The 121,925-nt window shown below is 35.3% G+C and overlaps 1 protein-coding gene across 2 annotated transcripts; it reads left to right on the top strand.

Annotated features, from left to right (window-relative positions):
• The first annotated feature begins 2,239 nt into the window (after positions 1–2,239).
• LOC145666469 (alpha-galactosidase MYORG-like) lies at positions 2,240–105,491 on the top strand. Of its 2 annotated transcripts, XM_081733710.1 has the most exons (5): positions 2,240–2,441; positions 80,360–80,506; positions 91,552–92,951; positions 101,049–101,205; positions 105,249–105,491. In XM_081733710.1, exons 1-5 carry the CDS (start codon positions 2,411–2,413, stop codon positions 105,440–105,442), a joined length of 1,929 nt encoding a protein of 642 aa, XP_081589836.1. In that variant the 5' UTR covers positions 2,240–2,410; the 3' UTR covers positions 105,443–105,491. The 2 variants fall into 2 exon arrangements, with proteins under 2 accessions (XP_081589836.1, XP_081589837.1); XM_081733711.1 differs by lacking the exons at positions 2,240–2,441; positions 80,360–80,506 and adding an exon at positions 88,805–88,888.
• The last annotated feature ends 16,434 nt before the right edge of the window (positions 105,492–121,925 follow it).

The raw sequence follows: 121,925 nt of genomic DNA, 5'->3' as shown, positions 1-121,925 counted from the left end.
AATTAAGGCAATTACTTGTTATGTGACTTCTTATTCTATTCTTTCATGAACCAGTCCGTTCGTCTCTCTCCCTGCTGCCGATCGGTTGAACAGCGTAAAATCCCTTTGACGTGAAGGAACGAAAATCAGGAAGTGTTTGCGTGTTTCCTTCGTCCCCCTTTTAACCATTTCTTGTTTTTTCCTAGTGCGTTCTGAATGTGGTGTCATAGAGTAGTGTAGTGTAGTGTATATTAAAATATTAAAAAGAATTAATGTTATGAAGATTGAAGTAAGGAGGACAACTTCGGATTCTGGAAGGTCCCGATGACTAGCATGTGGATCCATACCAGAAGAAGATTATCCTTTATTTTTCACTAAATATAATAAGAAGATACATGACTGGAGCACTTATTCCATGATAATTAAAACATATTTCTAAAATACTTATGAACATCTACAGAATTAACATTAATATGGATCACATAATATAATAAATTGTAGGAATAGGTGTAATGATAATTAAAAAACATATTAATTGTTTCTCTTGAGTGAGAGATTAGATTTTGTATACTGTTCTTTTCCTTATGTTTTATGTAACAACGATTTTGAAAATAAAACGTTATTCGTATTTCATGCTCTTTTTATAAATTTAGCTATTTGGCATAAATAAATAATACAAAAATGATTATTTTGTCAAATGAAATATTTTTTCTTAGGAAAAAATCCAGATGCTAATAACATAATGTGTAGAATGTAAGACTTTTCTTTTAAAATAAAGAAAATTAAAATCGAATGATTAGGAGCGAAGTTATAAGGGGTTAAGCGAACGACGACTCATCATTTCCTCCCTCCTCAACCTCCAGTCGCGGGTCTGACATGTCTACCATCACTTTTCTCCTTCCCTACCTTATAAGGAACAAAATGATACCATCTACAATACTCTACAATACCTAGAAGGATGGTAAACATTTGGTTCCAAGTAATAACCGGTGGCCACAAGACTGTTCAACTGGTCACCGTTCTTCAGATATTGATAAAAAAAAGTTCGGATTTTGGGATATTTAAGAAGTCTTATGTCGGGAACCGTAAGTCATAGAGAGATGATATTTTGCGAATTTTTCAATTTTGAGCATGTGTCTTCGTAAAACAACATATCGTAGAACGTTTTAAGAGAACTCTTAAACAAAACATGTAGAATAAATTTAGTACTGAAGGAAATTATAAATGGATAGATATATTACAAGAATTGTTTAATGAGTATAATAATAAAATGGTATAAAGCCTGTAGAAGATAATAAGAAAATTTAATTCTTTCTAAGATTGTTCTGGCAAGGCTCTTGGACCATTCTCAACTGGTTATTATTTTAATTTAAGGTCACAAAATAGATTCCATGTTCATTCTCATTTCTTCATTGAAGTCAAAAGGGTAGATCTACGACTTTCAATGTTAAATCAACATAATTAGGAAGTCTACCGTAGTTTCACAATGACAATGAAACGGATATATACATTATAAACCTTAGCCATTATGCCAACCGTATAACTAACTAACTAACTAAACCAACTCTATGGCCTATGGAACCCAGAGGTTCAATGCCGCGTTCATAAAAGCTCTCCACTGACTTCTATCCTTAGCTAACTGCATCCAATTTCTACTTTGTATTCCAATCTCTGCGAGATCTATCTTAATATTGTCCTCTCATCTGCGCCTACGTCTTCCTAATGGTCGTTTTCCGATTGGTCTTCCAGTCAAGACTTTGAAAGCGTTTCTACTTTCTTCCATTCTAGCTACATGACCCGCCCACCTAAGCCTCCTAGACTTGACGACCCTAACAATGTTGGGTAAACCATATAAATTATGTAGTTCCTCGTTATGAAGTTTCCACCATTCCCCATTCCCGTTCCTCTTGGGTCCGAATATTCGTCTCAGGATCTTGTTCTCAAATATTTTCAGTCTATGTTCTTCCCTCAGAGTAAGTGACCATGTTTTGCAGCCGTACAAAACAACAGGCATGATTATCGTTTTCTATATTTTAAGCTTCAAATTCCTCGACAGAATTCGCGACGACAAGAGATTTTGAACCGATGTCAACCGTATAACTCGATCTTTAACAGATTATTCAACAGAACAATATTTTATATTACGTCAAACGCTTTATCTACGCCACTATTGAGACCATCGGAAATTTGGAAATTATAAACAACTGGATGTCATTCCAAACACTTCAAAACGTTAGTTGCAACATTGATTCGAAGTTATGTACGTATTTTCCTGGTCACAGCCACTTCATAGGCTAAGAGATAAGTAATCTTTCACATCAATGCAACAAAGCAATCAGTGAAAATGCTTGCGTTATATTTGTTGTACTCTATGTGATAACACTTGAATTGGAGACAGAGTTCTACATAGTTGAAGGTCAGTAAAGGGAAAATGACAGAAATCCGAAAATTCATTTATTTAGGTAAGTGACATTTATATTCGTTTTCAGATATAAAAGGTGTAGAATGATTAAACTCTCCTTTACCGTTTACAATATAGATAAAGAAGCTACCATATTTTCAGAGCATGAAATCGGGTCATTTTTAAAAATAAAATTACAACTAAATGATACGAAGTTAAGAAGACATGACAAATATTAGCAGTTTACGAGACCAAATCTTGTGCTAGAACAGCTAAAATAAGCAGGCACGCACCAGAATTTTGTTCCGGCACATAAATACTGTCGGAACTAAGTTACTGTGCGACATTTGCCTCTTCGCAATATTTGGACATCTTGTGTAGTTTATTATTATTTGTGTTACATTTTTGGTTTGTCTACCTGGAAATCTCTGTTGTCAGTAATACAGTTAAATCAGCAGCGGTTTTGCTTGGGGGAAAGGTAGGAAAAGAAAGATCTTCCGATAAAAGTGTAATTTCACGTTTTTCATTGTTACATTATATATATAAAATTCAGGTGGACCTTATCTTGATACACCTTGTAAATTTTAAACAAATTGATAAGAAATCTTCACATTTTGTACCATGTAAATATCAGCAGTGTTAAATTGTTTAGTAGCTATACCTTGTGACACCACAAGGTTAATAGTGCTGCCAACCCAACATAAAGTTTTTTGTTGCTTATTAAAGTATGTAGGTTATTAAATATTTCAAATTTGCGTATATATAAAATGAAAACTTAATACTACATTTATTATTCAGCGTATCATAAGCATCGTAAAACAAATAAATTTTTAGAGGTTTATATAACAGTAATAACGCAAGCGAGACGGACAGGATAATACACATTCAACGTACCTTAATGTAGAATACTAAGGTCATCATATGACGTAAATCGAACAATTAGAAACAAAGTTATAAACAATTGAAAATATGACTCATTTTCAAAGGATTTTACTTTCGAAAAGTGTTTAGGTAAGTGTCACATCCGATTACGTGACGTAGTTTTCAATAGACATAAAGATTATAATAATACCATTTATACAAATTCCATTCGAGAGTTAGGTATAAAAATTGTAAAATTTGGTATATTGCTTAAAATACCGTATTTGTGGAAACTTTTTAAAACAATTTTTGATTTACTTTGCTTCTATAAGGTTACAACAAGACACTATTTGTAAGTGTAATTACAAGTTGTCGGAATTAAATATTTTTAAGTAGTGTTACAAACTTGAACCATTTTCAACATATCTCCAGAATGTTTAAGATATCAAATTAGTGTATACTGCATTGTGATGTTCACACCTATTGAGAACCATCTATGAAGGGGTTACTTATCTAAGCAATTTTTCAAAATAAAGGCTTTTGAGAAAAGTCAATTTTTAACTTTTTTGCTATTCATTCGAAATTTATTATATCATTTTTATAATACTAGCTACTAAAGTACTTTCAACGTGCATTGCCCTGTCCGTCTCACATGCGTTAGTACTGAAGTACAAACCACCAAAATTTGATGTTTTTGATGCTGTAACGTCCTCAGTTTGTAAACCCTGAATAATAAATGTAAAATTGTAAGTTTTTTTTAACATGTAGATTTGAAATCTGTAATAACCTGACATAGTGCCTTTTGAAAAATGAAAGCAACTTTTTGTTGGATTGGAGACACTGTTAACATTGTCCTACTATCACAAGTATGACAAACAATGTCCTTCTGCCCATATTTGTAAGGTACACAATTTCAGTGTTTTTTGCCCATTAGTTTTAAAGTTACAAGTGCGTATCAAGATAAATGATCTACTCTGTATATGAGCGGCTCAAGAAAGGACAATGATAAGCGCCACTTCCGGTAAAATTGAGTTATTAGCTGGAGTATGTTGGGATCGGACCACAATGTAGGTGATCTAATTTCGAAAATATAACTGCAGAGGCAAAGGAAGCTTGTTAGGTATGTGATTACATTGCAATGCTTGGGAATGTTGAACTTCCTTTCACAGTTTACTCGAAAGTTAGAAAATGATACTTAGCTCGAGGCGCACACATATATTGCGCTCCTTTGAGGCCCAACTGACACCACTGAATGCAATTGCTCCAAAGTATGAGTAGTATGAAGGCAGAATATCGGAAAAACTTTGTAACAAGTTGAATTATCTACCAGTCATTAGTACCCATTTAAAGGTATAATTTTCAAAAATCTCCTGATTCCCCTAGAGTGCTTACCCCGCTAACCCGCCTTGAACCCTCCTTTAGTAGCGTTTAAGATATCAACTCATATCTTCGTTACTACACATCCTAACTGGTTCATTCTTTCTTTCTTGCCCCTTTTTTATTCCTAAAATTTCGTTTTACAAATACGGCCCAGCAAGATTTTTACCTTGGAGTAATTGTTGAGGAGATATTTTCAAAAATTCGTTGAAAACATCTGCACGCACTATGTTTCCCGGGCCGACAACGCCAGTAGGGCGTGAGCTAATCCGAACTAATTGGAACCCTGTTCGGATTACGTGATTGTTCGGATTAGCCGGAATAACAGTAAAATTGAGGGTTGAAGCGGGTGAACGGGTCTATTGTGTTGTAATGCATAGCGTATAGTATTTCAAAACACATTTTCTGACTACAGTATACTGCACTAGAAAAATGTTTAAAATGTTGAAAAAAAACTTGTGCCTTTGTTTTTCCACGTACAGTATTTACAGTAGCTACAAATCTTTCCACTAGGAGTATTTTATCTTTGTATAGTTCACTCTGCATCTTTATTTTGTTTTCTACAAAACCATGCACCCATTCTCATCTTTTTAGTTATTCATTTTCTAAAACTGTGTATTTTCGCCACAATAAATAAATAAGTAAAACGTTCCTTCCGGACCTGTTCGGATTAACCGGATGTTCTGGTTAAACGTGTTGGGATTACCGTAACTCCACTGTAATAGAAATGCTCGTAATGCAGTACTATTCTTGAGCATATAATATTCTTTCAAAAGTAGACAGATGTAAGTAGGTTTATTCCCCTGGAATATTTCATTGTACTACCAGTTTTGACAGTTCATATTCCATTCCACTTCCAGTTTTGGTTCGGGGGAAATTTCCCCTAACCCTTGTAACTTTTCCATGATCCGCCATCTATGGTCCCATGTATTCCGAACTGAAAACAACCAACAATTGTGAAATTTATGTTATTTATGAATCAACTGCATATGTTAATGTAATTAACAGTTCTCATAGCATCACAAACTTCCCAACCATTACTGTACATATAAGTAATTTTTGTTTACGCTTATTATTTTGAGTTGTCGATCAATATAGATATTTACCATAATAACAATCTCTTAGTCTTTGTAAATGAAACAAGTCTACATATTAACAATGCAATTACTTTTTCCAACTATTTTAACTCAATAAAATCCTACATAATTAAACGTGTAAGTTCACTTGAAAAAGGCACGAAGTCCTCATTCATGAAAGTTTTCGGAAGAGACTTTCGAAGATGTTGATTTCACACAAGTAACACTTGTGTTTGATGGAAGTTTTCTCATACATATAGTTAAACTTGACGGATAGATCAACGTGAGGTGAGATAGTAAAGAAATATTGTGAATATGTAACATTTAACTATGGACAAAATGTACTTCTGGTATTTGATGATTTGATAAATATCCGGACCACTCGACACCAAAATAATAAAGAGTAATAGTGGAGAGCAGCAAAGAAAACCTCTTGTGATATTCGGTGTGACGCCAACACCTACAGTAATTCATGATGATTAACCTCGCTGTTGATGTACCCATTAAACACTCACCAATACTAGACGCTATTTGTAGCACGTAATCTTAGAAATAACACAAAATATTATTATTATTATTATTATTATTATTAATAATAATAATAATAATAATAATAATAATAATAATAATAATAATAATAATAATAATAATAATAATAACTCTGTGGGTTATGGAACCCGGAGGTTCAATGCCGCGTTCACAAAAGCTCTCCACTGACTTCTATTATTAGCCAACTGGATCTAGTTTCTATTTTGTATTCCTACTTCTGCAAGATCCACCTTAATATTGTCCTTCCATCAGCGCCTAGGTCTTCCTAATGGTCGTTTTCCGATTGGTCTTCCAGTCAAGACTTTGAAAGCGTTTCTACTTTCTTCCATCCTAGCTACATGACCTGCGCATCTGAGCCTCCTAGACTTGGCGACCTTAACAATGTTTGGTAAACCGTATAAATTATGTAGTTCCTCGTTATGAAGTTTAAACTATTCCCCATTCCCGTTCCTCTTGGGTCCGAATATTCGTCTAAGGATCTTGTTCTCAAATACTTTCAGTCTATGTTTTTCCCTCAGAGTAATCGACCATGTTTCGCAACCATACAGAACAACAGGCATGATTATCGTTTTATATATTTTAAGCTTCAAATTCCCTCGACAGAATTCACGACGGCAAGAAGTTCTGAACCGAATAGTAACACGAATTCCCTGCTTTTACTCGACATTTAATTTCTTCGTGAATAAGGTTTTTGTCTGTTAATATTGATCCTACGTATTTGAAATTATCCACTTTATGAAAAGTATTCTTTAATATTTTAACGCATCCATAATTTGCCGTATTACGGTCCCGACGCACTTCCATGTATTTAGTTTTCTCTGCATTTACTTCTAAACCCATGTCCCTGCAAGCGTTTAATAAGACCTCTGCATTTCTTCTTTTGTTCTCCTATCATCCCCTAATAAATTTATATAATCAGCATACGCCATAATCTGGTGAACACCGTTCAACTCTAGGCCCTGGTTGCTATCTTTGATTTCCTATAGTGTATTCCAGGACAAAGTTGAATACTACTATATATATATATATATATATATATATATATATATATATATATATATATATATATATATATATATATATATATATTCTTCTAAAAAATTCATATATATATATATATATATGTATGTATGTATGTATGTATGTATGTATGTACAGGGGTAAAAGTGGATGTGAAAAGGTGGGGGGACAGCATGTAGCGGCATGACGCACGCCGTACCCCTGCCTGCCGTACGCCTGATATATATATGGTGATAGATATATACAGGGTGTTCATTTATTATGTAGCTAAAATCCACGGGTGAAATGCTCACACCTAAACAATCAAAAAGTTCACATGAACATAGGGCAAAAAACACGTTGTTTCAAAGTTACGGAATGCCGAAATCGAGAAAATTGTAACTATAGTCTGCCTAGCTCGAAAACTGAGAGATATCAACGGCGGTTAAAGACATATTAGAGGAACTAGTACCCTGTCTATCTAAATAACCATGTTTCTGAGTTGAGACGTATCGGCGGAACGGATTTTATAGAGGGAGCTGTGGTATAGTTTCCGCTCTTACTCCCCTCTCTCTACACATTAGATGAAGATCTTCCAACTCTTTTTCTCACAGCCATCTATCTCGGGCAATTATTTTCCACGTTACGTTGCAGTGTTTATCGATTTCGTCACGCCACCTTATACGAAGACTTTTTGCTTTAGCCAACGTTTGTTAATTTCTTTTCCCGGTATACTTAAATACAGTGGAGTCTCGTTAATTCGAACTTGGATAAATCGAAATATTGGATAATTCGAACAGAAGTCCATTCCCCTTGAAAACTGTATTGAAAACAATAGTAAAAAATCGTGAATAAATCGAACTTTTGAACCTATGTTTTGGATAATTGGAAGTAAATACAGTTGAAAATTTTTAATGTTGGACAGATGTACAGTTTTAATGTGTTTCCAGTTATTCAGATGCAGCCATAGGGAAGAGTAACACAAAAGATAAATAGAAAATCTATGTAATGATAAAGATGAAGGTGAATTGGGGAAGAAGTAGAGATAGAGAACGTGTGCCAATCTCATCTTGTTTCAGAATTGATTGAAAATTTAAGATGAATTATTGATAAAGTCAACCAAATGTTATTGATATCGTATTCCATGCAGTACATGCAGTCCATGCAGTTCAAGATTTATTGATCGTACAAAAACAATCAAATTTAAGCAAATGAGGTTTACGACTTCTTAAAAGGAGAACAGAATATTCAAATTGTTACTGGTGTTTAATTGTTTGGGCTATTCAATGTATGTCGTAGTGTTGTACGTAAATACATTTTTCATTGTACATGTAGTTTGAATAATGTGGAGTCAATGTCGTTTGTTAGTTTGCAGTATTCGATCACGCAAATAATAAGCTGCTTTAAAGATAAAGTCTACATCATATGAATATGTTTTTGATGCACAGTACTTTGGTTTGTTTGTTGTTATATAAGTGAAAATGAATGTTGTTGGATAATTCGAATTTTGGATAATTCGAACTTTTTTCGTGTCCCCTTGGACTTCGAATTAAAAAGAGTCCACTGTATACCGCAAGACGGAGTTACTAAGCAGTGGATGTAAGGAATTTTAAAGAAAATCGCATGCAGCTTACTTACAAACTTAATCATTTAGAACACTGTATTTTAAACATATAATAGCTAGATATATAAGGTAACATTCGTGCAAGTGCATTAGTAAACATTCAGTATGATCATGATCATTGAAATATAAACTTTGGTGCAAAGTAACTCGATAAGTGAGGATACTTTGCGCCACATACAAAAAAGTGTGTTCAAATTACGAACATAATGTTTCTGTTCAATATTTTCCCCCCCCCCAGTATTTATACATTTTACTTCCTACACAAAGCTGCATGCAGTCTACCAATATTGATATTAAAATGATGGTACCGGTATCAGTACTTAGAATGAATTATCGATATTTGTAAAGAAAATTATGTATTTTCTGGTACTGGCACAGGCTGATAGTTTAGCATATGTCCCATAAAAATGCCAACTCAGGAACAAAAACAAGATCCGCTTGTCGTGGTTGCTCTTTATGCCCGAGAATATCATCCCAACCGTAATCAGTGGAAGATTTACGGGGTTTGGGGCTTTCAGGCTGAGGCCTACCCAAATTGCAAGATTATTTTTAAAAAATCTAATGCTAGTTATGCGTATAAGCTTCATGTTCGCCAAAAAGTCTAGTGATTTCTTAAAAAAAAAAAAAAAAACTATCTGAGAGAAGCCCTTTGCAAAGTATTTTTCTGGATCCGTCAATGTTCGTGATTTATTTTCGAACAAGAAATTAATTCCAACATCTACCTAAATAGGAAATTTACCTAAAATTAGAAGGCAGGAGGTACAGTAATAATAATTTCCTATCTTATAGGTTACTTTCGACAGGTGCAAAGTAACCTTGAAACCGCATTCTCCCAGTTTTATTTTTTTCTATGTCTTTAAAACGTCTCACACTTCAATTTTAACTATTGCTTCAAAGTCCCATTATACATAGTAGTATTCTACGAAACTGACTTAAATTTGACGGAAATTCTTGTAGGAGATACCTTTCAAATTTTGACGGCCTTTACAGTGACTGCTTTCCATACTTCAACAACAAAAAACCCTCCGGGTAATTAGAATTGATGTTAACCGCCAACATTATAGCCAAAATACAGTTAAATGTTCTAGCTTACGGTGGCAGTTCAAACTTTCTCTTTACAGTTTATGGGTTTACCGAGAGAGGACTGTGCAACTCTTTTCATATTTTGTGCAACGTTACGAGTGAAGTGCAAATTAATCGCGTCTTCCGGTACGTTTCTGATTCCATATTTACAACTTCAACGATTAATTTGTTTGCGAAGTTGTTTTGTTGAACATCACTTTCGTCTTTTGTATATTCATTTTCAACCCATTTTCCTCGCTCTTCAAAGCACTTATCATACATTGCACATATACGTTGTAGTTTGCAAAGAGAGCGATAGTAAAGTGTGTTAGATGTTTCCCTTTAAATTTATCCTTTCGTTGCTCCAATTCAGAAATCGAAACACTTAATCCTAGATTACTACTGCGCGTAAAATTTACGAGCATCTGCTATGTTTTTCCTCACCCTCTCCCCATAGCCGCATACACTTTCGCTGCCAGCAGTACTTTCACTGATTAGTTGGTTCTGTGACGACATAATGGAAAGTTGAGTATGTTACCGTTTTATTTGTTTTGTTGTTTGCCATGTGTATATTTTATATATCTGTGTATGAATGTTTATCCTAGATTAATACCGTAAGCAAAATTTACATACATCTCTTGTTTGCTGCCATGATTAATTAACTCTTTGTACTAAAATTAATTTTAGGATCCATAACCACATAAATATTATACTTACGTAATTAAAGATATTGCAAAAGTAATTCTTAATTCACAAGTAAAATAACACGTGTACGTAAACTTTACATATCGGCAGCAATAGTGGGATAGGAAAACATGATAGTAATCTAGGATTAAGTTCGTCAAAAAATCTGGGAGAAATAGTATCACCCTGGCGTATCTCTCTCTTAATCCTTAGTCTTTCTACAGCCAAACAGTTGGATATTTCCTATAGCTTCTTTATAAATATTACATATAACTTTTATATAAGTTTCTTCGACACCATTTGATTCAACAGTGTAAATAACAGGAGGGTCTTCACGCAATCGAATTTTTTTTTCATAGTCAATGAACACAATATAATAGTAATTCTTGCTTATTTAACCATTCTATCAATTTTCTGACCACTTGAACATGATATACTGTGCTGTCACACATCTAAATGCAGCCTGTTTCTTGGTTAGGCGAGAGTACAATTTATCTAATAGGAGCATCAGTGCTGTCATATATAATATATTAATCTAGGGAAGAAGAAAATCTAGATAGATTTATAGAATAAGTCTATAAATCCATAGGTAAAATTTGTGTCACTTTTTATGCATCATATGAGCATGACACTTCTCCACTTCTAGAAAACTCAATCAGTTGGTAATTATTTTGTATAAAGATGTATTTTGAATTTTCCTGTTCAATGTCAGTTTACTTTCCTACGTCTAATAGCTTTGTCTCCTGGTATCTTTCCTCGTTTCATGCTTCTTAATGTGAAATTCAACGTTCTCTTGCAGCACTGGAGTATCTTTCGTTCCTCATTCTCGTTTTCTTTCACTTCCGATTCATCGTTTGAATGTAATTTAGTGCTGAATAGCTAAATCATCTTCAATATTTCTTCACGATTTTTAGTGATTGTGTCGTCTTCTCTTTTAAGCTCATCGAATTACTTCAGTCCACTGCTTAGGCTCTGCTTTGCTCTCGTAAGGTCCATGTTATATTCAATTGTTTTTTGCATGAGGTTGCTGCTAAACTTCTTATATCTTATGTAACGAATTTCTATATATTTTTTGCAAAGTTCCACATTACTATTTTAGGTGTCGCATTGTCATTATTATTCTTGTTTCGTTCGTCACATATCGTGATTTTGGAGATTTTCTTCCCATATTTCTTTCTAGTAATACTTTCTACCTTTGTAGTTGTATCCATCAGAATGTTTATGGTCTTCTCGTGTGTACATGCCCTTTCCGAGTGCAACAAGACACTTTTTCAGTTTCAGCGAACTACGTTACGCTGCTGTTGAAGAGTCTTCCTTTCTACATAAGTTCCTGTCGTCCCAGAAGCGTTCTGATATTTAGAGGTGAAGTTTACACCAAACAATTCGATTGTTACTTCCTATGGTTAAGTTCTTCAGAATATTTCAGTTCTCAACTATGTATCTTCTATTTGACATACTATAATCAATTTTACTTGTCCTTCCACTTGCGTGTCACCATATCCAATTTTTATGGGACTTTTCTTAGAGGGAATTCATAATGTAAATATTCTCAGTTTCGGTGAATTCTACTAACAAGGAAAGTACTTGGGCTCGAACGCGTGAATATGCACAAAAAGGAAACTATGTGTAATGTTAGCACCCCGGAAGCAAACAGTGATGTCTGTTTTTCTGCAAAATGCTGTAAACGTCTGCAAGAATAGGACAAAGTGGAGCAGGTGAAATAACTACATGACGTCTATAGAGTCTGACCCCGGACCATTTTTGCGGAAACGGATTGGGTGGATGGAAAAATTGGCGAATATGTATCCCGTTATTTTTAGGAGCACACAGTTTGAATGAAAAAGATGTGTTCCAGGGTGCCCAGGAGGATCTCAGACAAGATCCAACCAAAATTTTCAAATAATAAGGGGGATCAAGTGGTATAACGTTGGAAAGGTATTGTGAAAAGAAAGAATATAAAACATCCCGAGGCTCTACGCACACCCTGTACAAAATGGTAGACGGGCAAACTGTCAACACAGTTGTCATGAAAGTGTCTGTGACCACCATTTTGCATACGGTGCGCATACAGACTAGGAACTTCCTAATGTAGTAGTGGACGCAAATGTGAGCGGAAAGATGACGAAAGAACATCTTACCAAGTTCTTTTTTTTTTCTTTCTCGGTATTAAGTCCACCCTTATCTGACAACGATATATCACTTGTACTGTGTGACACTTGTTCGGAACACAAGAATGAACATATCGTCCGGGATGCCTGTGTAGGAAAATATGTCGATATGAAGCTAATGTCACCAAAAACTACAAAATGTGCTCAACCTTTGGACGTATATTTCTTTCGGCAATAAAAATTGAACGCTAAACGAATTACTGACTACGTCCAGTTCCATTCTAGAGTACTGCAGTCGAATTTACATGATCGTTTTTTTCTCCTGAAATTACATTCAGTCATCTACAGTCAGTTCTCGATGGACTATGGACCAATACTTCGTTACCCATAGCAGAAAGCTTGTTATGACAATGGTGAACCTGTGCAAGCTTTCAAAAGTGTAATCAATTTGGCTTTCTATATGGACATTACAGAGTGTCCGGTGTTGACATGTGACAAATGTTCTTTTGTTACCAGTGTGTTCTATAATCTTCCGTACTACTTTGATCATTTATTGACAATCCTCACGTGCACTTACAGTTACGCCACGTTTTCTACGTGCGCCTCCTACTGTGACCTCTCGTGGAGGTTCCTAACATCTTACAGACAAACGAACATCGCCATTTGCTTGAAGGTAAGGGGTAGGGGACTTTCGTTTCATCTTGTTTCTTTTCACAATACCTTTCCAACGATCTACTACTTGTAGTGCTCTCAAACGGGTCAGGTCAACTCGGTTCGGGTCAGTCGGGTCAGCTCGGGTCGGGTTATCGGGTCGGGTCGGTCAGGTTGTCGGGTAGGGTCAGTTCACTTTGGTCAACTGAGTTTAGGTTGAGCTTAAACTCGGCTGGAGTCGAAAGCTGCTGTTTTTCACTAGCTACCTAATTAAAAATAGCAATTTTCAATTGATTTTATAGAAACCATAAATCTATTTTGAACACTTGCAGCTAGTGTTTTTATGGTAAATGCTTATTTTTGTACTTGTGTGTACTCTAATTTTTAAATGTGGAAGATTGATTTTACCAATCGACTGTAATATTAATATCTACGCCAATATGGAGTCTAGATTTAGAACATCGTTTCCCAACTGGTGTGAAGCGAGGAAATGAAAACAAAATTCTTAATTATATAGCAACCAAATTGCAAGACAGGAAATATGTGTATTTGAATTTCACATTATTATGAACCTCTGCAATGGAAAAAAATACAGTAATTGTAATATATTATTGTACCACATAGATTGTATTTCGAAAACAGAATTTTATTAATGTTGAAAAAATGTATTTATTATCATTGTTATGACCATTGTTGCTTCTTTATTGTTACAGCTTATTTCGTAACTTGAAATTTTAAAATCTCATTCTATCCTTTCGACAAAGAAACGCTCATACAAATAACCGCCATCTGTTTTAAAAGTACAAGAGATTTGTTTGTCGTTCGTTATTTAGTGATCTTCCTTAGTGAAATGTTGGATACAGTCTTCGAAAAAGAAAGTGTATTTTTAAAAGACTGAGTCCTATATTTCATTGGAATTGCTTTCTATTTTTGAATTTGAATGGAAAATAAGCATAATGCCTTACGATGGAGGAAAATCAGTGATCGAGCTTTATTTTCTGTGACACAGTGTTGCCACAGTCCTAGCTCTGGAGCGGGCTGAAAAACAGTACCAAATTGGAACAAAAAGGGCTGAATTCATTATTTTATACCAGTGTAATACATGGCTCTATAACACGAAACTAAAAGAGGTACAGTTCTAGAAAATTCCCCCTCCTCTTCCAAGAGTACAAATCAAGAAACTACTCTTTTTTAAAAATTACTTTTCAAAGACATCCAAAAAGTAGGGCCCCGAAAAACCGTGGAAATAAATGAAACTTTTCTCAGATTTAGGAAATATAACACAGGCCGCAAATTAAAAGGGAAAAGGCAGTGGCGGATCTACCTAAGTAGTAGGTAAAAACGGGGGCCAGGCAGAACCCAGGCTATGATAAGTAGTTATATCATGAGTTTACTATAAACTTTCAAAAATATATATGTAATAGCTTAAATTATTTTTGTCACCTAAAAAAATGGGGGGCTAGGCCCCCGGCACCAGGCTAGATCTGCCACTGGGAAAACGGTTATCATCTTCGGTATGTATTGTCAGAAAATCAAACGCTCCTTCATTTCAAAGTGACATAAACCGAAACGGCATTCTGGCCATATATGAAAAAAATATATAAAACGAGCAACAAATCAATCATCTCCGAGTTCGTGTGTAAACAGTACGTTAATAAAAAATAACAAAGTATAATTATCCACCTTATTCTCGCTTATTTCAAGACCGAAGGAGGATAATAGACTGTAAAGAGAATATAAAGTAAGTAAACTGACATTTGGAGAAAATGTAAAACCGACCCCGAGTCCTGAAACCTTCCCTGAAAGACATCACAACACATTATTAATAATTTTAAGTCACAATGGTATGACTAAGAGGCCGTTTAGGCCCTTTTTAGACGTTATGATAAATCATCAAGGGTGGAGATTTTTTTATCACACGCAAGAGAGATATTTTCTATTCACACACGGCGATATCGCTCGGAGATATTCCTCACAGAGGTCAATAGAGTCTGACATCTTTCGGAGGTTATGTGAACTATTTCAGAAAAATACAGAGCCACGATGTTTGCTTGTGGTGTGTGTGTGTACGTTTCTACCTGCCACTTGTGAAAGGACAATTCCTGTTTCTTGGTAATTTGTGTTCCCGCCGTAGTAAAATAAAGAGCTTGAAATGGAAAAGAACTATTATGCGGCTTTTGCAATTATCATGTCCGTAGCAATGATATAATTGTGTTTATGTTTAAAAAAGAAAAGAAATATAGAACGGTGTTGCCTATTTAGACACTTAAGAATCGTTAATAGTAAGCTGAAAGACGAGTGTCATTTTATTGCTGGGGTTTTTAATTCATTTTTTGTATTTGTGTCCACAGAATATATCTAAATTAAAAGATAAAATATACATTCTTGTCCCAAGTTTTTAAACATACAACACCCTCCCCCCATACGCAACTTCTCGTTAAATCTTTTAGGATTCATGGTATCTTTGCGTAAGTGTTGTCTTTGACCGCTTATTTAGGTTCTATAACAGGTATTTAGGCCGGCTTTTTTATTGGTCAAAAAAATGATGCATTTTGGAATCAGATGGTCATCTTGGTGGCGCCAAGTGGGGACAGAGGGAAGTGACTTATCCTTGAGGAAATTTCAAAACTTTTTCAAGCCTTTAGTTTCTAACATACCAGATTGAAACTTTGCACACGGATTGTGTGCACCTTTGAGTAGGCCTATTTCTCAATTCTTTAGATCCATGTGTACTCGGGCCCGAGGCTGAGGGTCGCAACTATTCCGAGGGGGCGATTTTTTCAGAAAAAATTCTGATTTTTACCAATTTTTCCGCTTTAGGTGTACGATACGCACATGTGAGTCATACCGTTGGAAAAGGCTTGTTATATTGAAGAAAATAGTGTTTGAACCATGACTCTAGGCCAAATAGTAACGACGCAGTAAATTTTTATAATATGATTGAGTTGATTTTGAGTTTAATGTCCTGTTCAGCAGTGATGCTATGTGAGACGTGGACCTACTGATTAACGTGGAATCCAAACCACATGAGCTCCCACTGGAAATCGAACCCGGGTCTCCCACGCCAAAGGCGCGTACGCTAACCGGTTAGTTATGCGTGCGTGTGTGGCCTAAATTCAGACTTTCAAAAAAAATTTCATCCCTTTGTTTTCAAGATACAAGATTGAAATTTAGCACACGCATTGTGTACGTAATACGTATTTTCAAGAAATTTTCAGATCCCTACGTGAACCCAGGGCCGGGCCAGAGTCAGTGTCGGATGTAGAAGGTAAAAAATCGGGGAGCCAGCCAGACCCCAGACTATGATAGGTATATCATGACTTTACTATAAACTTTCAAAAATATATAAATAATAAATTATTTTTTGACTCAAAAAACTGGGGTCCTAGGCAGGGCATGATTTAGGGAGGTGCAAAAGTGCACGTGCACCCCCGCGTTTTTGTAAATATATCGGCCGCGGTGGCTCAGTGGTAGAGCGTTCACCTCTGGTGCATGGGTTCCTGGTTCAAACCCTGCTCCCGCCAAGTGAACTTTGTGGTGGACAAACACCGTGTACGTGGGTTTCCTTCCACTTTCTTCATTCCACCATTTCATTCATTTCTCATTCTCGCCGTCTCCTTTAGCCTAACCGTTATAACCGTGGGGCTGAAAACTAAAAAAATTCATTTCATTTCGTTGTAAATGTACACTACCTAAAGTAAGAAGCTAGCAGAGAGCTTTGCAAAATAAATAGTTTAAGTCAATTTTCTGAAGGTTGAAGGAAAAGAATTCATCGAAATCAGACACTTAGCATTTCCAAAGGAATTTCTCATTCACATCACAGATAAAGCATTTAAAAAAACTCAAATTTAATTCAAATGTACTGGTAGTTATTGGTGCACCCCCTCAGAGAATCCTAGATCTAGGTCCCCCGGGCTAGAGCCGCCACTGGCCAAAGTGGTGAAGTGTTTCGGGGGGATCCTTTTAAAAAACCGGTTTTTCCCGAATTTTCCGGTCCAGGTGTATGATACGGACATGTGAGTGGTATCGTTGGAAAGGGTTTGTTATACTGAAGAAAATGGCGTTTAAACCATGACTCTAGGCCAAATAGTAACGATGCAGTAAATTATATATATAATGTAAATTTTGCAGGATTTAAATTTAGCACACGTATTGTGTACATAACTACGTATTTTCATAAAAAAATCATATCCCTACGTGAACCCAGGCTCGAACTAGAGGGATGCAAAAATTTCGAAAAATCGAAAAATCTCCCAGTTTTCCTCGATTTTCCAGTTTCTGGTGTATAATACGGACAAAGGAGTAGTACAGTTGGAAAGGATGTTCTATTCTGAACAAAATGAGATATAAAACATGATCCTATGATAAATGATCCCATGATCTTAACATATTTCAAATTCTATCGAATATCAAATTCATGGTGTATATTTCAAGGTGAAGTTTCCCCATCTATTCAATAAACTTGTATTTCAGCTCATAGAGTCAAATATTTTTGCTAACTTCATATACCCTGCATTTTTTTGCAGCTTATTTTATTATAAACCATTACTTAATTCTACATATTATAGAATTGTTCATAATATTTGTCAAATTACCTCCGACATTTTCAACTATAAATGTATTTTTTTTTTCATTTCTTTATATAACAAAATGTAATGCCATAGTGACATTTTGCTCTCTTTCGTTACGAGCTAAAGGTGACTATTTTATTTCTAAACGAAAAATAAAATTAGTTATATTTAGTTCCAGAATTAAAGATGATGGAAACCAATGAGCTGACCACACACAAAACAACTTAAATCCATCATAATAGCTTCTTGACCATAGCTAATTAAGGACTACAATTGAAGAGCATTCAATTTATTTTTGAGCTGTAAACATATTCGTAGTTTTTATTAATACTAAAATCTAGAACAGTTTTACGCTTGTAAAATTCTACTTCATTTTGTTCGCTTGACAATAAATATATAAATACTTGCAGAATATCGAATCACATCTTAAACTGTAACTATCTTTTCCTGTTTACTGGAGTCCTGTCTGATCAATGAAAAAATAAAAAAAAAAAAAAAAAAGTGGGACCCAATGAGCTACGGAATAAGATACACAAGTCACCTACTATATATATATATATACAGGGCCGGATTTAGGGGGTGCAAGGGTAAACGTGCACCCCCTTCCGTTGTAAATATACACTACCTAAAGTGAGAAGCTAGCAGAGAGTTTTGCAAAATCAATAGTTTAAGTCAATTTTCTGAAGATTGAAGGAAAAGAATTCGAGACCAGACACTTAGCATTTCCAAAGGAATTCCTCATTCACATCACAGATGCCTAAAGGCATTTAAAAAACTCAAATTTAATTCAAATGTACTGTTAGTTATTAGTGTACCCCCCTCAGAGATTCCTGGATCGGGCCCTATATATATCCGGGCCAGAGGTGGACAAAAAATCTAAAAACACTTCACACAGGACACGTAAGTTTGGCCCTCCACTGTACAACATGTGTTCCGGTTGCCGATCGTTCTTTTGTTTTCAATGTGTCATGTGGACCTTCCTCTTCCGTTAGCAGTAACAAGTTCACCTGTGAGTGTCGTGGTGTGAAAGTGGTGCGGTAAAATGGGCGACCTGACAGACTTCCAAAGAGGCATGATCGTTGGTGCCCGTCTGGTTGGAGCTACTGTCAGATAGGGACCGGAGAGCATTAAAAAGGATTGTAGCAGCTAAAAAAGAATACCACTGCAATGAAAATTACGTCTGAACTCAATTCCGGCCTATAGAACCTGGTTTCATCGAAAACAGAGCCCGACGGGAACTTCATAAAATGAAAATTCATGGCAGGGCCGCTATCGCCAATCCCCTAGTCACAGCAGTAAATGCGAAGAGGCGTATCCAGTGGTGCAAGGACCACAAGGCGTGAACTTATCAGCAGTGGAAACACGTAATGTGGTCCGATGAATCGACCTTCACCTTGTTTCCAACAACCAGTCGTGTTTACGTATGGAGAACACCGTCGCAGGCCTAGGATACAGACTGTCTGCTCCCAACTGTAAAGCATGGGGGTGATTCTGTTACAGTATGGACAGTGATATCGTGGTTTTCTGCAGGTCCCATCATAGCCCTGCATGGAATGATGAATACTAAGGAGTATGAGGCCATTTTGGGGAACCAGGTTCTACCCATTGCCCAAATATTGTTCCCTGGTGGTACAAAATTCCACACACCACGATTCAGGAGCTCTATACGTCCATTCCACGTCGGATCCAATCTGTTTTGGACGGAAAAAGAGGCCGCACACCATACTAGGTATGATTTTCACACTTTTGTAAACGTTTTAGATTTTTGTCCAATCCTCCCTATATATATATATATATATATATATATATATATATATCGGGTGAAGCATTTAAAATTGTTTTTGGGAATATCTTGAAAACTGCAAATCGGATTTTAAAAAAGTTGCAACAAAAGTTGTTCACCTCGAAGGGGAACATCCAAAGATACCACACGCGACCCCCTGCCCCCACCACCCGGGGGAGGGAGGGGCAACTTTGAAATCTTAAATAGGAACTCCCATTTTTATCGCATATTCTGATTCTCCGTGAAAAAATACGTAACTTCTGTATTGAACATTTTTTCGTTACGTGATAGATGGCGCTGTAATCGACAAAACAAACATAGTACAAACGAATGACCTAGTTATTGTTTCAATTTTCTAAAGTCGGGGCTATCTTGCCAGATTATTAATATTCAAAGTCTAGTTTGGATTTTAGTCATATTTTCCGTTTACCATTTTTCCATTGCTTACTTGTATTTATTTTATTCATGTTTATTTTCCTTTGCAATTAGTATAAATTAGTTAACGTATAAGTGTAATTAGTTATCATTATTGTATTTTTTCCTTTCATTAATTATTTCATAATACAATTATATTATTACTGGTGAGCTTATGTCCGCGACCCATACCTTATATATATATATATATATATATATACAGGCGCGGATCCAAGGAGGGGGCTATAGCCCCCCCCTTCTTGACGCTCAGGTATACACTGGATTAAAGGGCTTCAATCCTGCTTTACACAGGATAAAGCGGCAAACTATGGTTTAACCCCTCCCTTGATCATATCCTGGATCCGACAGTATATATATATATATATATATATATATATATATTTGTATACCTTTCGAGTCGTCGTCTGGAGACATAAATTGCACTATGTAGCAACGTCGCAAATAAAGAACCATAGATTTAGATGTATCAATCTATCAAATAGTTATATCGATTCTTTTCCAGATGGCAACTAAAGTCGATATTGATTGATACTGGCATCACTTATTAGTGAAGCAATCGATTTAACGCTTTGTTGTATTCGTAGAGTAATGCTAATGGCTTCAAGTTACTCTGCGACGTTGCCACATAGTAAAATTTTGATTCCCCATAGAGCCTGAAGGAGGCCCCGGAGGGCATTTCATCATACAACATTTTCGCTTTATTGTGACCTGCAGAAGAGTGCTCTGTGGTCCGTAGGCACCATTTTTAGAACACCCATAGTTTATATTATAATAATCTTGTTCTTGGAAGAAGATAAACCTTTCTAGCCTAATGGTTACTATTGGTTAAAGAGCTCGCCTTTGGTTAAAATATTTAATCTGACATTGTAAATTAAAATACAATTTATATAGAAGTGAAATAAGTATGAAGCATATATATATATGTATATATATATATATATATATATATATATATATATATATATATATATATATATATATATATATATATATATATATATTCAAAATTCGAAATTCTAGTTATGAAGTATCTATATACGATTTCTGAATTCGGAATTGAATTGAGTTGAGTTGATTTTGGGTTTTACGTCCCGTTCAGCAATAACAGGAGGTAAGCACTAAAACGCTTGATTGACAAACCAGAGTAAGAACTGAAAAATAAAACAATATTGAATAGGTCTACAACAAGGGTGGCTAACCTTTCTTAAGTTTGAGCGCTACTTTTCATTTCTGAAATCACTAGCGATCTACTGATTAAAATATAGACTAATAATGAGGACGTAATGGACAGTAAAAAAAAAAAAAAAAAAAAAAAATACGATTCATAAAATTAAGATTATTTAAATATTTAAAAAACTAATTAATTCATTTTGATTTTCTCAGAAACGTTCATTTGTTATCAGAAACTAGCAATCAGTCCATCAAGATTGGTATGCTTGATTGATACAAACAGTAAGACAGACCAACGTGGGCTACCTCTCACAATTACTTATAGACTAGTAGACCATGGTTGATGTGTCCATCTCTGGTCCCCAGTAAATTTATGTGGAAGTATTATTGCAAATACTGTATTTAATTTTAGGTTTATAATGACTTGTTTCGAAGATATGGACAAAGGTTTCAATCAAGGACGTGCCGCTTCTGATGTATGCGGTCTAGGTTTCAATTCTCGGTGCTAGTCGGTTTTATCTCATTTTAAACTATGGATCTATCTTTGCTTTAGCCGAGGTTAAATTTCATAAATCAAAGCAAACCAAATCGAACGGCTAATTTGTTGTAGTTTTCGTAGTTTGGAAAACTATTCGCATTTCATGAACAGAAAATGGGGAAAAGATATTTCTTTCCTTTTTGTCAACAGAACAGATCACAGGACGACAGGTATAAGCAAATTCTTAGCAAAACCTGTTTTTTCTGCTTTCCTTCCAAGAAGCTGGCAGCGAAGAAGGGTTGGAAGCGGTGACCTATTCATTCCTTTGTTTCTCTACGGGGGGCTATACCTGGCTTGCATGCGATAAGTTGAACATGTCGAACTTATCGCATCGTATCATATGCAGGAGAGATATCATGAGATAAACTAATTTAGATGTGATGATTTCTGAAATTTATCTCTACCCTTGATGATTTATCATAACGTCTAAACGGCCTCTTAGACGTTATGATAAATCATCAAGGGTAGAGATAAATTTCAGAAATCATCGTGTCTAAATTAGTTTATCTCATGATATCTCTCCTGCATATGATACGATGCGATAAGTTCGACATGTTCAACTTATCGCATGCAAGCCAGGTATAGCCCCCCGTAGAGAAACAAAGGAATGAATAGGTCACCGCTTCCAACCCTCCTTGGCTGCCAGCTTCTTGGAAGGAAAGCGGGAAATATCTGGTTAAAAACAGGTTTTGTTAAGAATTTGTTTATACCTGTCGTCCAGTGGTCTGTTCTGTTGACAAAAATGAAAGAAATATCTTTTCCCCGGTTTCTGTTTATGAAATGCGAGGAGACTTCCAAACTACGAAAGCTACAACAAATTCAATTTGGTTTGCTTTGATATCTGAAGTTTAACCTTGGCTAAAGCAAAAGTAGATCCATAGTTTAAAATGAGATAAAACCGGGAATTGAAACCTGGACCACATACATCAGAAGCGACACGTCCTTGATTGAAACCCTTTTCATATCTTCGAAACAAGTCATTATAATCAACCAGAGATGGCCAACACATCAACCATGGTCTCTAGCCTACCGGCAATCGTGAGAGGTAGCCCGCGGTGGTCCGTGTCACACTATCTGTGTCAATCAGTCTCGATGGACTGATTTCTAGTTTCTGATAACAAATGAACGTTTCTGAGAAAATAAAAATGAATTAATTAGGTTTTTAAAAAAATATTTAATTAATCTTAATTTTATTGTTCGTATTTACTTCTTCTTTACTGTCCATCACGTCCTCATTATTAATCTATATTTTGATTAGTAGATCACTAGAGAATTCGGAAATGAGAAGTAGCCCTCTAACCTAAGAAAGCCTAGTCATCCCTGTTGTAAACCTATTCAATATTGTTTTATTTTCAGTTCTTACTCTGGTTTGTCAATCAAGCGCTTTAGTGCTTATCTCATGTTATTATAATCAATTTCGAATTCCAAAATTGTATATAGATACTTCATAATTAAAATTTCGAATTTTGAATTTATGTATAGTTATTTCATACTTACTTTACTTCTATATAAATTGTATTTTATTTTAAATATCGTATTAAAATATTTGAACCAAAAGTCACCGCGTTAACCATTATGTTAGTCGGGTTAATCTTCTCTCTAGAACTTCTAAGATTATATGTAATAACATTATATAATATACTGTTCCATAATTCATGCAATTTCATGTCATATATATATATATATATATATATATATATATATATATATATATATATATATATATATATATATATATATATATACAATGATTAAATGAGCGCATACAGTAAATTAGAAATTTTATAATGTAAAATTCAATTAAATAACAATGTACTTGTAATTATAAACCATCATTATATCCACCTGCCATTTCGTCCTCTGTCAAGATGTCCACTGGCCACTTCCTCCATTAGTTTGGGCTGAAATATTTCCTGCTCTTTTGACCACTCTCAATAATATGTTCTTCTGTTATTTTCTGTGTAAATGATAAGAAGTGACCTAGAAGAGGCCCTGATACCGTATGGTATGGTCAAATTAAGAAGCACTGAGGAACGATTTGAAAGAGGGTTGCCCAAGATGGAATGTTCTGGAGAAATGTTGAAAGATCTTTATCAAACATTGGATTGACAACGGTTGTAAATAATAATTATCATGATTTTATATAATATTTTTGATTCCCCAGATAATACAGATAACTCAAATTAAACAGAGTTGTTAGATTGATTTTCCATCTAGTATAAAATAACTTATAAATAAAAATTTATTGCCATTGCTTATAGCCTACCCAATTTGCAAATATATTACAGTGCAGTGTCTTCTAAACGACCCCCCCCCCTAAGTTGTAGAATTCCTCTAAAGATTTTTGAAAATACCTGCAACAAAAGTTAAAAAGTCATGAATATCCCCTAGAGTGTTAGATTTTCCTCAAAATTAACAGAATTAGACAAAACACTGCTGGTGGTTATTTTACAACTTTATCCCACAACGCTTGAAGAGCTTTACATAGTTCATAGTTCATAGAAATGAATAGTCATAGTTCATTTCTATGCTCAAAGTTAATGTTCTAATTTGCAGTTATTCATTGAGAAACTAATACTGCAAAATTCTAAACTTCGGAAATGAAAAATCAAGTAAAATGTTTTGTTTTAAATAGATTATATCTATATCTATCTACATTATAACTCACAGCATTATTAATCTAATTAATGCGCTTATCGTAGCTCCAGTATTCGGTTGCAGGAGCGTAAATAAGGGGTTCGCGGACCCCGCATTGTGGGGGGCCCACACCATCAGGGAGCTCAAAATTGTGAAGTGGGACGTAGAGAAGGGGTCCCACTCCACGCTGTCTACGGGAGAGCCCAAGCTTTTAGACGCCACTGTTCGGTTGTGCCACTTGTTTGTATGGCTGGAGAAATCAAATTTATGTCAAGATAAATTTGACTTCCAGTTCTGGTTTTGGAGAGTCGCTTTAGTAATCAATCACATTGAAATTAAGATCAATGTACTAAATATTATGAGGTCAATTCGGAAAAGGACTGCCGTTTGATATCAATGGCACACACTCGCAGATACAAAATGTTTATTATACACATGGGAAAAATATCACATTACATTACTTTTCAACATATTCACCATTCAAATTGAGGCACTTGTCATAACGTTTTATAAGGTTTGAATTCCTTCTTTAAAAAAAAAAATAGTGAGAACGTTCTTTCACAGCGTGAAGCTTAGGGTTATTGCCATATATATAGTATGATTTGTGTCTTATTCCGTAGCTCATTGGGTCCGTGCAAATTCCCATTCCCGCGACCAGTGTTTAGTGATGTGAGGTGGAAAATTTTCCATTTCAGAAAATTTTCCATTTCAGAAAATTTTCCGCTATATTTTTCCGGAAAATTTTCCGTTCTAAAAAACTATCAGTAATCAAGTAACAATTCCTCAGCAATCATAAAATTGGTTGAATTCATGTACAGAAATGTTAAAAAGTGAAAGGGTCGTTTAAAGAATCTAAAAATTTTCATGGTTCAGACAATTTTCAGTACTATTTAGGAACAAGTTAAAGAATTTTTCATGAATCGAAATATTTTCTGTCTTGTATGGAAAAATTGAAAAACTTTTTGTGAGTTGGAAAATTTTCATCATTTTGAAGAAAAAAGTAAAACGACTTTTTGTGAATCGGAAAGTTTTATTGCTCTGTAGAAGCAAAAGAAAGGAATTTTTATGAATCGGAAAATTTTCATCACGACGTAGAAACAAATGAAAACTTTTCATAATCCGGACAATTTTGGATATTATGTATAGTGATGTTAGGTGGAAAATTTTCCACTATATTTAACTGCTCATTCAGCTACAAAATTGAATTTCTGTAGAGGAAAGTTAGTCAGCAACAAATTATAATTTTCCAATTAGCTTTCGGGAACCGGAAAATTTTCTAATATTTCAAGTTGGGAAGTAAAATTTTACACAGTGTTTCTCTCTCTTTCATCTGCGAGCTCAAAATATTTCGATTCAAGAAAAATTGTTTCACTTGTTCCTACATGGTACTGAAAATTGTCTGAGCCATGAAAATTTTCAGATTCTTTAAACGATCTTTCGCTTTCTAACATTTCTATACATAATTTGAATCAATTTTATGAATACTGAGGAACTGTTACTTGATCACTATTTGTTAAGAACGGAAAATTTTCCGGAAAAATATAGAAGAAAATTTTCCACCTCACATCACGACTAAACAACGATGTAGGAATAAGTGGAGTATGTTTTTGAGTCGGGAAAATTTTCCGTTTCAAAATTTTCCGGAAAATTTTCGTCTGTACAGGATAGACAATTTTTCGATTCATGAAAACTTGTTTCACTTGTTCCTACATAGTACTGAAAATTGTCTGAGCCATGAAAATTTTCAGATTCTTTAAACGATCTTTCAATTTTTAACATTTCTATATATGAATTCAATCAATTTTATGAATACTGAGGAATTGTTACTTGATCACTGATATTTGTTAAGAACGGAAAATTTTCCGGAAAAATACAGAAGAAAATTTTCCACCTCACATCACGACTAAACAACGATGTAGGAATAAGTGGAGTATGTTTTTATGAATCGGAAAATTTTCCGGTAAATTTTCCGTTTCAAAATTTTCCGGAAAATTTTCATCACTGCCAGTGTTCGAGTTTTCGTTTTACTACTTTTTTATTTTTTCATCGATCAGATAGGACTCCAGTAAAGAGGAAAATATTGTTACAGTTAAAGGTGTGATTCGATATTCTGCTAGTATTTATTTATATATTTATTGTCAAGCGAACAAAATGAAGTAGAATTTTACAAGCGTAAAACTGTTCTAGATTTTACTATTAATAAGTTTACAACTCAAAAATAAATTGAATGCTCTTCAATTATAGTCCATAATTAGCTATGGTCAAGAAGATGGATTTAAGTTGTTTTGTGTGTGGTCCGCACATTGGCATCCATCATCTTTAATTCTGGAACTAAATATAACTAATTTTATTTTTCGTTTAGAAATAAAATATTCACCTTTAGCTCTGAACGAAACAGAGAGCATAGTGCAAAAGGTCACTATGGCATTACATTTCGTTATGTAAAGAAATGAAAAAAAAAGTACATTTATACTTGAAAATGTCGAAGATAATTAGACAAATATTATGAACAATTCTATAATGGAATTAAGCAATAATTTATAATAAAATAAAACTGCAATGAAATGCAGGTGATATGAAGTTAACAAAAATGTTTGCCCCTATATGCTGAAATACAAGTTTCTTGATCAGATAGGGAAACTTCGCCTTGAAATATACACCATGAATTTGATTCTCGATAGAATCTGAAATATGTTAAGATCATGGGATTATTTATCGTAGGATCATAGTTTATACTTCATTTTCTTCAGCACAGTGGCGGATCGAAGGAGGCAGTGTGCGAATTACCGGGAGGGGGGATGAGGGGGATTTTCCCCCTCAATCACATTTTGTTTTCCCCCCCAAAGAAGTCAGCTGAAGTATCCCCACCGGGGATGCTCGCTTTCTCCCTCAAACTATGCTTAGTATAACTCCAAATTTCACTGATTTTTGTTATTTCTGGTAAATTTAATCTTCTAGCTGTATTTCGAAATGATCGATGTAAACTGTTCAGTTTTGGTCATTTCTACTTACCACCTAATTACCCACTATTTTCAATGTTGTTTAGTTGAACTAATATTATTATGACTACGGTTGTTAGTTGCAACTGTACCTTCGTACTCTTCAGTTCGTCATCGTTTGTGAATTTGAATGTACTAATTGCGTATAACAAAGCCACATATAGATTTATAAATGTTCTTAGCGGTTAGCCAAGAAGAAGTAAACAAATAGCTTCTTCTACCATACTTGGCGAAGTTCGGATATGTCATATTCATCCTCTATATTTGTATCGATTATCATCTTATTTTAATTTTTGTTATAACATGTTATTTCATTTTCCAGTGTACTCTTTGTTAGCACATGGTCTTCATTCCCTAGTAGGTTGTGTGTATGCAACTCAAAAGTTGCATTTAATTTGTGATAATTAGCATAATAATCACTGCTTTTACAGTTTACGGAAATGAACTTTTGAAACTGTACTCAAAATCTGAGATATAAGTATTCTCTCGTAAGTATATGTTAACGTACACGCTGGGGGATATGCTCGTTTTACTTTATTTGAGTAACGTAGCCCATAGTGAATCAACTCATCTTCAACCTAACAGTAAAGTAATTTTTAAGTGTTGACTTTCTGTGCCCATCACGGAATCGATATTTGGAGAAAAAAAAAGTCGTGATGAGCACAGCTTTAGCTGGAAGTAGAAGCACAAGCTCGAAATTTGAATTAAGAGATTTTAAATATTTGGCCTTCGATTTGACCTTGATGTGAGAAATCGGGACCAGCAACAATCCATTTATTTGATAGGCTAATATCTAGATTTTCTTATAAAAAAAAAAAAGTCCGGTTTAACTGATAATTTTAGTGGTTTTCACAAGACTGAAGTAGATTTCTTTTCGCAACCTGTATGTATTAATGCAAAGTGGAAGCTTTCAATATGAGTGGAAAAATTAACATATGCTTGTGATCATGGCTATCCCTCGAGCCGAATTATTAACTAAATAAACCTTAGAGAGCTAGGGGACAAGAGTGAGTACAACATTAAAACACGTTCAGAAAGGTTTAGTGGGGTGTGTGTATGTCAGACAATATATATGTGCATAGTTATTGTCGGTAGATTTATTAAATTAATAAATCTCTTATTTATTACAGATGTCACTCACTCACACACACACACACACACACACACACACACACATATATATATATATATATATATATATATATATATATATATATATATATATATATATATATATATATATATATATATATATGGGGGGTAGGGCATTTATTGTCTCATTTTGAAATTTGAACCTTCAGACTATGTCCTTTGGCCTAATTTTATCTCCCCCGAATATAGATTATTTAATTCGCACACTGGAAGGAGGGGCTATAGGGGCTCTAGCCCAGCCTTGACGCTCAGGTATACACTGGATAAAATGGGGTTCAATTCTGATTTACACTGGATAAAGCTACAAACTACGATTTAGTCCCTTTCTTTATCATATCCTGGATCCGCCACTGATAGAGCATCATTTTCAACAGTACCACTCATTTGTCCGTTTTATACACCAGAAACTGTAAAAAATCGAGGAAAACCGGGAGATTTTTCGATTTTTTCAAAATTATTCCGTCCTTCTGGCCCGGGCTTGGGTTCAGGTAGGGATATGTTTTTCTTTTTTTTTTTTTTTAAACGTAGTTACGTAGACAATACGTGTGCAATATTTCAATCCTGTACCTTGAAAATTAAGGTCGGGAAAAAAATTTGCAAGATATATATAATATACTGTTCCATAATTCATGCAATTTTCTACAGCACTGGGAGAATATGAAGTTTTCACACTATTAATGTAAAATTTGGCACTCTTATTGAGAAATATCTTAATTTTTTTTTTTGAATTTCTAAAGGAAATAAGAGAAAATTTCTGTTTAGCCTCCCTTTTGGGGGTGTAAACACAAAAGTTCATTTTCCTTATGGGAGATTCAATGTTAAATTTTGGAAGCAGTTTTCTCCAATAATTATTCGTAAAGATTTTGGGGCAAATGAATTGTATTTGTTACAAAATGCAAAAACACTCATTAACAAAGCTAATAAAGCTGTCTCAAACATTATTTTGGGAAGGCCCCCCTTTTGGGGGCAAGGGGCGTAAAAAGGTGGTAGGTGATGTGTTACCAAAATCCCAAAATTTATTTTCGGTGTGCCAGTAAGCGTCAGGTTAATCACGAATGACACATAATTAATGCTCCAATGCTCCTTGCACGTGCCAGGGACTTATATGGGGCTATAGCCCCCTCTCAAAAATATAAAAAAAACTCCATAAATATCCTTAGTAGGGACATACGACAAGAAGGTATTTTTTGTTAATTGATGTGAAATTTGGCGTCACTGTAGCAAAAGAGTATGCGGTTTTCAAATCTGGAATGATATTTTGGTAACGCACCATCTTAGGGGGGCAGAGGGGGCGAAGCATATTTTGGTGGATCTTTATAAAAATTTCAGATTTTATTTTGGAAATTTCAGGAAGCGTTAGATTAATCACAAATGATACAAAATTAATATTCCGATGCTTTTTGCATGTACCAGTGACTGATATTGGGCTACAGCCACCCTTTCAAAATTCATGTAATTTACGATAAATATTCTTCGCAGGTCTTAGGGGGGCACAGGGGGTGAATCAACAGATGATGGATCTTTATAACAATTCAAAAGTTTGTTCCGGAAATGCCAGTAAGCGTCAGATTATTCACAAATGTCACAGAATTAATATTTCAATGCTCCTTACATGTGCCAGTGACTTATATGGGGCTATAGCCCCCTTTTAAAAATAAAAAAATCACCATAAATATCCTTAGTAGGGACATACGAGAAGAAGGTATTTCTTTGTTAATTAATCAAAAATTTGGCGGCATTGTAGCAAAAAAAGTATGCGTTTATGAAATCTGGAATGTTATTTTGATAACGCACCATCTTAGGGGGGCAGAGGAGGCGAAGCATAATTTGGTGGATCTTTATAAAAATTTCAAATTTTATTTTGGAAATTTCAGGAAGCGTTAGATTAATCACAAATGATACAAAATTAATATTCCGATGCTTTTTGCATGTACCAGTGACTGATAGTGGGCTACAGCCACCCTTTCAAAATTCATGTAATTTACGATAAATATTCTTCGCAGGGACGTACGGGAAGAAGGTAAATATGCTTTACAATTAATGTGGAATTTGTCATTATTGTAGAAGAATGTTTTGATTTTTTTTTTTTTTTAATCTTGAATCTAGTGTAAATGAATATCGTCTGTCAGTGTACCAGATTGAGGATATAACTTTGTTGTTTTGTCATCACCGGAATATAATCAAAGATTTTTGCGTTTTTATAAAACAAATTGGACTCTTTTTATAGCATAAAATCACACATACAAGTTACCTGTATATTTTCTGCCCACTTCAGCAAACCAACTCGAACACAAAATGACAATGGAAAATGCCGCGGGTATCACGAACGAAAAAATCTTAATGAGAAGTAATATTTTAAAAGTTAAAAGTGTAATAGGTGACTAAGTTTCAATAATGTTTTCTTTATTCATAAAAAAACAAACCTTTTTTTCCCTACTTCTTCCACAATAACTGTATGATCCCGCTTTCCACGCAGTAGCTTACTCGTATACTGCACTTGTAAGCACGTCAGGAAATCGTATACTACGGACACATGGTTCTTATAACCGTGTTTCTCTTTTCAATTTTTGGCTTTATCATTTCAAGTAATTCTTCAAATAATTTATCCGGCATTCTAAAATAGTTCGTGTACATTATACTGTCTTCAGTCCTGATTACCTGTACGAGGTTAGCATGAATCCCATGTCCGTATCGTCTTCTAATCCAATCTTTTACCCAGACTTTTCGATTTCTTTTCTTTTTTAAACATAAATACAATGATACCATTGCCACAGACGTGATAAAACTAAAAGTTGCAGCATCCCTGTCTTCCATTCCAAGGTCTTTATCTCACTACGGCGGGAACAAATTAGCGAGAAACAGGAATTGTCCTTTTCTAACTGACACGGTGCTCACACATACACACACACACACACACTCACAAACAGCGTGGTCATCTTTTGTTTGTCTAGGAGACACTCAAAGTTTCTGAAGTAGTTCGCATAATCTCCAAAAGATGTCAGACCCTATAGACCATGTGCTAGAGATATCTACGGAAAATATCGCTGTGTGTAAATAGAAAATATCTCACCTGCATATGATAAAAAAATCTCTACCCTTGATGATTTATCATAACGTCTAAAAAGGGCCTTACGTGAGAGTAGGAAAAGTCTTACTGACACTTTTGAAAATGTGACAAATATATGTTAAATGGTTCTGAATTGAGTAGAATTGTACCAACTTTTTCACAAAAAGGGCTGAAACTGCCAGCATGGTATAAAAAGGGCTGAATTTGGTACAATTGTACCAAGTGTGGCAACACTACTGTGACAAGGTCAGTAATCAGAGAAAAAAACACGACGGTCTATTTACAAATAATAATAATAATAATAATAATAATAATAATAATAATAATAATAATAATAATAATAATAATAATAATAATAATAATAATAATAATATGTATGAGTGTGCCGCGAGAATTCAAGTTACACCCGTAGTGTGCCGCAAGTTGAAAAGGGTTGGGAAACGCTGATTTAGAACAAAACTAGAAATTGTTTAAGCAAAGCCAAAAGAAAGATTGGATATGGACGACCAAGCCCAAGCAGGGCCGTGGTGGTTCAGTGGTAGAGAATTCATCTCTGGTGCATGGTTTCCATGGTTCGATACCAGCTTGTGCTAAGTGGGCTTTGTGGTGGAGAAACGCCATGTAGTGGGTTTTCTCGGGGTTCTCCTGTTTCCTCCCACTTTCTTCATTCCACCATTTCATTCATTTCTCATGGTCACCATATCCCTTAGCCTCGGTGCAGAATCGAGGGACCTTAAACTGAATATTTCATTTTATTTCACCAAGCCCAAGGACATCGATACAAGAACAAGATAAAGATTCTGCATCTCTATCAACTATTACACCACTTTGATAATGAAATACAATATGAAAGTATTGCGCTACAAATTCTCACACCACACAAATTAACTACCAGAACTAGAACACAATCCGGTCGGTTAGGACCATTTTATATGTTAGCGGACTTTATTATTTTAAACACGAAGTTCAAAATATAGAATTCTATTTAGAAACACTCAACTAAATACACAATTCGCTTTGCAGAAGCAACTAAAAAAAAATAATTAGTTATACGGGCAAAAGCAACACGTTGACACTAAAAATAATCAATACAGTGTTGCCAGATATAAAAAACAAAAGAAAAATAATGTGCGGCCAAACAATGGTCACTAACAATTGGAAGATATCCTAATTGGTTCTACTACGGGGGAAAACTAAGTAAAACAAAATATAGGAAAAGGAATTTAAGCCAGAAGCGCAGAACGGAAATAAAATGAAAGCAAAACACGAAAGATCGTTTGAAGTACATTTTGAAGTTGTTTGTCTATGATCTATCCCGGTAGCATATTTTGATTTCTTACCCCACCTAGCCACAGCCTCATTCTTATTGACTGATCAGATCACGTGACAATAAACCTTCACTTCTTATTTCAGTGTATCCGTCTTAGGGCAACACGTGATTGAATAATTTGAATTCTAATGCGTATTATGTGTTGTTATCAAAGTTGATATGATTTATACATGTAATGTTTTTATAAAGTTAGCATTTTAATTGAAACAAGGAAAAGGGCAGCTTGATATTAGTATTTATCAAATTGATATGTTTTATATATGTATGCGTAGCTTTTATAAAGTTATTGAAACAAGGGAAAAGGCACCACGATATTAACGTTTAAAGATTAAATATCTCTATTTACAAAGGGAGAGTAATGTGTGAGACTTATTTATAAAGGCGGCCAAATATTTAAATGATATGTTAACAAAGATACAGCACTGTCAAGATTGTGCCATAAGCATGCTGTACGTGTCCACAAGGTCAACATAAGTTTTCTCACGAATCATTGCACAAATCATGAAGCGAATCGCATTTAATGGTATATACAAGTAGTAGCTATTATTCCATTAGACAATGAATTTGCGACGTCGCTAGGCATATAGGAAATAATACCAGTAATCGAATAGTTGACCCAGTGAGTGGGCTGTTTACACATTCATAATACTTTTAGGGAATAGGGAATAAACACATTATGATTAATTCTGCCAACAACATAATTCCTCCCTTCCGCGTACGAAATACGATTGATGAAGGTACCAATAATGTATTTTATTGGTGACATTTAAAGCCGGATTTGAACTTGGAAAATAGAAAAAATCTGCAGGTGCCGAATCAGGTGAGTAGAGTGATTGAGATACAATAGTAATATTGTTCTTGGCGAAAATTTCCTTGGTGAGAAGCGCCAAACAGCTAGAAGCATTGCCATGATGCAGCACCCATGTTTCGTTTTTTCAAGCTTCTGATCTCTTCTTCCTCACAGCCTTCTTCAAAGGCCTCACCATTTATTAATAAATACTCTTTATTGATAGTTTGCCTAGAAGCTAGCCTACATACGTTCCACCTTTCATCTCTCAATATAACGTAGAGCGTTTTTTTTTTTTTTTTTTTTTAGATCGAACTATTTTGTAAACAGAGTAATAATCAACAACAAAAATATTTTAGTAGAAGTTTATGGTGATGACAAAATTGTTCTGAAAATGTCGTAGTTAACTCATACAAAAGAAGCTGTCATTTCAATAAAGCCGGTGTTTCTGCATCTAGGTTTGCATAACAAAGAGGACTGTTCTCAACTTTTAGAGATAACTTTTATCAGAGCACACCGGTTGCAACCCAAACTCGGACTTCTTAATGGTCACCTACCAGATGAAAATGCTTCGCTACTTTAACTGGTAAAGCACCTATCGGTAGCAGGCTACCAGGAGTTCCAGATTCGACTCCTAGTTGAGAAACAGAGAATTATTCTTTGCATTTCCCAATAGTAATAAGCACCAAATACTCCACGGTTAGTATTCGGTTCTTGAATCTGGCCTAAAAGGAGTTGAGCGAGTGGAACGAAACTTACAAAATTCATACATAGCTCTTTAGGCTACAATGAAATCGCGAAAAAATAAAATATTCCATTTGCAAACACAAAGGGGGACGGGGGCATGACCCTCAAAAATTGTCCAAGTGGGACAAAACTTACAAATTTTAATTCGAGTAACGTTTTGAGGACACGTAATTTTTAATTTTTTCTATTGCTATTTGGAAGGAGCAGAGGAGGCTCTTTAAAACTGGGAAAACGGTTATCATCTTCGGTATGTATTGTCAGAAAATCAAACGCGCCTTTATTTCAAAGTGAAATAAACCAAAACGGCATTCTGGCCATATATGAAAATATATAGGGTGGGTGCGCCATATATGGAATACGTTCCTAATATGAAATACCAGATTATTTTGTCTGCTATGTTCTGCCACTGAGTGGACTATACGTAAACTTGTACACCGTGGCGCCCTCAATGTGCGCATGAGTGGTTTGGTGCTGAACGATAACAAGCCATTTTCTTTTGTTGCAGAATATTTTTCTGAAGAACTTGAGTTTTTTGAACGTTTCTTTCCAGACTGCTGAATGTAGGCAAGGAGTTATGTATTATTGTTGAGTTTGTGATATTTAGATTACATATATAGTGTACCATAAAGGCATAAAGATTCAATACATAGAGAATCACGTATGCGTGTGTTGGAAGAGAACTATCCAAAATGGCGATTTTCCCAATATGGAATATTAGCAGGATCCTAATATGGAATATTCCTAATTGTAATAACTACTACTACTACTACTACAACTACTCATAAACAAATAAATAAATTTATCATCTTACGGAAAGGAACAAAGAAGTGTTCGGGCCTTCAACTCCGAGATCACATCGGTCTTTAAGTTAAGTCTACGAATGGGAAAGGACTCGACCCTGGCCTAAGGAAAGTATTATCCCGGCATACGCCTAATGATACTGAGGAAAAGCAGGGAAAACCTCACCAAAGGCCGGCGCCAGGATAGGCGGTCTGAGCAGTGATTGTGCCCATCCTCGAATTATCCAAATATTGCATTATAGACAAATGAGCATTTTTTGTTCTAGTATTCCATTTTAAGAACAGGTGGCATTCCATATTAGGAGCGGGGTGTGCCTAATATGGGAAATTGAGTTTCTTTCAATTTTGTAATATTGTAAAAAATCATTAATGAGGAACAAACTTTCATACTTGTATTTTGTTTTGCAAAGGTACCACAAGTAGTATGATGTATAATATTTTTATTCTGGAATACGCATTTCTGAGAAATAAAGAAGAAACAAAAAGTATTCCATATTCGGTGCCTTTACCCTATATAAAACGAGCAACAAATCAATCACCTCCGGGTTCGTGTGTAAACAGTACGTTAATAAAAAATAACAAAGTATAATTATCCACCTTATTCTCGCTTATTTCAAGACCGAAGGAGGATAATAGACTGTAAGGAGAATATATGGTAAGTAAACTGACATTTGTAGAAAATGTAAAACCGACCCAGAGTACTGGAACCTTCCCTAAAATACCTTCCCTTCATTTTAAATGGTTCTGAATTGAGTAGAATTGTACCAACTTTTTCACAAAAAGGGCTGAAAATGCCAGCATGGTACCAACGGGCCGACGAATGACAAAAAGGGATGAATTTGGTACAATTGTACCAAGTGTGGCAACACTACTGTGACAAGGTCAGTAATCACAGAAAAAAACACGACGGTCTATTTATAAACTACTTAAAATATTCTGTATTATATCTTCAGTTCTCGTAAAGGGCCTGAAGTTTGCAAGCAATTACTCAAAGCACCATTTATTGCCGTAACGTTCAAGTTTTAATAATTTAGTTTTCGGACTTCTCCTAGCGTGAAATTACTTCATTTTAGTTTTCTAGTAATGGTATAGATATTTTTTAAGTTATAGAGGTACATTTAGAGTGCGCACATTATGATCGCAAATTAGAGAATTTTTTGTGAAAAATTGATTTATTTTAATAATTTACAAACAGGTAAAGACATTCGGCCATTTAACCGAACCGAAGGTAAATTATATAAATTTTTCAATATTTTCCCCTTTATTAGCATGCAAATACGCAAGTTTTTCGTACTATTAGAATTTGATATTCGAAATTCACTTTTTACGATGCACACTACTGTAATGGAAGGCTACTTAAAAAAAAAAAAAAAAGAGAGAGAGAGAGAGAGAGAGAGAGACATATAGGCATATTGTGGGTAATGCTTTGTGTATGCATTTCATGTACTGTCACAATTACTCAATCAATCTTGAAAACCCACCATCTTCTCAAGGACACTTGCAAGAAAGATTTCATGGAAAAGAATAATATTATAAATATGCTCACTACAATACAATCTTCAGATAAGGCTATAAAGCTTTCAAAGGCAGTCACACATTGAAGTTTACAAGTGTAACAAGAAGTGATCTGATAATGTGGCAAAGGTTCTGCAATCTGTATTTCCATCTTCACACACAAAACTATTTGTTAACCCTAGGGTATCCATGATTTTTTTTTTTTTTTTTTTAAACTTCGGATACCCAACAGTGGTACGGTACAAATTTTTGCAATTACAAATATCATTATTTGTGCCATCGATAATATTGGTATGTTAGCTTATGTTGGGTTGTGCTTTGTTGGGTTATGTTGGTTTTGTTAGTGTAGGTTAGTTTAGGTATGTTAGGTTAGCGAAACGGAAATTTGTTTATACACTGTAGAACTGTATTAATTACGTAATGTTTTAGTGGCAGGAAAGGTTGCAATATTGTAATATGAATGCAAGATTGCAACGATATATTGCAGTAGGCTCTAATATTACCTGTTCTTTTTATTTTATTCTTTACAAAAATAAAATACAACAATAAATTATTCGAAACAAAGGGTTACAAATGTACCTCAACTGTAGTTTTAGCCAGATAGTAAGCAGATCATCTTACAACATAATTGTTGTTGAGGAAATAAGTTTCCTTACAGTCCTTCCCACAATGTAAAGAACGCTAGTGAACTTCGGGTGTCTGTGACATAAAATATACATTAAAACACATGCATGGCGTACATTTATACCCTCCTTAGGAATCCAAATGTTAAAAGGAAGGGAATTTTTCAAACTTCGTTGCAAACCAATGCATAAAGATCTCTAAAAGAGTTGGCACTATTTTCAAATTATAACGTTGATGAATTAATACTTGACTAAAGCACACTCACAAATCTTCATAAATTAGCTTTAAGCAATCATTAAGAAAACGAAAATTTAAATATTAAAATTTTTATTTTCTATTTTACGAAGTTCAGAATTAGACATTTTTTTACGTTTATGCAAAATAAACATTTTACTAGATTTTTGTGATGATCTTAAACGACAATAATTCCTAAACGTGTCTAGTTTTGGATTTGTAATTGCTACGATAATCTTACTATTTATTTTTGGCTCTGACGATACATCGGTGAAAATAATAACACCCTGTACCAGACACGTAGCCAGGATTTCGTAAAGGGGAGCTCCGTGATATGAAATACTGTGCACGATCAGTCTGAACTATTTTACTGGCAATATATATTGGTTTGTTAGACCAATAAAATGAGGATATGTTAGTAAGTACTTTAATAACAAACTATGAAGAAATCTCAGTTAAAGGATAAAAAAATATTGAAAAAGATTTTACAATATTTACGCTCCTTCCTTTGTTCATTCAAATAATACAATTTTCCTTTCATTATGACCTCAACTATTATAAAAAGTACGTATTAATCATTAAAAAAGTAAACATTCAGAAAAAATTGAAATATTTGAGCTTTACGTCCCACGGTTATGCCGGCTAGGCTAAAGGAGACGGTGATGATGAGAAATGAATGAAAAAGTGGAACGAAGAAAGTTGGAGGAAACAAGAGAACCCCGAGAAAACCCACGCACACGGTGTTTGTCCACCACAAAGTTCGTTTGGCGCGAGCTGGGATCGAAACAAGGACCCCAAACACAACAGGTAAACGTTCTACCACTGAGCCAGCAATGTCTCGGTAATATCTTGTAAAACATTTAGCTATATCTGCATTTCTTTACCTGCTGAATCAAATGTTAACAAAACTTTCTTCCATATAACATTTTTTGTTTTCATTATCCGTCAATTATTATCTGTTCGAAATGACAGGTTAAAGGACCAGTAGAAAACTTTCTGAAATAACATGTTTGATACTGCAGAGAAGCGGTGACGAAAAAATGATTTTAAAAAATGTCCACACTGTTACAGAACGCCACTATGCCTTCGAAAGCTTGAAATTTCCCTGACTAGTAGAAGAAATTCTGAGAATTCCGTAACTATTCTAGGAATTTCAAATTCCCTGGCTTTTCCAAGATGCCCCGCTCATTAATCACCATGTATTGCAAGTAATACGTATGTCCTCATAAGAAAGTATAACCAAAACCTTGCTTGCTGTACCTTTTTTATTTTTAACGCTGATTCTTCTTTTTGTCGTTACTTTTTGCTTCATCCTTCCTTAATTTTTTTCATTTCTGGTTTCGAAGGGGGGGCAAGAACCCCCTTGCCTACGTGCCTGACCTGTACATAAAATACGTATTAATTTTCAATTAGTAACAATTGAATATCCACAAAATCAGAAACATCAAGAATTAGAACTTTATTAAAATTATTTAACTTGCAAGAAAGAAAGAAGAAATTTCTGTGTAATGGAATGGACTAAAATTGCAAATTGGCGTTCCCCTACACATTCCATATAAATCATATTAAATAATAACAAAGCAATAGAATCTATTTCAATCTCAAATTTTATTAACAGAACAAAGTTTATAACTTACTGAACCATAATCTTAGTTTTAAAGAGAATCTCATGTGAAACATCATCACATCAATTATATGTTCCTAGCCAGTGATAAACATCTACACTTCGTCAATAAATAAGAAGTTGGTCTCTCGTTTTACAAATGTATCATATTTTAGTTCATTTTTCCCTTTCTTCGTCATCCTTGAAGAAATAAGTTTATTTTCGAAGGCAAATAATTCCAGAAATGTCTAGTTCAATATTCACTGATGCACACACATTTATGAACAATATAACTCATTAATAATGTTTATAGGTCGTTATGATGGGATTTCCTTGCTCCTCTCTTGGTGGAATTGGAATTTCAAATGACATTCGTAATCTTCTGAAAGTAGATTTAATACGTATAATTTAAGACAAGATTATAAATTAATTTTCAATGAGCATGTTTTGTTGACATATTACTACAGCTGATACTCTGATTGGTGTTTACAGTAGAGAAGTAGTTCACTAAGCCATCTTTGTCCTTCATCAATAATAAAATCAAAATCCGAAGATTCTTATACGAGTCGTCAAATGATTGTATAATATATATGAAAATACTTTGTTATAATTTAACATATATTCAATTGAAACAGCCACAATTTCAATAAGTACATTGTAAATTGGTATTGATTTCACAGTACTTTATTTGTTACATATTCCACTTCTGATCTTGCTAAATGATGTATAAAGAATGAGAAAATTTAGAAGTAATCATTTATAGTTAATCCAGAATAAAGTAATCATTTATAATTGATGTCTTCAATATTTTTTTTTTTAATGCTGTAAGATATTCCGTAATTAATATTGGCAATTGTTCATCAGAGATAGACACAGAAAATTTAGAAGCAGAACGCCGGAGGATGTTATCAGTTGAAGATGCGTTGATTACCGATATCACTATCTGTGGACTTCTTCAATGAGGGGCGTTGGGAATTGTTGTTTGGGGATGGCCTCCTCCGCCCCTTTGCCATCCCCTGTCCTCTCCAACTATAGACACAGGTAATTTAGAAGTTGAACGCCGAATGATGTTATCAGTTGAAGATGGCTTGATTAACGTTACCATTATCTTTGTACGTGTTCAATGAGGGGCGTTGGGAATTGTTGTTTGGGGATGTCCTCCTCCGCCCCTTTACCATCCCCTGTCCTCTCCAACTATAGACACAGGTAATTTAGAAGTTGAACGCCGAATGATGTTATCAGTTGAAGATGGCTTGATTAACGTTACCATTATCTTTGTACGTGTTCAATGAGGGGCGTTGGGAATTGTTGTTTGGGGATGGCCTCCTCCGCCCCTTTGCCATCCCCTGTCCCCTCCAACTATAGACACAGGTAATTTAGAAGTTGAACGCCGAATGATGTTATCAGTTGAAGATGGCTTGATTAACGTTACCATTATCTTTGTACGTGTTCAATGAGGGGCGTTGGGAATTGTTGTTTGGGGATGGCCTCCTCCGCCCCTTTGCCATCCCCTGTGCCCTCCAACTATAGACACAGGTAATTTAGAAGTTGAACGCCGAATGATGTTATCAGTTGAAGATGGCTTGATTAACGTTACCATTATCTTTGTACGTGTTCAATGAGGGGCGTTGGGAATTGTTGTTTGGGGATGGCCTCCTCCGCCCCTTTGCCATCCCCTGTCCCCTCCAACTATAGACACAGGTAATTTAGAAGTTGAACGCCGAATGATGTTATCAGTTGAAGATGGCTTGATTAACGTTACCATTATCTTTGTACGTGTTCAATGAGGGGCGTTGGGAATTGTTGTTTGGGGATGGCCTCCTCCGCCCCTTTGCCATCCCCTGTCCCCTCCAACTATAGACACAGGTAATTTAGAAGTTGAACGCCGAATGATGTTATCAGTTGAAGATGGCTTGATTAACGTTACCATTATCTTTGTACGTGTTCAATGAGGGGCGTTGGGAATTGTTGTTTGGGGATGGCCTCCTCCGCCCCTTTGCCATCCCCTGTCCCCTCCAACTATAGACACAGGTAATTTAGAAGTTGAACGCCGAATGATGTTATCAGTTGAAGATGGCTTGATTAACGTTACCATTATCTTTGTACGTGTTCAATGAGGGGCGTTGGGAATTGTTGTTTGGGGATGGCCTCCTCCGCCCCTTTGCCATCCCCTGTCCCCTCCAACTATAGACACAGGTAATTTAGAAGTTGAACGCCGAATGATGTTATCAGTTGAAGATTGCTTGATTAACGTTACCATTATCTTTGTACGTCTTCAATGAGGGGGTTGGAAATTGTTGTTTGGGGATGGCCTCCTCCGCCCCTTTACCATCCTCTGTCCTCTCCAACTATAGACACAGGTAATTTAGAAGTTGAACGCCGAATGATGTTATCAGTTGAAGATTGCTTGATTAACGTTACCATTATCTTTGTACGTGTTCAATGAGGGGCGTTGGGAATTGTTGTTTGGGGATGGCCTCCTCCGCCCCTTTGCCATCCCCTGTCCTCTCCAACTATAGACACAGGTAATTTAGAAGTTGAACGCCGAATGATGTTATCAGTTGAAGATTGCTTGATTAACGTTACCATTATCTTTGTACGTCTTCAATGGGGGGGTTGGAAATTGTTGTTTGGGGATGGCCTCCTCCGCCCCTTTACCATCCTCTGTCCTCTCCAACTATAGACACAGATAATTAAGAAGTTGAACGCCGAATGATGTTATCAGTTGAAGATTGCTTGATTAACGTTACCATTATCTTTGTACGTCTTCAATGAGGGGGTTGGAAATTGTTGTTTGGGGATGGCCTCCTCCGCCCCTTTACCATCCTCTGTCCTCTCCAACTATAGACACAGGTAATTTAGAAGTTGAACGCCGAATGATGTTATCAGTTGAAGATTGCTTGATTAACGTTACCATTATCTTTGTACGTCTTCAATGAGGGGGTTGGAAATTGTTGTTTGGGGATGGCCTCCTCCGCCCCTTTACCATCCTCTGTCCTCTCCAACTATAGACACAGGTAATTTAGAAGTTGAACGCCGAATGATGTTATCAGTTGAAGATGGCTTGATTAACGTTACCATTATCTTTGTACGTGTTCAATGAGGGGCGTTGGGAATTGTTGTTTGGGGATGGCCTCCTCCGCCCCTTTACCATCCTCTGTCCTCTCCAACTATAGACACAGATAATTTAGAAGTTGAACGCCGAATGATGTTATCAGTTGAAGATTGCTTGATTAACGTTACCATTATCTTTGTACGTCTTCAATGAGGGGGTTGGAAATTGTTGTTTGGGGATGGCCTCCTCCGCCCCTTTACCATCCTCTGTCCTCTCCAACTATAGACACAGGTAATTTAGAAGTTGAACGCCGAATGATGTTATCAGTTGAAGATTGCTTGATTAACGTTACCATTATCTTTGTACGTCTTCAATGAGGGGGTTGGAAATTGTTGTTTGGGGATGGCCTCCTCCGCCCCTTTACCATCCTCTGTCCTCTCCAACTATAGACACAGGTAATTTAGAAGTTGAACGCCGAATGATGTTATCAGTTGAAGATGGCTTGATTAACGTTACCATTATCTTTGTACGTGTTCAATGAGGGGCGTTGGGAATTGTTGTTTGGGGATGGCCTCCTCCGCCCCTTTGCCATCCCCTGTCCCCTCCAACTATAGACACAGGTAATTTAGAAGTTGAACGCCGAATGATGTTATCAGTTGAAGATTGCTTGATTAACGTTACCATTATCTTTGTACGTCTTCAATGAGGGGGTTGGAAATTGTTGTTTGGGGATGGCCTCCTCCGCCCCTTTACCATCCCCTGTCCTCTCCAACTATAGACACAGGTAATTTAGAAGTTGAACGCCGAATGATGTTATCAGTTGAAGATTGCTTGATTAACGTTACCATTATCTTTGTACGTCTTCAATGAGGGGGTTGGAAATTGTTGTTTGGGGATGGCCTCCTCCGCCCCTTTGCCATCCCCTGTCCCCTCCAACTATAGACACAGGTAATTTAGAAGTTGAACGCCGAATGATGTTATCAGTTGAAGATGGCTTGATTAACGTTACCATTATCTTTGTACGTGTTCAATGAGGGGCGTTGGGAATTGTTGTTTGGGGATGGCCTCCTCCGCCCCTTTCCCATCCCCTGTCCCCTCCAACTATAGACACAGGTAATTTAGAAGTTGAACGCCGAATGATGTTATCAGTTGAAGATTGCTTGATTAACGTTACCATTATCTTTGTACGTCTTCAATGAGGGGGTTGGAAATTGTTGTTTGGGGATGGCCTCCTCCGCCCCTTTACCATCCCCTGTCCCCTCCAACTATAGACACAGGTAATTTAGAAGTTGAACGCCGAATGATGTTATCAGTTGAAGATGGCTTGATTAACGTTACCATTATCTTTGTACGTGTTCAATGAGGGGCGTTGGGAATTGTTGTTTGGGGATGGCCTCCTCCGCCCCTTTGCCATCCCCTGTCCCCTCCAACTATAGACACAGGTAATTTAGAAGTTGAACGCCGAATGATGTTATCAGTTGAAGATGGCTTGATTAACGTTACCATTATCTTTGTACGTGTTCAATGAGGGGCGTTGGGAATTGTTGTTTGGGGATGGCCTCCTCCGCCCCTTTGCCATCCCCTGTCCCCTCCAACTATAGACACAGGTAATTTAGAAGTTGAACGCCGAATGATGTTATCAGTTGAAGATGGCTTGATTAACGTTACCATTATCTTTGTACGTGTTCAATGAGGGGCGTTGGGAATTGTTGTTTGGGGATGGCCTCCTCCGCCCCTTTGCCATCCCCTGTCCTCTCCAACTATAGACACAGAAAATTTAGAAGTAGAACGCCGAATGATGTTACAGTTGAAGATGGCTTGATTGACGTTACCATTATCTTTGTACGTGTTCAATGAGGGGCGTTGGGAATTGTTGTTTGGGGATGGCCTCCTCCGCCCCTTTGCCATCCCCTGTCCTCTCCAACTATAGACAGAAAATTTAGAAGTTGAACGCCGAATGATGTTACAGTTGAAGATGGCTTGATTGACGTTACCATTATCTTTGTACGTGTTCAAGGAGGGGCGTTGGGAATTGTTGTTTGGGGATGGCCTCCTCCGCCCCTTTGCCATCCCCTGTCCTCTCCAACTATAGACAGAAAATTTAGAAGTTGAACGCCGAATGATGTTACAGTTGAAGATGGCTTGATTGACGTTACCATTATCTTTGTACGTGTTCAATGAGGGGCGTTGGGAATTGTTGTTTGGGGATGGCCTCCTCCGCCCCTTTGCCATCCCCTGTCCTCTCCAACTATAGACAGAAAATTTAGAAGTTGAACGCCGAATGATGTTACAGTTGAAGATGGCTTGATTGACGTTACCATTATCTTTGTACGTGTTCAATGAGGGGCGTTGGGAATTGTTGTTTGGGGATGGCCTCCTCCGCCCCTTTGCCATCCCCTGTCCTCTCCAACTATAGACAGAAAATTTAGAAGTAGAACGCCGAATGATGTTACAGTTGAAGATGGCTTGATTGACGTTACCATTATCTTTGTACGTGTTCAATGAGGGGCGTTGGGAATTGTTGTTTGGGGATGGCCTCCTCCGCCCCTTTGCCATCCCCTGTCCTCTCCAACTATAGACACAGAAAATTTAGAAGTAGAATCCCAAATGATGTTATCAGTTGAAGATGCGTTGCTCGACATTACCACTATCTTTATACGTCTTCAATGAGGGGCGTTGGGAATTGTTGTTTGGGGATGGCCTCCTCCGCCCCTTAGCCATCCCCTGTCCTCTCCATTGAAAGCAACAGGAAATTTATAAGTCAGGTGCCGAAAAATGTTATTATTTAAAGTACGTTCTCTGTGAGTGCTGTAAAAAATGAGATTTAAGTAATTAATATAGAATGTTACTAATTGCTACTTACAACTATAATAACATTTTTTAGATACTACAATCTGGATATAAGCATAAAAGACACAAGCAATATTAAATATGAAAGAGTTACTGTGATCCTTTGAAATGTTTTACATTATAGTTTGTTTCTTTTGTATACGACCAGTTGAGTATCTGGTCTTTCTTAGGTATTATTATTATTATTATTATTATTATTATTATTATTATTATTATTATTATTATTATTATTAAAGAGTCTAATTTCAAATAGGACGTGGATAAGTTTTGGAATGTTCCTTACGATTAAAAGTTGCCAATTTCGATGTATACTTTAATAAATAATAGTGGTAATCTCTCATCCAGTTAATCGAAGAGAGAATCTCATTGTACTCTTTATTATTTTTTACTATTCTGATGACGAGACAACAATACATTCATTTCAGCACCGAGACAATATGTGACGTAAAGTTACAGTTTAACATAGGAGCTTGATGATTTGGATTCTGTGGCTGTTGTGGTTGTTTGGTAGCTGTGGTTATTTGTTAATTTGGAATTTAGTGAACTCTTCAGCTCCAAGGCTGTATGAGGCATGGACCTACAACTTAACGTAGAATCCTAACTATGTAAGCTCCCATCAAATCCTGACAATTGGAACGCAACAGAAGGATGTGTACATACTTCGGGAGGCGATTTGTGGCATGAAAAGAAGACAAAAAGTCCCCTTATATGTTTTCGAATTCCGCGTCGTGTACGAGTGACAGGGTTCCCAACTTGGAACCGAAAATCGCATTCGGGGATTTGGAACAGAACGGAAAGATTTGCACAATCTGCAGGAAGTGATTCGTGTGATCAAAACTAGTTAAACATGACTATGAACATCAACAAAATGGTACATTAGGAGCTTCTCAGACAGAGCTGTCTCACCGATCAGGATTAGCCTGGTAGTTGACGGTACTGCATAATAGCACAGACGATACGTATCGCAGACGCAGTTATCCCGCATAAAATGGTACCGGACAAATACGAAGAAGTAGAAATCCAATGACTGAACAGAAAAGAAAGACAACGAACACACAGTGATGGGCGATGACAAACGAGACCCACGGTGCACGATTTGTGTGCTGTAGAGTAATGGTGATCAACAATGTATAAGTCGCTTAAAATATGAGCCAGCATACGTACGTACAGCACAGTACACATTGTACCTACCTCGGGTGGAGTAAGAGATGTCTTCCAGGGCTGTGAATGCACGCATTCAAATGTCGCATCAATGACTTACCCTGTTGAATATTCCAGGCTTAGTCCGCACATTATTAAAGCTACACATTGCATACGTTGCGCCAGAGTATGTACATCAGGCATAGGCTTATCATAAATGACACTCTTAAGATATCCTCATAAATAAAAATCAAGTGGATTTACATCTGGCCACTGGGCGGGCCACACAACAGTTCCATACCAACCGATGTACCTGCGTTGGAAAGTATTGTTCCTTCACAGTAGACATACGCACGAACGAAAGCAAAGAAGTTGGATAGAGTTCCATCGTGTATTAGCCACATGTTGTTTCGAAATGTCAGTGGTACTTCATCGAGCAAAAGGGGCAGTGTAACTTGCAGGAACTGCAGATACACGTCGCCTATTAGTCTTTGTGGCAGAATACACACTCCCATTGACTGGTCACCTAGAATCCCAGCCCAGACATTTATTCGAAACTGCTGTTGATGGTGGGACTGGGTCATTCCATGTGGATTTTGCTGCCCCTAGATGTAAGTGCTGTGGAAATTGATTAAGTCATATCGCCAAAAGACAACGTCATCATTGAAGAGGATTAATGATGGAAATCCCTATATGGTTGTAAATTATTGAGCAACCAACGACAGAACTCCTCCCGTAGGGTAAAATCGGCAGCCTGGATACCATGCCTACGTTGAAAAAAGATATTCGCGTGTAGAATTCGCAAGACAATACTTTGACCAATTGTACGTACATTTGCTACCTGCCTCGAGGCTGGAGCTCACACCGGGGATTTTCACATCTTGTAGCACACGAGCGTTCATCTCAATTGTCCGAGCTATAGATGTCTATCCTATGTCCACCTACATATATACTAGGGTCCCTGTCTTAAGTAGTCGACGATACTCTCCAGCGAATATTTGTTGAATAGGTTGCTGGCGTTGCGTATATGTTGCCTGGTCTGTGATTGTTGAGCTAATATTGAACCACCCTTAAAATTATCCTACATACCTTGGACCAGTCTTAGTATTTGGAACTAACATTATATTTTATTGTAACGACCAAAAGAACCGTGGAAAGAGTGAAAAGTCTTTGAACTAGTAAACTTTTATTTATACTTAACTGAATTTAGTGTGTAGTTTGTTTTTCATGTAGCATGTTTGAGATATATTATTTTGGATGTGTTTGTTAGGCTTTGAACTGGTGTAAGCAGGTTTTTGGTTGAAAGGTATATATACCTTTACACCAGTAGCGTAGCCAGGATTTTTGTTTGGGGGGCTTAGTGTTGGAGCACATTATATATATATATATATATATATATATATATATATATATATATATATATATATATATATATATATATATATATATATATATATATATATATATATATTCGTTTGCTGAGTCAGAATGTTTACTTATAATACCGTATTTCTTCGAATATAAGGCGCAATCGAATCTAAGGCACCTGAAATTTCGCCTCATTTAAACTCATTTAAAAAAGCTTCGAATATAAGGCGCAGAAATAATGTACAAATATATTCCTGTTTCGAAGCATTTTCTTATGAGTAAAACGAAATGTTCATTGTTTCTTAGAGATTACCATCTTTGTGCAGTCTGTCATTGTTGTAATACAACCAATTTTAAGCACATTAGTTGTAACTACGGCATCAGTATTAAAGAGTGCAGTAGATTCTATGTTGTAGCTTGCATGCAATGAATAAATAGGCCTATGTATATTGCAGTATATACGTCGAATCTAAGATGCAACTGAGTTTTGGACGTCTAAAGATTGACAAAAAGGTGGGCCTTATATTCGAATAAATACGGTAATAATAAAAATAATAATAAATCTATCTCTCTTCTTTAGATATTTCTTCGTTGTTTCTCTCGGACTTTTTCTTCGCCAAAATTAACTCCACTACTGTTTTTTTTTTTTTTTTGGTTCTAGCCACATTTCTACAGCGATTTTGAGTCTTTCTCTGAATTAATATCTTGTTTAGATTTTTCTCCGTTGCCTTTTTTGGTTTCTTTGCATATTTTTCTCACTGAAATTAATACAGTTGTCTTTTTTCCACTTTGCAATTGCAAACTAAATTCTTATTTCGACACCCTAGAAACGTCTAACAAACAAATCTTCTGAACTACTCTAACTGATCAAACATCAGACACAGTCACACGCTACAAGTCTTTACTATTGTTTTGCACCCTCTCCTGTTAACAACTTTCTGAATGAAACCAAGACAATAAAGAAAAAAATCTGTATATTTAGCCTTTCTTCTTTTCTTTTTCTTTCTTGTAAGTTACGGAAACTAAATTAGCTGCTGAGCATTTACCGAAATCCATTGATCGCCGCTTTCTTTGATGGCAATTGGGCTAGAATTGAATGGTATGAAACCGAGGTTTCTTGTTGTAGTTAATCTTATTGGGAACGGCGGTGAATGATTCAAAATAAACGATGATAGTTCACTTCTTTTGTTATTTTTATCGAGGTCAATGATTTCTTAGGTTCAAACATGTCTACTCCCTCTGGTAAAGTAATTGTTTTTCCTTTTATGAACCTGGAATTTCCTTTTATGATCAGAAACGAACTAGTTAATTCTTTTCAGTGTTGCCTGCCTCAGTTTGCAAAGGCTTTGGGTCAAAGAAGACACGTGAAAAATGTGGTCATTGCTATGTCAAACAGTAGAACAATAACTTCAAGGTCACCATATGAATATAAACGGTCCACTCTTTTTCTTTTCTTCCCTTCGAACAGAGGGATTTCTAGAAAACCCGATTTCCATACGCCACAAAATGCAAATATTATTAAAAAATAAAGACGACGTTAGCGAGCTTAGCTTTCTAGGAACTGTTTAGTGACATATTTTGTTTTGAAATAGAGTACATAAGAGGTAATTTCTGTTTCTTCCGAGAAAAATTACGAATATCAAAGTAGCAAAGTACATTGTCAGAACCCTTTGTGGGGGGGGGGGGACGGCCCCCCTGAGCTCACCTCTTACTACGCCACTGCTTTACACTGTGTAGATTACTTCATGATGGAAATAATGTATTTAGCCTCATCGTTTTCCAGAGTAATAAACTCAGACTTTTAATACACTGGAAATTACAGTAAATGTATTAGTTAGTAAAAGGAAGTTTTCTTGACGTATCACTGAATAGATATTTTTGCGATCTTTAATCCTTTTTCTTCCTTACTACCTATTTCACTAGGAATTCAGGAAGTAACCTGAAGATTATATACTACTGGAAAGCGTTGCATTGCAGTAATGCAGTTTCAATAATTTGGTTAAAATCTTACAAGTGCTCTTAAAATTCTTTGATGCAATCCTAAGCAACCAAAAATCTCTCTAACATTATCTATTTTAACATCACACCAAAATGAAATATCTTTGAACATGCTGTCGGTTGTCTTCTTGTTTACAAAACAGATTGTACGATATTTTTACAATAACTTTATAAGAGATAGATATGAGATCCAAAATTCAGTATACATCGGGGTAAGTATAATCTTGTTATAGGCCTATGCTTTAATTTAATTTTTGTGCACTAAATCAAGTCTTCACTGCTCGGAAGTCTCAATGTAAGTAATATATTTTTTAAAAGTGTAGGTTCTAGTTAATTTTCAATTATACGTGTTGTACGAAAGAATCTTATAGCACGAGGCGCATCCAGAAAGTAAGTTTCCCACGCGTCTCATAGCTAGGAAACCGTATGTTGCGCGAAGCGACTACGTTGAGTTGAATTTGAGTTTAAGGTCCCATTCAGCAGCGAGGCTATATGAGACGTGGACCTACTGATTAACGTGGAATCCGAACCACATGAGCTCCCTCCGGGAGTCGAACCCGGGCCTTCCATGCCAAAGGCTCGTATGCTAACCGCTTAGCCACGGAGGAGCTCGAAGCAACTACGTGTACGTGAGAGAGTAAGGTTCTAGCATGGCACATGCACTAGCGGAACTTCCCTAGTGCTCTCAGTAGCGTCGGTTGGTGGCAGTGGTTGAAAATGGACGTTTTTATTCCAGCTCCCGCCGCGTGTGAAGTGCGAGCAGTGATAAAGTTTTTGAATGCACAGGGCATAGCATCGATTGAAATCCATCGTCAGCTGCATCGTTGCAAAAATGTCAATGCTGACCGTGTGCGCCTTGCTTTGTGCTCTAGGGTCAGTAGCTTCAACACAAAACTTGTTGATCAACAGGCACTCCTCGACAGTGGTGTGCAATAAGGAGCGGAAAATCTGCAGGAACTGCTTGCTCATGCCGTTAGACTCATGAACCTGGCACAGCTGACGATGGATTTCGATTGGTGCTATGCCCTGTGCATTCAAAAGCTTTATCACTGCTCGCACTTCATACGCGGCCGGAGCTGGAATAGGAACGTCCATCTTCAACCACTGCCGCGACGTTACTGAGTTCACTAGGGAAGTTCCGCTAGTGCATATGCCATGCTAGAACCTTACTCTCTTACGTACACTGTAACAAGATGGATTGCCTTGAAATTTTAAATCAACCCTCGTATTTCCCCAGCGTCAATTCTCAGAAATATAATGCAATCAGCTAACAGTCGGAGGAGAACAATGCTTAAGAATTTGTCACCCAAAAGGTGCCTCACTTCTCCAGAGAGTTTTATTTCCTCCGTCAGCCCATATTTGGAAGAAAAATTTTGCTACTCTCGTCCGAAACGCCCACGCACAAGTCCTCATAACGATGACAGACTCCTACGTGACAATGTGAAATTTATGAAAAATCGTCAGTTCCATAATTTATTGGAATAATCAGTGTTTTTAATGTGATTCCTATTAATCTATGAACCATTTATTATATATTATTAGCAATATTATGAAGCAAAAACTTAATGTTTTCTACGAACTATATTTTAGTTTAGTTAGTGTATTCTTGCGCTGTGAACTGGCAACGATGTGATGCGAAGAGAAGAGGGGAGAGCGTCAACACCTACTAAAACATAAACGCATAAAATACCAGCTCTCTAATATGAAAATTGTATTAGCAAACATATAAAGTGAAACATTCAGTATATTTTATAAATTTTGTGATTTTAAGTTCCCTTATAAGTTTCACGGAACATTTACAATGGTACAACTACCAAAATTAGTGATTTGTAACTTTGTTGTATAAAGGATACATTTTCATCTCATATTTATAGTCGACTTTTTGAATGAACAAACGCAGAGAAGAATGTCATTATGAGCCGTATCATGAAGACATCAAATAAACTTATCTTCATACAGTGATGAAGTGAAGTGCCGGTAGTAAACTGCGTAACCACTAACCGATTCATCATCTTCGTTCGATCGAAAATTTCGCGTATTAATTCGCTTACGTATCGGTACGCATATCGCAGTGATTGGGCCATCTTTTTCGTCTAAGTGAAATATTGTGTCTTGTGTTGTCATACGCTTGTAAATGTTCTATATTCATTGAAGATAAAAATTAGCCTAAATACAAGTGTTTCGCTAATATTTTCTTTTTTAATATGAAGTGGAAATAATATTAATAATTTCAAAGTGTGTGATCCATATTGTCTCTTTCTCAGCAAATGGAGAATATTACCTTCTTATAGTGTACATGGTTTAGATTAGAACCAAACCGGTATAGAACCAAACAGGTAAGGTACTTCTAAGCAGTGGAGGTCAAACATTACTTTCGTCTCCCACTATCCGTCTGGTGTTAATCACGCATGGCTGTCCTACCTTCCACTCTTTTACAGGTATTGACCAGTGTATCTTGGAGCTGACGCAACAGCGACGGTGGGTATACGGCTTATGCCTCTGATACGTTTAACGCCCGAATCCTAGGACCGTGGGAGTGAGACTATTTATTTACTTGCCAGTTTTTTATTGGATCTATTAGTCTTTTACAAATGAATGATGTCCTTAAGAAGACTCCAAAAGAGATCCAAGGTTCGAATCCTATTGTTATTAGTAGTCGGTCTTCCCTCACGGGAACAAACTCCATCATAAATGCCTTGCCCAAACAGGGACATACGGTCTTCGAACCCAGAACCATCATAACACGCAGTCGTTTCGCGTAACATACGGTTTCCTAGCTTTGAGACGCGCCTAGTACATGAAAACAGGGTTGTCATTTGCACAGGGAAGGAAACTCAATTACCCTTCTCCCTGAGTTTGAGAAACACGGTTGTTTTTTAATATATACTAATAAAAAAAACGTGAAACACTTAAGTCAGTGTATCCTCACATACACACCCATAGCAAACTCTGAAATGATGCTACTAACAGAAAGGTTGGTATAACATAGCCTTCTTCTTCTTCTTCTTCTTCCAACTGTGGAAATAACCAATTAGTGGACATGTTAACACAAGTGCGCTCACCAATTAGTGAGCACAAAGTAAACATGAGTGAATTTGCTTTTTATGTGTTTGATCCCTTCCATTATTGACATTGCTGTCTGTTGTTGACATGCTCAAAAATATTTGAGTTTTTCTTTCAAATGTGACCAATTTCATTTAAAAACGACTATCCCCAGCGACGTAATACCACTTTAAAATATGATAGTATCTTTACCAACGCGCTGTATATAGAAATTGTTTAGCACAAGCAAATATACAGAAGACATCCTAGTGGTTGCAGAAAGTAATGAATAGTTGCAAGATGCGACGCGTAGTCTGAGTGAGAAATTAGGGAAGTAATGGAAATCGAAAAAAAAAAAAAAAAACAGAATAATCTTCTAGTGAAAGACGATTTTTTAAGGTGTACTTCCCGCTTTTTAAAAATAAAGCAGAGCAATGCGAAATGAATGGTAATAATGAAATGAGAACTGAAAAGATAAAATGTAACGCTCATGTCTTAACGAGATTCGACATTAGGTTAGACACGTCTTCCGATCGCCAGAAGAATAGTTAAGACCTACGACCACCATAGCAGACTTAAGTGAATGACAAGAAGGAAGAAATAAAAGTTTTCTTTGACAGAGAGGAAATTAGTGAAATAATAATAGTAATATTTAAAACATACAGAGTGTCTCAAAAGTCCCTTGACAGAGTAACTTTGTTATTATCAGAATTACAACAAAATGTAAGAGGAAAAACTGTCTCCAAATGTAATGTTTTCAATCTAAAGTGAAGGAATTTTTTAAATCGGGCAAGTCGTTTGGACTAAACACTCTTTATGCGCCCGATGTTAAATGAAAATGCAACGTTGCCATTTACTCGGATAAATTTTGTAAGAATATGGTGGATGAGAACGTGTTTAAAATGGCGGCTGGCCATCGACATGTTAGTGTAAAAGACAGTAACTTCATTCACTGATGTAAGTTCAGGCAAATTGCAACTTTTCTATTTCATTTAACATTGGGCGTTATAGAGTGTACAGCCCAAACGGTTTGTCTAATTTTAAAAATTCCTTTACCTTAGATTGAAAACATCGCATTTGGAGACGGTTTTTCCTGTTACATTTTGTTGTAGTTCTGATACCAGTGTTATCCTGTCAGGGAACTTTTGAGACACCCTGTATGTAGTTACCAGTTTCTACAAATCGTAAACTTAACAAATTAAGCGACTCTTCGGACAATTTGACAATGAAGCAAGAAAACAACGAAGTCTTTGATATTTCTCAAAATATATCACCCGACCAATCAGATATCTACGATTCTTGATAACTCAACGAAAACAATTAACAAGAAAAGTTAAACATCCTTTATATATTAATAAAATACGTTATTTATAGACAAAAAACTTTCCACTTATAGTAATGAATATAGAACAATGAGTAAACACAATCAAATTTGGTTTTCACAAAATTACAAGCAGAGCTTACCTTCAAGATGTCTTCAACGTTACACGTTATCGAATCATGTGTCAAGGTAACAGTTTAATTGTTAGTAGATTCGAAACAATACTCTATACAATGAGCTTAATTTTAGAGTAATCTATACGTTGTTTAATATAAATTTCAGTAATTAATAATTTTCAATTCAAACCGTATCAAATACAGTTTAAAGTTCTAATCAACGATTACGTTCTAATCAGTAGTTCTTCTATCAAAAAGTCATACTACCTGATACATTCATATTTCAAGTGATTCTTTCAGATTCATGTGATGAATTTTGCAAATATGCGTGTGCAGATATTTATAAAAATTATGGAAATGCCCAAAGAGATCGCTACTTACTGATTAATGCGCTATTGGACACCATTAGCCTGCACAACAGCTCTGGTTCATTATGGAATAGAAACATATAACTCATGAATAGAGATGCAAAAGAGCCGGCTTTTTCGAATCGATGTTTTTTTCACATAAAAAGCCGGCTTTTTTGGAAAAAAAATGAGAATTTGGGAAATTTTGGCTTTTTTCATTTTCATGATTTTTCTACCTAAATAGTTTTCTTATAGTATATTCTATACTTAGATAAGAATTCCATGACCTAAATGTCATATTTCGCTCTAAAATTCACCATCAAGATGGATGGAGCACATGTTTTACGAATTAAAGCTAACATGAAGAATGTAGTATTTGAGGGCAATTTTAGAGGCTATTTAACTTTATTTTAACTTTTGAGTTATCGATATTTTTTCTTCTCGATATCATTTCAGTTTGTCGTCTGTTTCATTTCTAAGAGCTTAGTACTCTAGCTTCTAACGCAGAAGTTAAACTTACGTTTTTCTATATATCCGTCAAAGCGTACGTTTTTCAATATATCCGTCTAACCGCACTTCCACATTTCTGTTATACTGTAGCTGTGCAACGATTTAGCAATAATTTTCCGGATACAACCTTGAATACTAATTTATACAAATAATCAGTAGCGGATTTAGAAACGTACTTTGGGACGGGTTTCTCTGATTGTTTCATTTTCTAAAATCTCCTAATTTTATTTGGGAGGAGCTTGAAGTTTATGAGTACAGGCATAACTAATACTGTATTTCATTTCGTTTATATATTTAGCGATAATCTTCCGGATACAACCTTGAAGATCATTTTATACTGAGAATCAGTGGCGGATTTAGAAAAGTATTTTGGGAGGGTTTTTTTCTTACTAATGTTTAGTTTTTCTAAACATTCGTAATTTTTGTTTGACGGCAGCTTAAAGTTTATGAGTAAAGGCATAACTAATAGATATTTCGTTTGTTTTAGACATTCCGTAATTTTGGGGAACAGGCTTCAGTCCGAAAGACCGCCCCCCCTAACCCTCGCAAAACCGTCACTGCTGGTAATTAGTAATAATAACGATTTAAAAACAATAAGAAATGAAGTCAGCCAACGCACAGTACACGCACTATTTCTACTTCATAGATGGAATGAAGAAAAGTTTTGTCAGAATGGTCGAATGCTGAGTTGAATTCCGGACTTCTCGATAGAAGCGCAAAAGCTCCAGTCAATCATGTTTGTTGTGCAGTTGTATTTATCTTAACTTAAATATATTCCGTAGTCCTTTTTTTTGTGTGTGTTGGTGGGGTGGGGAGAGTTCCATAATGATATGAAGGGTGTGAGCCAAGAACATGGTAACTAACAAATTTTCAATTGCTGAGTTACGCAGCATCAGATAGGCAGCAACGTATACCGCTTCGTTTAATTCCTCATGTATAGACTTATGTGAAAAATCAGCTTTCCGACTTTCAAAATGGATTGTGCAGCAGAAAATTTCTAATTTCTTAAAACAGTAAAATTATGGGTTACCATGTTCTTATCTCACACCCTTCATGTTCAATCCCTCTTGTTAAAAATACAGAAAACTTGGGGACTGAATAAACCGTGATGGTGCTTATATAAAACTGTAGAATTTCAAGAATATACAAAACCAAAAGCTCTAGGTGTGCAGCCTTTAAGTGTATCATATAAATCTAAGTATTTTTCTTATGTTTTATTTTAATTTTATTTTGTTCCAAAAAGAGGGTATGGAATATTTTGAAGTAAAAATACTACATAGAATTTTGCTACTTATTTGAGTATTTTTTTAAAAGAAGTATTTACTTTTAGGGTTGGCTGGTTTACACCAGCTGTTTTTCTTCTTTTTTTTAAAAAAATAAACAACTGGTAAAGTTTCGCTGGCCCCTAAAATTTTCACGGTAGGCTTGCAAATACACTATAATATGGTGATGAACTATAAATGGTTGGATCGGGCTTCCCCTAACATCAGCCGAGCCCCCCTACATTTTTGGGCTGGCTACCGGTCTGAGTCCAACTGATAATGAGTCAATCCATTCTAACTGAAGTGATCAAGCATGTGTCGCTCGACCATCTCCAAAAAAAAAAATTTTTTTTCATAAATGTTTATTCTATATCAGGGTACTTCAAAACCACGATCATTGGAATTTTAAAACATCTCGTAGCTACGCAGCCGCTGCCGCCAGTTTGCATTTTCTCGATTTGAGGCATTTGCGGATTATTCAATATCTGCACATGAGTTAGTCCTACCGAAATGAAAATTGCTGGGTGTCTCCAACTTGTGCAGAGCTAAAACTTTGTCCTCTTAATATTTTTGCCTAAAACCCAGTCAATGTTTACAACGAGTGAGTGTTCACTGACTGGGGAATGTAGATCAAACGAAAGGACAACAGTCTCCTACATCAGTTGACAGTTAAAACAAGAATAAACACGATTGAAAATCATTGATATAGCAAGCAGCAAGGGCAATAAGTACTTACAGACTTTTTGTCAAGTGTCCATTTGATTTTTCTCGCCTTCTGCTGATAGCAGTATTCATCACCAGTGCTGCTATGGGTGTGATAAGACAGTGAGTCACAACTAGAGGAAAGAAACGAGCTTGAAAACCTTAACTGGACTAAGCATTCATCCTACTTTATTTTACTTCACAACAACGAATTTCCAGTTGAATTTTTTGAACAAAACACTACCTAGAATATGACATCATTCCTTAATACTTTGACCCCCTTCTGCTCAAAAACACAAAACGCGCTTTGTTGTGTGTTATGGTATACTAAAGGAGTAACTATTCCCAAAATTTGAACTGCACCCCTTCTGCTGTGGGGAGCTGAAAAACAGCAGACAATGGTGGTTCATTATTAATTTCCATATGGTTTCTAGAAGTATCGAAAGTCTGAAGCTCATCGAACCACTAAAATTCCATAGAAAATAAAATTGGAATAGGTGCACATCAAAAATATTGTAAAGATGACATTTCGCAATTAGGGATGGTACCGAGACCGAGACGGACTTTTATATACCGAGACGAGACCGAGACCGAGACGGACTTTTACATACCGAGACAAGACCGACACCGAGACAGACCTCTATAAATCGAGACGAGACCGAGACGAGACCATGGTCAGTCTCGAAAGTCTCGGTCTCGTCTCGAATATTGATAGTTATTTTGCCTTTACTTAAAATTTGTTTCGTTGCTGTATGAGATAATATGGGAACTGTTGACTGATGTACCTGCACAGTGGCGTATTTAGGGGGTAGGTATTGGGCTCAAGCCCCTCCCGAAATAAATTTGAAATCATTTTTCGCATTGCAAGTACAACACAAATGTTTGTTACCCGTTCCTCAAGCCCCTCCTCAATCCACTGCTGTTGTATATATAATCTCTCTCTCTCTCTCTCTCTATCTATCTATCTATCTATCTATCTATCTATCTATCTATCTATCTATCTATCTATATATATATATATATAGATAGATAGATAGATAGATACATAGGGTGCCCCATTTTAATCTGTCTATGGAAATATCTCGAAAACGGTTGAACATAAATAAACTGAACAAAAACTAAAATAAGAAATACTATGGGGCAGATCGAATGGCGATGTCACGGTGCCCCCCAGGGCCGCTCTTCAAGAAGGCCCGGGGCCCAACTTTTAAATCTTAAATGGAAACATGGGTCGAGTGACACCTCGTTCGATAGGTCTTTAAAAACTAAAAAGCGATGTGGCAAAAGATTTTTCATATCGGTCACCGTATTCAAAATAGTCCCCAAGATATGTTACCTGCATCAGATGAAGGTCCAGTAGCACTAGTATGAAAACGGTTGAACACAAATGAACCAAACAAAAATTCAAATATTAAATCCACGGGGCAAATCGAATGATGTTGTCGCGGTGCCCCCCAGGCTCGGCTTTCATGGGGCCCAGGGCCCAACTTTAAGATTTTAAATGGAAACATGGGGCAAGTGATACCTCATTCGATAGACTTTCAAACACTAAACAGAGTTGTGACAATGAACAGAACAAAAAGTGAAACAGGATATATATACAGGCGCGGATCCAGGATATGATCAAGGGAGGGACTAAACCATACTTTGTCTATTTATCCAGTGTAAAGCAGGATTGAAGCTCATTTTATTCAGTGTATACCTGAACATTAAGGGGGGGATATAGCCCCTATAGCCCTTCCCTTGGATCCGCGTCTATATATAAACAAGCAGTGTTACCAACGCAAAATAAAGTTATATTTTCTCAAATTGCACTATGTAAGGTATTGACTATTTCTAATTTAGATATTAAATAAAACCACAATACCACATTTATTATTCAGTGTAATAAAGGACAATACAGTATCACCAACATCAACATTTTGGAGATCTCTAATAACTCAAATGGCATAGACGGTGCAATGCGCATCATTTGTATCTTAGCGTCAAATACTATGATCATGGTATAGTGTATTTCGAATGAATAAAGGAACAAAGTTACAAGAAATGAAAAATTTAACTTTTTCTAAAGACTTTACTTCGAAAACGTGCTGACATATCACGTCTCATCATGTAGATGCTTCCAAAAGACTTAAGTGATATCATTTACAAGAATTGTTGTTTCAAACCGTTTCAGAGATACCAAACACATGGATAGTGATTGTTTTATTGCTTAAAATAACGCATTTGTGTTAAGTTTTTATAATGATTGTTGTTTTAGTTTGCTTCTATAACATAATAATAATAATTTTTGGTTGTTTTCATTAAAACAAGTTTCAGTTCCATTATTTTAAGCAGCGTTGCCAACTTAAATAAATTGCTAAATATTATTCTAAATATAGTGCAAACAACGTAACTAAGCTGCAAAATATTTTAATAACTCGTAATTTGCTTTATGGTGCAAGAATGGTTTCAAAAGACGACGTTTTTCATAGTGTTTGGGCTATTTATAATGTTAATGTCAAAGTTTTCGTTCCAGCGATACATGTAAATGCAAATTGTAACTGAAATTAAATGTAACTGATAACTTTTCAGTAACACTAGTTGTTCCCCTAAGCCTTAGGCCTGATATACACAAAACCATGCTTAATTAAAAGTTCTAAATACACCCAAGTTACATTTCACTTGTTTTAGTTTGACCACCGACCACCTCAAACTCGATCCATACCATTAGCTATATGCGATTATTCAAGGATTTACAGTTACTATCCATTTCATAAAGATAGACCCCTGACTTCGCGGTGCTGCCGTGACGTCCAGTCAAAACTTGAGTTGAGTTGATTTTGAGTTTAACGTCCCGTTCAGCAGCGAGGCTATATGAGACGTGGACCTACTGATTAACGTGGAATCCGAACCACATGAGCTCCCGCCGGGAATCGAACCCGGGCCTCCCACGCCAAAGGCGCGTACGCTAACCGCTTAGCCACGGAGGAGCTCCAGTCAAAACTTATATTGCATTGTCGTACCTCGTTGGAATTGTTGGAGTGTTGTCTTTTCAATACTTAAGACATGCAAATTTTCTTTGTACTGTGTAGTGAGGAAAAAAAATAGAAATTAATGAAAAAGTGCGTATTTTTTCGTAATTTTTTGGTAGATCAATGTTTATAGGACTATATCTCGGAAAGGAGATAAAATGAAATAATTTCCTGTGCACGATATGTAGATGCATATATTACCTGTAAGTTCTGAAAATTTCATTACTCAACACATAGTAATTTTCTTGTTATTCAGTAAAAAGTGAGACATCATTATCTCTGAATTGCTGCGGTGTATTAAAAATCTGAAAAACTTTTAGAAAGATCTTAAAGTAGCTTTTTCAACCGAACTGTTTTGACTTGTTTTAAAAGATAAACAATCACAAATATGACATTATGATTTTCTCAGCTTTGCGCCCTTCGCTATCGTAGTTTATACGGAGTGCTACGTTGCCACATTTTCCTGGGGCTATACACTCTCAGCCGGACGGGTATTTAAACTTGTCACGCACACTGTCCGGCACTTTTTAGAGATATTTTTAAAATGTAATGTCTTCACAGATTTTAAACCAATTTCTTAGAAATTAACAGGATATACAGTAAATGTACCAAATGTTCAGAATTAGAAAAGCGAACTCTTATCTTTTTTTGGATTTGGGTGTGATGGTCCTCGAAAATTTGTTGCTTTTTGTCAGTTTTTCACTTATTGCAGGCAGTGTAAAATACGCTTGCACAGAAACAAATACACGCACAAAGTTTATTATATGATACAACCTTAGTTGATATGTAATATTGAGTTTACACTTCACAGAAAATCTGTTTTCAGATCTAAGAGTCCCAGTACTTCTCTTTAGTGTTGTACATTTCGAAGCACTTTCCCACGCAAAGTCCAACTTTACATATCAGACAATAAACCAGACATGCAAATAAGCAACAAGAGTTTACTCGCCCAAGAAAAAAGTTACTAGCCCACATCACATAATAAAAATAATTTACTTAACTTCCGTATGATATTAAATACTCGCCCGCACCGATGAACCAAACGCCCCGGGCGAGTGGTTATTTGCATCTCTGCAATAAACGCTAATATTTATTAAAAACTTCCTTTCACCGTGCGGATGCTACGCACTTTGTATCTCCTTTGTCCTACTCTGTTAGAATTTGCAGATATTGGGGGGAAACTCTCTAATGGCCCCTTGCTACCAGAATTCTACCAGGTGAAGGTCCCTGTACTTCAACGCCTGCTGAGTGTAGCAGTTTATCTTCTACATTCGCATAAAAAGTTCGAAGCGCGATATGTTTTCTGAGAATGTGAGCAGAAAACTGTGACGTTACATAGCATCCAATTGGAAATTGCTGTCGAATAGAATTGAAAAAAAGATAGTTTTACGGCAGTATTATAAGACATATCAGTATTGTGAAACAGATTTCAGAATTTGATTTATTATTACGAAGTTCATTTACTGCACTTTCCTCGAGTTATACTTAAAAAAAAAATTGAGTTTATCAATTGTAAACTCGTCTTATCTACAGTGGAAAACATCAGATATGAATAGGATTTCATAGTTCCTTCAGTTCATCTTCTGATATCGTGTCTTCCCACCTCTGTCATTCTAATTTCATTCTAACTTCGTCTAATACTTCATCAACTGTCATTCACATTCAAAAACCTCATCCACCATTTTAAGGGAAACGCGAATTTTCATAGGGCCTAATTCTCATTCTGTCTAACGATCTCATCAAGAAGGAAATACTGCTATGTTGAAGATCGTTAGTGTTTCAAACCAACACTGAAATTTCAAGCTAGAGGTTAATCTGCTGCTATGTTCAGCTCAGAAAAATGAAAAGGTAATAACATGGCTATGTTATTTCTCACCTAAATACAATATGATTTCCAAATTTTAACATTGCATTTATTTATTATTTATTTACAACCTAAACACTATCACCTGCCAATTATACTTTTCTGAATGTATGGCAGATTGGATCATATATGGAGAACCGAAGATGCAAAGATCATAAAATTTATGACTTCGAATTTAATGTGTAATTAATATATTAATACAGAGTAAAAATGATTGTGTTAATTTAACTCAAATTTAACACAGGGCAGTGGTTCCAGCGTGACTACCACTATGCGGCGTTAATTCAACACAGACCCCGCGGTGTTAGCGTTTAACACTGGCGGTGTGTTACGTTTTTACACACAACCGGGGTTGAGCGGTGTTAAATTCGGATCTGTGTTAGTATTTTCGGTGTTGATTCGATACCATGTCAGAGTCGGTAGTGTGGGGAAAAGTGTTGAGTGTTACTTGTGACGGTGTTGCACCAACACGAAGAAAGTAAAACAGTGCGTAGTGCGTTAATTATTTTGTGTTAATATTACACCATGTCAAGTATTAATATAACACATTCCCTGAGTTATTTCAACGTTATTTTCTTGTTATTCCAACACACAATCTGTGTCATAATTCAAGGTGAAAGCCGTATAAGCAACATCGTTTTGGTTTTAAATGAACACTCTCTGTTTGAAAATTTAAGGTCAGACCACCACGTTAATACTGTTTTAGGTGTTAGTTCGACTCCAGTTCTGTGTTACCACGGCACCTATTTCGATATTGAAATAACTCTGTGTGCGGTGTTGACGGAACCATTATTCTGTGTTGGAAAAGATTGTGGTGTGCATGCTTACGATTACCGAAGATTCTACTTTTAAAATAAGAATAGTAAACTACAGAACACTTCATTTAGAAAATCTTCATAAATATTTTTGTCGTCCTCCCCAACACTTATTGTGAAGTATTTCTTGATTGTTCGAAACACAATCTTCACCAACAACTTGTTCAAGACTGATAGGAAACTCTTACCTATATCCTTATAGTATGGTTGCTTCTTAATCGTGTTTCTACTGGTTTTCCGCCATTTTTGAAACAGTCCATGGTGTTGATGGTGAGCTCTAGTGCAGTGTAGAAGTGACACAGTAATACGGTGTTGTTTCTCGCTGTTGACCCATTTCTTCAGAAACATTATGTAAAACAATTGAGAACACATCGTGCAGTTTCCACATTAAAATGTTGCGTAAACCTGGATTTGTTTAAGTATTGCTCTCTACTCTCTTTGACTGTAGCTTCAGCCATAAGCCTTTATAATTAGATGGTCAACATATTCGGAAATCACGCAGAAAACAACACCGAAGATTCTACATTTGTTTTAATTTAACACACAGGCTGTGTGTCATTTCAACTACCGGCATTTGACACACAAGTCCAAATGGAGAGTGAGTTGTTCTAACCACCTGTTTGTGTTATATTTTAACACAATCATGTCAACACATAGGCATGTCGTTGAAATAACACAAATTTTTACAGTGTAGTAACTTGAAATAAACTTGTATGTATGAAATAGTTAATATCTATCATTGCAGTTTTTTGTCAGCAAGTGCTTCACTATGTGTCTAACATATTTATGTGTAAGTATGCATACAGAAACATTGGCAGGACCGCGATGGCTCAGTAGTAGAGCGTTCACCCCTGGTACATGGTTTCCTTGATTCGATCCTAGCTCGCGCCAAGTAAGCTTTGTGGTGGACAAATACGGTGTGCGTGGGATTTCTTGGGTTCTCCCGTTTCCTCCCACTCTCTTCATTTCATTCATTTCTCATTATTAACGTCTCCTTTAGTCTAGCCGTTATATCCGTGGAACGTAAAACTTAAAGATTTCATTTTTCATTTCATTTCAGAAACACTGTCAGATCTACTATACATGGGGTATTTTTTTCCTTGATAAGATCATTGAGCAGAATAAAAAGTAGGCCAAAAAGAAATTCATACTTTGCATAAAATAGTGAACGTAACTTTTTCTTGTATATGACATTTGATGAATTGTTAGGCGAAATGAAAACTACAGTTCTTCCCAAATGATAAGTTATATGGCCTTCAGCAGGCTGTCTGCTTTCTCCAATCGCAGTTCGTGGTGTTGTTAATGTGTGGCAAATGATAGTACTACCGCGAGCAAAAGTGCATTCACATTTCCAATTTTCCACATTTTTCAACGTTAGATAACCAACAATGCATTGAAGATTGCTTGGTTGAGAACTAAGTAAGGCGTTCTATATGGCTCTACTTTGTTCAGAACATATCAGTGTGTCAAACTGCAAAAAGTACAAAGAAACCCATGCATCTCTGCCTCTCTAACGAATAAACAATCGGTTAGAAGACACCGTTTACTATCTACAGAGCAATTGATATTATAATAAAGTTTAAAGTAATCTTATTTAACCTTAGATATGCAAAATAAAAATAAATGTCGTTCAAACTATCAATTTGTTTCACATGATATAGTATTTTGTAAAACCTTTGGATGTTTGACATTATTTGTTTCAACGTTACCTTCACTTTTGTTAGTTTTCAGTTTTAATATCTTTACTGAAACCTTACGCAAAAATGAGCTAAGTCATTTCTCGTAGTTACAATAACAGCCAATCAGGAGCCAGCATTTCTCAGCCAATCAGAAACCAGCATTTCCCTCAGCCAATCACAAGCCCCATTCGAAGATCTGCCCGTAAATAATTACTATATATACATGCTCACGTCTTCGATCTCTTCTTTATAATCCCTGAAAATGAATGCGATGTCTGAATTCGAAACGTTGGATGTTAATACCTCCACCTGGCTGATAAAGCGAGAAGACTTACTAAAAGCATCAGCCTAATGTTTCAATGCTTTGTTCGAGAGATGTGACACAATCACAATTTTCCTTCGAAGAAATTCAGAAATTAAAGTTTCAATTTTTATTGCATTACTTGTTAATTAAAATAGTTATTATAAACACACTTTATATTCCGCATAAAATGTCATGTTGTAAGAGTTTAATTAATAGCATATACCAAATATGTTTTCTTGGTACCTTGTTAAATTTTAGGGAAATAGTTTTTCGTTTTGCATATTTAAGATTACGCACAGAACGAATTTGAAGTATATTTCGTTTGATTTGTCTGTGTATCCGGCAAAATTGTGAACTAATTTCCTTGTTAACAAGAGACGTTATGAGCATGGTCGGGATGATAGATATACTTGTTTTACTTGAGATTTCTTTCACATGTACTTTTTCAAGAAAATCTGAAATATATCTTGAACCAAGACAAATCTACTGGAATCAATCATGTAAATACTTTAAGTTGTTGGGCGTTGAATACATAAAACTATTTAATATGGGGTGAAACAGTAAAGCATGTAAATGGTTTCAAACCTAATTTTCTGATATGAAAATAGATTTAAAAAATATTAAACAATACTCTATATAATAACATCAAACAATATCAAGAAATATTCGTTTAATATGTCGGAGACAGAGACAGAAAACATCATGGCAGTGCAGAAAACATAATCAATACAAAACTGCAGTGTCAAAGAAGCGCAGATAAGAATGAATATATATATATATATATATATATATATATATATATATATATATATATATATATATATATGTGTGTGTGTGTGTGTGTGTGCATGTTTGTGTATGTGTATGTATATATATATGTATAAACTAATGCACTGATTATGCGTCACCAGCTGAAATGTTCACCGCATGGCTGGACAGACTTTAATGTACTCTTCCAATACCATCGATACCATGTTAAGTATTTTATTCCAGTACACAGAGGTAACAGAATTGCAGCAAACAGGACAGATAATCAGCAAACCTCATTCTTTATAATTTTTAAAAATAGTTATACGATTAGAAATTATTGTAGTTAACAAATAGAAAGAAGTACTCTACTCATTGCCGCTACAGTCCATGAAGAGCTATGGCAACCCAAATGTAACACACTCAACGTGGAAATTCATGGTCAGTGCATCGCCTCTCACGTGTCTCATTTCTGACTTCCTGGATCTGAGTTCCCTGATTCTTAAAATTCAAATAATTAATTCCCCAATTGTCTCATGATATGAAAAAATGAAAATGAAATGAAAGTTTTACGATCTACGATCATACACTGGAGAACAAGGGAGGTGATGGTAATGAACAAAATGATGGAATGAAAATGTGAGAACAAAACAAAAACATGAGAAAGCCCACGCAATGGAGATTGTCCACTATAAGGCCCACTTGGCGCGAGCTGTGATCTAACCCGAAATTCCACGCGCAAAGGGAAGTGCTCTGAATTACAGCGGCCCCTGACGGTGTTGAGTCAACACTAGAAAATGTTAATGGTCCAATTGGGAGTACAAACAGTAATCACGCAATAGAAAGTCGCGTTCGAGAACAATTTGGCTAAGCAGGTCAATAAATAAAAGAAGAAATGATAATTTGAGCAACCTGTTTCTCTTTTTATATTCTTACTGGCACCCACAGACGGTACATTTTGATGTTTATGCTGACGAGAAAGAGCACAAAAGAAGAGAATTCAGTACATAACCAATTTGTTAAACTTTTATGTAGGGTTAATGAGAATTTCTGGGAAGTAAGTTTTGTTTTAAACATGATTGTACAATACTTATGATAAGAAGAGTGTGTTATCGTGGATCACAAATAGAATATTGTGAATATATATGGTTTTGGAATATATTATTTTGGGAATAGAGCATCTTAATTATTAAATGTTGTATCAAAGTATAGTAATGAAATGTTGTCATATAGTGTAAACACGTGTTTGTGTTTATGTGTTTACGTCAATAATTTGTAAATGCGTTGAATGTTATGTTTTGTTACGGCTAGACGCTAAGTCGTCAGTTTGTATGTTATTGTGATTTGTAATGTTTTGGTTGAAGAATTGAAATGTCATCAAGATGTAATGCTGTAACAGTGACACACTTTGACTGTGGCATAACCGTCAAGTTTGCAGAAATTTGTTGGTCTGAGAATTTGATCACGATGTAATTCGGGTGAAACCAATGTTTTACCAATAGCTGAGATATACAAAATGTCAACGTGAATTCCAGAATGTCTGGAAACTGAGTATAAAAACCTATGGTCCGAAAGGATTTGGATCAGAAGTGGATCATCAGAAGTTGAGTATCAACAGAGAGAACCACTTGTACTCTTATCACAGTAGTCATTCAACTGTGAGCCTAGTCCATTCCAGGAGTAGATCTAGGAAGATCTAACATTATCCAGTACAACCATTAACTTGGATTATGGTTGAACAATAGTCAGCGAACATAGACTATTGGCAGCACGAGCTATTCATCATCTAGAACTTCAACATCAGTCCAGGCGTCATCTACTAGAAGGTATGTGTATCTCAGCTATGTTCGAGTTATTCGTGACTGACTTCTTAGATGCTTAAGATATGTGATCTGACGCGTTATACACAGTCTACATTAACAACATTAACACATGATATTTCATAGAATACAAATATTTAAATGAAAGTTAATTTTATGTGGTTTTCTTCTGTTCCCACTTCGTACCTACTCATTACAGATGGTTAGTAGCGATCTTCAACCGTCACACATTGATTTATCCCCATGCAATTTAGGCACGACGGTTGGAGGTTGTTAATATATATTGCGTACCATAAGAGTCAATTTTTATTTTAATATCATTATACTAAGACGAGGTAGGTTTAAGCACGTCAGCCCCTTTTCTACGCCACTGCTGTACAGTGTGTATTTATGCGTATACTTTGAATAGTATCGTTAAAATAAAATATATCTACGTTGGAAATAGCTATGGTTCAAGTCCCGAATAGTTTTAAGAGTAGGTCTCACTATTGGTATGGTAGAAATAGTTTTTGGGTCGAATCCCGCAACGGAACAATTTTAGTTTAAGTATTAACCCACCAGTGTTATGGTGAAGGATTATTTGGTTCAAGTCCCGGTTTAAAATAATTATAGATTAAGTAATTTAGGATGGTAAAATTTTGTAGTGTTAACGTTCACCAATTAAATACGAGATTTGGTTCGGATCTCGAAAGGCTTAGGCATTGACTCTAGTAGATTAAGTAATTAGGTTAACCCGCACCACCCTCCCACACTTCGTAGTCAAAGATATAAGTTGTATTAAGTATATATATTGATAAATGAACGAAAATACCGTGTTGACGAGGGCACAGAAAGCAAATAAGGGAATTAGTATTGAAGTACATAACTTATTTGGTGTAAGGACACCTGAACGACGAAATAATTCTAGTAGTCAGGACAAAGCCGCGAGTCCCAAAATTATTTTAAGTAAGGAACCAGTGTTCAACTTTCCTAGTAGTCCGGTAACTAAATCCGTGTCGGAAGATTTTCCATCCATTATAAATTTAGATCAGAATTTAGTAAATAGTAACAGTAAGAACGATGAAATGGCTTCTAATATTACTTTTTCTGCGGACATAAATAAGCTACCAAAGTTTGATTTGAAGAACGATAGTGACATCGTTTCTTTCTTTGATGAGTTCGACGATGCTTGTCAGATGGCAGGTATCGCCGAAAACAAAAGAAAGGAGTTGATACCTAACATTTTTAAAGAAGTAGGGAGACAATGGATAAAATTGTTCCTAAAACGGAAAAATACAGCGGAAATACAATACAAGGATTTACAGGCAGAAATCGTTGAGGAATTTACTAAATCGAATGTGTCGCTCGATATTGAAGATAGGATTAAGGAACGTTTGCAACAAGAAGACGAGGCTGTCATAAACTATGTATATGACATGCTCGTTCTTTGCGAGCGGTTAGACTCAAATATGACGGACATAAAGAAAATTGGAATAATAGTTGGTGGATTACATCCATATTATATGGAGAAAGTAGGGACGATAGCCTACTCTAGTTTAGATAAGTTCGTTGACGATCTACAAAAGATCGAAAAGAACAAATGTAAAATCGCGAAGCGCGTGAAACGAGAAACTGGAAAAGTTACGATTAAAGACTTAGTCAAAAAGATCAGGGAACAAGTCGAAGATGAAGGAAGTGAGTCCGAGTTGGATCACGTGGTTGTAAGAAAAAGTAAGGAAGAACACAAAATTAAACAAGAGCCGCAAAGTCTAACGCAGATCGCGGAATTAGAGAAAAAGATCGATAAATTGCAACTCGCGTTGTCAGCAAAAACGCAAGAAGAAGAGAAACACGATAATCAAGGTAGAAAACAAGGGAAAAATCAGAATTATAGAAACAATCGACAATATAGAGGTAATAATCGGAATAATTATCGCGGAAATAGAAACAAGTATTGGTCAAATAATAATAATAGAGGTCAAAATAGTAATAGAGGAAATAACAGTTTTCACAATAAACGTGGTAATCGAGGTGGATACTGGAGAAATAATCGTGGACGTGGTCAACAGGGAAACTGGCAAGGCAGTTGTCAGAATTCTTGTTGTCAATAATCCCATTATTCTGATAATCATAATCAGCAAAGATTTGTGCAAGTTGTACCAGCACAAGTGAATGGTACAACATACTACCAAACCGCAGGTCCTAGTCATTTAAACTGAATACATCTGTAAATGGGTGAGGTGCATTTACAGGGAACAGAAACGTAAGAACACGAGAAGTTATTGCCTCAGTAAATTTGGAAAATAATATGGTATATTTACCATTAGAAATAGAAAATAGACAAATTAAAGCTTTACTTGACAGTGGGTCACAAATTTTTATTATTAATGAGAAGTTAGTGCCACCAAGTGCGAGAATTATTCCACGACAAACGAAGATTAAGGGTTTTACGCAAAATACACTCGTAATCAATAAATTAGCTGTAATTAAATTTAAAATATCAAATCAAACATTTCATCAAGAGTTTAGAATAATAAAGGATTTTCCATACCAAATGTTAATCGGGAACGATTTCTTGCGAACACAGAATTGTCAAATAGACTACGGAAATAGTAAAATCTTAGTTCAAAGGTTCGGGAGAGCGACTAGAAATTGTAAAAATGATCAGGAAACAAGTACAGTTTCCGATAATATCGCGATTAGTATAAAGACAAGTTTGAAACCAAAATGGGTCCTAGGACATAGAGTTAAGTTGTTACCAAGAACTAGAACGACTGTTGAAGTCAACCTAGTCAACTCTTGGGCAAACAAAGAGTACCTATTAGAGCCTGATAAGTTATTAGAAACACAGTACAATGTATTTATACCTAGAGCGATATTGTCAAAAGAAAATCGGAGTCTAGAGATAATTAATCCATCGAACAAGACAATAATGTTAACAAGGAATTTGAAAGTTGGAGATGCAGAAGAATGTGTTAGTGAAATGGAATTGAGACAGGAAGGATTAACGGATGATGAAATTGAAGAGGTGTTAGATGCAAGGAAAAATTATGACAAAACAAGGTTAAAATTTGGCGAGAAAACTCAACCAGAAATCAAAAAGAAATTGGAAAAGCTTTGTTATGATTATGCAGATGTTTTTGCGTGGACAGAGAATGAGTTAGGTAGAGTTAAAGGCGTAGAACATAAAATAGAATTGAAAACGGAAGTTCCTTTTAGAAGGCAACAGTATCCGATACCAATTGCGATGAGAGACAAAGTTAAAGAGCAAATAAACATCCTGCTCGAACAGAACATTATCGAGGAGAGTAATAGCTCTTACAATTCACCCATGTTATTCTTCAAAAAGCTTAATGGAGCGATCAGAGCCTGTCTCGACTGTCGGATGTTAAAGAAACACGTAAAATTCCATTCCGTGGCGTTGCCGCCCATACATCAGATCCTAACATGTATGGGGGGTCATAAATTCTTTAGCGTACTTGACATCAAAAGTGCTTATCACACTGTATCGATTTCTAAGGAATCAAGAAAGTACACAGCGTTTAACATTCCTGGCGTCGGTGCTTACCAATATTCAAAATTACCCATGGGATACATCCAATCGCCAGCCATATACACGAAAATCATGGCTATGACATTAGCTAACGTTCATCCGGAAGCGGTGTCATATTACATGGACGACGTATTCCTTTATGTAAACAATCAAGAAAAGATGGTGTCGGTATTACATTCAGTTTTTCAAAGACTAAGAAAGTATGGCTTAAAATTGTCGGTTGAAAAGTGTCACTTTATGGAGGAAAAAGTTATGGCATTAGGACACATTGTAAGCGAGGCCGGATATGAAATAAGCCCAAAAGTGATTCAGGCAATAAAAGCTTGTAAGCCACCCACAAGCGCAAAAGAACTCAAGTCATTCCTTGGGTTGACGAACTATGTGCGAAAATTTTGTAAGGACTACGCAGAAATGTCAGCAAGTTTTCAACAGTTGCTGAGGAAAAATCACAAATTCGTATGGACCGAGGAACATCAAAATAGCTTTGAAAAATTAAAAGATGCATTGATGAATGCACCTTTATTAGCACCATTCCGAGAAAATTTAGAGACGAGAGTGTATACCGATGCGTCGACGAAGTCAATAGGAGCTGTGCTCATGCAAAAGCAAGGAAATGGAGAATGGACCCCAATTGCATATTATAGTAGGGTGTTAAGACCGAATGAAGCTAGAAGACACATAGTAGAGTTAGAAATTTTGGACGTTGTGAGTGCCTTTAAAGCATTCAACTACTATCTGTATAACAAAGAGTTCGAGTTGTACACTGATTGTAGATGTATTAAATATTTACAAACGACGCCAAAATTATCGCCTAAGTTGTTGAGATACAGTTTAGAAATGGCACAATACCAGTATACGCCGGTGCATTGTCCAGGTGAGAAGAACCCGAGCGATGTATTGTCAAGAAACACCGATATTCAACCCACGAATGAAGACATTGATTTGGATGCGTTACCAGTAAAGACCGAAGATCTCGAAGTAAACATCACTTTCGATGAAGACGTAGACGTAGCTGAATTGCAGAGAAAGGATTCTTTCTTCGGGCCAATAATGAATGCTATTGAACATCCTGAGGTAGCAGACGAGAAAGCGGAAAGACAAGCACGCTGGTATGTAGTGAAAGATGGGAAACTTTTCAGAACACAAAAGATGGCAAATGGAAAGAAATTTCTATTGTGCATTCCTTTTTCATTAAGGGAACAAGTATTTAAAAACCTGCATTGTTCGATTTATGGAGGAGGACACTACTCCTATACTAAATGCGATAATCGGGCATTAAAATCTATTTATTTCCCGAATATGAAAAAGTTTTTCCAGGAGAAAGTCAGCCAGTGTGTCAGTTGTCAGATTCAGAAGCGTAAAGCTGGTAGGACACCATTGCATCCACAGACGTACCCGAGTTATATGCCATTCCAGCATGTAACTATGGACGAGATTGGGCCATTTAAAAGATCTAAAAACCATCGGAATAAATATGTGATTGTATTCGTAGATAGTGCTACACGTTATGTAATTGCTAAAGCAGTTCCCGCTATAACTTCCGAGATTATAGCAGAAGTGATTTTTGAAGAGCTAATCACAAAGCATGGCATTCCTGAGATTCTAGCCATGGACCGGCATAGTACACATCGAAGCCGAGTGATGGAAGAGATGGCAGAGCGTTTTGGTATGAAGTTAAACTTCGCCAATACGGATGCTCACTATAACATAGGAACATCTGAGAGAGCTATAGGATCTATACAGCAGGTCATGAAGCACTATATAGACCGTGAATTCACAAATTGGGACGAAATCTTACCTTGCATAGTATTTACCATGAATACGCAAATTCATGACGGAACGAAACACTTGCCATATTATTTGCTAACAGGGCGTTAACCCAGAACGTTCTTGGAACAAGATCTGGACATTCCTTGTGAGTATGTGGAAAATGAGAAGCGAATAAGAACTGTCAAAGAAGCAAGGAAGGTAGCGTACCAAAATTTGCAAAAACGGTTTAAGTCTCAAAAGAAGCAGATCGAAAAGAAGTTTTCTCAACCTAACTTTGACATTGGTCAAAAAGTTTGGATACGTGAGATGCCGAGAGCAGGCATTCCAGCTTATTTTGTGAAAAGATTCAACACTCGTGGAGTTATAGTGAAGAAAATGAATAGCAATTCATATAAAGTAAAATATGAGACGAAGAAAGGGCAAGAAAAGATTGATACAATTGATATTAGGCGTTTAAAACCATTTATTAGCGCGAATGATGAAGATTCTGATAGGCAAGATGATGATTCGGATTTAGACAGTGATGTCTAAAAAGAAAAAAAAACAACGCGTGAGAAAACCAAAAGGTTTTATGACTCAAAGACTATATCACAAAAAGTTAAAAGTTTTTTTGGCGACGAAAAAACACGAATAAGATTAAGTATATAAGTTTGTTTTTCTTTGTTAGGGATCTGTAAACAAAATGTTTTTATCAGTGGAACAGCGAGGTGGACCGCTGTTTATCAACAAAAGTCCGTGTCCCGAAATCAAAGGAAATTTTGGTTTCCATCTGAAAAATCCCTGAACTGGTAAATATGTATTGTTTACAGAATTTAGAGTAATTAGGAAAATAGAAAATTTTTTTAATTAGAGAAATGTAGTAAATTTGTTTGAATTGTTGAATAATCCAAGGTACACACAACGTAAATTAAATAAATAAAAACATAAGTATTAACTAAATAAAAGATGTAGAAAATAATTAAAATAAATAAATTAAATTCAGGTAGTAATTCTAAGTTTCAATTATTTGCAGTTAACATCATGTTCAAGATTTTCATTTTTCAAATACTATTGATTAGTATTGGCATAGCAGAGGAGGAACAACAACAGATAACATTAACGGAAATTGGATTAGCTTTGACGCAGAATGCATATGCTGTACATGCTACGAATATGGTGTTTACTACTGTAAAGATGCATTTGAACTTTCAAGAATCTGTGCCAGTACATGATAAGTGTACTGATGCATACGAAATTCTTAACGACTATGCTGTAAAAAAAAAAGAATTCAGACAAAACATAGTAAATTTACTACCGTGTCATTTTGTCTATGAAAATGGAAAAACTAGGTGTAATAATAATCATAGAAATAAAAGATTTATATTTTCGTGGTTACTGGGATTATCGTCTATTGGTCTATCGACATATAACCTAATACATAATCAACAGTTGTCTCATTCCATTGATAAATTAAATAAACACGAAAATTTATTAACAAGTGAAATTAAAAATCTAAAAGAATCGTTTAATAATGAAATTTCTGTAGTCCATGGAATTGTAGTAAAAGTGCAACATGTATTGCAAGATTTTAAAAATAAAATTCAAGAGCTATATTGTTATTTACATCAATTCCAACGCAAGATAATGGCAAATTTGTTTGCTCATCTTGTACAGGAGAGAGTAAATAAAACAGTAAATAGTATATTAAATAATCAATTAACATATCATATATTATCTAATGCTGATGTTAATAGGTTAATAAGTATTCATGATGTGTTGAAAAATACTATTTATAGGTCAGACATTGGGATGTTTTACCAAATGTCTAGCGTATATTTAGTAAAATATCAGTACGAAGAAAGTAATATTGATTTAATATTAAAAACTCCGATAATATATGATACTAGTATTTCAATCATGTGTGACATAATATCTATGGGCTACTTAATAAATAATACCAGAATATTTTACGAATTACCGGAAGCAGTTTACTTGGCGGAAGGTAAATATCATTCATTAGACAAAAATAAATGCGAATTTAAGTTTTCTGTATTTCTGTGAAAGCATAACTATGGATAATGAGGCAAAGTGTCTGAATAATATTATTTTAAATAATTCTTTGGAAGGATGCCAGCAGAATTCTGAGAAATTTTTGGGGAATGTGATATTCAGATATACACACGCAGGTGTGATGTATTCTTCTGTTGAAAAGGAAGCGTACATGACAAAAGTGGGTGTACATCAAGAAGTTATTTCCACAAAACTTGATCAAACTAAATCTAAATCAAGTTTCATAAAGTACGATAAATTTGACAACATAATAATAGGAGAGCTGGTAATTCCAACTAAGCGCATAATTCAAGTTCAAAATAAACATATTAAATTGATTGGAAATTGGACGGAGAGACAAGTAAATTTTTCATTGCATACGCAGGAGTTAAATAGTTTAACCGAAAAATTATTAAAATTAAAAGTCGATACATCAATCCCAGAACTACATCTAAAAACAGATTATATATATATATGTAATATTTGGAACAATAATAGCATTAATTTCGACAACGTTATTGTTATTAGTGTTGTATTGTAAGCTTTATAAATCAATTCGGCAGTATAAAGATCAAAATCAAGAATAATAATAATAATAATAATAATCATCATCATCATCAATAAGTATTAATACAGTAAGCATAGTATGTAAGTCGATGTTGTATGTGCCTTGGGTTGTGAAAAAAAGAGTTTTTACATTTTTGAATATGAAGAAGAATGGTATTTATTTGAAAAAAAAGATTCTAAGTTGCAATATAAACCTGAAAAGGAATATTCGATTAGCATATGAAACAATTGGTAACATGTAGAAATACTTACCTACAGCATGAGGTAGTTGCGAGTCGAAAAGCCTAGGTTATGTGATCCTAGACAAAACTAGGAGTGGTCTATTCGATTTGGTAAAACGAATAAGTTTTTGAATAAGAATGGTTACGCAGTACTAATACGGCAAAACTCTTTGTTTTGGTAGGAAAAGAAAAGCAATATACAATAAGCATAGTAAATAGATCATCATAGATAAAAATAGATACGAGCATGTAAATAGATAATAGCTAGGTTATACAACAGCATAATATTAGTGAAATCAGTAGCTCAAACCTATGGAAAAAGCAAAAAGTAAAAAAAATAGAAAAAATTGTCTATTAGTAAAAACTAGACAAATAGTAAATATTATAGATGCTAGTAAGATAAACTAGTTAAGTAAGCTTACGAATGAAAAAGTATAAAAACGTCGTTAAAAGAAGTAAATAGTTTGAATAGAAAAGTAGAAAATAATAGATAATAGACGAGAAATAGTTAAAATAGAATACAGTCATAATGCGTCATGTCTATAATTGTCATTAAGTTGTATGTAAACAAGTTATTTTTAGTCAAAATTCATTTTCTAAATTCAAGTTTTTAAAAAATGAGAGTAAAAATTATTGATTTATTATTGTGATAGAATAATCAATTGGCATATCGATTATTATTATAATAATAAGTTAAAGTATTCAGGTCATTAGTTACTTCAATATTCATGTGTATAGAAGCAACAGCTTGTAGCATTTCAGTTCACTGAAAGTTACTACTCGCGTAGGATGGAATCGCTTCTCTCGAGAGAGAGGAATCCGTTGTTAGGGGCGGAGCTTCTAAGCAAGATGGCTGACCCATAGCAACAAGCCACGCCTACTCATGAGGAGTTACTCTTATTCACGATGATTTTTGATGCAATATGAATGATTTCTAAGTAAATAGAACGTTGTAATGTTAAAGAATGATGGAATAAACATCAATAAAGATAGTAGTACCTACATATAACAGTAAAACAAGTAGTAAAGTGTATTTACGTACATAAATATGTATGAAAATGTAGGAGTTTACGACTTTAAAAAAATGAGAAATACGGCGTTAAACGAATTAAAATGTAACAAGGATAGCATTTTAATATCCGAATAGGTTACATAACTATTAGAACACTAGTCATTATTTAGAATATGCATCAATTATGCATTTTATAGGGAATAATGAACAGATTTAGAACATTGATACTAGGCCTATGGTAAAAGTATGTAATATTTTTACGAAAGAGAACCATAGACAAAGATTTAGTAATATTAGTTTTTAAGATAAATAAAAACGGGATTTCACAACTAGTTATTTATATTTACAGGCAATATGGAGAAGAAGTTTATGGTAGTTACTATTGCATTAACAACATTAACAGTGTTAGTACTAGCGACGTTTATAGTTATAGTATATATAGTTATGAAATTACGTAAATTTAGTAGAGAGAACAGATAGGAAATGTAGAAAATAAAAATAAGGTATATGACGATGTTAATCACACAGAGCACTACGAATCAATTCCAATATATGCACTAGTTAATAAAAATCACACTAGAAAACACACTAGTAACACAGAAAATAATTCAGATCACTATGTAAAGCACAGGGAATTAGCACAAAATAACTGATATAGTTGGTACACAAGAGACGTTCCACAACACCAAAACTCAGAGTGATGCACTAGAAATCACGGAATTATCTAATTTCGAGACGGAAAAAACGGATAAACATTTATCCACGAACTCGAGAAGTGAAAAACTTTATGTAAGACCGTGTGATATCTTAATTTTGTGAACAATTTTCAAATTTTAACGAAAAAAGTGCGGACACGATGTCATGGTCAACTGTAAGTATTGAAGCGACGCGACAAATAGGAAGATCCGTGGAACTTTCTCAATGTCATTGCCAAAAACTTTGCTGAGCAATCAATCTACGGAAAGGAAGTTACGCAGAGTTGCCCTACTCTACGAATAGGAAAGATACTAATAGTGAAGTGATTGATATTTTTCGAATTTTAATTGTGTTGTAAAAATCATGCAACAAGAAGAGACGTTGTTTCTGAATATATTAGTGTATCATGAGAAGATAAAGAGTGTATAATAAAGTGTTTTATGTTCATTAAAACATCAGTGGTGTAGACACTGATACTAGTGAAATAAGTGTAGGCGTAACAAACACTGTTCTGGACTTTGCTACTAAAAGCAACGGAAAGTTTTCGAGAACGAGAGAACAGAAAGTATATGTATATGTGTTTCAGAGCACAGGAAGTGCTAGACAGTTACATGTAGTTATATGTATAATCCAACAGATGGCAGGAGCCGATACTTTTTGTAAAGACTCTTGACAAGATTTTTTTTAAAAGAATGAATGTAAATAAATAAACGATGTTTGACAGATTTTCCAAATATGATAAATAGTTAAATTAATATGCATATATATATATACAGGGTGTTGGACAAATATAGTCAATTATTTTTGTTTGTATTTTATACCAAGGATTTTGTCAATTTCTATAAAGAAATTTATTCGAGAACGCAGTTTCCTCATTTTGAAGGGGGGGCACGTGGATATATATGTTTTTGGAATATATTATTTTGGGAATAGAGCATCTTAATTATTAAATGTTGTATCAAAGTATAGTAATGAAATGTTGTCATATAGTGTAAACACGTGTTTGTGTTTATGTGTTTACGTCAATAATTTGTAAATGCGTTGAATGTTATGTTTTGTTACGGCTAGACGCTAAGTCGTCAGTTTGTATGTTATTGTGATTTGTAATGTTTTGGTTGAAGAATTGAAATGTCATCAAGATGTAATGCTGTAACAGTGACACACTTTGACTGTGGCATAACCGTCAAGTTTGCAGAAATTTGTTGGTCTGAGAATTTGATCACGATGTAATTCGGGTGAAACCAATGTTTTACCAATAGCTGAGATATACAAAATGTCAACGTGAATTCCAGAATGTCTGGAAACTGAGTATAAAAACCTATGGTCCGAAAGGATTTGGATCAGAAGTGGATCATCAGAAGTTGAGTATCAACAGAGAGAACCACTTGTACTCTTATCACAGTAGTCATTCAACTGTGAGCCTAGTCCATTCCAGGAGTAGATCTAGGAAGATCTAACATTATCCAGTACAACCATTAACTTGGATTATGGTTGAACAATAGTCAGCGAACATAGACTATTGGCAGCACGAGCTATTCATCATCTAGAACTTCAACATCAGTCCAGGCGTCATCTACTAGAAGGTATGTGTATCTCAGCTATGTTCGAGTTATTCGTGACTGACTTCTTAGATGCTTAAGATATGTGATCTGACGCGTTATACACAGTCTACATTAACAACATTAACACATGATATTTCATAGAATACAAATATTTAAATGAAAGTTAATTTTATGTGGTTTTCTTCTGTTCCCACTTCGTACCTACTCATTACAGATGGTTAGTAGCGATCTTCAACCGTCACACATTGATTTATCCCCATGCAATTTAGGCACGACGGTTGGAGGTTGTTAATATATATTGCGTACCATAAGAGTCAATTTTTATTTTAATATCATTATACTAAGACGAGGTAGGTTTAAGCACGTCAGCCCCTTCTCTACGCCACTGCTGTACAGTGTGTATTTATGCGTATACTTTGAATAGTATCGTTAAAATAAAATATATCTATTTTAATAACATTTTTTACATTTTCGTCTATTGCACAGGTAGCTGTTGTTCTAAGTTGTCTTATTAAGTGTTGTTTTATGTAAATTCACTTTTTCTTTCCTTACTACAAAGTTATAAAGTACACTTTATACATAGTTCTTCTATTATCGCAATGCATTACTTTGTATTGTGATTTTTTGTTTGTTTCTTTCGATTTTTCATTTCAATTCAACAATCCCTTTAACAATATTATGACATAACAAACCAGGAAATGGACTGTGTATACTGAATTTTAGTGCTCGTATCCAAGCCCATATCCACGTGGGACTAGGGGGGTCGGCCCCCTATATTTTTACTGGCCCTCTGAAATTTTCACGGTAGGCTTGCAAATGAACCATAATATGGTTGGATCGGGCCCCCTAACTTCTACCGCCCCCCTACGTTTTGGGCTGGCTACGGGCCTGCTCGTATGTTCTGGTCACAGAGTAAAGTAATGGAAAAAAATACTCATATTTCCCTCCCGGCAATTCTTTCAACCAATAACAGCATATAAACACACAGCAGTGACGCCACAAAGCAAACGCACGAACACTTCAGATAGGTAATTTTTGAATTGGAAACAACAACAAAAATATTTTTGTTGTCTGCATGGTTTCCTGGAATTCTTTCGTTTCATTCCAAATTCTCATTCTATCATTTCTTCCATAGTCATTCATTTGTGTTTCCCATTCATCTCCATTAGGGAAAGAGGAGCACCATGGAATGTTAAACTAAGGATTTCATTCATTGTATAGGTAGCTTATATTTTTTAAGTCCGGCGCAAGTCGCATCCTTGGTTAAAACTCTGAATTTTGACGATAAAGAAATTTCGGAGAAATATATGGACGAATAACATTTTAAATGTCGTTTTTCATTTATATTTTAATTTCAAGGATGTTCATTATAACAGGCAACGTGAAATATTGTGCTGCAAAGTCTGGGTCACAAATTGCCTCCTTCACTAAATAACCAAAATACGGCTTACATAAGTTTTTTTTGACTCTTGAAGATACCCTAATTTACAATATTTATGAAAGTTTTTAAATGTAATAGAAGCATTAAATACCGCAAACAAATGAAAAACATATTCAAATCCTTGAAACATTTTAAGGAAATTATCATCCTTGAGTATTGATTTCAAATTTTGATGAATTGAGTTATAATACATATATGTTTTTCTTTTACCAGGTTTCATGATATGTGTCCAACTATACACAGCGAGATCGGAGTTGATAAGGACATTACAGTTACGTGATGATAATAATGAACTATCAATGAATCTGCAATTATCTGCAACTCAAGACTTAGTCGAGACAAAGTTTCTCTCTAAAGATGGTAAGTAGAATTGCGTAATGATTTACAAACGTAAACTTTGAAGTGTTTGAAGCAATCAACCAACTAAAAGTACAATCGTTAATACTAATAGCCTAATATAATCAAAACTAAATTAAAAAAATGAAATGAAATTTTTGAATTTTACGTCCCACGGTTATGCCGGTTAGGCTAAAGGAGACGGTGATAATGAGTAATGAATGAAATGGTGGAATGAAGAAAGTGGGAGGAAACGGGGGAACCCCGAGAAAACCCACGCACACGGTGTTTGTCCACCACAAAGTTCACTTGGCGGGGGCTGGGATCGAACCCGGGATCCCAAGCACCAAAGGTGAACGCTCTACCACTTTTTTTAAAGATAATTTATTGTAACTCAAGAATCAATTACATTGAAGTGGTTATGCTTTTGTAACAAAAAAAGGAAGTTACGAGAACAATGAGTTGGCTATAAAATTTGCAAATAGTTTATTACGTACATCCTTTGCTAATTTGGAGTATTCTTTTTGTAAATACTGTACATAGAAGGCTCCCCCTGCTTCTAATTTGGAATTAAAAATATATTTGACGGTCGTTCCTATATACCAATTGACACTATGTTGTTTACTAACAGGATAAAAACGATAATCAGGTCTTAAAACTATGCTAATATTTATATTGCGTTCCGAACTACGAGTAAGAATGGCTAAAAAGTGACGTAACTGAGACCAGATCTTTGTGGATTCCAGACATGTCGTGATTCTATGAATCAACGTATCTATATTGTTACATCTATTGCAAAGAGCATCAGGACTAAAACCATATTTGTTTCTCTTTTCTTTAGTATCAATAACATTATGAATAATCATAAACCAGATAGATTTGCTGGCAACACTCAAGGTCGAGTCATTAATATTGGCCCAAATATTGGACCAATTACACAAGCACTCATCTAACACAATTTTAGGTGGGACATATAATCTAGTCATTTTAAAAACATAAATTTGTGACCCAGACAAATTACTACTTAAAGTTTTAAAATCAAAAAGCTGAGACAGATATATATAATCACACAAAACAGTTTCCAAGTACTTACAGCTTTGAGAGAGGTCAGCCAGACACAGGGGTAGACTCCTGTCTGTTCGTTCTAATACGTAAGTGAGCAGTTGTTGTGTTACACTATTAGCTTCGTCTGTGTACAAGGTCATTGAGCGAGTAACATACAAACTTGCAGCTTTTTCTTGCACATTGACCAGACCGATGTCACCTTGTGAATGTAAACAACACATTACATCATATTTAACACGAAAGACCTGATGTTTCCATAGAAACCAACCACATAAACTTTGAATTTGTTTTCCTATAAGTTGAGGCATAGGTAATACATTTGCCAAATACCAGATTTTGCTTAAGAGATAAACATTTATAAATTTAGCCCTGGAATATAAACATAGATTTCTGGATTGATTTACATAACCTGAATGACGCAGTGTGTTTACAATATTCGTATAGTTATGATCAATGGTGTGCATTATGTTTGAATAAAAGGTAATTCCTAAAATTTTGATACTGTCGGCCTGAGGGACGGTATCTATATCATTAAAATCAATACTATTGTTTATGTTTAACATATGTGATTTACAAACATTTAATCTAGCCCCAGATGCTACCTCATATTCACGAACACATTCCATCATGAGAGAATAATCTAGTTTAGAAGAGACAAAAACTGTTACATCATCTGCATAACTAGCCACCTTTATAGCAGGGGTAATAATATTTAGACCAGTTAGGCGGTCATTCATAGCATATAACAGGGGAGCAAGGCTAATAGCAAAACTCAACATTGAAAGGGGATCACCTTGTCTTATTGAACGTTTGATGGGAATGTTGTTGGATAGGTGACCGTTAACATTTAACTTCGTAGGAGCGTCTTTATAAAAATATTTCATCCATGTAACAAATTGTTCATTAAAACCGAATTTTCTGAAAACAGACCATAAGTACGAGTGTTCAATATTATCAAAGGCATTTTTAAAGTCTAAATTTATCAGGGCCGCTTTAAGAGCGCAATCATTACAAATAGTAATACTATCTCTAATAGTTAATAAAAGGTGATAGATGGTTTTCTTTTTAACAGCCACATATTACAAATTTTGTAATAACTTATCCATGTATTCCAGTAGTCGGTTTTTAATACATCTACTAAAAATTTTGATATCTGTATTAAGAAGGGATATAGGTCTATAATGGCTAACATGAGATGGTTGAGCAGTTTTAGGGATAAAGACCGTGACGGCTGTATTAGGGCGCTTGATAGTCTCTGAAGCAAAGAACCATTCATTTACAATCAATGTTAGTGTATCGCCCATTATATCCCAAAATTTAACATATAAACGGCCAGAGATAGAGTCGGGGCCAGGAGATTTTCCTTTTTTTTTTTGCAGCATTTACAGCTCTTTGTACTTCATTTTTAGTAAACGGAGCACACAAAATTTGATTGTCTTCATCATTTAGCACTGCAGGCACACTATCAAGTAATTTATTTTCGCAGCCGGTAGCAGCAGCGACCCCAAATAACTGGTAGTAATAATCATACAGGGTGTTACGAATATTGTCCTGAGTAGTTTGAATAGAGCCTTGAGCATCTGTGAGTGACGTGATAAGTTTCCTCCGTCCACGTTTGGCTTCTGTTAACACATGTGTAAGAGAGCATTGTTCTTCTTCCGGAAACCCTGGAACTTTACTACGTAACCTAATCCCTTCCATTTTCTGTTTATGGAATTGTAATAATTTGGCTTTGTATTTACGGACAGAGATAAGGGCCGAGCGATTTGTCATCGCTTCAGTTTGTGCCTCTAATAGACATCTATAATAGAAATTATAAAGTTTTCGCTTATCAGCATAAATTTCAGAGGAATACCACCTACAAAAGCTTCGGATTTTGTCCTTACAGTATTGATTCCACCACTCAATATATGTTTTAAACCACTTCTTTTGTTTAAGCCAATAAGCCCACTTTTTATAAAAGAGCTGACAAAATGACTCATCATTGAGCAGACTTTCATTCATGTGATAATATCCCCGTCCCCGAGCAATCTTCTGGTCATTAATTTTAATTTCCATTATTAAACAGAGATGATCAGTGAAACACGTGGGATATCGGTATACAGAAACAACCTGTGATTTGAAGTTATCATTTACATAAATCCTGTCTATCCTTGAGCTCGAAGTTTTTGTAATAAATGTGTCCCCCCTTAAATCTGGGTGTTTGAAGTCCCACACATCTACCAAAGACAAATTCTTTACCAATTCATTTAAGGTAGGGCAATAATTGGAAGTTGGTTCTGTTGTGTGAGTTATACTTGAATTATGATCTCCGCCAAAGATAACATGATTTGGACCACTAAAAAACGGCGCTACCTCATTTGCATAAAAATTATTCCGTTCTTTCCTATTATGGCTTCCACTGGGCGCATAAACATTGATTAGAGTTATATCATTAACCTGACCTTTGATAATTCGACCATTAGGATGTAATTCGACCATTAGGATTTGTAAGCGGGATGCCTTCTTTAACCAAAATTGCTGTACCAAGGCTATTATATGTACAATTATTATATACATTATATGATGGATGTACGTTTACAATCTTTGGACCAACTTCTTGGAGAAAAGCTACATCTATTTCAGATTTAAGTAGAAAGTCATTGAGAGCTTCAAGTTTGACTGGCGATTGTATTCCGTTGATATTTATAGTTGCTAGTTTTAAGATAGTACACATAAATATTGTTATAGGAAGTTGTCTAATTTTAGCAACACACTTCATAATCCCACACCACTATTTGGCTGCAAGCACTGTGTTTCTGAATGTTTAGGTAGGAGTAGAAACTGTTTGTGACTCACCTGAAGAAGGAACTGCGGTATCAGGTAGATATTCCGTACTCACTAATTTAGCTACAGACGACCTGATGATCCTAGGTGATACTTCTAAGGGTCCCTGATCCGTCTTCTTAGGTTGCTTTACTTGAGCTATAGCCGTTCCTGCTTTCTTCCGTTTCTTGTCTTGGGAGGCTTCCTGGGAATTCCGGGCATCAGAACCTTTTTTCCCACTAGGACAACTCACAGGGGAGAAAGGATGATCTTTTTCCTTGGACTGAACTGGAAAAATGGGACTTACAGAGGAAACTTCCGATACACTATAGATGCACTCTAGCTTCTGATCACCATCAACAACGCTAGTGGAGGAGGAATCACTGTCTATCAAAAGCTTCTTTGTATCTTGTTCAATGACAACTTGATGTTCCCGTGGAAAATCTGACTCAGCCAGTGAAGAAGTACCATGTAAAGCTGGAGGGGCTGCAGATGAGGTCCTGTCCTGACTATCACTAATATCCTTGGGAGAGACGTTTTCCTTAATTTCTCCGGAACATGGTCGGCTAGGAACACTTTCTTTTGGCACTATCGGAGTAGTGTTTAGAGAACGGCCCTGTATCACAGGGGTAGTAAGCTCAGTCATTAACTTTGGAAAGTCAACATCTGACGTTAAAGTAGGCAAATTAGCAGGTTTAACCACATTAATTTCTGGGGTTGGCGAACCCCGAGAGCGTTCCTTATCACTTTCAGTATGTTCTATGGTTGTTGTTGAAACAGAGGCCCGTTTTTGACGCTGAAAACATTGATCTTGTAAATGATCTCTAGATTGGCAGTAATAACAAGTACGGTCCTGACCGAAATAAGTTACTAGGAACTTCTGGTTCCGAATATCCAGGAAGGACGGTATAGGTTTAAACAAATACATAGTCACGATCTTTCGTCCAGATCTAACTTTATAAATATGAGTATCGTCATAAATTTCGTCTTTTATACTTTTACACTCCCCATAGATAGACAAGGCACGCGTGACATCATTATCACTATATTCCGTCGGAATGGCATGTATTCGCACATAGGTTAAAGGTCGATCAGCTAATTCTAAAGTTACTGGGTATGTTCCACTATCATCTTGAAATTTAACACTATCACCATGATCTCTTAACAATTTGTCACACGATCAGCTAATTCTAAAGTTACTGGGTATGTTCCACTATCATCTTGAAATTTAACACTATCACCATGATCTCTTAACAATTTGTCACACAACAAGTCAGACAATAACTTAATATACACACATTTACGATAAATATCCAACTCAATACTTAGTATTTGTTCTTCCTTTAACTTAAACGTATTTTGAATAAACTCATGGATTTTTATTGTGGACGGACGGTTAGGAATCGCATGAAATCCTAATTTTAATGTATTGACACGTTTGATAGACATTTTATAATTCTAAATAAACTCACTAGTTACCACTAAACTGAAATATATTAGAATCAAGTCAGCGTAAATTCCAAGCAAACACAAAGTACACTGGGCGCATTCAATGCCTCTCGCACGATACGACACTGGACGGACGACCAGCGAAAGACGTGTTACCTCTTGGGCAGCTAACACGCGAGTCCAAACTGAGCCACCGCGGCCCCTAAAACTAAATCAAATTTTGAGTGCCACAAGGTTCTATTTCTAACGACTACCTTGTGGCTAAGTAGAGGAATTAGCTAATGTATAGATCGTTAAGTGGAGCTTTCAAGGTGAATGTATTATGCGGTAAAGAAATTCCATTGCTGTTAAGGCAACCTGACCGGGAGGTAAGATAATGCCCTAAAACTGGTGAACATCAAATTTCGTGTTAAACTAAGTAAGATATTTACAGATACATGTACTGCGATATGCCAACATAAGGTGAGAAAGCAATGTCATATAGTTCGCGATTGACTCAACGAATCATAAGCGGTCACATATTCACTAGATTCAGTAAGGCATGAAACGATAAGAACTGAGGAAGTAGCTACCAGAGTTCTGACGAGATTACATGAAAGCACAGATCATTGCCTAATATATATAACTTCCTCTTTTCGGAGGCCAGACAGTTATTCAAAGCGTGAACTTATGTATGTGTGACTGTTTTCACAAGAGATATAGGCACGTAGAAGATCATTGATTTGATTTGGCATTCTTGTTACGGAACTTGGTCAACACTTGTACATTTCAACTGTTATGAGCTGTCTCGATTCTAAGATGCTTACCCCATTTGGAGCCAGCGTCCTATTTTTAGGACACTTGAATTTCTATTTTTTATATCATAGAGGAATAAGGTTGTCAAGTTCTGCTAATTTCAGGGAGCAATTGGAGAGCTGTTCTAATGTACTGTAATTTTTTGATACGTTTTCTCCTTTCCGTCTGTAAAAGACGGGCGCTTAAACTTATGTGTGTAAGTTACCTTATTTGGGTATGGTTTGGGACCAAACACAAACAATGCATTTGGTTTATATGTATTAGACAGCAATAGGTATACGGCAATCACAATATAGAAAAGTTAGTTTTGTCTTGTTATAATTTTCAGTGCTATAGATGATGAAACATTTGTGTCATATAAAAAGACGCTGGTCTAAAGCAATATAATACCAAGTAATAAAAACGAAAGTATAGATAGACCGACGCTATTGATTTTTCCGTGTCCTCATGCTTATCATTCATTGTTAAACACTTAAAAACATCAATTTTTGCTTTTCTCGATTGAACATAATTTATATCTGAGCTTTAGTATAGCTACATTAGAGAAATAAGTGGTAGAAAAAGAAAATTGTTTATAATAATGTTCCAGTTTGAAGAAAAATGGACGCATACACAAAGCTTCCTCAAATCGGTTTACAAACTGACAGACACTTGAGCGAACTGAAGCAGAAATTAAACAAATTACCTACAGAGATATTATATGGTATTTTCAACAGTGACACAGTGCAATATAGCTAGAGTGAAGAAAACATTTCTTTATTGTGTAGAGATAAAGAACTATCATTATTTTCAGTTGTGTGATTATAAAACTTGTTATAAAAATTTGATCTGTATTATGGAAGAATATGGAGATAAAGGGGAGTGCTAGCAACAATATACATAATGATAGAGAAAATGTTTTTTTTTTTTTAAAGATCCAGAGTGGTTCTCAATATACTAGATTCCGAAGATGGCCCAAGAAGTCATGTGCTATATATATATTTTAAGAATTTCTTCACAAATAGAAATCTGCTAATACATCTTCGTGAATTGAGACTCAGAGTAACCAGTACTCTGCAAAGGAATCGTGTGTCTCTGTATCTATTGACAGATTCAAAAGAGTTGAGAAAACAGGCACGGAGTTCATATGAATACTGATTCGACTAGGATGGGGACTAGGATTCGACTATTTCTCATTACCAAATGGAATGACAGTAGACGTGTTGTAATTGGTTCAAGTTTTGACAGCATAAATACTGTTTCGCGGACGAAGAGTGGAGCCGACATCAGGAACATATTAGAATTGAGAAGCCTTACATTATAACACTCTACAATAACCATATGGGAGGTGTCAACCCCCTCGATTTTCTAGTTCAAAAAGTTAAAATTAATATAAGAGGCAAGAAGAGGTATTGGGTGATATTTACACGAATTATTAACATGATGATCGTAAACTCATGATTATATTTACGAAACCAACTCAGTCTAAAATTGGTTTTCTGACATTTAGGCGCAAAATTTCTGTCAAATATATCAAACTTGGTGGTCATCTCTTCAAATGTATTCAATGTTGTACTCCTCGCTGGAAGGGGTTACTTCATGATGAAAGGGAATACGTAAAGATGCTATGGGTGCACTTCAAAACCATTATCGTACTGCGAAAAGTGTAATGTCAGATTGTGTTTCAAAGCATTTCGTGAAATACCATGAAGGCAAAGAAATATAAACCTTGACTCAAAGTCAAACACGAGAAACAAACTAGCACAGGTACTGATCGGAATTACAAATAGCAATTATCAATACTTCAAACGTAACTGTTGGGTGTTCTAAATGCGGTATTTGTACGTTCTGTTTAGTTATATATCGTAGTTTGTATAATTTTCGTAAATATATATGTCAGGAAGATTTCGTGCTTCGATAGATCGGCCGTGGTCACTCAATGCAGTCTAGTCTTCTACTAATGCCTTGAGGCACTTAGCAATACAAAGTTGAACTGATTCACTTAAAAAAAAACGAAAACAATTAGTTAGGAATATATCCTCTCTAGTATATCAGAAAGGACCAGCGTCTTATTTATAGGACAGGGCGTAAGTTTCATCTGGTGCGCAGGAAAAATCAAAATGTTATATTTTCGTAATACTCAATATTAACTTAATTAAGTTCTCAAAGTGAAAGAAATCAGAAAAATAACAATTTGGTCCCAAACGGATTACACTACTTGGCAACATTATACTTTAACCATACGAACATGTTGGTGCAAGGAGAAAAACAAATCTCACAGAGCATAGGTATCTTAACAGCAATAATAAAAAGGTAAGGATGTCTCCAGTTCAGAACACGCTCACTTCTGGTGCTACGGGGTGGTAGGAAATCTCAGCCCCCTACAAGAAATTTCATTCCCTCTTAAACTTTCAGTTGTTCTAATGGTATCTACTGTATGTATGAATGTAAGGCGAACTCAAGTTAGTACCCCCCTCAAAAAATGATCTCAAGTCGCCTGTATTAGTATTCTTTCCACGATCTTTTGCTTTAGTTCTTTTCCTTTTCATTTAGCAGCACTTTCGTTCATTTGAACTGTATTCGTTTTAGCCTGTAATTCTTTTACTCTTGAAGTCCTGAGCAACGTTGTTAATCGTGACGGGGACACATAGCCTTGTTGCTGACGTCCCCATTAATCCCCCTTTTTCATTATTCATTATTCATTCTTTCCACGGAGCTGTATCGTGATTTGATCCCAGCTCGCACCAAGTGGGTTTTGTGACGGACAAGCACCATGTGCTTGGGTTTTCTCGGGGTTCTGTATTTCCTGTCATTCCCTTCATTCCATCATTTCATTTGTTATCATCATCACCGTCTTCCATTGCTTTGGTGAATAATCGTCAGACGTAAAACTAAAAATTTTCATTCATTCGTTCATTCCTATTCGGAACAGGCCATAGCAAGTCCAAAAGCTGAATGGAGGAGAAGCTTTACATTTAATAACTAAATAAGGATTCACACAGGACAGTAGATGGACAATAGTTACCGTTACCGATGCCCAACCGCCCGTCAGGTGTTTTCCCACCATGTCCACACGTACTAGATACGGATTAGATTCGAAGGTCTAGCATAAGGATGCTATATTTCAAAACTGAAAATCCGGGACACCACGGTTTTATCTTTAAAATATGTGAAATAAAGAGGCATAGTTACATTCACTTCCTTGCACTAATGTGGTAAATATAGAGACCAGAACAAAGAATTAACCAAAACACTTCATATATAAGTAAATAAAAATCACATTAATGAGATGCTCCTACTGCCGCGTCATTTCCATCGCTCTGTGTGTGTATGTATCAATACTTGCTTGAATCATGCAGTAATTGAAGTAATTTCTTGAATTCAGGTATTTTCTTTCGAAAATGTATGGGTGACAAATCGGTAAAATAGATATTTACTGTCGCACGTGCTCCAACAGTGTCAATGTCCAGTTTCTTCCTTTCATTTGTCCATAATCCGTAATTTGAAACCATACGCTCCACAGTGACGTTGATTCTGGGCAGAGCAAGGACGAATTCTGCCATAGACGAAAATGCTGAAACATCGATTCCCTTCTCACAAAATATCATTAAAATTTGTACCCATTTATTTGTCAGTTTATGTTCAACCTTTTTGTGCTTTGAGCTGCTATATCCATAAAGTAAGAGAATTTTTTTTTTTAAATATTGAAAAAAACTAAACGAAAACCAGGATATTTAGGAGCCCCGAAATTTACTTAAAATGTCAACAGATAGATGTCAATTCCGGTATGATCCCGAAAATTCCGAATAGTATACGAACTCAAGCCTAGCAGGCCAGGAAATGGTGTATACCGGTAGAGCACTTAAACTTGCCATGAGGACATGGCGACGAACATTATCCCGCTGTAAGATGGAGTTCTACAAATTGTCCAGACCAGGTACGATTGCAACGCACTACTTATGCTCCCCTGAATGAAATCAGAAACGGAACGGAATGTGTAATCGTTTCCTTTACAATAGTGCCAGGTATAAGTCTCCTGTATGATGAATGCGAGATCACACTAGATTTTGTGGTTCACCTTTATGTGTATGATGTTGGTTGATGTTGATTTTTAATTTAGCGTCCCTTTCAGCAGCGAGGCTATATGAGACGTGGACCTACTGATGAACGTGGAATCCGAACCACATGAGCTCCCGCCGGGAATCGAAACCAGGTCTCCCACGCCAAAGGCGCGTACCTTTATGTCTATGAATATGAATATGGCCATCACTGTGTATGAGGGAGAAATGATTCTCTCCACTGAATACTTCACCATCTCTCCACTGCAGTTTCTTCCAGCACCACCTTAGACGTTCTCAAAATGGTCATTATCGCCATCTAGGCTGAGATAATGACCATGTACATTTTGGAAGGTTTCTCATAATATTCATTCTTTCAATTTGACTACTCATAGTAGTTTTTTAAAACGTAAACTCATTCTCTCAGGTATCTCCATAAGGAATAATTTAGTAGCGTCAAGGTGGACAACTGTGAAGGCCGATGCCCACCGAAATGACTGATATTTTAAAAACGACTCGGTTCGACCTTGCAGATGTGAGTGGTTTAACTTATTCCATTCTGCTCGGACTACTCAATAGATATCTAGTTCCTCAATGCCCAATTGATTCGAAAAGGTATTATGTATTTCACGCAGATGGTTATGGATATTTCTTTGTGGCCTTATGTAAGCAATAAGGAGGTATAACAGACTTACCGTAACTTCAGTCTGATTTCGATTATTTCTTGTGCACTAAGATATCTCAAACTCAAACTTCGTTAAGATAATTTAAATTCTTTCAAGTTATTAAAAAATAAGCAAAGTAAAGTAGGTTGAACATCCTATCGTTTTCTTTGGTGTGATATAAAGCTTGTATATTTACCATTGTGGTGGTTGTATATTCACCACGTATAAACAATAAATTATTTTCTTCTTACAGGCAAGGAAATTTTGCTTGATGGTTATTCTTATCTTCCAAACAACGTTGAATATCCCCAAATTTGTGATGACGGAAATATTTGCTTTCGTTGGGGTGATCATGTGAAGCTGTCTGTCCAGAAGCAAACTTCAATGTGTTTAGACTTTAATTTTGAGTCTGACAATAACGAAATCCAGCATTGTAATAGTTTATTGCATGCACAGTGGTTCGGTGGGCCTTCAGTTCTTAATCAGTTGTGGCCTATTCAAAAAATACAATTACCGGAATCCCCGTATGTGTCACAAGCAACATTTAAGGGTGTTCTTGAATCTTACTGGTTGAGTTCTAGAGGAGCTGCGTTTTATGTTCCTGAAGACATTCCTCTTTTCATTAGTCAAAACCGAAGTTATTTGTGTTTTATCAGCCAAATTGGGAGTCCATACGTGGACCGTGGAGAAAACACTAAGTTACAACTAAAGTACACGGCTTGTACAGGTGATAACGCAAAAGATGTCCACTTACAAGTGGTCCAAAGTATTTTGGGCCATCCAACTGAAGTTCCAGATTATCGGATGATACGTCACCCCGTTTGGTCTACTTGGGCTAGATACAAGAAAAATATCAGTGAAGATATTGTTCGTACTTTTGCAGATGAAATCTTGTCTAATGGATTCAACAATAGCCAATTGGAAATTGATGATAGTTGGGAAGTCTGTTACGGAGATGCAGTGTTTGACAGAAATAAATTTCCTAACCCAAAGAATCTTTCTAGAGATCTTCAGGAGCTAGGATTCCGCGTTACACTGTGGGTACATCCTTTCATTAATGAAGGTTGTTTTTCATACTCAGCTGCAGTAGGTAGCGGTTTCGTTGCTCGGTATCTTAATGGTACCCCAGCAAGGGTTGAATGGTGGGATGGTCATGGAGCTGTTATAGATTTCACTAATCCAGAAGCAGTGTTATGGTGGAAATCCAGATTAGATTCATTAATAAAAGACAGAGGATTCGACTCCTTTAAGTTCGATGCTGGAGAAACAGAGTATATACCAATGGCTCCTTATTTACAGGCAAACCTAGAGCTTCGACCTAATATCTTTACTACAAAGTATGTTGAAGCTGCTGCTTCTTATGGCAATTATACAGAAGTTCGTGTAGCCAGAAGAAATCAGAAATTACCCATATTTGTACGAATGTTTGACAAAGACTCACACTGGGACTACAATAATGGATTGAAATCTTTGGTTACATCGCTTTTGCACATGAATATGGTTGGATATCCTTTCGTGTTACCTGATATGGTTGGAGGAAACGGATACAACGATGAAAAACCAAGCAAAGAACTTTTCATTCGATGGCTTCAAGCTAACACCTTTATGCCTTCCATTCAGTTTTCCTACGTTCCTTGGGACTATGATAACGAGGTAAGTGCAACAAACTTGTCTTTAGTTAGAGTTGAATACAAAATGATAGTTTAGGCTGTTTTGTTTCTTGAGCAATCCTATATTTAGTGGGTTGTAATGTTTAGTAAAAATTTAAGAAACTAAAATAATCTTTATACGTTGACAATATTTGTCAAGTAGAGTAGGCTTCTTCCTTATACGTATTTTAGCGTGTAAATTTTAGCGAAATTTATATGGGGATTAGAAAAATAGTAATCTAAACATATAACGGGGTTTAAATTGAATTTCTTATCTTTAGTAATAGGTGCGCACTGATTCTGATAGGGCCATCCTAGCGCTATGACACGCTCTCCCTAATTTTTCTTCACATTTCTCTCTCCCAGAAGTTTGTTTGAAAGCTCAGTTCACTTAGTGCTTCCGACCTCAACTATTCATACATGTTTTAATCGATTAACTGGTTTAAATAATCCAGTTAGTTTTCTTGAGACCTAAATCTCAATGATTCACTTCACGTCATGAATTCCGCTGGTAGGTACACCATATTACAGTATTAACCATGCCAAAAGTTAGAATTATGTAATATTTTAGTATGTGTATAAATCAATCGATTTTCCAAATATTGAAATATCAATGTACAACAAAAAATATATTGACCAATATGTCGGAATGTTGATACTTTGTAATACAAAATGTTTATTTCCAGTATCCATTTCTGGATATACAGTAGTAGCAGCTATAGTACCAACTTCTGAAACAATAAATGACGTCGTTTCCTTTCTCTTAGTTTTATTACTTTTTCTGCGATGTGTTTGAAAGAAGATGTAATAATATCCTTAAAACTTCTTGTATGTTAGTATGACATTTGTAAATAGTTAGGTTGATTTATTTATTTATTTGAGATTATTTATTGTTCTATCAAATAGCATACAGAATATGTAATAGTTTGGATACTGTAAAAATATCCCGGAATCTTTAATTAGTAAACAGTCCAGGATATATAAAGAAGCAGCGATTTGAGTAATAGGTTCTTACTTTCGTATAGTTTTTCTGTTAATACTTTGAAAGTAAACAATGGCTTCTATAGTGTATTCAAATTGAAAGTCCGCTGGGTAAAGTAGTTCATTTTTTGTTTTCTAGAGTCTCTATTTCCACTTAGTGTGGTCTTACTAAAAAAAACAGGTTGTATGCCTCTTCTACCTTTTCAATCTCTCTATATTTTTTGTTGAAATTTTTAGAGAATTTTTCTGTCGTTTGTTTGACTTTTGTAGCTCCAGTTAGAGGGACGAGGCGAGTTTTTATTTGTATGGTACCTTTTAATATACAGGATGGTCCATTTACAATGGTAGTAGTAAATATCTCAGAAAGCCGAAAAGATGGAGAAGCGAAATTTTGTACCAAAAAATTATATAGAGGGGGACAACGTCCTAGTATTTTGTAACATCACCGGATGGACAGTGTTGCCTACCCAATATAAAGTTGTGTTTTTTCAAATGACGCTACGATAGATTATACGTATTTCTAATCAACATCTCAAATGAAAACTTAAAATATCATATTTATTATTCAGTGTTGCAAAGTAAATATTTTATAATATTACAGATATCCATGCAAGCCTCTATCACACATGCAGCACAGCGGAGATAGACAGGATAAGGCAATCGAAAGTATCTTAGCGTTGGATACCCCGGTCATAGTACGATTTGTTTCGAATGAATAGGAACGAAGTTACAAGGGCTTGAAAATTTGATTTTTTTAAAGGATTTTTTTTAAATGCTTAGATAAGTATAACATCTAGTAACTTGTATCGTTTGCAATTGGCAAACAGATCGTTTTGCCGTTTACATCACTTCGATATATGAAACCGTTCTGCACATATGATAAACATTGGTAAAGTTCGCAACACTGCTAAAAATGGCGTATTTGTGGAAAATATTTAAAATGATTGTTGTTTTCCTTCTCTCTTACAGCATTACAGTGATACATAATTACAAGTTCTTGCAATTACACGATTTAAGCAGTACAGAAAAACACAACTTTATATTGGGTTGGCAATACTGTTCATCTGGTGATGTTACAAAATACCTAGGACGTTGTCCCCCTCCTTATAGTTTCTTGGTACAAAATTTCGCTTCTCTGCCTTTTACGTTTTCTGAGATATTTACAACCATCATTGTAAATGAACCACCTGTATATCATACTTCTTCACTACCGTTTTATTTTATGTATTTACTTTATTTTATATTCCATATACTTTGGACAATTCACAATATATAGTGTTTTGTTTACATATTTTGCTTACAATTTGTTTCTGTTCCGTATTTAAGTTTTATTTGATTATTAGTTCTTTTCACTATATTTTACTGCACAATTCACATGTACACATAAGACGAAACATTAAAGTGAAGAAATTCTAGTTCTTGGTATTCCAGAACTAAACTAAGGTAATTTCAGTTGGATTTCAGAATTGGTAAGTTTGTTTAAAATTCTTTTGATATTTGTCTCTTCTTCTGGTCGGGCATCTTTATTTCATGATTAATTTTCTCTTCTTTCGGAGTTCCTCGATCAATTGTTTACTAATAACTTCTAAATCATTTAATTTTCACAATTTCTTAGAATTTCTTGCATATTTTAATTTCTTAATTGGTTTTCCACTATAATAATTTCTTCTTTTTGACCTAGTTCCTCACAATTCCATAATACATGTTTCAGTATTTGTTGTTGTCCAACATCACATAGGTCATCTACAGTGATGTTTAATCTTTTTAGATTGGCTCTAGAGCAAAAAAGATACCCGAAAAGCATTCAATGATCTTTTATTGAGATTTGAACTGTTTTGTTTTTATTTCAAGATTAAGTAATATTCTTTTAATTTATATCGTTTGTGTGTTTTCTCTCAATCTTATTGACATTTACACTTACTATCACTTCTAGTTCTTCTTTTGTTTTGGGTATTTTTTTTATTAATTCAATAATTTTAGTATACTTCTTCTTCTTTAACCAATAGTTTATTGTGTGTCTTAAGATCTAGTACTTGATTGACTCTGCCATTGTTAATATTTGAAGGGTCTCTATCGGAAATGTTGAGATAATTCTATGAGCACTAATCAGCACATATATACAGGTATTTGCACTTGTTATTTCTATTTCATTTTAATATTAGCAAAAATGCGATATGCCCATATTCCTACTCCGTAGGTTATTGTTGATATTATTATTGTTTGGTTGTAAAACCTCAGTATGTTGTATGATATTCTAAAATATCGTTTTGATATTATTAAAAGTTTATGCTATTTTCCTTCTACGTCCTGTAATCTCATCTATTTTGCTTCTTTTTTGAAATTTAACTTTTCAGCAATTCATGTTCGTACTTAAGCCTATTTAAATTGCTTTGTTTTTTATTCTTTTGTTATTTATTTTCAGGATCGGATTTCTTTGGAATCTTTGCCTCATTTTCATAAATCTTGTCTTATTCGAGGATAGCTTGAGTTCATTATTTCTGCACTACTGGTTTACTATCTTTGGCATCTTGTTTCCTTTCCTTTCCAAATTCCTTCTAGAAAATACAGCTGTAACTATTGCTATGTCGTGTGTATAGCCCACCGAGTTTATCTAAAATTCCAAAGCAGGACTGGATTATTACGAGTATGTCCCATGTTATTGGTCCATAAATTTATCCTTGTGTATTTTTGTTATCTGCTTTTCTATGTGCAATCCTAGTGTTTTGTAATTTAACTTTCTGTTCTAGTAGTCCAGTGTTAATTTCTATAATTGTCTGTCTACTCCAAAATCCTTTATCTTTCCAATACCGCAGGTCTCCAAATATAGTTATATGCTGCACTTATATCCAGAAATATCATCATTTGATGTCTTTGTTTTCTCTTATTCTATATGTTTACGTTAGGTTTATATGTATTGCATCTCAAATGGTCTATCCTTTCATAAACCCCTATTATATCTTCCAATTGTCTATGTTTCTGTATGTGTTTAATCTAGTCACTATTATTTGTTCGAATATTTTTTCCTATTATGTTCAGCAAGCAGATGAGTTGGTATGATTTTGTATGTTTTTATCTTTGCTTCTTCCCTTTTTATCACAAAGTTGGAAGTTTTCCAAAGTATGTAAACTCTTTGTTGAACAAGTCATTCATTATATATTCTGGTAAAGTGAGGCGTTCATTTGGGTAATTGAATTTCCGATTTTATTCAGTCCAGTCCCAGTGATTTATTTTTTTAGTCATTTTATTTATTACTCGATTTCTACCTCCTTGGTTACCTCCTTTATTTTATAATCTTTTCTATTAATTAATTTTTTGCTCTTTTATTGTGCAATGTAACTTCTTTTCCTACATCTGATAGTCAACGGCGCAAATCTGTTTTCAACATTGGAGGGATAAGTAAGACAGTTTGCTTTTTTTTTTTTTTTTTTTTTTTTTGTTAAGCGATGCTCAAAATATTTGTGAAGTTGAAAAACAATCCTGTGGAGAGTCAGGGAGCAGAGTTGTCTTCAACATTGGGAGGCGGACAGATTTGAGGCTTATCTGGGAGGACATCAATTTCATCTCACTTTTCTTTGGGCGATTACATTTTCCCCCAAAAAACACATTTCGAATCGGATTATTGAGGGATAGTCCATCCAGTTCAGAGATTGAAGGGGACATGTCCCCCTCATTCCCTCGGGATTTGCACCAGTGCTGATAGTAAAAATATCTCTATAAGTAATTCAAGTTTATCTTTCCATTCTTCTTTAAAGGTGCCATCAGTTTTCGAAAGGTTGATAAGATTATTTATTGGTTTTAAAATCTAGTTATTTACTTCAAAGAGTTGATGCGGTTGTTGGTTTAGAAATGTTTTTGTTTACTTCGAAGAGTTGGTAAGGTTGCTGGTTTTGAAATCTTGTTTACTATTTTGTGGGGCTCATCCTATGGGTCGATGTTTGGGTGTACTTTAACGTAATTGTCCCATGATTCCTTTATACTTTATCTTTTTGTGGTATTTTTGTTTCATTCGTCTGTAGTTTTCTAATCCAATGTCCCTTATGATTGGGTTCGTAGCGTGTTGGTACAATTTTCGTAGTTTTCTAGTCTTTTGATTAACTGTCCTTAAATTGCTGTTCCAAAATGTTGGTTTATTTATTGGTTCTGACTCCTTGTTTACTTCCGTTACTTTCTTAAACTAAATAATGTTATGCTACAGTTATTAATGAAACTTTTTCTTGCAAAGTACGAATAATATTATAAAACATTTTCAGAAAATTTCGCCCAAAGGAAACATCTCCAAAAGTAAAGCTCTCTTGTAGATTTTTACATACGAAAATGATTTGTGTCATATGTTAGGGTTATTAATCAAATACTTCTATATATATAAAATTATAAAATCGCAGAAGTCGTATTTGACAAAACTGCCAACAATTCACTTCAAGAGTAAACTACCCCTTGTGGAAATTCTTATAGAAGTTATTTATGCAACATTAAAAGAATATTAATGAAATTTTTACTTATGAAATATGAATAAAATCGCCTGAGTTATTTTTTGAGAAAATGATCTGAAAGAAACTTACCCCAAAAGTAAACTACCTCCTGTGAATTTATTCATAGAGTGATCTACGCAATATTATAGAATTTTTAATGAAATATTCATTTATTAAATTAATCTGAAGAAAATTGATTGATTTTATTTGATAAAATCGCAATTCATCACTATAACCTCAAATGCACTGTTGATCTTTTTCGCTACTAAGTATCCAGAATGTTTGTATTTGAATACATAAAATAAAATTACTCGCAATTGTGTGTTCCCTATTTTGCACTTTCACACGAACATGTTAAACATTACACTGCCTCCTCAGTGAGTGGGCACTTCAGGCTATTTTCTGAACATGTATGAAATAAGTGACGTTGTACATCTTATCTAGGTCAATCTATTTCGTTACAAAGTGTAGTTTCCTATCAGATGTAGAATAGGACTTTTTAGTTGTCCAACCCAATACTTGTACAATTAAAAGCAGGAAGAACGAATGTCAAAGACAAATTTATTGAAATAAGGGGGAAGAGTTAAGCTATTTGTACAAAACCATAAGTGAATTCAGATTCATAATGACTGCTGTTTATGATGGGAACGGAAAGATCCTTAATAAACCCGAAAACATTTTATATTAATGAAGCAGCATTTTAATTATCTGTCAAACGTTTAGATGAAAAATGAAAAAAAAAAAAAAAAAAAAAAAGCAGCGAAGTAGCCACCGTAGAACTTCTGATTTATGTGCTGTCACTCCTAGAAATTAAATCAGCCTATGATTAGTTTGAAACAATAAGGCTGAAGTACATACCAGTATTAGACAAATTCTAACTTTCAATTAGATTTTAAGACTGGAGAGGACGTGGATTAGTAAAATATGTAGAAAAATAAAAGTATAAAGAAAGCTGTTCGATTCTTTCGATGTTTGCGACGTTATAAAGGTCAAGCGACGTTTTTTCTTCGATATTATTCGCGTTAGATTACATAAAATTAGGATTTATTTAAAGACTGCATGGAAATAAATAGTAGATTAACATGATATATGAAGGGAAGTATACGCAAAGAAATGCGCAAATTTCATCAGGTAATTCATCGCTATCAATATACAGAGTGTTCGAGAGCGTGTACATTAGATGACAGGGTGTTCGTCATGTAGGAGATATGACGGAAATGGACACATGCAAAAGGTTCCCATGCATAAGATGTTAGGCTTATTGATTCATCTCTGCTTCCAAGCTCTGCGATATGTGTTACGTCTTGTGGTTCACCCAGTATATCTCCAAAATGGTGCCTTCTTGCGTGTATATTATAGTTTGCTTTGTTGCCTGTCAGTTCAATCACCAGCTGAAGTTTGTTTTTATGTACCATACTCGTTGCTACTCCTAGTTCGGTATTAATGACCAATAAATTACAATGAAATAACTAGAAAGCTTAACTTTCTGTCCATCGTATTTTACGCTTATGAAAGTTATTCGCAGACAAGTAATTAAGAAGAATAATTGTTTTCGGAAAATAAAATATTTACACAGTACAGAATTTCACAATATTTGCAGGTCAACCATCGTACAGACAATGAAGTAGAGACATCTAAGTTGTGTGAAATAGACTCGTCACTGTGAAATAGTTGCGTCAGAAATACTCGTTGAGCTCATACGGTGCTAGTTGGGGATTAGTTGAAAGAGGATTCTGGGTAGAGATACAGGAAAGTGAAAGAGGATAAGTTCGTTAGAAGTGGATAACAACAATGCAGGCTTGAGTGACACACAATATTAACCAATGGAGAGCTTTAATTAATGTGTTCGTGAACCTCAGGTTTTTTTAAGCCACAGAATGAGTATGTTTACTCCCGTTTTATTGTAATACATAGAAATACTGTACAAGTTAATTAATAATGTGAAATTGTTTTGTATTCACAATTGTATTATAATTCTAAATCTTGAATAAGTGAACTTCCTTTTTCATTTTCCAAATGAAATGCATGAAACCCTATCTGGATTCTCATGTCCTACCTGGATGCAAAATTTATATTTAATTCATTTGCTTCTAACATGCAATTTTGCTTTGGATATCTACAAACATGATCAAATGTTTTTTCTCGATTAATAAGAAAACATAACACGTAAATTAAAACATAATTTTGTATAGTAGTTTTTGATTTCAGTGAAACAAATTAAGACCCAAACAAATCATGTAACATATTACAAAATACGCTTAACTGTGTTGGTTTTATTAATTCATTTAATGTTCCATTCCCATCTATTTCAGTCATTTTTTCACAGAAGTAATTTGGATACGCCTATTATCAAAGTTAACCTTGTGTGCTTTCTGTATTTCACTCTGTTGGGTCGTAGGAAGTTTGGTAAAAGACTTTGTTTAGATGAGTTCGAAACTTCTGTACTGTATGAATTTTCTTCTACTATTTATTTTAATTATATTGACAACTTATCATATGCATTAACAACTTATCACATGTTGAGATGAGTGTCCTGGAGTAATATTAAAGAATCACGAAATCAAGAACACCACGAAACATCTCAATAAAATGTCTTCTTAATTTGATGTACAATTTTATTGCATCTAACTAATATTATTCTATTTCATTAGACTGTTGAAATCGCCCATAAGTTTGTGGATTTACACTACGAGTACTCAGATAGCATAATCAAAGCCGCCAACAGAACTACAGAAGATGGAACTCCCGTTAATCCTCCAATATGGTGGCTTGATCCTACGGATGAAGAAGCTTTGCAAGTGGATTCAGGTAAAATCAATACTAGAAATACAGTATTACAGATAAAAATTTAACATGCCTTTAGTATCTTCAATATAAATTATACATTTAGGAATCAAAATTAATTTTCATATTTCCTTGTCAGAACTAAGTTTTATTTTGTCAAATTTTCAAGGCAAGAATTCTGCAAAATTACGAAGTAAATAACAAAAAATGCGCTAGTAAATAATTTTATACCTCTCTAATATGAATTGTTGTATTTTTCGAACTCAATAATTGATCCAGAAAGTAAAAGGGAGACAACAAACAGCCTTTTCTAATTCGCAAAACGTACTTATATCGCTAATTTTCTAGAGAAATCAGCGAACCCATTGTTATTCCATTCAATATACGTGTTGAATGAAGCATATTTTTCATTAAAAAGCATTTATCTGAAAATTTACTAAATGCAATTTCCTATAGTCAAAATAGTTAATTTTTCACTCAAAGAGATTTATGTAGTTGTTAGTCGCTAAGAAAAGGACTTATCGCAAAGTAATATTTCTAACAAAAATCTTGTGTTGTTTCCTGAAGGTCATTGCTAATAGCGACAATTACTAGCTTTTAACAAGGAAAACTTACTTGATTATGCAGTACGCTAACTTGAATAGAGTGAAGATAACTCATGACGAAAAAAAAAAAAAAAAAAAAACTTAGTTATTCACCGAGGTTGATTGCTTATGGTGAAGAGAACTCATTTTTCAAGAACAATACTTTTTCTGTCTTTTTGCTTATGCAAGTTGCTTGTAGTGAGAATAGCTAGGTACTCATATACTTGGAATACTTGGTTATTTACTGAGGCCATTTCTCGTTTAAAACAAACTCGCTTTCCATAAAATAAAAATTTACCTGTTATTCAATTCAGGTCAGCTTTTCAGGTCAATGACATTTGCAACAAAAGGCACATCCTCAGTTATTTGCGAAGTCCAATTCCTTACATTCAAAATAACTAATTCATGATAACGAACAGTTACGCGGAATATTCTTATAGTAAGATCCTGATCATTCATTATTCAGACACACACACACACACACACACACACACACACACACACACACACACACACGCGTGAAAAATATTTAACCTGGTTATTCAGTGAGCAAACTTGTTTATAGTGCAAAAACTCATTAAAAAGAAGTGTCTTTACTAATTATTCATCAATTGTTTAGATTGAAAACACAATCTTTTTCAGTAAAACGACGTAACTGATTACTTACCAAGGTTACATTATTATATCAAAATTAACTCACTTTTTCACAAAGCAGTTATTTGGTTATTCAGTGAGGCCAAACGTAGATGTTAGTACTATTAAAATTATTCGAAAATACGAATATTTATTCTTAATTTCCAAAAAATATTCATTATCTGAATAATTGTTCGAAGAATTGTTTGAATAAGGAATATTGTTCGAGTATTCGAATAACGACTATTCGAAATCCAATATTCGAACAATGAATTATTCGGATTTTAAGAGTATAATAGATACCTTATTCGTCATACAGATACATACATATATTTAATTAGTTGTTCATCATGGCCAATTGCTATAATTAAAAATAGTTTTTTGAAGAAAGGGAAGAATCACTTGGTTTAACTGAACTCAATTCCTTAAAGTTCTGGAGCGTGGAATCTCTAGTTTACCCTAACTTCCACTCAATGGGCTTTGTGGTGAACAAACACCGTGTATGGGTTTTCTGGTGTTCTCCCATTCCCTCCTACTTTCATCATTCCACCACTATCATCTATTCTCATCACTACCGCCCTGTTTAGCGTTGGTTCTTAATCGTGGGTCGTTAAACTAGAAAAATGTGCTTAAACTGAAAGTAAGTAAGTTATAATTAGAAAGTATTACCTGATGAATCAGGTGTAAAAGGAGATTACTTCTGGATTATGGATATAGTGTGAGTTATAGATTATATAGTTTAAGTAATATTACATTTAGATTTAATGAAAATTGATTTTGAGAAGTAATGGACACTTAACTAGAATTGAAGAAAAACTCAGTAAAATCACATCGTTAACTTTAACTCTCTGGACCATATATTAGTTTTTTTCACTTAATTCGAAATTTTGCTGCTAGATGAGCATGGATCTTTATGTATTCATCTAGTAACTGCGCATTCTCTATCTATTCCCAAACTTAGTCGGTCCTGTTTTTATGTGCTGCTGAGAAGCACCGTTGGAATCCAGAAAACCTCACAAGCATGTTAGTGAAACTTTTTCTAAAAGACACATAACCATGTATTTGAAACAATACTTTTTGGCATTAGTGTTTGTGTATGCACATCATGTTACAGAAGACAGGACTTTGCCTTGATGAAATGCATATATTGCTTGAAGAGCCGGTGTCTGAATATGAAGAACTTTTTTTTAGAAAATAACAGTGATTATAATGAAGATGAAAATATAGTCATTCAAGTTCCAAGGAGGAAGGGTCCGACAATTACAGTTAAAAATATGACTCCTGGCAGCTGCTAGTTTGAGAAAATGGGTTAAATGTTCGAAAAATGATCCTACGCTTTCTCGTACCAAATTTTATAATATTGTTCATTTGAGAGCGACGAATGGAAGTACCCAATACATTGCTCATTATTAGAAATATACGTGGGTGATTAATCAGAGATCATACATCCAGACGAAAAACAATAAAACTTCTTCGTGAACTTACAGCAGTTTCTCGCACAATGAGTAAAGAAGTAATGACAGTAATTGCATAGACGTCCCACAGACGGCCAAACAAAGGTCGGAAAGGTCTTTTATACATGGAATATGGACAGAAAAACAAAAACCTGTCGTCCAAACTGACACTAATTTGTGTGTTAGGAGCACGAGGACGTTGTTCACCCCATCTGCTTGTAAGAATGTGTTTTGTGTTACTTACAGAAGGTAAGAGTGTAGTATACAAAATATAAAATACTAGTTTTAGGGAAGGAATGGAACTTTCATACATTAGAGTTGTGTTACATTTTCGAGTAAGAACACTCCTTGATATATAACCCAAATATATAATTCTACGTAATGTGTTACTGAATAATACAAAATAAGCAGATATCCGTCACGTTTGAGTATGTTTTAATAATTATTAGGTATGTATATACATGTTATTTCTTGTAAAGCAAATAGTGAAACTTATTTATATTACATGTAGATAAATAATATACATGTTGAGCAAAAAATTCTTAAAATGTGCACAAATAAGTTCTTTAAAACAAAACAGAAAATCAAGTAATAATAGTTTTAAAATTGATGAAGGATCCTTGAGGTCCTCACCAGCACTTAAACATTTGTTGAAACCATCAGCACCTTTAGGAATTAAAATTCTATTTCATTTCAAAGTAAACAGAAAAATAATTCCGCATATAGATCTAAATCAAAAGATGATGTGGGTACTCAACTTCGTTAAAAGAAGAACAAATCATATATATTTACATATGCATATAAATATGAATGGCTCGGGCGAGCATACGGTAACGGCCTTTTAGTTATTAGCTGAAATGGGTTGATATTGAACCAAAGAACACTATGTAAATTGTTTTGAATTGCATGCGAATATTAAATCTTTCTCTAGTTTACTCCAAAATTAGAAAACGTTACTTAATATTATGTTTTCCGAGCCAATCATATAAATGTTTTTCGAGCCTCTCTTCCACCATTCATCGCAAATCTAAATAAAATTAACCTACTATATTCGAAAAAGTGCATTACAGTGAAAGCTCTATTCACTTAGTGCGAAGTAACTTGGCATACTGGTTCACATCTTTGAGGAAGCAGTTTAAAGTAGTAAATGAAATATTTAAGTTTTACGTCCCACGATTATGCCGGCTAGGCTAAAGAAGTGGTGATGAGAAATGAATGAAAATGATGGAATGAAGAAAGTGGGACTGAACCACCGCGGCCTCCCAGTTTAAAGCACTATACACTAGCGTTTGGTTGGTTGTTTTACTGAAGTTGGTGCAAGCAATAAATTTCGGTTCGGATATATATGTATATATATGTACAACATCAGTAATGAATCGTTTTTTGCTTATTTCAGAATATTTGCTTGGTGAGGATATATTAGTAGCGCCCATTTTGGAGGAAGGAGCAACTAGCAGAGACATTTATTTGCCGATTGGAGAATGGAGGGATGAGTTGAGTCCCGATCATCCTATCTTTAGTGGACCAGTGCGAATATCAGGTTATCCAGTGGCACTGGATGAACTGGCCTATTTTACTAGAGTAAACTAAAATATTCAGCAAACATGTATCTTTATGATGAAAATAAAATCTTTCTATATATTATTATAAACAATATGTTTAATTAGTTTTCTAATTCTTTTTATAAAATGCTTATTACCTTTTCAAGTTACAAACACGTTATTGTTAAAGTAGTTCGTATTGTTGAATAAGTCGTGTTTATGTTTTAAAGGATAAGTTACAATGCAATGAATAATCATTTGAGCTGTAATCTTAATTCTAATAGCGTTTGTGCAACGACAATATTGTTTTCAAGCAAATATGTTCCATAATTTTCATTATAGATTACGCAGAATAACTCTAGAAAAAGTCGTTTCTATATGAATAAAATATTTACCATGCCTTTAGAATAATTGCCACTGCTTTGATTGTTGTTAGATTTTGATAAATATTTATACCATTTTTTAATTTACACTAATTTGCGTGATTTCATGTTTAAAATTTTTCACCTTTATTGTCGTTCACGATAAATATTGCTATGCTATTGCAACCCTTACATTTTCTTGCATATTTTTAGCAGCCGTCTGTCAAAGTAACCGGTGTTAATTTAAATAAAATTTATTGTTTATCATGACAACATCTTGTATTCGGTGAAAACAATTTTAAACAAGATACACACGCCACGGTATCTTTTCCCTAATTTAAATATTTTTAAACACATTTTTCCTTCTACTTTTGACATGATACATGTGTGCACACGCAGTTAAAGAAAGTAGTCTTATAAAGAAAGAGACGCCATGTTCAGACGCAATTTTTTCACTCAGATTAAAGGATTTTGGTTTTAAAGATCATAACAACTTATGCGATTATTCACAATAGAAAGGATGGAATAAATAACCTATTCACAATAACACTTAATAAAATAAATTACTCTGTAAGTAAAAGGGACACCTCTCCATTCTACAACGATGACATTAGTCTTTAGAACGACATCATCATTGTGAAACCAATAAATAAAATAAAAATGGCGGAACAAATTAAATATTCTATACATTACTTCTCAATTATTTGCATTCCCACCCCTTTCCTTCTATAACCATATCATAAAAATAACAATACAAGGTCATATAATCTATTGTTCTCTATTTTCCATAAGATAATGTATGAGAACAAACCGGGCAAATTCTACTGATTTGGCTCAAAAACATTTCTTTGATCGAATTTCTATATGCGAATCTTAATTGAAACGTAACAAAATCGAACCATTTCTTAAGTGGTTTATCACGAGCGATGAAAAGTGTGAAGACAACAATGTGTGAAGAAGATCGTGGTCGAAGCGAGAAGCTTCACAGTCGGTTGAGGACAAGGAAATTTATGCTGTGTGCTTGGTGGAATTGGAAGGGCATCGTGCATCATGTGCTGCTGTCACCAGTAGAACGATAGAATCTTACTTGCACTGTCGACAATAGGCACGAGTGCCCTAACAATTCAAAAGAAACGGCCGGACCTCATCAACAGAAATGTTGGCTACTCGCTGGAAACTCTCAACTGCATACTTCTTTATCGACCGGCCAGAAATTGAAAGAACTTGGCTGGGATGTAGATGAACTTAATAAATAACAACTGTAATAAATACATTATAATAATACTAGTGGCACGCACACACGGAGAATCTACAGGGTTCGAGTTCCTCTTCAAAACTTCTTAAATCGACATAGTTTGGACATTTTCATAATACAACTATAATTGTTTTGTAGGGAAATGACTGATGTAGCCTAAAGATCTGATGTTACACTTCATCTCCACTCTTTTGTTTCTTAAAAAAGCTAAGAAAAGTCTAAAAATCTTTAAAAAATCTAATAAAAATATTGTTTTTAAGAATATAGATGGCTGAATTTAATTACATCGGATCAATCTTACATAGATATAATATCTTATAGTATTGGACCGCCAAATTTTGGACTCATCCAACAAAAGTTTCTGAGTGCTCGCCTGCTAACTGCGTCAAATATTCTATCACGATTCGTTCGTTTGATCATTTCTATTAAGACTCATAATAATCTTGTAGAAAAAGAAGTCACGTTCGCACACTTTTGATAGATTGCATCAGATTTTCGGGTGTTTGAATATCCTATATGTCTCCATTAGGAGTCCCAAGATTCTAGTAGCTCTGGTGTTTTCCGTGGTTTGGTTGATTTCATGAAGTGTCCTGTCTTCGTCATTTCTATAGTGACTAGTGTATGTCTTTGGTGTACAGGCCCCGGGTTCAATTCCAGGTGGGAGAGCATCGAAAACATTACAATAATCTCCTGTTTAAACTGTAAATCTCGTCTAATAGCCTAACATCTAGCAAAGAACGGAAATACAAAGTAAACAGTCGTGAAGTTTCTTGAGGCAACAATGCAAAAGTACTTGGACAAAGCGTTCGTAATTAAAGGTGCCTTGGCAAGTATCATAATAATTTCATACATTGCATGTTTCGTGTATACTGTTACCAATTCACAAAACAGCATACCTGGCAATTTAAATATACAAGATAGCAGACGTTTGCAATCTAATGGAGATTCCATTTAGTCTATTGTCGTGAAATTGGTGGTGAATCTGTAGAAAGAGAATGGCATACAACAAAATTAATGAAAATCATAGTAAATAATCTGATGTTGACTTCAGAAACTCATAGTTATTTTTACCATATTAAAGAATATAAAAGCATTTAAAGGAGTGGCCTAGCTCAAAATAGTCTCAGTTCTTCAGAGAAGCCTATTACAGTGGAAATTACGCTGTCGGGCTATTGTTAGGAACCAAGGGAAACACATCGAGCACTTACGGACCTGGCGCCATGGATTCTTCTAAATTTTTAGGTAAGTCGAAATTGGCCAAATGTAGACTGAACAAACTCTGTATTGTGTTGGGAAACAGATTTTGCAAAATATGTTTTTCCCAACACAGTATAAATGTTTGTCAACACTTACTTGTTAAAATTATTATTAAACATTTAGCATTTCAAAACTGATACGTGAAGAAGGAATGTAGTCTGGAAAGCCCGGCAGTGATAATTAAATATCCACTTTTTCAAACTTCATTTTTTAAAAAAATTTACAGTGTAGATCCAACATGTAGATCTATATGGACAAGTTATTTACAGTTATAATACGATATTTGAGAATTCTATGGGGGTGAAGGCAGAGCCGTAGCTAGGGGGGCGAGCGAGGCGGTTGCCCCGGGCACTGATAGCAAGGGGACGCCCAACAAGCAAGAGAAAAGAAAAGGTACCAGAAAAGAGTAAACGACGCGACGCCCCCTAAAAGAATTGGCGCCCCATTAAATCAATATTGTTGTCGGTTTGCAAATTAATACACTTGTTAAAATATTTTGTTGCTCGCTCCGCTCGCAACCCAAAGGTTTCAATAAGAGTCACAAGTTTTTACTTATTACTTAAAGAAAGTTATTATTTACAATCTGTTAATGACGATGTGATACACAAGGTGCTATTAATGACTTGTATTGTGCACACGAGCGTTTTCAAAATCGGAAAAGGTCAAAGTCTGAAATATGTGTTTAGCGTTGTGATGGTGATGAGTTTGCTTAGTTAATTACGCTTTTCCATCCAATCGGATTAATCACGATAGTGAGAATGAAAATATGAAAATGAGTGAGTATGACTACCAGTGATTTTTAAAAATTCCATTGACATGAAATGCTTCCAATTTGAAGGAATTTACTGGAATAATTTCTCCATCAACTACTTGTATCTCCAGGATATGTTTTCTGTGTATACGTATCAGTTGTGCTCTGTTTTATCTATCTACATACAGACAAAACATAAACCTTATGAATTTCCGTTATATTTCACAAAATATTTTTTGCCGTAAAAGAATTAATTGAGTTGAGTAGATTTTAGTTTAGCGTCCCTTTCAGCGGCAAGGCTACATGAGGCGTGGACCTATTGATTAACGTAGAATCCGAACCGCATGAGCTCCCGCCAGGAATTGAACCCGGGCTTCCACGCCAAAGGCGCGTACGCTAACCTCTTAACCACGAGGGACCTCGTTAAAATAATTAATTAAGTAACTCTGGCCTATAGAACCCAGAGGTTCAATGCTGCGTTCATAAAACTTCTCCAATGACTTCTGTTCTTATCCAACTGAATCCAGTTTCTACTTTGTATTCCTATTTCTGCGAGATTCATCTTAATATTATCCTCCCCCTGTGTCTAGGTCTTCCGTATGGTCGTTTCCCAATTGGATTTCCAGTTGAAACTTAGAAAGCGTTCCTACTTTCCTCCATCCTGGTCACATGACCTGCTGACCTGAGCCTCCTATACTTGATGACCCTAACAATGTTTGGTAAAGTTTGTAAATTATGTAGTTCCTCGTTATGAAATTTCCGCCATATTCATCCATAGTCCGAATATTCATCTCAGGATTTTATTCTCAGATACTTTCAGTTCGCGTTCTTCTCTTCCTATACAGAATTCGCGACGAAAAAAAGATTTTGAACTGAATAATAACACGAATTCCCTGCTTTTATTCGACATTTAATTTCTTCGTGGATATGATTTTCGTCCGTTAATACTGATCCTAGATGCTTGGAAGTATCCACTTTATCGAAAATATTATTTGATTCTTTGAAGCATCCATAACACTGGTCGACATGGGTTTTGATGTCTGGAAACTAATTGCTATTTTGAACAACTATTTTGATACTGATCCCAAAACTACGTTTCTTTTGTTCCCACCACCCACAGTTTTTCTATTTTTAGCCGGTAGATGGCAGGGCGCATATTACAATAATGGATAATTCAGACATTCAAAGTTTTGTTGAAATTCTTAAAAGTAATCGAAAGAAATAGGTAATTTTTTGCTGTTATAGCTAGTCTTATTAACTGATGTAATAAAGTGCAATTTTTTTCATGTATCATATTCTTAATGTAAGAAATCACGGTAAGTGTCACGTAAACAATTTATGTATACACAGCTTTAGGATACGCTGTTTTGATCAAGTTTCTCTGAGGTTTGCTGCTTTGAAACAGTGAAACAAAGTCACCTAGAAAGTGTGTGAACTCTCCAGACATTTTTTGTTACATTTGCGGATGTTATATAGTGAAGAGACAAAGACAACGTGTAACAAAATTTGTGAAGGATTCATACAATGCATATTTGGAATGAAATTAGGTGACCACGACAAAAAGTGGGCACCACATACAGTTTGCAAGACCTGTATGGAGGCTTTGCGATTGTGGACATGTGGCAAGAAGAAAGCCCTGTCGTTTGGAATCCCAATGGTATGGCGTGAACCAAAAAATCATGTTGAAGACTGCTATTTCTGTGCTGTTAACGTTAGTAGTTTTAGTGCTAAGAACAAAAGTAAGGTGAACTATCCAAACAACATACAATCAGCTATCAGACCTGTAGCTCATGGGCCAGATATACCTGTACCATGTATACCTTTGTATCCTAGTACGAGTACTAGCACTCCAAAGCCATTTACACAACATGAACTTAATGATCTTGTGAGAGATTTAAATCTACCAAAAGAGAGTGTCCAACTTCTTGGTTCCCGGTTGAAGAAAAATTGTCTCTTGTCTCCTGAAACACATTTTTCATGGTACAGGCACCGAGAGAAAGAACTTCTACCATACTTCACTGAAGAAGAAAATTTAATGTATTGCAACAACATAAGAAAAGTGATAGAATTCTATGATATTGCATACAAAGCAACAGAATGGAGATTCTTTATTGATGCATCGAAGGCCAGCTTGAAAGGTGTTTTGTTGAGCAACGGTAATGTATTACCATCGATTCCCATAGCATATTCTGTGTTCTCGAAGGAAACGTATGAAACGTTGAGACTTATGCTCGTAAAAGTGAAATATGAAGAACATGGTTGGTCAGTATGTATCGATTTTAAAGTGATAGCATTGTTGTTAGGTCTCCAATCCGGGAACACAAAATTTCCCTGTTTTTTGTGTGAATGGGACAGTCGGGGCAGGGGAATCATTGGAAAGTGAAAATGTGGCCACGTAGAAAGTCACTCTCTCCAGGAAAGAAGAATGTGACACAACAGCACTTGGTGCCATCGTCTAAAATACTACTCCCTCCATTGCACATTAAGTTAGGTACCATGAAACAGTTCGTTAAATCATTAAACACGGATGGGGAATGTTTTATATACATTGCAGGTAAATTTCCAGCAATCAGTGATGGGAAACTGAAAGAAGGCATTTTTGTTGGCCCTCAAATAAGAAAGTTGATGCTTGACCGTGAATTTGAGCAAATAATGACAGAAACTGAAAGGGAGGCGTGGGTTAGTTTCAAACTGGTAGTTGCCCATTTTCTGGGAAATTAAAATCATAAGAACTGTGAACATTACGTGAAAAACCTTTTGGAAAATTTATGTAAATTTGGAAGCAAAATGAGCCTAAAGTTACATTTCCTCAACTCCCATCTTAATTTCTTTCCGCGTAATCTCGGAGACTACAGTCAGGAGCATGGGGAGAGATTTCATAAAGACATAGCAGAGATGGAAAGGAAATACCAGGGGAGATGGAACGTTAACATGATGGCAGATTATTGGTGGATGTTGAAAAGGGATGTTCCCGTGTCGAGCGTCAGCGATGTCAGGAAATCGAAGCGAATGAAGTTTGATGCTAAGTGACGTAATGTATTTGTGATTTTGTATGTAGGTGTAAATGAAAATTTACATCTACATTAACATTAACATTAATTTTACAATCTTGTGGCATGTCGCATACATTTAAGAACTGTACAAAAATTGTGAGAAATGCCTGAACTTAATATGTAATACGTTTCGTTAAGTCCCTTATAGACTTAGTAATAAAACAATACACCTGCTGATGCTAATATATTTTAACGATTTGTGAAAAAATGTGACGTGATAGAGAGAAACTGATTTTATTTTTGAAATCAGCATTAAAAATCCATTCGAAGTTACCTATTCATTTCAAAACATCGCTCAACTTTTGAAAAAATGTCGACCAGTGTAATTTGCAGTATTACGATCCCAGTAAACTTCAATATATTTAGTTTTTTCTGCATTTACTTCTAAATCAGCAAGCATGTAAGAATGCCTCTGCATTGTTTTCTATTGTTCTCCTATCAGATTTACATCATCAGCATATGCCATAACCTGGTGAATACCATTCAAGTCTAGGCCCTGGTGGATATCTTTGATTTTCCTTATAGTGTATTCCAGGACAAAGTTGAATAATAATGGCGCTACCCATCTCCTTGTTTCAGATCATTCTCGACGAGGAAGCTCGTGGACAAACATTTTCCTGCTCGGACTTTACTTTGGGATTCGTTTAAACACATCTTAATTAATCTAACTAGCTTTTTTTCGTATTACAAATTCTGCAAGAATGTTGTATAATATTTATCTCCTTTCTAAAATCAATAAATAATTGATGTACCGGGTCCCATTTCTTTTCGAGTATTTGTCGAATGGTAAATATCTGGTCCATAGTTGATTGATTTTATCTACTTTCCTTATGCAGACTTTCTTTCCCTACAACCGGTTTGAAAACGTCCTGTCGTCCTACCTTCGCACTGAAATTCTTTAATAGAATTTTCACATGGTATCGCGGGACTTGAATACCCGTGATACTTCTTCTTAAAAAGTGTATATTACATCGTCATCCTTATCTTCCGTTGGGGCATAAACTTTTAAAACAATAGTATCACAGCATCGACTCGTAAGAGTAGGGTCTAATAAAAGAAGGTCTATCATTATCAAGTTCAAACCGTTTAATTGCTGATATTAAAATAATCTAAATTAAAATTCTATTTGTGTGGTCACATACAGAACAAAATTACAAAAATTTACAATTATTAGTGGAAATTAATGTTGTCGCCCATTTTGAACATTTTAAAAGCATATAGTTTCTAATGTATTGAGATTTCATTTGTTATCGGTAGTATGAAACGTTACAAATAGTTGTATTGTAAATTTCCGTAACTGTTTTTCAAGTGGATTTGTGTACAACCAAAGGTAGTTTTGTCAAGTTTAACAAAAAGTCCAAAATACACCTCCTGAAAACAGCTCTTATTTGTGAAAGAATACATAATGATCGACTTTTGGCTGTTGCAATGGTCTGAACAAGCAGCTTAATAAAAATTCAGTGTAGTATAACTAGTGATGTGAGGTGGAAAATTTTCCGCTATATTTTTCCGGAAAATTTTCCGTTCTAAAAAAAATATCAGTAATCAAGTAATAATTCTTCAGCAATCATAAAATTGGTTGAATTCATGTACAGAAATGTAAAAAAGTGAAAGATCGTTTAAAGAATCTGAAATTTTCATGGCTCATACAATTTTCAATACTATGTTGGAACAAGTTAAACAATTTTTCCTGAATCGAAATATTTTCTGTCTTATATGGAAAAATTAAAGAAGAGAAAAACACTATGTAAATTTTTACTTCCCAACTTGAAATATTAGAAAATTTTCTGGTTCCCGTAATCTAATTGGAAAATTATAATTTGTTGCTGTCTAATTTTCCTCTACAGGAATTGTATATCTCAATGTGCAGTTAAATATAGTGGAAAATTTTCCACCTAACATCACTATACATAATATCCAAAACTGTTAGGATTATGAAAAATGTTTTCACTTGTTTCTCCATCGTGATGAAAATTTTCCAATTCATGAAAACTCCTTACATTTGTTTCTACAGAGCAATAAAACTTTCCGATTCACAAAAAGTTGTTTTAATTTTTGGTTCCAAATGATGAAAATTTTCTGACTCTTCAATTTTTCTTCAATTTTCAATTTCTTCAGTTCTTCAATTTTTGCAAGACAAAATATTTTGATTTATGAAACATTGTTTCACTTGTTCCTAGATAGTACTGAAAATTGTGTAAGCCATGAAAATTTTCAGATTCTTTAAACGATCTTTCAATTTTTAACATTTCTATACATAAATTCAATCAATTTTATGAATACTGAGGAATTGTTACTTGATCACTGATATTCGTTAAGAACGGTAAATTTTCCGGAAAAATATAGAAGAAAATTTTCCACCTCACATCACGGCTAAACAACGATGTAGCAATAAGTAAGTATAGTATGTTTTTATGAATCGGAAAATTTTCCGTTTCAAAATTTTCCTCACTGTAGAGGACAGACAATTCTTCGATTCATGAAAAATTGTTTCGCTTGTTCCTATATAGTACAGAAAATTGTCTGAGCCATGAAAATTTTCAGGTTCTTTAAACAATCTTTCAATTTTTAACATTTCTATACATCAATTTAATCAATTTATGAATACTGAGGAATTGTTAGTTGATCACTGATCTTTGTTAAGAACGGAAAATTTTCCGGAAAAGTATAGAAGAAAATTTTCCACCTCACATCACGACTATACAAGGATGTAGGAATAAGTGGAATATGTTTTTATGAATCGGAAAATTTTCGTCACTGAGTATAACAATAGCTGCTGCTTCTCTTGTAAGTATTAGAAAAAAAAGAAAAAAAGAAAGCAAAAGCTTGGTGTGGTGAACGTAGGGGGGCGTCGAACTCTATTTCGCCCCGAGCGCCGAAATCTCTAGCTACGACTCTGGGTGAAGGGGACAGGGAATAGTAGGGAAGACAGACATTTGTTCATTACATATTTGATCTATCATATAGGGTAGCTACTGTTTTCATTAGGCCTGCATTGTTTATTTCATCAACAGCATAAAATTCTTATTTCTATTCTATTTATTGTTTAATGTGCATTTCATTTGAGTCTTATTATTTTTGAATAGTTTTTCCTGTGTAACTACATTTGGTTTACTTCAGTTAGTTTGAACAACAAGATAAAGTTGTGTTTATTTAATCCACCGTATTGTTCCGAATATAAGTCGACCTCTTTTCCTCAAGAATCCTGCTTAAAAATTAAGGTCGATCTATATGCGAAGTCGACTTATATGCGGTGTCGACTTGTGGTATGTTCAGATCGACTTATGCACACGGCTTATGCTCTTCGGGTCTATTCTGTCTTGCAAATATTTCTTATGAGCGTCTAGACAATGCGAAATAGCAAAATTTGCATTCTCTGCAGATGTTTATAGATGTCTCATACAAAACTCTAAATTACTCCACGTTGTGGGAACCTTCCCTTTGCAGAGTTATATGCATCTGAGTTCGATTTTTCTCCTTTATTATTTTAAATCATTGTTAGTTGATTTTTGTCGTAAATATGTTTCTTTATAGAAAGACGAAGTGTTTTACCATCATTCTTGCTGGTGTCTTTCCTGTAATCTGACTTATACTCCATGAATGTGTGCTTTATTATGTGTGTTGATATCCATTTTTAATGTTACTGGAGATCTACACGCCACTTTTTTTTTTTTTTTTTTTGATAAAGCGGAAATAAGGGGTACACAGCAAAAACAGTTGAACTAGCAAAAGCGAAGATCTTACGATGCAAATTTCAAGCTCATGGCGGTGAAATATGCAGAACGACACAACAATTGTGAAACGTCCAGACGCTTTGGGGTGTCTGAGAAAAATGTAAGAGACTGGAAGAAAATTGCACGGCAACTGAGGAACTCTTGTGCTACAAGGAAGGCTTTTCGAGGCCCGAAGTCCGGCAAATTGAAGAACCTGTAAGAACAGAGTGTGACGTTTATTACAGAAAAGCGTGATCAGGGTCTTCCTGTTACACGTGAAGTAATTCACCTTAAAGCTTTGGAACTTGCACGTGCAGCCAATATCCAAAATTTCAAGGCTAGTTTAGGATGGTGCAGGAGGAGGATGAGAAGAAACGGTCTCTCTCTGCGAAGATGGACAACGTTGGCACAACGTCTTCCCAATTATTTTGATGAAAAATTAGTTAAGTATCAACGTTATGTAATAAACTTAAGAAAAACTCACAATTACCCTTTGGAACAGATTGGAAATACAGATGAAATTGCAGTTACTTCGATATGCCGACTAAGGTGACTGTTAATGCTAATAGAGCAATCTGTTCCGGTTAGAACAACTGGAAGCGAAAAATTCGTATTACAGTGATGCTGTGTGCTTTAGCTGACGGAAGGAAACTCCCACCTTTCATTATCTTGAAGCGTAAGAATTTGCCGAAGGAAAAGTTGCCGGACGGTGTTATTATGTGTGCTCAGGACAAGGGATGGATGACGGAGGAACTGACGACGGATTGGGTGGAGGTCGTTTGGAATCCACGTCCAGGAGCTTTGTTGAAACAGCGAGGGATGCTGGTGCTCAATGTTTTCCGTGGGCATGTCACTGATGGTGTCAAGAGGAAGGTCAAGAATATGAACACTGATTTGGTCATTGTTCCAGGAGGAATGACATCACAACTTCAAGCCCTTGATGTTGTTGTAAACAAGTGTTTAAAGACAAAATGCGATCCTTGTACACGAATTGGCTTCTTGAGGGAAACCATCCCCTAACCCCAACAGGAGAAATAAAGAAACCGACGGGATCACTTCTTGTACAGTGGATCATCGCTTCATGGAGGAGTGTATCCAGCGAAAACATCATAAAGGGATTCAAGAAGTGTTGTGTGCCTAACAGCCTCGACGGGTCGGAAGATGATGTGTTGTGGGATGATACAAATGATGAGCAAAGTCATACCATTTCAAGTGAGGATGAAAAACATAGTGAGAGGTCAAGTGACAGTAGAGAGGTAGATAGTGAGACGTTAAGCGAAAATGAAGAAGAATACTAGTGCGGATCAACTGGAAGTGAGGAAGTCTTTTAAAAAAGGCAAAAATGACAGTGATGTGATTACGCTTACTAACGCTACCTATAGTATGCATACATACATAATACAGTATATTGACGTTTAATAAAATTTGTAAAGCGTTCTGTATTTTCTCAATAAAAGGTGTTAATTATACAAATAAAAACGACTTATATTCGGGTATATATTTTTTTCTCTGAAAGTGGTCCTAAAAACAAAAGTCGACATATTTGGGGTCGACTTATATTCGGAACAATACGGTATATACTCGTATGTACTAAAAATGAAAGTCACTATATGTGTGACTTAATAACTCTTGAACCACTCGACGGATCTCAATAAAATTTTCAACATAGATGAAGTTCGGGCCTGGAAGTCATGTTATCATTTCACTTTGACGGTACAACGTAAGGAATGGAAAGGGGGAGATGTATATAAAAATAAATAAAACTTCTTAACTCTTGAACCACCCGACCAAACTCAATCAAATTTGCCACATAGATGAGGTTCGGTCCTGGGATGACTTTTATCATTTCACTTTGAAGATAAAACTTAGTGGAGGGGAAGGGGGAGATATATATAAAATGATCGAAAATAACTGATATTAGTGTTGAATCCATAGTTTTGGGGTCGCAGAGACGAACAATGATACTTCCGATGCCGTTTAAATCCAAATTCAGCCCCCATTAGTACTTTATGTCCAAAACGAAACGTATTCTCACCAGACGAAGAACGGCTGTTCTACTAGTAGACTAATAATAATTAACCTTTTTGGACTTTTGGTACAGATCTGTACCATGGCGTCGACCTTTGGAATTTGCTTTATAAATCTCTACTAAAGCTCTTCACATCGGATTTTGTTTTGCATTCATTCAAGTAGCAAAGCATCAAACAATATGTTTCATGGGCATTTTGCAGTCACGCGTGCGATGCATGGAAGCAGTGACGACACAAACATGGACAAAGGAAAAAAAGAAAAGGGCAAATTTTAGAGCCTTAAAAAAAGAAAAAAAATCCTGACACATCGCTATTAATCCTAGGATTATGGTCTGTACTTTGTGGTGTTTGTAATGAAGGAATGTTTCAAACTTTACCACTCAAATTTCCCTATTATGTACCAGAAGCTGCTGGGGCATTTTTCAGGATATTTTTATCCTTTTTCAAGAATTCCTCCTCTCAGATACATGATAGGGACATGTGAATGGTACCGTTTAAAACCTAGCATTATTACGAACTAAACGAGACACGATCCATGATCGTAGGATAAATAGAGATTTTTTTAAAATTGAATTTTTCTCCTATTACACATTCTTAGTCAACGTGTTTAGTAAAGTAGCTACAGTGTCATCCTTATTTGTCGTAGGATCATGGTTCGTACCTCATTTTGTTAATGAAACAATCTCAAACTACAACACTCACGTTGCGCTAGCATGTACCTGGAGGAACAAATTCCCGAAAAAGGAATTTTTTCCTGACAAAATATCTCTTTTTCCAATTTGAGTGCGATTTTTCCACTTTTGGTACATTATAGGGGGATTTTGAGTGGTGCAGTTAGAAACATTGCTTTATTACAAACACAATGAGGTGCAAACTATGATCCTACGATAAAGAGTCTTGACACTAGAACTTATTAAATAACAATAGATTAGTAGTAAAAAAGTAGTAAATTAATTTTGGCACCAAGACTATTGACCCCAGGATTATGGTTCATATCTCATTTTGTTCGGAATGAAGCAAAGGTTTTTTTGGGGGGTAACATTCGCGTGTCCGTGTCATGTATCGGAGGGCAGAAATTCGTGCACTGTAACCAATAACCGTGAAAATAAGTGCCTCCTACCATGAAAAATATACGGTTCACCGTTTTTCTAAAATAATGGTAGGAGACCGTTTTCCTGTCAGATGCTTGTGTCGGGCATGCGCATTGGAGAGAAAAAGCACATGTTTGAAGCGAGGATTGATGGCGCGTAGGTTCGGATGTATTGTGCTTTGTTTTGTTTTGTTTCTTTCTTTTGTTTGTTTGTTTGTGTGTTTAGTGTGTGGTTTTCTGGTGTGATATATACAATAGGCCTACTACTGTTGAAGATATCCTGGAAATTCAACATTAAGCAAGGTAATGTATGGGAAAGCACCATGTTAATATTTGAACTTTGTTCGCTGACAAACAAAACTTGAGTTGGCTATCGTGGCAAGCAGATCGCTCCAAAGTGCAACGATTCGAAACCAAGAAGCTGATGGATGTATAAACTAAAGTCTTATGATAATGTAGCCAACTACGAGTGGTGGTGAAGCTAGAATTAGAATCACGTTGAAATACTTTAAAAAAAAAAATAGGAAAAGTGCTTCGTAGTTTACCATACTTAGTACAGCATTACATAAATTGTGTTGCATCAACTGAAATTTTTTGTTACAGAAATAAAAGTACACTGTTTCTCATGTGTGCGCGAAGGAGGGGCAGGGAGTCGCTCCCTAGCTAATGAAAACGTATTAAATTTCTTAATACAAATAAAAAATATCAAATGTAGTAGGGTATATAGTAACCAGAGAGATGAGTCTCCTAGAAAATTTTCATCGGGCGCCCATGCTGTTATTATTTTTTTCTGGATAAATGAATTGTTAGATTAGAAAAATATTTCTGTAAATGTTTTTATTTTTAATTTTGTTCTGAGTACCTATAATCTGTTCTGGTGTCTTGTTAATACATTTGAGCGTTTAATAAATATGCAAAAGTTCGATACTCTGGAAGTTTGGTGACTTTTTTTTTTTTTTTTTTTTTTTTTTAGCATTGATGCCACTGTTACATAATTATGCAAACACGCATTTATTAATTTGGGATAGCGGATACTGGATACTGTAGGCAGTGTTGTGAGAAGTCATATGGTTTTACACGTTTAGTCGTACTTTTGGTCATTCTAAGCTATGTTGTCGGGTGCCTGCTTGGTTATCTGAATCGAATGAATCGCTGATTAGAATATCTGTCTACTAGTCTACTGGTACTCATAGCGAAAATACATGCAATAAAGGTAGTCTTAACACTGCAACAGAATGTCGATTTATGAATATCTTAAAAGGACATGGATGTTTTTAATCCAACTACATTTTCAAAACGTGCGAAAACTAGGTATAAAATTCAAGAAGTAGTTTTTTTTTTTTTTTTTTGTATGTAATATCGAATCCTCTTCTGGTGTTTTCTTCAATACGTGACAAAATTGGTAATTTTGAAAAGAAAAAGCAATGTATGTTCAAGATGATATCAGAACAAGGTTTCGATATTACAAATTAAGAATTAATTTCAACTTTTATTCTTATGGATATTATGCACGTCGCAGGTGCAACGCTTCTTTCGTTCACTTTTGTGTTTTCTTTAGTTAAGTAGTCTTTAACACCAGTGGACCAGTGTGCACTCTAGTTGCATCCATCCAGGAAAAATTATTGCTAGCCAGTGTGTGTACTGATACAGTTTCCAGCAATTCGATGAAAATTGGGTCAATATATATTGCCCAGCAAGAATTCTTACTGGATCTAGCAAGAGGGCATGCTGGACCGGCAAGGACCTCTAGATAGGGAATCGGTGTGATAATTACCGTAAATCTTGTACGGTAATAACACACCTGTGCTTTTTTTTAAAAGTCGACTGTAAAATATACGGTACCAAATTTGTTTCTAAACACGGTCAATATTATTTTGCTTCTAAATATACGGTCTGCCGTTTTTGTGAAAAAACGGTGGTCCATAAAATTTAGGGTAATCGGATGGCAGCGAGAGTTGACGATAATCGGTCAGTAAATTTAAGGCGAAATTTTTTACAGTGTGGGAAATGGGGACTTTTGTAAAGAAACAGCCTTCTTCGCACTTTGGCGAAAATTTTATTACCTTAGGTACATATTAGTGAAATTTGACTGGTACAGTTGGAAACACTGCTTCATTCCGAACAAAACGGGGTATGAAGCGTGATCCTACGATAAATAGTCTAGACGCAATAGCTGCTTGACTGAAAGCCTAAAATTTACTTTAAAAAGTGGAAGTCTCGAAAGGGTTTTAAAAATGTATGATGTAGAATATATGTCCAACTGTTCAAATATCTAATTAGAACATTATTAATTGGATTAGATCAAGGTGTCTAAAAATATTGAGCCTTTGGAACTTAAAACTGAGAATACATTTTCTGTGACTTGTTAATAACATTATGAAGTCACACATGTTAGTTAACCAGTTAGTTTGATGGTTTTATGCCACTTTTCCGCCAACACAATAATTTTGTCGCTATAGCTGTGATCTCTGTATGTATATATATATAAGTGATTTTCACACGGCTCATTTGACATAAAATTAACACCATTCATGAAGTTCTGCCAAAACTAAAACAAATTATAGTTTGACGGTGACAATTGTGGGCTATACAATGGATGCATTAAAACCTCACAGTCAAGTTTTTCCAATTTCTGAAGAGTCGATAAAGATGTATGAGGTTAGGGTTTTCTGTTAGTTACCACTCTTTCAGTAGATGAGATCCGGCCGTTTCTTTTGAATTGTTAGGGCACTCGCGCTAACTGTCGTCAATACAAGTACGATTCTATAATTCTGACGGTGGCAGCAGCTCGTGATGCATGATGCGCTTCCAATCTCACCAGGCAAAGAGCATAAACTTCCTTGTTGTCAACATACTGTGGATCCTCTTCTCGCTTTGCCCGCGATCTTCTTCAGACATTGTTATCGTAGGTTATACGTAGGTTATAAGCTTTTCATCACTCGTGATAAATAATTTAGGCAATAAAGAACATAAAACATGAGGAAAGTAAGCCAGGTTGTTTCTAGAAAACGCTGTTATATG

Source organism: Thermobia domestica, chromosome 12 (genome assembly GCF_964235325.1).
Source record: "Thermobia domestica chromosome 12, izTheDome1.hap1.1, whole genome shotgun sequence".
In the NCBI taxonomy this organism is placed as follows: Eukaryota; Metazoa; Arthropoda; class Insecta; order Zygentoma; family Lepismatidae; genus Thermobia; species Thermobia domestica.
The sequence above is the reverse complement of the archived record's forward strand: the minus strand, read 5'-3'. Positions and strand labels throughout refer to the sequence as shown.

Coding starts and splice junctions, on each gene's coding strand:
- LOC145666469 (XM_081733710.1), top strand. CDS start 2,411: ATGACAGAAATCCGAAAATTCATTTATTTAG. Junction 2,442..80,359: donor CCGAAAATTCATTTATTTAG/GTAAGTGACATT, acceptor TTCTTTTACCAG/GTTTCATGATATGTGTCCAA. Junction 101,206..105,248: donor AGCTTTGCAAGTGGATTCAG/GTAAAATCAATA, acceptor TGCTTATTTCAG/AATATTTGCTTGGTGAGGAT.